This window comes from Python bivittatus, unplaced genomic scaffold (assembly GCF_059951505.1).
Source record: "Python bivittatus isolate LINGU-HERP-01145 unplaced genomic scaffold, Pbiv_v1 ctg000330_np1212, whole genome shotgun sequence".
Classification (NCBI taxonomy): Eukaryota; Metazoa; Chordata; class Lepidosauria; order Squamata; family Pythonidae; genus Python; species Python bivittatus.
This window is the reverse complement of record NW_028277058.1, coordinates 41023349-41149958: the sequence shown is the minus strand read 5'-3', so window position 1 is coordinate 41149958 and position 126610 is coordinate 41023349. Positions and strand designations below refer to the sequence as shown.

General features: G+C 38.2%; 2 protein-coding genes across 2 annotated transcripts; one reads left to right on the top strand and one right to left on the bottom strand.

The window, feature by feature from the left end:
- Positions 1 to 14648: 14648 nt before the first annotated feature.
- TIMP3 (TIMP metallopeptidase inhibitor 3) lies at positions 14649 to 54655 on the top strand. The gene is made up of 5 exons (XM_007427865.4): positions 14649 to 15030; positions 45326 to 45408; positions 47404 to 47515; positions 49336 to 49457; positions 50943 to 54655. Exons 1-5 carry the CDS (start codon positions 14907 to 14909, stop codon positions 51138 to 51140), a joined length of 639 nt encoding a protein of 212 aa, XP_007427927.1. The 5' UTR covers positions 14649 to 14906; the 3' UTR covers positions 51141 to 54655.
- An 8096-nt stretch (positions 54656 to 62751) lies between these two features.
- On the bottom strand, positions 62752 to 118299 carry LOC148215960 (synapsin-3-like). Its single transcript, XM_088141512.1, has 6 exons — positions 118227 to 118299; positions 90792 to 91254; positions 74715 to 74772; positions 72889 to 72980; positions 63928 to 64137; positions 62752 to 62824 (listed from the first exon to the last, which is right to left on the bottom strand). The coding sequence occupies exons 2-6, from the start codon at positions 91103 to 91105 to the stop codon at positions 62752 to 62754; spliced, it is 747 nt and encodes a 248-aa protein (XP_087997638.1). The 5' UTR covers positions 91106 to 91254; positions 118227 to 118299.
- Between the last annotated feature and the right edge of the window lie 8311 nt (positions 118300 to 126610).

The window sequence follows — 126610 nt, the reverse complement described above, 5'->3', positions numbered from 1 at the left end:
GATACCTGATCAAGAAATATCACCTAGAAACAAGGAAGATCAAGGAAGTACTAGAAATAATAAAGCAGCAAATAAGAGCTATAGACAAAAAGATCAGCAGATACAAAGCTTGAATTGTACACTACAGGCAGAATCTCCAATTTCAGTCGAATCAGAAACTTTCTACCAACCTATCAGTGGAGAGACTGCAATGAACCAGTTAACACTTGACAAAGAAGAAACAGTGGAGTTCTGGGTGCAGCTGTGGGACAACCCAAAGAAATACAACAAGAATGTAGCCTGGATAAAGGTGGATAAGAATAAAAAAGAAGCTGAAATGAAAGAACTTGTAATAACAGCAGAAATGGTGGAGAAAAGGGCAAGGAAGGTCAAGAATTGGTCAGCACCAGGTGAAGATGAAGTGCATGGTTTTTGGATGAAACATCTGAGTGGTCTGCACCCACTCATTGCCAAGCAGTTTGCATACTGCAAGGAGGTGAAATTGAAAATTGATTAACATCTGGCAAAACCTACCTGATAATGATAATGAAAGATCCAGCAAAAGGAGCAGCACCAGGCAACTACAGCCCAATTACCTGCTTGCCAACAACTTTCAAACTGCTAACGTGTGGTAGCTGATGCAGTCCAACAGCACCTAGCTGAAAACAAGCTCTTTCTATCTGAACAGAAAGGAAACCACCCAAACAGCAGAGGGACAAGATCAGCTCCTAATTGACAAGATGATTTTGGAAAACTGTAAGAGAAGGAAGACCAACTTGAATGTAGCTTGGATTGATTATAAGAAGGCATTCAACTCCCTGCCATGTGATTGAATAATCAAGTGCCTAGAAATAACATAAGTCAGTAGAAACATCAGAAGCTTTGTGCAAAGATCAATGGCACAATGGAAGACACAGTTGCTGGTTAATGGTGATAGACTGGAAGAGGTTAATAACAGAGAGGAATCTTTCAAGGAGACTCACTATCACCACTATTGTTTGTCATTACATTAATTCCTCTGTCAACAATGCTGAACAAGTCAGGTCATGGCTATCAAACATCAGAAACATCTGCCGTTATCCTACCTCCTTTACATGGACGATCTGAAGCTGTATGGAAAAGCACCATCGGAAATATAATCACTGCTCAACACTGTCCAGATATACAGCCAAGATATTGCAATGGAATTTGGACTGGACAAATGTGCTACCCTTACCATTAACAGGGGAAAAATAGTGAAAACTGAAGGAACCAAGAAACTTCAAGAGTCTGGATGAAGGTCATTACAAATACCTGGGCATCCTTCAAGCTGACAACATCAAGCACACTGAAGTCAAAAAGAAGGTTAGTAGTCAATACATCATGAGAATGAAGATCTTAAAGTCTAAACTCAATGGAGGAAATACCATCAAGGCAATTAACATCTGGGCAATTCCAGTCATTAGATACACAGCTGGAATAGTGGACTGAACTCAAGCAGAACTAGAAGCCCTGGATAGGAAGACCAGAAAAATAATGACAATAAAGCATGCCCTGCATCCACGCAGCGATGTTGACAGACTCTACTTACCAAGGAGCATTGGTGGGTGTGGAATGTTGTAAGTACACCAGACAGATGAAAGAAAAAAAGGGCATTGGAATAATAACTGAAGGACAGTGAAGAAGATGCACTGAAGCTAGTATACCATGAAGGCTTACTGAATACCAAAGAGACCAAACTGGCCTATAAGAAAAACCAAATGAAGAACAGAAAAAAGACATGGCAAGGTAATGTATTACATGGCCAGTACACAAAAAAACTAGCAGGCAAAGCAGATAACAACAAGATCTGGCAATGGCTAAGAGCAGGAAAGTTGAAGAAAGAGACAGAGGGGCTAATTCTAGCTGCACAAGACCAAACCTTAAGAAGAAATGCATACAAAGCCAGAATTGAGAAGGCAGCAACAGACAGCAAATGCCGCCTCTGCAAAGAAGCTGAAGAAACAGTGGACCACCTAGTTAGCTGCTGCAAAAAGATCACACAGACTGACTACAAACAATGGCATGACAAAGTAGCCACAATGATGCATTGGAATATCTGCAAGAAATACCATTTGCCTGCAAGCAAGAACTGGTGGGACCACAAAACAGACAAAGTAATAGAAAACGAAGAAGCTAAAGTGCTCTGGGACTTCAGAATTCAAACCGACAAGCACCTGCCACATAACATCCCAATTTAACAATTGTTGATAAGAAAGGCAAAATAGTGGATAGTGGACAGGACAATACCTGGAGACAGCAGAATAGAAGAGAAAGAACTGGAGAAAATGACAAAATACAAAGACCTGCAAATAGAATGACTGTGGCGAAAGAAAGCAAAGATAGTACCAATAGTTATAGATGCCTTAGGTGCAATCCCAAAACATCTGGAGCACCACTTGAATACCATCAGCATTGACAAAATCACCATCAGTGAATCGCAAGAGGCAGCTTTACTTGGAACAGCTTACATCCTGTGACCTTTAACACCATCTAACAAAAACATGTGTCTATCCCAGGTCCTTGGGAAGGACTCAATAGGTGGAATCCAGTCTAAACATCTGGCTGACTGTGCGACCAACAATAATGATTTTGCATGTCATGCTAAATTATGTGTCTGTTATTAGTCCTGATATCTTGGCAAGTATATAGGAGACAATAATTGAAGTTTGCTGTTAGAGAGAATTACGATGTTTGACAACAGAAATGGATAACCTTAAACTTAAACTGTCTGGAGACAATGAGGGTCTGGATGGGGAACAACAGGCTTCAGCTGAACCCTGGCAAGATTGAATGGTTTTGGGTTTTGGGGCCTGCTGGTGCCAGGACTATGCCATCTTTGGTGCTGGATGGGGTTGCACTGCCCCAGACAGACCTGGTGTGGAATCTGGGGGTCCTCCGACTCATGCTCAAAGAGCAGGTGGCAATCGTTCACTAGAAGGGCCTTTGCACAGCTTTGTGTTGTGCTCCAGTTGTGCCTTTCCCTGGATTGGAGGGCTCCGTTCACAGTCACTCATGCCCTAGTCACCTCCTGATTGGATTACTGTAATGCACTCTACATGGAGCTGCCCTTGAAAAGTGCCCAGAAACTTCAGCTGGTACAAAATGCAGTGGAGCGGGCAGTTATGTGTGCGTCTAGAATAGCACATGTTACACCTCTGGTCCATGAGCTGCATTGGTTGCCAGTCTAATTCTGGGTCCAATTCAAGGTGCTGGTTTTGACCTTTAAAGCCCTTCATGGCATGGGTCTGGTATATCTGAGGGACTCCCCAATTACATCTGCCTGTCTCATCAGATCCAGCAGAAGAGGCATGCTGCAGGTCCCAACTGTTAGGGAATTACATTTGGTGGGTCCGAGGAGGCATGCCTTCTCTACCATGGCACCTGCCTTATGAAATGTTCTCCCCCGCCACCCGAAGTGAGGTCAGCTCTATCCCTACTTACTTTCTGGAAGTCCCTCAAGATCTGGCTTTGTCATCAGGCCTGGGGGGCTCAGGGGACTGGTAAGATCTTGAGGTGGCTCCCTTGTGCTATATGCTTCTGTAACTTTTTAATAATGATTGGGGTTTTTTTAAATATGTTTTATTGTTTTATAACAATAGGCCACCCAGAGTCACTTCTTGCGAGATGGGCAGCTATATAAATTTGATAAATAAATAAATAAACAAACTGACTTGGATTCACTTAAGTATCATTAGCAGTATTTGAGTACTGGGAAGAGTATTATTTTCTTTTATATGCTATGTGTCATACTGTAGTTGTTATGGAAATATTAGAAATAAGGGATTATCTGAATATAATTTATCTATAAAACAAAGCATTGCTGTACAATCTCACCTGCTTCTGACATGTAGATTGGAAAGTGACTCACTGCCTCTCTAACAGCACAGAAGTTGAGAAGTTGAAATTTGGTTGATCAAGTGGAAGTTGTTGAAAGTTGATCAAGTGGACAAGTGAGAATTAGCCACAGAAGCAATTTTCTTCCAGAGCATAACTTATGAAGAATGCCAACACAGGGAAGGCATTTACAGAGGCTTTATCCTCAGTCTCTGTAAGTACAAATAAATTGTAGCTCACATGCACAAATGACTTTTTAAAGTCTCAAAAAAACTTTCTTGTAATAATTCAGAGAATTAGATCTTTGTGTAAGAAAAACAGCTAACAATACTGCTTCTTTTTAATGTAGCCTGAAAGTTTTACAGAGGGATTCAGATGCCAAGGCACAGTGTGAGGCCACAGGAGATCCAGTTTTATTGGGGACAAAAGAGCTTAGCTAACAAGAAGGTGTTTCCTCCCTACCACTGGAAAATGGAAGTTACTAAATAGCATGCAGGACAGACAGTCTCAAGGTTTTGTTGCATGTGAATTTGGTAATAAACTGTAAAATATAATACAGTATGCAGCCATTTATTTATTTTGTATATTCCTATCTTACTTTTCCCAATATGGAAAACAAAAACAAAAAAAATAAATGTGTTGAATAATAAAACAAAACTAAATGCAAGATTAAAAACGTACTGTAGTGTTAAACTTAGTATAAAAACATGCTTTTCTTAAATCAGCAGAAATCAATTAGTAAATGCATGCTGGAATCAAAAGATACTGAATACTTAAAAAACTTCTGCAAGAACATTAAAAATAGTTGGATAATCAAAAGTTCAGGCAAATGGTAATGTTATTTATAGTTGATTATGTTAATGTAGGTCCTCACTGTGGATGTACAATGAATTGAGAGAAGTAGATAACATGTAAAACAAAGAGTTGTATAATACGGATATTTCTCTTTTACAGGAGTTAAGGCAAGTCAGTTGTATATTTCTGATTTTAATATTACTCTGCTAATATGAAATAAAGCTTATGGAGTTTATAGGCAGGCAGGCAGGCAGATATTTAAATATGAAAGAATTGTGTTTCTTCCCTTTTCAGGATCCCCCTCCTTGTTTCAGCAGCAACAGCTTCTTATTTCTATCTAATCCTTGCTAAAGGATACAGTACGGACATGTGCACATCCCATAAGCATGTAGATTTCAAATAGGGTTATCTAATGATGTCTGATCCCTCCAGGAAATCCCTGTCATTATGAGCGTTCTGTGCCACACCAGCAACATGATGGAAATAAAATGGTGCAGGTGTGCACAGGTGTAGAAAAATGGAAAGAGCAGCTGTGGTAAGAAAACACACACTCAAAAGTTTAACAGGAAGATTGTCCCCAAAGATACCAAACATGGTAAAACATCTGTACCCTATCAAAGAGGTGGGTTCCCTTATCAAAAAAATAAATAAATCACTAGACTTTTCTTTAGATCCCAGAACTCCTTTGATACTTTTAAAATCCCATTTTACATTTATATAATACTATTCTGTATGTTAGGGACAGTCAGTTCATCTTTTTTAGGGAACTTTTGGGAACTGATTTCAGATCTTCCACACTATGAGCTAGAGTCAGAAAAAAAGAATCCAAATAGAGCTGACTGAGGTTATGACAGGTGGCTCAGGGACAATCTGAGCTGGAATTTAGCAAAAGCAGACATCATGAATAACTCAGAACCCCACCCATACAAACTGAATCTTTAATTGTTCCACGTGGTAAGTATTTCTTCTCTTCATAAAAACCCCCAAGCCCTGTCTCTTGCAACACAGTGCCCTCTAGCACTGGCTTAGGAAGTGAAATCTTTTCAACAGGAAACTTTGACTCCAGGTGCTGATTATGGTATGTCCTCCCAAAATAGTATAGAGACAAGAATAAGTAGGTTTTTATGATTTGCTAAAACAGTGCAAAACCAAAGCAGAGAGAGGAATCACACAGCTGTGGTATAGATTTTTCACTGAACTCTCCCATATTATGACATCAATGTTTCAGAATGGATGCAGGTATAGTGCTGTCTTTTTTGTGACCACAGTTAACATTATTTTTTTATTTCTAGGGAAATATCCAGGATAGATAATGAAACAGACTACTAACCATAAAATATTAATTGCAGCTTCAATAAAAATATAAGTGAACATAAATCAACAGCAGAGAAATAAATAATGAGAATGGACTGCTTTGCATTCTCACTACAGATCTTCTCATCTCTGAAGCAATTTTTCCTCTATCTTAGCCTCAGTTCAGTGTTTTGCCACTACCACTATTTAATTGTGGTTACAACTAACCATGGCATTTCAATTTAGCTAGGATCTGAAACCAATATTAAACTAGACAAATATATGCGAATCTAGACAAAGTTTAACAATAATACTTGCGGAAAAGAGGCATTTACTACAGGGATAGAGAGATAGGAGTGAAAGAACCATATGATTCCATGGCAGTGCCAATCAGTGTACATAATTAAAATAAAGTCAGTTTTATGTGTGTTTCAGCTGACACACTTGATAGCTGCAAGTCAAAGCACATCAATATTGAGATGTAGGATGTCTGAAATTAACACGAGAACATCAATGCCAGCCATTGAACACAGCATACATGAATGTTTTGGCAAATTATCATAAAGTAGTTTTTTAAAAGAACAAAACAAATTTACTTATGGTATTGTACAAAAATGGATCCTTGTTGAGTTCAGCATATGGTTTAAGGTAGCATGAACAGAGTGAAAATCACTGCTTACTACTGCCACTTACATATATATATATATATATATATATTTATCCACACTCCATCATTACCGATTCTGTGGCGACTGCCTGGACGAGTCCCTGCAGTTTTCAAGGCAAGGTGTTTCAGAAGTGGTTTGCCAGTGCCTCCTTCCTAGAGCAGAGCCCAGCTGGTGAGTGCAGGAGGCAGGGTTTCCATTGCTTTGCGCCTTTTTCGGGCGTGCGCAGCTTCTGCGTTACCGGCAACTGGTCCCCGTCTCCTGTGCAAGCGCCAGCATTTTTCCTCCCACCGGGGTGAGAGTACCCATTTATCTACTCACGTAAGTTTTCGAGCTGCTGGGTTGGCAGGAGCTGGGGAGGAAACAGGAGCTCGCTCTGCTGCGCGGAGCTGGGCTCGAACCGCTGAAGTGTCAACCATTTCTGGCCAGCAACTTTCAGCATCATTAAGCCGCTGCGCCACCGCATCTCCCCACTTAGATATACAGTCATGTGAAAAAGAAAGTACACCCTCTCTGAGTTCTATGAGGCCATGTGTGAAAAACTAAGTATACCTTAAGATCCAATAGCTTGTAGAACCACCTTTAGCAGCAATAACTTGAAGTAATCGTTTTCTGTATGACTTTTTCAGTCTGTCGCATTGTTGTGGAGGAATTTTGGCCCACTCTTCTTTACAACATTGCTTCAGTTCATTGAGGTTTGCGGGCATTTGTTTATGCACAGCTCTTGAGGTCCTGCCACAGCATTTCAATTGGGTTGAGGTCTGGACTTTGACTGGGCCATTGCAACACCTTGATTCTTTTCTTTTTCAGACATTCTGTTGTGGATGTGGTGGTGTGCTTGGGATTATTGTCTTGTTGCATGACCCAACGTCGGCCAAGCTGTAGCTGTCGGACAAATGGCCTCACATTTGACTCTAGAATACTTTGGTACACAGAGGAGTTCATGGTTGACTCAATGACTGCAAGGTGTCCAGGTCCTGTGGCTGCAAAACAAGCCCAAATCATCACCCCTCTACCACCGTGCTTGATGGTTGGTATGAGATGTTTGTGCTGATATGCTATGTTTGGTTTTTGCCAAGCGTGGCGCTGTGCATTATGGCCAAACATCTCCACTTTGGTCTCATTTCTCCAAAGGACAGTGTTCCAGAAGTCTTGTGATTTGTTCAGATGCAACTTTGCAAATCTAAGCTGTGCTGCCATGTTCTTTCAGAGAGAAGAGGCTTTCTCCTGGTAACCCTTCCAAATAAACCATACTTGTTCAGTCTTTTTCTAATTGTACTGTCATGAACTTTAACATTTAACATGCTGAGGCCTGTAGAGTCTGAGATGTAACTCTTGGATTTTTTGCAATTTCTCTGAGCATTGCATGGTCTGACCTTGGGGTGAATTTGCTGGGACGTCCGCTCCTGGGAAGATTGGCAACTGTCTTGAATGTTTTCCACTTGTGAATAATCTTCCTCACTATAGAATGATGGACTTTAAATTGTTTGGAAATGGCCTTATAACCTTTCCCAGATTGATGGGCAGCAACAATTGCTTCTCTAAGATCATTGCTGATGTCTTTACTCTTTGGCATTGTGTTAACACACAACTCAATGCTCAAAACTAGCAAACTCCTAAAACTTCGGCTTTTATAGAGGTAGTCACACTTGCTGATGATCAACTGATCAAGGGCATTTGATTAGCAGCACCTGGCTGCTACTTAGCCTCTTCATACCTATGGAAGCAGTAAGGGTGTACTTAGTTTTTCACACATGGCTTCTCCATTTTGGCTTTCTTTTTGTAAAATAAATGATGACATGGTGTAATATGTCATGTGTCATTGTTCATCTGAGGTTGTATTTACCTACTTTTGAGAACTGCTAAGGACCAGATGATTTTTATTATGTCCTGATACGTAAAACCATAGAACTCAAAGAGGGTGTACTTTCTTTTTTACGTGACTGTAACTAAGTGCTGAAGTGAAGAAGTTTAAAAATTCCCTAGGTGCACCTTGGTGCTGGCAATTGTGTAAATTTTAGGCATATACTTGATATTACTGGTATTTTTAAAGAAATTATCTCATATGTTTGAGGGTTTGGTCATCATTGCACAAGATTTCAGCTGTTGCATGTGAAACCACCCTGGACAAACTAAGATATGGTTAAGAAATGCCATTGGACACTCTATACCATTGATGTTTCCACTTTCCAATCATGTTTTTCAATGCTTTTTTGTTTTGTGGAAGAGGGGTATTGCACATTTATTTGGTGGTTTGCAAAAAAACTCTGAGAAGTTGCTATGAGAGGAGCTATGTGAGGGAAGGACAATTGTAAAAAATGTAAACAAATGCATTGAAATCCCCCAAAGCTTCCCATTCACCCTACCATCTGCTGCAATAAAAAGCCCCTGTGACTTGTGAAGGTGGAATGATAGCCTGTTGGCAATTTTACAGCTGGGAGTTTTTCTCAATAGCTGTAATCATGATCATATGATTATATGTTGTTAACAGCAGCAGGATTGGGGGAAAGTGTGTGAAGGATGATAAGCTATAAACAATGCATACACAAAGAGACTTTGAACATTTGGGAAGAGGATACTGAATCTCTGTGGTGGTTGGGAAAATAATTGTTGGCTTAAGCTCAATAGCTGGGAGATGAAAAAATACAAAAATTCCATCAATGGGAAAATTTACTATTCCATAGCAGACATTTCCTTACAAAACCTGGGAATTTAAAGTGGGTTCAGTCCTACGCTTGATGGGGTTTCTAATAACCCAGAAGACAGTTAAAAAAAAAAAAAAGTGATTCAGCTCTCCAAAACATCTTGAGAAAAAATGAGTCTGGAACCAATCTCAGACTGGAAGAAAACAATGTTCCGGAAGTATCTTAGTCTTTTAAAACTCTATGGTGAAGCTTTGAAATCACAGGTAATGATCTAATGAGATTAATAGTCCCCGTTGTTTTTCCAGGGCAATAGATCTTGCATTTCCATTTGCTGTGATTCTATCCCTACTTTATGGCTCCAGAGAGAAATAAAGCAAAAGAACACAAAGAAAACCTCTGTATAAATTGCACTGAGCGTTGCAATTGGTAGAACCAAGTATACAGGTTGGAAGTGCCTGCAAAGATATGATAGGACTTTTCCAAGCTCAGTTTTAAACCGTTTATTTAATACACTCAGAGTGACCAAGAAACTCGAGACAGGATATTTGATGTATGAATGATTACCTAACTCAAAATCATATAAATCATATAAAGATTTTTTTTCAATGCCAGGGAAACATGCCACCCAATTTTCTACTAGCAGATTGCTTATTGATGAAATAAATATAACATTAATATTTTCTATTTTTTTCTTAAAAATAAACACTTGAAATGGAAATTCCTTTTCACTAACTCAGACTAAGAACTTGTTTATAACTATTACAAGTGAATATATGAGCACAAATGTATATTGATTCTATTGTTGAACTTTATTCTCAAGGAACTCTTTGAGTTGCAGTATTACAATGGGATTGTAGAAATAATATCAAATAAAGTTCTCTCCATCTCCACTATATTACAAATATTACATTTCTTTAGGAAAACTTATAATTAAATGGCTATAACACCATCAAAATATGTATATCAAGTCTTCATGACATTTTCTTCTAAAAACAGAGCATAACAACAGCTGCATTATTATGTCCAGGATCGGTTCAACTGACTTTCAATTATTCAGATAAACACTTTATTCAAAACCCATCTTTCAAAACACAAGATACAATATAGTATGAGGGCTGGAGAAAGGATGTAGATGGACAATTAAATCCCCAAATCTTCACCAGCCCATCAGCTCTTACAGATCTGAAATAAATATTCGGTGGCTGCTATTCTGGTTTTGTCTAGATGCATGGGCATCCATAGGCTTCTGCCTCTTTCAACAAAATTACTGTGCAGTTGAGCCACAAGCTCTATCCCTTTTGGATGTGTGTGCAAAGACATGATACGTGTACAAAAGAGGTGAGGCTTGTGTTTTTACAGTGGGATGCTGCTTTCATCAGACTCAGTCAATAAATATAACTTCCCCACCCCAGACATTGCTGTGTGAATATATGCCTATTTGCACACAGAAAGCAACAAAAGAAACTTTGGGAAGTAGAGAGGAACTTGGGGAACTAGATGGAGAGGTGGGAAGCAACTTCATCAATTTGCCCACCAATAAATGGATGTTTTGAGTCTATGGCAGTTACTGTATCAATAATCGAGTCTCCCCAGGCAGCTGTTTTGTAATGGGATAATGAATACAGTAAATAGAAAATCTCCTGGTTATTATCACACCATGTCATTGGGCTGAAATAGCTACTAAGTTTGACCACCTTTAAGCAATCATACCTCTCAGACTTGCATTACTATCTTAGCTGTTGGGTGTATAGTAAAAAAATACCGATGAATATGGCTATATCTACTGTCCAGAAGTTATGTAGTATAATGAGGTGACTACACAATAAACAAAATTAGCTTCTACTCAGATCTGTTAAATTCAGGTTTGATGTTATTCACATAATAATGCCAGATGGTGTTTGTTTTTATTATGTGAAAGCCGTGTGGTCTGAAGCACCAATATTGCATGAAGACTTTCTTTTTGAAAATTTTAAACAGGACACCTCAGAATTAATAAAATAGTTTTACATCAAGGCAAGAACAAAAGAGATGTATTAAAATAAATGGCAAGAATGTCCACTATCTGAAGAGCTTTAAGAAACAATAGGAATTATAAATATGTAGATTCTGAAAGGAAATGGATCTCAGTTAGGAAGGAAATGAGTTGGTTTATATTGGTTTTCCTGCTTTATTATTATTATTTTTTAAAATACATTTATTATTTCAAAAGACACCTCACCTTTTCATCCTCAGGGTACTCAAGGCAGCTGACATGAACAACACACACACAGAGTCACACATGTAAATCTATAAAAGTTAAATATCCAATTAAAATACATAGCCAATAGTTACACTTTTCATCAAATGTCCTGGTAATAGAGAATAATATCATTATACCCTATTCTTTATGCTACCTTGGTAAAGCAGCATATTTTATATTTTAAAAAGTAATTTATTTCTCTCTTAAGTAATTAAACCATGTTAGGCATAGTATTAGGGATAAATGGTGGAAATGATAATGGCAGACCTTGGGAAACTGGAATGATGGTCCTTGAGTCTAGAATAACAGTCCTTGAGACTGCAGTGATGGTCTCAGGATTGGGAATAATAGTACCCGGGATTGGATCAGTAGCCTCAGGAACTGGAATGTTATCCCTTGAGACTGGAATAACATTTGCTGGGGGCCTCAGTATTGAAATCATGAATACTGGGACTGGAATGAAAGCTTTGTGAACGACAGCTCTTGTTGGAGTGAAATGAAAGCTCCGGGACTAAAACGATAGATCAAAAGTGATTCCTCCTGCCCCTACACAAAACTGGAATGTCATTCTGTGGGAGAAAGTAAAATAGTCAGGAATTGGAGTGGAATGATGGCTCTTAGGACTGAAATGATAGATTAGGATTTGAAATAAGTGGTCTGAGACTGGAATGAGGACTCTTCAAGCTTTCTGGATTGGACTGGCAGCTCCTCCTACTGAATGTGGGGGAAAAGAACCCAAGCCTATGATAAAAGCCTGATACTGAAATATGGCTCTTGAAATACAATGGCCCCTGGGAGTAAAATTATGGGCTTGAATCTGTAATGACTGCAATTTTATTCCTAATAATTCCAGTTACAGGAGCTTCTCTCTATTTTCACTGATTTGTTTTTTTGGTTCCTGAAATTGTCATTCCAGTCTTACATTTATTGTTTCAATCCTTGGGGAGATCATTCTGCTTTCAAAAAACACCTTTGCACTCCCAGGCCACTCATTTCAATGGTAAGAACAGAAGAACCGCTATCAGTCAGACAGATTGGATCACATGAGGGCAATAGCAAATGGTACCAGAGCCAAATTGTTTCCAATAGTGGAAATAACAGAGAATTCAGTCTTCCTATATAGTACACATTACATAAGAATTCTATAACTATATATGTGTGTGTGTATACACACACATGCATAGATACACACAAGAGTTGAATGAAAAGTAATGCTTCCAATTTTATAAGTCACCAACTCATGGCAGTACTTAGAAGCTAGAAATGTCAATGAGTTCTATCGTATCTGTGCGGTCACTTCAATTAGCAGGAAATTGCTGTGAGAAAAGTTTGTGTTGCTGTTGTTTGTGAAATGGAAGACTGCAGTGAGTACTCATCAGTGAGCTTTAAGCAATATATCAAGATTGATTTTTGATTGCTAAAAGAGTCTCTCCAATTGAAACTGACCACTGATTGCAGGTTGTTTATGACTGTTGACGTGAGTACTGTGTGTTGCTGGGCCAAAAAGTGTAAAAATGGTGAACTGGGAAGGGCTGATTTGTGTGATCAACCTGTGACAATCTGACTGCATCCAATGAGTTTCACATGAGAAAAATTGATAAACAGATTAGTCAAAGGTAAATTGCTGTCAAGCTTGGCATGTCAGAGGAACACGTGGGTCATATTACTGATATTTTTCAATGTCAGAAGTGTTGTGCAATTGGTTCCTTGCATGCTGATGGCAGAGATGAAAGCTTCAAGAATTGAAATTTACTGAACAATTGTGTCATGCCATAAGAATGAAGGTGAGGAATTTTTTCGCAGCAAGGTGACAGACAATGAAACATAGGCTCATCATTATGACCCAGAAATGAAGTGTCAGTCCGTGAAAGCTTTACCAACTGGAAAAAAAAAAAATCAAAACCTAGGCTTCGACAAGACAACTTATGGTTACTTTTTTTTGTGGGGATGCAGGTAGTTTTATTGGCATGGATTTCCCGGAACATGACACCACTATCAACTCAGAGTGCTACACTGCAACTCTCAAAACTTTGAAACAGTGCTTAAAAGGGGTTCAGGAGCACAAAAACAATTTTTTTCTTCAACATGACAATGTTAGGCTTCACACCCTATGGACCAGCCGAAAAGAAATTACGAAGTTGAATCTCACCATCTTACCCCCCTCTGCCATACAGATTTGGCGTTATGTGACTTCCAGCTTTTCCCAAAATTGAAGGAATACCTTTGTGGGCATCTGTCTGACTGAAATTGTCAGAACCTGGTTGAAGAGACAAAATATGGAGTTCTTTCATGATGTCTTTAAGAAGCTTGTCCATCATTGGCAGAAGTATGTAATGAATGGTGGTGATTATGCGAAGAAGGAAATACAGCTAACAAAAGAGCTTATTTCAAGGATTATTTTCCTGTTTCATTTATTAAAATACCCTTATTTAAACTAAAGAGATGGAGGGGCAGGCATTAATTCTCATTCAACCCTCATAATAAAGAGCCATCCATTAGCTCAGCTGAGAAACCAACTATTTTCCAATCTAATTCTCTTTGAGCTGTTTCCATTCAGGATAGACAATAAAACACTATCAACAACTTCTAAGATGCCTTTCAGCCATTTCAGCTCTGCAGCTGAATGGCACTTGACTGTTCTAAGATCTCTGTTGTGAGTATTCTTGTTTTTCCTTTTCCCACCCCCTTCTTTTTTTCACTTGGTGTTGCAGCTTTCAAGAGCAAATATCCGCATGGCAGTATTTTAAACTGTAAACTGCTGTGAAGTTGAGAAATATTAATGTTTGAATAGATAAAATATAGCCATTAGGACCAGCAGTTACTGGTTTCCTTCTCCTGCGTGTATTTATCAAAGCTCCCTCTAACATTCCTCATCATCCCTGCTACATCCGTGCCTCTAGTCTCTACTTGTCCTTCCTGTTCCTCTTTTGTAACTGTCAACAGAAATCCTGCTTGTAGCCCCAACTGCCACATACAGAGAATACAGAGAATACAGATTATTCCCTATATGGAACTGAATCCCTTGGTAGGACCCCGCCTCCAACCAGGAATTTTTTTTTTTGGGTAGCCTCTCCCCTTTTCGTGAAAAATGAGGTAGTGCGGGGCTCCGATTGGTCCGGGAGGCGGCACCCCAAAAGCCATGTGGGCGCGCTCAGGGCTATAACTCCCTGCGACCGCCGAGAGCGCAGAGGCGCGCACGAGAGTTGCTGGGGGCATCAAACTCGCAGAGGGGAGACTCGAGCCTGCACTTTAATAGCAACGAACTGCGCAAAAAGTCCTGCCACGTTCAGCTCGCCTCGCCGAAAAGTGGAAGGAGAACCGAAACTACAACTTTTCTTTCTTTCAAAAAGCATCCTTCTCTACTTCTTAAAAATTCTCCACGTGGGTGGAGACCAACGAGTAGGGGAGTAGTACTATCAGCATTCGCGAGACGGCATGTCAGGGTGGGTGCTGAGCGTTTTCTTGCTGCTCTGCAGCTGGAGCCTGACTGAGTTGCTGGTCGAAGCTTGTACCTGCGTCCCAGTTCATCCCCAGGATGCGTTCTGTAACTCTGACATTGGTGAGTGTGGCGTTCCCCTCCGTCCTCGGCAGCGTGTCGGTGCCAGAGTGTCCCTGATTGTCAGACTTTCGAGAGCCGTGTGTTCTCGTTGGAAGCACAGGCATGAGTTTGTCGGCGGGTTACACTTACACTCCGAAGGGCTAATTTTAAGTATTGAGTGGAAACGACTGGCAAAATAAGCCGTGCTCTGGGGTTGCTTTGCAAAATAGTTAGCAACCAGCCTTACAAGTTCGAGTTACTCGAACTCATTTCTGTTCTCCTGCACGTATATGAATGGCACTCCTACTTTGTCCCAGTGGCATTATGGTTAAAGATAGCTGGAAAGTTCTGTAACACAGCATGCTAACTGTCAGGTTAGGGGAGATTTTCTGGAAAAAAAACTAGAAAATGTGAGTTTTAACACAGCTACAGCCCTATAATGTCTGTACTTGGAAGCTTGTCTGTTTTCAGCAGATATGACTTCTAAATAGTGTTGCATAGGTTTGCAGGCTTTAAAGATGTAATTTACAAGATAAAGTTATATGCTAATATTACTGCTCCACCCAGTGTATTTACCTGCAGGTTACAGATTAAATATGGGAAAGAATCTGAAATTTAGTCAAGTATGATTCCTCTATATACTGTATATGTCTAGCGGGTTTGTATGTGTAAATACATCTAATGATGATTTTTTTTCCTGCATGGTTACTACATACACAGCTAGCATGGTGTAGTGGTTAAGTGTTAGACTAAGACTGGGGAGATCCAGCTTCAGGTAGAAGCTCACCAGGTGACTGGTTCAGTTGCTCTTTTTCAGCCCAAGCTACTTCACAGGATTTTTCTGTGGAAAAACATGAGAGAATGCTATACTACCTTGAAGCTCTTCTACAAAAGGCAGGATATAAATCTAACAGATACATAATTTTTTAAGTCTGTTATGGTCACTTTCAAGATCATTCTGAGCACCTGACTCATCTGTTGATCTCCCTTCTCACCTGAAAAGGATTTCATATTATTAACTTGCATTATGTTATTGTTACTCAGGGGTCTCAGTTGAAAGTTTTTGTCAACCCATTAGTTTAACCTTTAGTTTGATGGTTGCCTGTGAGGTATATAATACTGCAAATAATTTGTTAGTCATTACCTTCTAGGAGCATTTGCAAACTACAAAGTTTCCATTCCCTAGTTTCTCACAAAGCACTTTGAAGCTAACCTGATGACTTCTGTGGCCCTAAAAATGTTGAGACTGTAGAGAACACAATGAGTCAGTGTTTTCTCCAGCTGACCAATAGAACAATACACAGATGTCAGTCATTTTCCTGAGTAATTGGCAGACCTGGAAGAATCCCCTGACTCCGCCCTACAGGAAGTAAAAGACATTGCCAACAGGTTTCTTCCATTCATGTTTTCAGTACATGTTGTATACATTTGCCTTATTGTTTTCCAAAAATTAAAATCTAAGCAGTTGCTACCAAGATTCCTGACTGCAATGTTGCCATTCCTCCTGTGATGTGATGGGGAGATAACATATCAGAATGTTTGCAACTAGGACTTTCCCAGTAGTTGGGGAATCATAGTTGTCTGTTGCCATGGTAGCTAGCACGGGGGAGAGAGGAAGATGCATTCTAAACAATGCCAGTGGAGAGACACGAGAAACATGAAACATGGCGATGCTTGGGTCCCAGGAATAACGGTAAGGCCAGTAGGACTGTCCACAAGCTCTACAGAGTCATGGTATTGCAAAGAGCATAGCAGCTTTGCTTCAGTTTCTAATCAACAGCAGCATTGGTAGGAAAAAAAATCCAATGTTTTGCTTTCAAAACTGTTAATTGTAAAATAGTTCTGCAGCTGGTTCCAAACTAGAACAAAATCCTTGTGTAAAGGTTCATCAAATGACAGTCTTTATAAAGAGGTTGAAAGAACACCGTTTCCTAATCTCAAAGTTGTGTTAGTTTCATACTGATGTATAAAATACTCCCAGAATATTCTGGGATCCAGCCATCTCTGTTTGTTCCCATGCTAGTGAAATCTTTGTAAGCTTAAACCATAAACCACATGGGACGTAAATTGCATGCATGGCATGGTGAACGCGCTACAGGAGAAAGCATAGGGGTAGAATCATTTAAATGGACTTAGACTATGAATAAAGCAAGCATGATGGTAGGAGTTTTCAGGTAAACAAAGTTTTTACCCCAAAATAAAATATAAAATCAAAACTATGCTATAGACTAGAAGTCTCTGACACACCCATAGATTAGAGGTAGCCCTTCTTTTCAATATGCTGCCTGTGTGGATGTATTTTATGGATATTTGCATTACTAACCTGAGTACTTTGTATGTGTGGCATTTGTTAACTTTGGTTTCCAAAATAGTCACTCAATAACTCCCATGGAAAGGTTTGTTTGTTTCTAAATTGAGACTTAGACTCTAGACAAGGACCCTGTTCAAGTCTAGTTTAGGTACTCTGTCACCTGCGGAAAACCAATAAAATCTTATATATTGAATTAGTTCTGAGAGTTGCAGTTTTACTTGAGTTAATATTAGACTAGAACATTCTGTCAACGGTGTTATATCAGAGAATGCACAAAGGTAACTGGGGCAGTTCAAAGTCCTCTAAAAGACTTATTACTGATGCTTTATTTGTTCTGTAGGAGTAGGCATGTCAATTCTGAGTCCACTGCCAAAAGGCATCTGGCCTTTTCTTGAAAACATGAATCCCAATTTGTCTGTGTCTGTACCAGAAAATTTCCCACGTGCCCCTAATTTGCTGTGATATGTGACAGTGTATGATCTTTTTAGCTCTAAGTGCTATGGCTATGAATCCCCCACAAGGAACAAGATAGAGCTATATGGAAGAGAAAAATAAAAATATAAGAAAGGAAATAATGTAAGTGGAAGTGTCCATGGGGGAATCAAATGATAAAAGCAAAATCGCACCTGTGTGATGCAAGCTCTGCCCCTTTTGCATGTGCATTGTGACATTGCACATATATATGAAAGGGGCAGAGCTAGTGTCATGTTGGCATGACACTGCTTTCATTATTTTGATAACAGTGCTGAATCCTGTGGATTTCTCTGAATATAAGGGGAAATGGCTTGAAAGTAACTGATGGCATAACTCTGCTTCTGGACTTGCACTGTTTGTCTTAGTCTTGAAGATACAACAATTTCCATCTAGATTGATATGGAATCCCTAAGGCAGTGTTGTCCAAACTTGGCCATTTTAAGATGAGTGGACTTCAACTCCCAGAATTCCCCAGCCAGCATGGCTGGCTGGGTAATTCTGGGAGTTGAAGTCCACTCATCTTAAAGTGGCCAAGTTTGGACAACACTGCCCTAAGGGAATCGCAACCCTTGATTGTTTGTGGCAAAGCATGTACCTTCTTTGAATAAACTCTTTGCAAGTGCTCCAACTATCTCTTTGAAGTATGGAGAGTCTCCTAATTTATGGTTGCCTGCCCCTGAAAAACTAGTATTCCCATCCTGTTCCCCCCCCCCCCATACTGTACTAAAATGTTAATCTGATTTTTCTGTGGTCAATGTTTGCTACACATACAGAGGTAAATTTAACTTGTTGAATAAGCCACCATACCCTTACTCATGCATTTGTATTAATACAAAACCGAACAAATCACATTATGATATATATGTGAATCCAGTTTCTAAACTGAAATTGAAACACCTTGTATCTAGCATGAATGCACAGGAATACTAAGGCATGTAGCTATCTCTTTCACATACTAAATTGGTGTAATATAGTTCAATTCTATCTAGGATTATTTTATAGAACTTTAACTGAAAGAATAACCTTACGGCTTTTTCAACTGACAAAAGGGAGATGATTGCATATAGCACGCATATATTCGTAGTGACCTCTACATGATTTTAAATTTACTGCATTAAGCAAAGCAAGAAAAGAATTGTATCCAGAGACAGTAACAAATCATCTTAATCACCTGATGTTATCATCACTTCTGTGCTGTTAATAATGTAAGCCAGGGCTACGCAATCTTTTTTTACATGGGTGCAGAGCCTTTGCGACCTTGAGATATCCCTGGTTTTGAGGGACAGTTTGAAGCATAGTGCTGTGTGTGACCCAGGCCATTTGTTTTAGCCAAAAACAAAACAAAAAGGCTAAAAATTGCACTGCTGAAAATTGACTATTTTGCTGCCAAATTTTGGTGTTGTGAACTGGAGGCACTGGGAAGACTGCAGAATGTGTCTAGAGTTGTATTCAGCCTGTGGATTACCACTTTAGTGTCAGTAAATCAACAGGTGGATTTCTGTTAACTTGGTGCCACGCTTTTCACTATTCTTCATTTTATTTTGAAATACCAGTTTCAGAATCATATTTACCAATGGAATTAGGGGTAAAATTGGAGCTTAATGTAGCCTTCGGGGAACAGTGTATGAAGCAACATCAGAATCTCTAATAAGTGTTTATTTTTGATCCTTCGTTTTGTGGAACACAAAGTTGTGAAAGCAAGGTCTTCCGTAAGCCACCAGCCCTGCCAGCACCTCTTTAGTAAACACTGCCATTCTTTCCTAGAATCAAAAGGGGAAGAAGCTGATCCAAATTTCTAGCTGATGAAGAGTTAAATGTTTCCATGGAGACTTGTTGCAGTTTGGTACTTTATTTAAAGTAGACTAAACTGCATGCTGGTTTATAAAACAAGTAACTTTTTATAGCTCTTCAACTCTGACAAAATACAAGTCTTAAAGGGAGGAGTCTGTGCCCCAAGGGGTTGATGCTTGAGACAAGGTTGCCAGGACAGATCTATTCATAGTTCTCTTTGCAAGGAAATACAATGGCAAAATAGAAGCCTTGAAAAGGATTTGCTGCATTTTATTTTAAAGGAAATGCCGATATGGTTTCAGAAGGAATGGAAAGAAATGCCTGAACTTGAAAGAAAATGTTTGCTCCTGTTCGGCTACTAGCGTGCAGTCATTCATTTCTTTTTTTATTGTGTAGTCCTATCCTTGAATTAACAATGTCTAGGTAAAGATAGGATTCCTGCCAAATCTTTTATACTCAAGATAAGAGCTCGAAGATGAAAGTATGTTGTGCAAATGCATGACAGTCCAATCCTGTTTACACAGCCTCAGGTGGAGACATGGATGTCTATACCAATTGTTCCAAATCTGGCACTAACCTGGAGGACACTAGGTTAGTTACTGACAAGAAGGACCCTTAGAATAAGAAGATGAAGGCTTATTCTGCTAGCCCTCGTAATCACAGCTGTGATAGCAACAGTATTATCGTAAGGAGATAACACGCCATTTTCTCAACTGAGAACCAATGACAGCTGATGCCCAATCAAGTCCTGTTTCTCCCATGCCATGACACAGAGTGATTTTAAACTGCCATCTAAAATTGCTCTGTTCACACATTCTGCTAAACCATAGTATGGTTTGTTTAGTTTTGGCTTAGAAGGTTATATGAATCCAGCCATGTTTTCTGGCAGAGCAAACTCAACAAATGGTGATTTATTCAGTCAGATAAGGTTTAGTAAACCATAGCTTAGCTTGAAGTGTGACTCCTATTCAATATATTGGTCAAATTGCTGTAAAGAAAGTTGTCCCTAGCTCCTTCCAGTTTATACCTTCATTGGGCTACATGGATTGCAAAGGGTTTTATTGTCTAGTTGCAAACTGCTAAGCTGAAGTCCCAAATTCTACTTCCTCCTCTCTGGTGGACTTTTTAATTTGGCACATGTAGTTTATTTTAGGGTGCATATTGGTTAATTCTGCTTCCCTGTGGAACTATAAACTCCCTAAACTATAAAATCCGTCATTAGGAGTAAGGAGATTTTGCTGAGGGCTAATTCTTCTGTGCTTATATTGTATTCATTTACTCTGCAGTCACCTGAGTGAGCAGCTGCATCATATGAATTGGCTGAACGCAAACCCCTTGAGGTCTTAGTAACAATGCAGCTCCACTGACCCAAGAAGTGGGGTTCCCACTAGGCTAGCCAAGTTTTAGAGACTCTAGGAAGGGAAAGTTGAAGCTTGAAGGATAACTGCAGTTTTATAAGGTATTTATTCAGAAGTTCCACTGGGTACAGGAGGGATTGTTCCCAAGTAAGTATGTTTAGAATTGTTACCTTATATATCCCTCAAGAAGGTAGGAACTGCCTACTTTCAAGGGGAGAGTGATCCAAAACACCAGCATCACAACAAAGAAACAATGCCTGTTGGCCTCCATCTACCTTACATCAGAAAGGTAGAGAATTACTAACAATTTCTTTGGGAACTTTGCAGTTGGTGGGGCAAAATTGGGTGGAAGAGAAGACTTGGAGATACCTTGGTGCCTCTAAAGGTAAAAAACAGCATTTTAGTAGGCAGCCAGGATAGAACCCAGGGCACTGATGTCACATGCTCATGTTGGCATATAACTTGCCAACAACTGGGCTGCTGTGTTCTGCACTAACTGAAGTTACTGGATGGTCTTCAGAGGCATAGTGCATTGTAGTTGTAACTGGTAGCTCAGCTGAAACTGGAAAATGGCTCCTCTGGCTCCTTCTTATGGGCTTAGGACACTCAAGTCATAAACTTGCTCCTTCAGAGGCAGTGCCAGCCATAAAAGAAGCAACTGGAAATGTCAGGAACTCACAAAAGACACTCATTAACTCAGTTTTGTTAGAATTCAGTTTAAACCTTTTTCATTTCATCTAGACCCTCAAGCCATCAGATAATGGGTTAAAAGGTTGGCAGCATCTCTGGTGTTCACAGTAGCAATGTACATTTAGGTATTATCAACATACTGTATTACTGATACTTAAGTGCAATCTGTTGGATAACTTCTCCCAGCAGTTTCATGTAGATATTACAAAGCAGAGGGGAGAGGACCAAGGTCTATTGTACCCCACAAAGGAAGAACTGCCTAGCTTACCTCCCTCCCCCACTGTCACCAACTGGAATCAATCACTGAGGAAAAAGAAGAACAGTTACAAATCAGTGCCTCCAATCTCCAACCCCTGCAGAAAGATATCATGATCAGTGATACGGAAAGGCACTGAGGGGACCAGGAAGGGCTCTTCTCCCCCATTCAGATCACAACAAAGGCCATGAATCAAAGTTCTGGCTTGGTCCCATGCCCATGCCTGAACCTGATGGAAAAGGCTCCAGATAATCCAATTCAGCTCTGTTGCTGAACACCAATCATAATCTAAATAGCCTTCCCCCAAAAGAAGTTAGAGACAAGAGGATAGTTATCAAAGAGAGACAGGTCTATGGAGAAACTCTTGAGGAGGAGGTGCACTCCTCCTTCAAGGCTCCTGGCAGTACCCCCTCCCATAATGTGTCATTGACCACCTTCCAGATCCAATCTATCACTCTTCCTAACCCCCTCAGGAGTCAGGAGGAGCAGGGATCAAGCCTGTAGGTGAGCAGGGACAGGCAGCGATTCCCAACTTTTTTGGACCAACTTGTCATGAATGCTCATAAAATAACTGCCATGAGACAACTTGTGCACTTATCAAATGACTGCCATGGATGGGCATGGCCAGTCAAAATATTCTTTCATCAAAATGCTATCCTTCTGAATCCCAGTGACACCTACTGCCAACTCCCAGGTTAACTCTCTCTATTTTCTGGGTAGGTGGATTTATTTTAAAAACAAAACACTGAGTTATAACTATACCCCATTTTTATTTACTAAGTATGCTCAAGTGGGAATCCTTTGAATCCGAGAATCCTTTGAAAGAAAGATGATGCTAAAATCTAGTGCTATGCCTTGAAGTATGCCAACTTACCATTTAATTTTGTTAAAATAAGAATAATCTTTTTAAATAATGAAAAAAAATCAGGTGAGTCAGGGTGGCTCATCAGTGGAGGTGAATTGTGTCACATTTGTGATTATACTGACAAGTATTATGGAAGAAGGGCTATAAAACTGCATCTTTCTTTACTGCATTACTGCATCTTACACTTTCTTTACTGCATTACACTTTCTTTTACACTTTTACTGCATTATACTTTCTTTACTGCATTACTGCATCTTTCTGAAAAAGCCCAACTTTTTTTCAGTGCAAGGCTGATAAGAAAAGGTGCTACTGCTTTAAGAATTGCACTAACTTTAAAGAGCGGATCCCTTAAAGCAGTAGCTTCAAGCCTGAAGAAACTCAGGCTACCTTAATGTATAGCGAGACAAGGTCTGAAGCACCTTTGAATGATTGTTGAAATGTGTGTAACACTACAAGTTAACCTGGTTGGAATCCTAATATATAGATTTACTAAATGTACAGCTTAGGACAGGGTTCCTCAACCTCAGCAACTTTAAGATGGGTGGACTTCAACTCCCAGAATTCCCCAGTCAGCCATGCTGGCTAGGGAATTCTGGGAGTTGAAGTCCACCCATCTTAAAGTTGCTAAGTGAGGGACCCTGGCTTAGGACACTGATATGTCTTTATTTAGTAGTGCTGTGCTATAATACTATGTATGCTTACATGGAAATAAGTCTCAATGAGACTGACTTCTGGTTAAGCATGAGTAGGAACAGACTGCAGGTTGCAAGTTGGAAGAATGGGACAAGATCTCTGAACAAAAAAGGAGGACACAGCCAAGGAAACTTCTTTGAAGGTAACTGATTCCCTCTTACAAACAAAATATATTTTCTTCCCTTTTGTTTTCCTGCATAGAATTATACTGACAAATGCAATGTCTTTCTTTTACAAAACTTCGATCTTCATTGTGTTTATGATATTTTTATAACGGGAAGCTAGGATTCTTCAGAAAGCAAAATATACATCTGGAAAGTCCCTTCCTTGTTCTCTTTCTGGTAAATTATAATAAATACTAACCATTTTGCCTGTGACTAAAAACTCAATTATGTATAGGGGGAAAAAGTCCTGGAGTGATGCCTTTCTCTGTTTAGTGACAATCCTTTCCCAAGTCTTTTTTGACTAAAATGTTTTAATAGATTCATGAGCATATGTCTCATGTTATGCAAGGAATTTGCTGATGTAATGGGTGGATGCTATTGTCCTTTGATAAAGTGTTTGTGTCAAAGAAATAAAATTTTTATGGACAAATCTCAACACATCTGCATGAAACTGTTGCATAAAGCAGATGCTTCCTCCTCCATATTACTTGCTAACATTGAATTCCATCCATCCTCTGTGCTTGCTATGAAAGAGTTAATGATAATAATAGTATATCAAGACTGTTTCCAATCATAGGTGCACATCTTGAGACAATTTGAAGTTCTTTGCCTCCAGAATGGATTTTTTTTATTACAGATGAAATATTATTGAAATCTTCATTAGCTTAATTAATGAACCAATCTCTTAGGCTCCATTTCAGATCACATCAATAAGTAATATCTTCAGACATGTTATGAGAGATACCTTGGCCAGGCTTTATTTTAAAGCAGAATATGCTGGGAAAAAGCAGGGAATAGTGTAGCAGCTATGAAAAATAACTGAGTGACAGAGGCAAAGGCTAGCTTAAGGATTTTGGTGGCTTATGAAATTTGGCCATTTCTCACAAGTTTTTTCTGACAGATCTCTTATCATTGATATCTTTGTCAGTGTTTTTCCTAAAATGTGATGCCTAGAGCAGGATGCAACATTCTAGGTGCAATACAATTAATGCAGGATAATGAGGAACTATGATTCTTCCAATCTGATACTGTACTTCTGTGGATGGAACCTAATACTACATTTTTTTCAGTTGCGTCACACTATTGGCATGTACATGTTTGTTATCCATCAAGACCCTTTTCTCATGTACTGCTGCCCAATATGGTGCTCCCCATCATATACCCATGGGTTTAATTTTTCATGCTCAAATGTAGAGCTTTGCTTCATTTTTATCTTGCTAATTTACAGCTCCTCAATATTCTCCTGAATCTTGATATGGGCCTCTAATGTGTTTGTAACCTCTCCCATCTTTGTGTTATCTGCAGATTTGATACAGGTAGTTGTCATTTAGCAACCACAGTTGGGACCCGTAACTGGGTCGTTAAGCAAAGTGGTCACTAGTGAAACTGCCACTGTGCTTATGATCTTACTTCAGCTTTCCTTTGCTTTATAGACCTGCGAAGATCATAAATGTGAGGATTGGTTTTAAAGTTATTTTTTTCATCACCGGTGTAACTGCAAATGGTTGCTAAATGAGGCAATTGCTAAACAAGGACTGCCTGTAATCATATTTTCTAAGCCCACAGCCAAGTCATTTATAAATATGTTGAACAGCAGAGGGCCTAGAATGGAGCTCTGCACTCTTTCCAGCTCAACACTTCTTTATAACTTCAATGCAGAGCCATTGGCACACACATATTGGGTACATGTGTTCAACTAGCTGGGTATCCTTCCAGTGGTAGCAGTCCAGTTTGCTTTTTGTCATCTTCTCTATTTGGATCTCATAGAAGGTCTTGTTGAATGCATTGCTAAAGTCAGGGTATATTATGTCATGTTTCTGTGGTTGCTCTATCAAAAAGAAATCAGGTTGGTTTGGCATGATATTTTCTTGATAACCCCATCCTGGCTCATGACAAGCTCTGGGTTCTTTTCTAAATGCTTACAAACAAGGTGTTTAATAATCTGTTCCAGAGATTTGCCCAGTAACTATACTAAGTTGAGTAATCTGTAGTTACCTGCTTCTCTCCCCCCACCTTGAAGGTAGAAACAACATTTGACATTCTCCAATCCTTTTACACTACTCCCATCTTTCATGATTTTTCAAAGATCACAGAAAGGAATGCTCAGATTACATCTGCAAGCTCCTTTAAGACTCCCATATGCAATTGGTTTGGTTCATGGTAGCTAAGTGCTCCCTAATATTCATTTTATTTACCTTGAGTTGTCTCTTTGTGTCACTTTACTACTTATGTCCATTTGAACCCAGTTCCCCTTTGAGGAGAAGATAGAAGCAAGTGGCCTCATGCCTTCCTTTTTCTTTCTTGTACTGCAACCATAGTGCACCTCCTCCTTTTCCTTGCTTTTGGTTTCCTTTACGAGGCTAAGTTCTTTTTTGTGTTTTAGCCTTTCTGACTTTTTCCTACAGGTATTAGCTACATGCCTCTTTGAACTGTTAGCTCAGTTGAACAAGTGTAAGCTCCTCTGCCCCTTATTTTTTTCATGTAGTTTCTGTGACTAAGAGTAGGCTTGAACCTGGATGTTCCCAGCATAGTCTGACACCTTAACCACTATACCACGTTCATTCAATAGTGTCATGGAAGAGTATGTATATTATAATATTACATAATACAGTTCTATCAGATTGTTAGTACTGTATCTAATTAAAACTGCACCTGCATACTTCAGACCTGCTGAAGAAAGCAATAAGATTTCAGTATGAGCAGAGAAACAGATGTTTCAGTCTCGACTCTCAGAATTCTTGGCCCTGAACTGAGAAGAAATTGTCTTTCATTGTCAGCCCTATAAGGTAGACCAGGCTAGGAAACCAATGCCATATAGATCAGGACTACTTTTATTGTAAGAGCTATAGTAACAGAACCTTGCAAGTCTGAATGTGCTTCCCCCTTCCTTCACTTTATCTTTATGTGAACTAAGGAGGGGCTTGTCTGAAATATTTTCTCTAGTTATTTTCTTGTCCTAGGCTCAAGCCCTGCTTATCTGACTTGGTAGCAGCCCTTTGACAATGTATGTGTATGGTGTTACCAGAAAAACAGTCATCTTTTTTCTCTGCATCTTTCCCAACCAAATGCTAGAATCTGAATATACTTCAGCAGAATAGTATCACTTAAATGAACAAATATAAGGAATTTATAAATAAAATGGGAATAATATTTTGGATACCTATGTTCCAACATCAAATTTTCATTGGTACTTCCAGACAGAAGTGACTGATTTTATGAAGTGGTTCTATCCAGTGTTTATCTGACTTCTATCTGACATTCTCATTTGTTAGTGGCAACCTTATTCAGCCATAAAATTGGACTATATGCTTTTATATAATGTTCATGAAGAGTTTCCTACCTTACTGTAATAAAGTAGGTCAGTATTACTTTGTGTTGAGACATAATTCTTTATAAAGGCTACCCAGTGAGCTAACAGTGAACATAAGGTTTGTACCCAAGATTTCCTGGTCGCGGCTCAACTTCCCTCCTTGCAGCACATAGACATTATCCAGGCTGACTGGAGATTAGAAAAGAGTTAGCAAAAGAACAGCTGCATGACTGACTCTAGGCCAATATGGGAAAGCCAAAGCCTGTATGCAAAGGCCACACTCATACGGAGTCCCCAACATACTTTCCTACCAAGTCTCCCCCTCCCGCTTCTGCAAATGTTGCTGTATTTTGATTCTGGGAACAAGAGAGGTGTCCTTCTGAGCCAATGTGGAAAATAAGGGGAAAGGAACTGTGTATATCAAGGAAACAGTAATTGTGAAGAGGTGGTGTAAGAAGACTGGGGGAAGAGAAATAGGTAGCTGAGGCTGCACAAAATCCCTGATGTGAGCAAGAAATTCTGAAGGAAGGTAAGGACTGTTTAACCTGTAAGAACTTAAAGACATAGAAAAGGCCAAGGCCTTTTATTGGGGAAGTTTGAAACATCATACACTGTTTTATAAAGCTTTTATCCAACCTGTTGTTCATCCAGTAATAGCCAAAAGAACCCCCAGTGTGAAAGATTTGGGGGGGATACCTAGAGATCCCCTTTCTAGAGTAATGAAAGAATAGGATACTTGTACATTAGTGCATGGGAAACAACACTTGGATGATGCACAAAGAATGGGGATGAATGGTGTCCTTGCCACTTTAGACTCTGATCACATTCACTTGATTTGGTCCTAACTAACATTGATATTAAATTCTTAGCTCCTTTTCTTCAAAGAAATGCGGCCCTTGGCTTCTTAGGCCTAGACAGTCATTTTGGAGAGCTGTGAAAAACTGGCAGAACAAGTGAAATTAAATTAATGCAGAACAAGGAAACAACAGAAACTCCCCAGAAAAAGTTTGGGAGTAGGAACATAGATACTGCTTCATACTAAGACTCTTGGCCTATCTAGAACTATACTACATATTCTGTCTGGCCATTTGAGGAGATGTGAGAGCTTGGACATGAGATCATCTGCAAATACAGCAGATATCCTTTTCTCATGAAATTCAATTTTTTCTTAAAGCAAAATTTAGAAAAACAAAATGCTTGCTACAGCAATTTCTGATCATTTGCCTCATTAAGGCCTCCATTATTAAAAACTTACATTGTATTTTTAATGAGTTCATTATTGTTTTAATTGAAAAAGAACAATTTGAAAAAAGACAGCATGCAGAGTTTTACCCAGTTGTCTTACCTAAAGCTAAGTATGTGAAATTTTCTTGTCTACTTTCCTTTAAGACTTCAAAAGATTTGAGGAGAATGTTGAAACCAGAAACTTGATTTTTGTATCTTGATTCCACAGAGCAATTAATCAAGTATGTGGGACATCTGTCCCTTCCAGATGATATTGAACTACAGTTTCTAGTAGCCTAAGCCAGTATGGTCAACTTCTGGAAAGCACAGCTTCTCCAACCTTGATATGAATTTCTAATGGAGTAATTCACTTGTGTAAATAATAATAATAATAATAATAATAATAATAATAATATAAAAAATTTAAAGTCCAAACTCAGTGGCAGAAATACCATCAAGATGATTAACATATGGGCAGTTCCAATCATTAGATATACAGCTGGAATAGTGGACTCGGACTTAAGCTGAACTAAAAGCCCTGAATAGAAAGACCAGAAAAATAATGACAGTGAATCATCCCCATCATCTATGCAGCAGTGTTCAGACTCCGCTTACCAAGGAGCATAGGTGGGCATGGAATGTTACAAGTACACCCGACAGTTAAAGAAGAAAAAAGGGCATTGGAATAATATCTGAAGGACAGTGAAGAAGATGCACTGAAGCCAGTACACCATGAAGGCTTACTGTATACCAAAGAAGCCAAAATAGCTTATAAGAAGGAACAAATGAAGAACAGAAAAAAGACATGGCAAAGCAAAGACATGGCCAGTACACAAAAAAACTAGCAGGCAAAGCAGATAACAACAAGACGTGGCAATGGCTAAGAGCAGGAAAGTTGAAGAAAGAGACAGAGGGGCTAATTCTGGCTGCACAAGACCAAACCTTAAGAAATGCATACAAAGCCAGAATTGAGAAGACAGAAATAGACAGCAAATGCCGCCTCTGCAAAGAAGCTGAAGAAACAGTGGACCACCTAGTTAGCTGCTGCAAAAAGATCACACAGACTGACTACAAACAACAGCATGACAAAATAGCCACAACGGTGCATTGGAATATCTGCAAGAAACACCATTTGCCTGCAAGCAAGAACTGGTGGGACCACAAAACAGACAAAGTAATAGAAAACGAAGAAGCTAAAGTGCTCTGGGACTTCAGAATTCAAACAGAGCAGCACCTGCCACACAACACCCCAGACTTAACAATTGTTGATAAGAAAGACAAAAAAGTCTGGATAGTGCACACTGCAATACCTGGAGACAGCAGAATAGAAAAGAAAGAACTGGAGGAGATCACAAAATATAAAGACCTGCAAATAGAAGTAGAACGACTCTGACAAAAGAAAGCAAAGATAGTACCAATAGTTATAGGTGCCTTAGGTGCAATCCCAAAACATCTGGAGCGCCATCAGCACTGACAAACTCACCATCAGTAATTGTAAAAAGCAGCTTTACTTGGAACAGCTTACATCCTGCAACGATACCTTTAACACCATCAAACAACATCTGCCTATTCCAGGTCCTAGAGAAGGACTCGATAGGTAGATAGAAGTGCCAAGTCCAGTCTGAGCGTCTAGCTGACTGTGAAACCAACAAGAATAAGATATTAAATTTATATGTGTAGCTTCTAGTATTCCAATAGAGGAATGATTCTAGGTTTTCCAGTATTGATCAGTGTCTGGAGGTCACAAGCCTCGATAAATAAGTGGGTATGTGGAAGTGATGGATCTATTGGGATTGCTGGCAATTTACTATGGAAAAACTTTGGCCTATCCCCCTCTATTTGTGATGAACTACTTACTTGCTAACAACTTATTTCTATTAGAGACTTTTGGCTTAAAAAACTTTCTGATGATGTGTACATAGCATCCCACATTATTCTACTAGGTCTTGGGTCCCACCATCTCCTTAGGATTGCCAGGCTATAATGTTGGGATGGTTACTAAATCCACAGATATGTTTCTTTTATGCAATTCGTACAGACAGAAGAGTTTTCACATAATTTAGACTTGGCAGCCTTATCCTTAGTTCTCCACCCCCTATATCCCAAGCTTTTTATTCAAGCCATTATCTCATTCTCCTGCCTTCTCTCAGATTGCTGTATCACCCTAAATTAAATATCTGGTCATTTTTTTTTCTTACCATAATAAAGGGCCATGGGCTTTCTGGAGAGAGCATTACACAACATTAATGGCACAACAAAAATGCGGTGCCATGTTCCTTATATTTACCTCCCAAATCACTGTGAACTGCCCCTAGCAAATCTCAGATAACTGAATGAAGCTGATATGGAATGAAACATGGGCTTAACTACATGGAATATCATTATAACACTGAGGTTTCTGAGAACTAGAAGTATTTGTTTTCTGTCTGGGTATAGGACAAATGGAATCAATAAGCTGTAAAATCTCGGATAAGATTTGTGAATGTAACCAGTATGGCTGGTATCCTACTAATGTCATGTCTACTAGTGATTATATTATAAGAAAAGTTCTGGAAATAACATTTAAAAGCAATTAAATTAAGCTAAAAGCCTATTTTATACTGTGTTATTTCTCCTTGGAGATTCCAGGGTTCACATTACATGACACTAACTCTCAAAACAACACAATATTTTTCTCAGCCTGACTATTTTCTGCACTTGACATTTCTGCTGCTGACTGAACGAAGTCCTGCGGCATGTTCAGAAATAAGACAGAGCTCATGTCTTTTGAATTCTGTTGAAGCAAAATGAATGTTGAATGTGAATTGTCTAAATTCCTGATTTTATTTATACAAATCCTTTCTAGAGGGAAATAGGACCGGATGAATAAAACGAATTGAACAACACAGAGACAATTATATTATTATTTTTATTTGTATTACTAATTTGTACTACAAATGTGCAGCCCTACAGATGTATTGGATTACAGTTCCCATAATCCAGACCAAACAGATTTGGAACACTGGATTCAGAAAGGTGGTTGCAGCAATATATGAAACTGGAAATACTGATGCTGATCAAATGTCCCTGTGGTGTTCAGTGGAAGCAACATAGCTACACGTATCCCTCCTTAAATACAGTGTAGTCATTATATTCAGATAGATGCTATCCTATAGATGAACATGATGTTAACACTTCATCAGTTTTGTAGCCCTTGGCAGAACATGCTTTAAATTAAGCAAATAGAATTCAGCCTCACTGATTAAAAATATATATATATTTCCACTACTTTATTTGCTGTATATGTGGTTGGCTTCAATTCTGCTGACCTGTTTCATTGGGTGGTAAGTCTTCCAGCAGCTTATTTGCTTCAAAATTTTTTAATATGCTTATGTTCCAAAGGATATACAGTAAATCTAAATCTGGAACATGGATTATCACTTGGGTCTTATGGCTGGTAGTATTGTCTTTGCTTTTGTAACACTGGACCTGAGCTCTAGTTATGACTTTCTTTCATTTTTACAAACACTAATCTTACTCAAATAATTCTTTTAAGAAATTAAGTAGAAAGGAGAATTCCTTATTGCCTCTTCCCCAGGAAAATGCAACAGAAAAAAACACATTTTGGCTGAAAGTGGTGCAAACTTAATTGTGGGAAAACTAGGCTGAAAAGAATTAGCATGCTGTATTCATGACAGGAAAGTGGCCGAGATGTATTGGGTTGACTGCAAAAGGCAAAAACAACACCCACAACAATTCTCTAGATATTGGTGCAAATTAAAAATACAGCTCCAGATCTTTCTTAACTAAGTTATAAGGAATGCTCTGGAAATAAGTTAGGGATTTAGATCTTTTGTTGAGGCTTGAATTTTGATGATTTAGAGCATAATCTAGGGTATGTCTATTCGAAATTGGGTCTTACTGAGACTTACTTTGCACCAGATTGCCACTTCAGAATACACAGTAAAAAAAAGTCTATTGGCTACCATTTCTAATTCACCAACGTTTTGTTTGTTACTCCTATGAATAGTTGGAGTATGGCAGTGTTGTCCAAACTTGGCCACTTTAAGATGAGTGAACTTCAACTCCCAGAATTCCCCATGGCTGGCTGGGGAATTCTGGGAGTTGAAGTCCACTCATCTTAAAGTGGCCAAATTTGGACAACACTGGAGTATGGTGTAATCCCTAAAAGTTAACAACAAGGCACTGGCCCAGTTGTAACTATATGAGTTGTGTTTGTGGCCCCTAGCTTAGTATGTTTTATTATATTATCATTTTGTTTTGTATTTGATGTTTTTAACCCCTTGTTAGCCACCCATAGTTGTCTGACAAGTAGGTGGCTATCAAGATTAAACAAATGGATAGATATATCAATCTTAAGTGCCAATTCTACTCATATCTGATATTTGTGAGATGGAAGATAAGTATTTCTAAGGGTACGTTACCCCTTGTTCCATGGTCACCACCAGTATAATTGTGGGATGGTTAAGTAAACGAGCAGTTCTTCTCCCATTAAATATGTCCAAGTGGTACAGATATATGTGTGGGAATTCTCTTTAAAAATGGATCACACTCATCTAGTTTTAAATGGGAAAGTTGGGGGAGAGAAACTTTACTTATTCCTCACTGTTAATCAAATCCTTAGGAGAACAATAATTTCTCCCATGCTCGAAGAAGCTTGAGTAGACAAGTCTTCGGTCAAGGTTCAGTATACAGTGCACAAAACAAAATCTTGTGCATTCAAACATGGGCACAAACTTTTGAACAAAGAAGAACTTCATTTATACTTATATCAATCGCTTGTGGTTTCTCCACAGGAGAAGTAGTAGAATTAGCAGTATTTTAGAACTTTAATTCTGGATGTGAATAGATAGAAAGCTAGTCATATTGTTCCAACATAACCCATAATTATGTAAGTCATGACATTTCTTATAATTTTTAGTAAAATATTTGAGCTTAATATCTGCTACTTGTATTTATAATAGCATTATTTGCAAGAATAATTTGTCATTCTTTTATCCCAACTTCTTGATTTGCTCATAGGTTTATAATCTTGCAGTATCCAATCTGTTTCCTCCCTTTCCCTATCTTATACTGTTAGAATCAGGAAATAGGAAATTTAGAGCAGGACCTGAGAAGTAGGACAAGACCTGACACTTGTTGTTTGACAAGTATTTAGAATCTAAATGAAATGCCTTGAAGAACAGTCAGCAAAAGCCAGATGTGAACCTATCGTATATTACACAATGTGCCAAAGCTTGTATGAAGTGAATTTTCTTATAATGAGAAGGTTGGTGGTAATATTATAAATAGCAACAAAACAGTGGATTTGCTCATAGCTGGACATAGGAAAGCCGTAACATGTAGGAAAGTACTTCTACCTGTCTCTGCAAAAAGGAAGAACATGAGTGTAAAATGCTAGCAGATATTTTAGATGGAGACCCAAACTGATACCTGGGCTAAACCAAACATTCTCTGACGTTGCTACTTTCCATCTCAGAGGAAAAAATAAATATTCAGACCTGGCTTTGTGGTTTTGCCCCTTATAAAATTTCCAGTCCTTTCTCCCACTTCCTTCCTGCCTTCAAACAGTGCCATAAATACATCTTTTACTTTCCTTACAATTTGAAATACATACTTTATAGTTTAACAATACAGTGCCCTACATGCTGTCAGAAGAAAGCTTCCCTGAACGTGGTATAATTTATACCATATATGTAAAAAGTTGGTGTTTTTTATAAGTTTTATTTTGGAGTCCCATTAAATACAATGAAACATCCTCCAAAACTGCATAACACTGAACTAGTGTCAAATTAGATATGGTGGTATTTGATCATTATTCTTTTAAAAATGTTATATCTCTCTTCAGCCAACCTTGCCAGATCACCTACATAACAAAACAAGCAACGCAAAAGAACATAGAAAAGGATCAGGAACAGGTGTTAAAAGATATAACAATCTATTACACTTGGATAATGAAAAAAGTTTTTCTAATATCCAAAAGAGTATGACGTCAAAAGCTGGATAGACTATTTGTGGAAGCAATTCCATGAATGTATACTACTAAAAAGATTCTGTGCTCCAGTGCTCATCTGTATGGTAAGACACCTGGAGGACAGCCACACTTGAAGATCTCAAACCTAGGGTGATGTGAAATTATGCAACTCCTCATATACTGTATTCTGATTGTACTGTATAGGATTTGAAATCTTGAATTGGAATTGAGTTTAAAAAGTATAATAGGATCTTATTTTAACAATAGTCAAAGGATTATCTGGAGAAAAATTCTGTATCTTCTTTAGAGCTACCAAATCTGGATAGCAAAACTCAGTGACTGCTATAAGGAAGCTAAGAGATACACAACACCTAAACTCTTTGCTGCCATCTAGTAGTGATCTGGATTTTGGGAATCAGGATCTCATAGCCCTAAACTTATATAAATATATTAAACAGGAAAATACAAATAGTCCAGTGATCAAAATGTTTCTATTTAATATATAATGGTAGATATAACTGGGAAGAGAAGCTGTTTTTGCTATTCTACATAATGAATAAATATATGCAAAGTAAAATAGAGCTTCCTGGGAGCCACATTTTTTGTTGTTGTTGATTAGATCTTTGTTTACTGTCAAAAGAATGTTCTGAAATTTAGCAGAATGAGCAGCGAGGAAAGCATTTCCATGTGTTTGGGATCCTGGCATGCCATGCAGAACAGACCACCTATATCTATAAACACGTTTTAACTGCATAACTGTTCTTTAAATCATGATGAACACTTTTAGTCTCCAAATAATATTCTGTTCTATCATTAAAATATTTGTGACTATTCAGGTGTAACATAAAGATCTTTTTATAGACTATTTAAGCACAATATTTATAGTGGTAGCAGGTTGTATTTGTGAATATGTCCGGATTTGAATGATATACTAGTTGGAAGCACAATCACATGGATAGTTTCCTTCTCCTGTCTCTAAATGAGAAATGAATCATATCCATTATTCTTAAGGTGCACTGATTTCTTGTTTATTCTCCATAATTACCTTCAATTGTATTTTTCCCTCTTTCTCCTAGGATAAAAATACTAGCTGACCAGAACTCCTAATCCCCAAATGGCATTCTTACCAATTTTATTTTCAAAAGCAAATCTCTCAAACTTCCATGGCAATGCAAAACATGATCAATAGATGCATATCATCTGCCAGTGTTGCAGGTCAAGCTGTCCTGAAGGAACTTTTTTTAAAAGCTCTTTGAAGATTTTATGTATGGTTTCCAAGTCATTATGTACCTCAAGAATATCTGTTCTTCCTGAATGCAGATATTAATTGAGGCACTTTGATTCAGTATGCCTTTTTCCTTTCCTTTCCCTTTTCTTCTGTGCATCTGCTTACTCAGATAGTAAAACTGGAGAATGGAAGGCTTGTCCTAGGTTAAATCATCCCTTTACTGTTATTTTTTTATGCTATCTCATCCAGGTAGGTTTCAGTGCCAGTTCTGTTGTGCTTTAGGAATAAAACCGGCTGCAAGGACTATTTCCAATTCTAGATCTCTGCACACTCTGTCATAATAAAGTAGCGTGTGATTCTAAGATGTAGAAAAATCTTTTCCTCTTCATTGAATTACTTCCAGCTCACATCTATTCAAAGTAAGTGGGAAAAGCTTTCAGATCATGTTAAAAATGCCCAAACAGATTTAAGTCCTGTACCTCTTGTTTGAGAATTAAGTGCTGGCAGTGATCCAGCACATTGTTTTGTATGGTTGTCTTTGGTGAGGAATGTTGGATTATGAAATGAAGGATTTATAACATTCTTTATATCAGCTGGGTTCTGTCAGAAAATTAGCACTGTGCATTTGATGTAGTTAATAGCAAAGAATGATAGCTTTGGAAGGTACCTTAGAAATCATCTAGTCTATCCCCCACTGCAGGAACTATTAGACATTCTGCCTTTTTTGAAGACGTCCATTGAAGGAGAACTAACCAGTTCGTGTGGCATCTTTTCCACTGACTGACAGTTTGCCTGAATATACAACATTATAACTTTAATGTACTGGTTCTGGTCTTGCCCTCTAGGATGGTAGAGAATACATCCAATCCCTTTCTATGTGACGACCCTTAGGTGTCTCTTCAGTAAGCGAAATGCGCCCATTTAACCATTCCATCCTTTAACAATTCCTCATGGTTTCAAGACTCTTTGCCCTCCTGAGAGTTCCCCTCTGAACTTGTTCCAATTTGTCACTATCTTTTTTTCAATTGTGATGCCAAGAACTGGGCACAGTATTCCAAGTGAGATCTGATAAGGGCAAAGTAGAATGGAACAATTACTTCTCATAATCTGGACTACTGCAATTTGTGCTATATGGGACTGCTCCTGCAGTTGGGACAGAATGCAGTCCCCTGGGTACTGAACTGATGAAACGCACATAAGATGGAGAAGGCCCTGTTTTGTCTTTGGTGTGTGTGTATGTGTGTGTACACACACACACACACAGAATTGGTGCAGGCTTTGCATTTGTTGGCTGAAGGAGACTTTCTGAAATGCATGTGAAGAGCCTTACGCTTGTAGTTTAGTAAGAATGCTGGATGGTATAGTCAGAAAAATTCCTGCAGGTATAGAAATAAGCAAAATTTGCTGCTGCTTCACAGTTATCCAAATTGTTCTGCATACATTTGAACTGGGTTTTTTAACAGGTGTTACTCACTGTTGCAGAGGTTAAAATGACTTATTCTCTTCCTTCCAATGAATCCTAAACTACTGAGGTATCTCTGCATCCTGACCATCTCCTGAGCGATCCAAATTGAGCAGCCCCTTCCTCTTTTTATTAAATAAAAATGTAGTCCCTCAGTAATTTCCCCTCATTTTATGATCTTTAATTTAAAAAATTGCAATATTTGGATTGCTTTGTTTGATTTTTTAAGAGTTTAGATAGGCTGAATATCTCATTGTTGAACTACAGATGTTCTCCTTTACACCTCTGATAAGATGAGAAACACAATAAAAGTCTCTTCCAAACTTTTCTAACTATTTTTGTGAAAAGTTACACATTCTGTTTCTACAGGATTGAAGTTCACATCTCCATGGTGTTCTGAAATTTACTTTTAAGAGAAAAGTCTGGAGAGATGGGCAAGATAATCTCAATCTATAATAAGCATGTTTAAATACTGGCTTAATCTATGTAAAGTTGCTATGAAAAGAGTGGCATCAGTAATAATATATATTCTCTGTGTGTTTATGCACACACTTTCTTTTTGGCTTGGACAGCTGCTTAATCAATCAGCTTGGTCAGGTTTTCTAATATGCAGGAAAGAATTTGTGAGGCCCACCCAGTTCCCACGAAGTCAACATAAGTTTCCAAACACCTCTAGAGCTCCTACGTGCAAAAATGTGTGCAAACCATGTGATCAGTAAAGTCTTAGTCTCTTTGCAAAAATGCTGGCACCCATCCCAGTGGGATGAGGTTTTTGAGAAAGGAGAGATGGATCTCTGACATGCCAATGAAGAACTGCCCTTAGCCAAAGCATGGGCTGTGACTCTGTCTTGTGAAAGGTCATACTCAAAAGTTTAAGATGATGGTCTAGTTTCTTAAAGTTTTACTAGAAGTTCATGGATGTTATTTAGCTAAATTTCTGCAACATGATTACATGACAGTTGATTTCTGCAACTGTCCCCTCTTTACCTGGCTTGCCAGTTGCTTGAAGTTTACCATATATGATATTTAATTAATGGACATGGACAATTTTGTCTTTTTTGCCAAAGGATGAAACACTGGAAAACCGCCCCTACTCTTACTTATTAGCTCTGATTTATGGCAAACAATCGATGCAAGTTACATTCTTCAGCAAGGGAATAAAAGATTCTCAACAGCACATTGATAGTGCACCAGCTCCTATTTTCATGAAAATGACATATAGGTTCCATTGGCACTCTTGTCTCTCTCATGTTGTGCCACTGAATTTGCAAGGAAGTGGACTGTAGGCTACTTGCTCTGATTGTTGGCAGTGCCTTTTATGTTGTTTACATTAGCAGCATCAGAGTAAACTGGAACTGAGAGAACAGCAACTTTAAGTCGTGGTTTAGGAGGATTGCAGTTAATGTTATTTTTGGGTTGCAGATGATTGAGTTGGGGAAGGTCTGTTTTTAGGGGTGGTGTGTGTGTGTGATGGTATGAATGGGATGATGTGTGTATGTTATGTGTATGGGCAGCTGGCTTGATTGGACACTGAGTGGATGAGCAGAAGTGGACCAAAGTCCTGATGAGGTAGCTGGTTCGATAGTGATTTGGATGGCCTGTCATAAGTGTTCCTCATGCAGGATCTTACTATGGATGAGAGGGCCAACCTGTTGTGTATCACTTGAGACTTAGATAGGCATAAGGGAGCAAGGGGGGCTCCAGTCTTGGAAATATGCCCACCTATGTTTTTGTATGACACCAGCAAGGCAGGGAGAGTGGCTATTATTATCCAGGAGATTCTTGTGGCTTTCAGAGATGCTGCTCCAGAGATAACTGGATGTGGAACCCTATTTGTGAAGTTTGGCTCTAGGGAACAGATGGAATTGCTGCTATTGTACTGGCCTCCCAGTTCCACAGCTGCTTCCCTGCTTGAGCTTCTTCATACTATGGCCAGATTGGTGGTGGAGTTTCCCAGACTTATGATATAGCTTTGGAGTTCATGGCTACCATTGCAACCATAGACTTGATTGAAATCATTGAGAGTCTGACCCACACAGTGGGAGTCACATGTTAGATCTGGTTTTGTCTCGTGGCAGTGGCAATGTGATCTGGAGGTGGGGGAATTTTACCATTTGCCCCTCCTCATGGAAAGATTGCTGATTGCTTTGGAGCTCTGTATACCTGCTCCCTTCTGTATGGAGGTAGGACCCATTCGATCGGCCTGCCTCAGACATCTGATGAATCCTATTTGATTTCAGAGAACACTTGGGGAAGATCCTGAGGATCTAGTACACAGTTCAACTGAAGCCTTAGTCACTTCTTGGAATGAAAAAGTGGTAGTGGCCTTGGATCAGATTGTGCCTATGCTATCTTTCTCTGCATGCAGATTCTTGGGGGTCCTTTGATTTTCAGAGAAACTCAGGAAAATGAAGTAGCAGAAGAGATATCTAGAGCACCACTGGAGGAACAAAAATAGTAGATCTGACCAAACATGGGTAAAAGTCTTTATTAAGTATTGCATTGTGGTGTTAAGAGCAACAAAACGTAGCTATTCTCCACTCCCATTGCATCTGTGGATGCCATCTGGCTGCTCTGTTTAAGCTGCCCTGATCCCTCTTAGGAGGGATAGTTCAGAAGATTATTTGAAGGGTTGCTGTGAGGATTATTTGAAGCATCTGTTGGATAAAACTGCTTGGATTTCTTCTGAGCTGGACCCCAGCTGTACTGGTTGGTTTAGACATGGTCTGGTGGGGTTATATGGTAGGAGTTTGAGTTCGTTGATCTTGCAGATGTGGAAGGGCATCTGAGTTGTGAGCACAGCCACCTATTCATTAGGTCCATGTCCCTTCTGGCTGGTCAGTTTTTCAGGAAATTATGCATGATTGTGTCCAAATGGTGGTGAATTCAGTCTTGAATGGGGGGGAGGGGTTTCCATCTGCGATAAAGGTGTTAGCTATCTGCCTCCTTCTCAAGAATCTATTGCTGAATCCAGTGATGTTAGTTAATTTCCAGCATGTCTCCAACCTTCCCATATTGGAGGTTTTTGAGAAGATGGTCAAGTGCAGCTTCAGAGGGCTCTGGAAGAGATTGATTATGTGGATCTCTTCATGTCCTCCTGTTCTCTCTTGAAAATGGAATTTCCATTTGCAGTTTCTACATAATACCAGCTATGGCTAATTTGTATCTTAAAAACTTGAAAAGTAATATTAAAAATCAGAAGATGTGGGAAGATTATGATACAGAAATAATAATAATGGTAACTGTATGCTGTTCATCAAACAACTGTGCCTTAATTTTTCCCTCTGTCCTTCCTTCAAAGCTTATCTCAAATCAGGTTTTGGTATTTATCTGGGATTAAGTTTGGGTAGCTGCCTTGAGAATCCCCAGGGCAAAAGAGCAGGATATAACTTGAATAATCTATGATGGTGAATCATTTTAAGATTTATCTCTTCAAAGCACCACACAGCTGTATTTTTTCCTATTCTACAGTCTTTGCCATAGCTTCAGGGGATTACTAAACTAATCAGAGAATTTATCTTTTCCAATTAGCTTTAATAGTAATCTACATCCAGCACAGATCTCCTATGAAATTCAGTAGGTATTGTTCTGGGATACCCAGGAAGAATTGTGAAAGAGGAACAAGAAAATATAGAATATTACAGGCAGTTAACTGAGCAGGTAGAGCTTTTCTTATGCGTGCAGCTTTTTGAAGACAGATTGTTGAATTTATGCTTATACAAAGTTAAAAACCTATCCCTTCTGGCTTCTGTTATGGTGGCTTCTTCTGTGGTTGCACTTGGGACCGATTCCTCCTGCATTCTTGTCCTTAAGTAGTAGCATGCAAGTAGCTCCCAAGATGGCAGCAATGGATGACATCTACACACAGAAACTGGAGATTTTTCTTTATTTTTTTCTTGGACCAAAAGTTCTTGATGCTTATTCAAAACTGAATTTTAAAATTCCAGGCAGGCAGAGAGTCTTTTATAAAGGAGAACTGGTGGCATGTTGGTTGCTCATGCAAAAGCATGGTCAAAATCTCAGATGCAAGGTCTAAACTATCATTTAAATTTTTTTGGATGCCTGTGTTCACTAAAATTGCAAGCTGGGTTACAAAGATATACTGAGTTTAATCTTTTTACTATCCATGTTTTATAGCTTTCCAAACAGCTGGTTCAAACAGTACACCAAGGTTTTCAAATAATTCCCAACAAAAAGGCTTTTTTTATATAGCATATGCACAAGCATATGGAAAATGTTATTTTTTAAAGGAAAATAGCTGCATCTATATACTTTGCACGACAATTCAATTGGTCTGTTGGGTTGGTTTAGTACAATAAGTTAGCCGGCTTGCTTACATTACTAGAGATTTATATGCTTATCTAAATTAATATTACATAAACAATTACAAATCATCTGTGAGACCTTACCAGCTGCTCTCATCCCACAAAATAATTTGACCCTAAACCCCAAAGTATTCAGAAACATTCTTCACAGTCTGTTTTGATGGGCACCACTTCAAAGTGACTGTGGTTTAAAAATATGCTGCTATTTTGGTGTCCACTTGTGTGGGATAAAATTTCCCATCAGTAATAGTAAGACTGTAATAGGACACCAGAAAAAAAAAGAAAAGAAAAATAGGAGAGATAAAGAGAATGTTCAAGGAACATTTTTGCTGGTTTGCATATTTTGTGATGATGAAATAACTTTTAGAAGTCTTTTTTATTTAAAATAATTCTGGCTAATCAAATACAGAAACCAGAGCAGTGAATAGAACAAGTCCGAAGCAGTAGATTCTATAGAGCAGATTAGATATAATTTTAAAATGAATATTGAGCCTCTTATGGGCCATCATACACAGCTGGTTAGCTATGTTGGTCTGGTGGGTCACATTATGCACATTAAGTATATATATCAACGGATTAATTTTTTGTAGTTTTTACGTCTTCAGCTATTCCATCACCCATTTCAGAATCTTGCCTTGTACCTGCTGAACATGCATCACAATCACCAATAACTTGCTTGGTATTTACATATAATAGACATAGACTATCATTAAGGGAGAAATCTGGACAATCAGGGTTCCTGCTCATATATGTATGTCTCTATGTCCATATATATGTTTGTAGGTCCTCTTCAAGTTATCACTAAATGCATGGCTACTTCTTGGTTGTATTTAATAATTGTGATCCTATTACTTGCATAATATGTTGATGATAGGAATATAGAGTTACATACGCCTAATTAAACCAGATTCTGGTTAATATAGAACATTGATTCCAAGTAGCAGATTATAGTTTAACAAAGCAGATTGTGCGAATGTATCCACTGTTTAAAAACAAATGAAAAATTTCAAATTATTTTAGAAAATGTCTAAATACCGTATAAATACAAGGTAATCATTTCCTAATACCATATACATGAGTTTAGTCCTAGTATCAACAGAATTGTTTTAGATTAAGTAGTTTGTACTGTAGATTTTATTACCATGTAGTTAGCATATGCCAGTAGATAATATGTAGTGTTATTATATGAATTTGTGTGAAGTTATTAATGGACATGTGCAAGAGATGGAATACATGAGGCCCATTCAAAGAGGGCCATAAAGGTAGAAGGATTTATTCTGGTAAATGTAAGCTTATGCACTATGTGGAATAATACCAGAATGAAAACTTTTAAGACCATGCAACAAAAGATGGTTCTCAAAATAAGAGATGGTTCTCATGTGAACTGGAGGGGTGAAACTGGATGGGAACTGCAGTACTTCAGAGCAATCACAGACAATGAGGTACTGTACACAATGACTTCCCACTTTGGTTGTTTTAGAACTTCTGGCCGGCTAGATTTTCATTTTCATTTGGATATGTATATGTTTGTAAATGAGTGACTGAGTGAAGATTTTAGATAAAAAAAAGTGAACAGTAAATTAGAAACATCAGTATGTTTCTTCATGGCTGGAGACTCTTATTATATAAGAAATGGAGGGTTATAAAAACCCTCTTTATAACCTTCTGTGTGACATGATAGGCTTTCAATTAAGATCTCTCTGCCCTCCTGTGCCTCTGAGATAGAAATTGGTATGCAAAACATTTCACATCAAACTGCTTCAAATTAAAATAGGTATGAAATGCCTCAAATATGATGCATCCCTCTCAAGTATGAATTACTGTTCCATATGATTTGAGCTCAAAATAGCTCTGCTCATGAAACACATTATTTCAAGCCCTAAACGCTTCCAAAGTGCTTGAAACAACATATTTTGCCCTAGAAACAACTGTTTTGTATTTAAAAAAAGGACAAGATAGTTTGATTTGTAATTTTTGCACAACCTTAGAAAATTAGGTAGGCACAACTTGTTCTCCTGCATTTGCAAATCAACGTGGGTGGGCAGATGGTTTGGGGGGGAAGGAGGGAGATACAGAGAAAGATAGGCAACTTCTAGTAACACCAGAGTTCTACTCCATATTGTATTTGGCATTAGAAACTGAATAAAAACTATAAATACTCTTGTTCATCGAGAAGAAAACTGATCTCTGTCTTTGTATCATGTTTGCCATGGAAATTCTTAAACCACAAAATCCAGTATGTGTGTAAATACTAGGACATGCCTCTGAAAATCACACTTTTTTTCCCAAGCACAGATCTTTATCTCAAAGATAAAGTCCTGCAAAGGCTAAGTTGCATTCTGAACTGAGATCCATTTTCAAATTTCATTAAAATTAATGGCATCTCTTATCTGTCAATGTGGAGGTTTCATTGTATGGAACTGTTTAAAAAGGAGAATTATTCAACTCCAGCAATAATTCTAGTACACTAGAATTGTACTAGATGGTACACTATAAGGGTACTTGTAATAGCCTGTATTGGATTCATTTGGTACAGTTGCAAACAAATACTTAGGTTAGAAACAATAAGCTTAGAAGTGAGACAATTTTTTAAAATATTCTAAAAGCCGAAAGCAGAAAGGATTTCAAAGTTAAGAGCTATCACTGCATTAACTTTGGATGTATCCCTGTTCTTTCAGGCTGTATGTTTCTTTCAGCCATTTCAACAGTGAAAAATGTGTTGACAGTTATTTGAGCTAGATGTCTCCTTTAGTAAATGAGTTTCACCATTATTCTTGTTGTTGTTAAAGGAAAATGTCACAAACCTATTTTTTGAGTCAAAGCAAAATTTAACAAGATAATCTGTTTTACTTGGTTGAATATTTTTGTACAATTAAAATCTAAATCATTACTGTTTACTCAGTGTTTGATGAAATCATAAGACAATCTTGGCAGGAAAAGAGAAGTGATGAAAACATTTCGTTTAGCCTTTCTAAAAGTTACAGCAATGCCCTCTAAGTTCCCCAGGTTCTATTTGTTTTATCTGTTATTTGTTGAAAGAATATAAGGATATACGGGCCTGTCTGAGAGACTCCACCATTCTTACAGAAATTAATTACAACTTCTCAATTGTTCTGACTCCATATGTACCAATTTCACTTTAAATGAAATTAAGTAGCCACACTCCAGAATAACTTGTTCAATGTCCTGTAGTCCATAGACTATTTCTTGTTTATTATTATTTATTAGACTTATATCCTGCATTTATTTTGTACTACTTCAAGTGGTACATAATGCTACTGCCTCCTATTTTCCTCACAACAGCTGTGTCAATCCTGTGAGCTGGGTTGGGCTGAGAGAGAGTGACTAACTCAAAGGCACTCAGCTGGCTTTCATGCCTGTAATTCAGTTCTCCTGGTTTCTAGTTCAGAACCTTACATCAAATTGCTCTCTGCTTTTTAGGGACTGTTAGCCTTTAGGCTTTGTATAAAGATTATCTCCTGTCTCCAGCAATATATAGTTTTCTATTCCATTAGCAAAGTCTGCCACCCACTGCACTAGCTGGGCTGAGAATGGAATGCAAAACCTGCTTGGCAGATATGACCTGCTGAAGGAAAGGATCAAGGAGACATGTTGATACAATACATGTATGGCATTTGGATGACCCCATCTTGGTTTATTGATTTACTGCAAGAGCAATCCGCTAGCTCTTCCAAGGCTATAGCCACAACATGAAGTAGACAATTTCATGGACTTATTATTGTTGTATACAAAACAACATGAAATCACAGCTGCCAGGCCTTTAGCTGGTGTTGACCTTCATTCACATTGAGTTCTTCCCAAGAACCTAGGATGTTGTAATGTATCAGTGTAGTATATGTGTGGATCTAGGCAGTATGGCCTTTTGTAATTGATGGAAATTTTGTCAATGTGCAGATTTTCAAAGTGCCATCCAAGTTTTTTTGATATGGCACCTAGTGTGCTGATAATTAGGACCACAACTGCCAGTTTATGCCATTATTATTATTATTATTTAAGTGGTCTTTGCATACATAGGTATGTGTGTTTCACAACTCTGAAAACTGAAACTTGGAAAGTCTAACCAATTATCCTCCAACTTCTGTCATTTATGCTGTTCTAAAATGACTTATTTGTAAGGATAAATTATAGAATGAAGATGCTATTCACTTGACCTATCTTCTTTTACTGCAGTTATCCGGGCCAAGGTAGTGGGCAAGAAGCTTATGAAAGATGGACCGTTTGGGACAATGCGATACACTGTCAAACAAATGAAGGTGTGTGAACAGATGCCAGTCATATTGTGTTGAGACAACAAAACATTTTCAGAGTTCATCAGATATGTCATTTAATCCCCTGAGCTCATTCTTATCCCAAATAATTAATGGCTTGTATAATTTTGTGAATAAGCAAAGGTAATTTCACACATGTAAGCTATTTTACTTTCTCCATGCAATGTTGTGCTATTTTCTGCATGCATGGAAATACCTAGATGTTCATTTGTGTTAAGTTTTCAACTTGACACACATTTAACTTTTCAGGTATATAGAAACAGTTGTTTATAATTTGTACTCATTAACAGTTTAGTGTAATAAGTCATTGCTACTGTGGCCTTAGAAGTAGGAGGAATCTGCCTCTCTCTAAAAGTAAAAATCAGATAGTAATTTTGTGATTAAAAGTCACTGATTTCAGCACAGAATCTTAAGACTGATCACCTAATTTCATCTGACTGATAGAAACTAGATGAAAATAGCAAGCAGATATCTTTAAAAAGTTGAGTATAGAAAGGAGTATTAGAAGAATATGGGAGTTTTATCTTTTGCCCCTGCTTTCTATGTGCATTATATTCCAGTGGAAAAAAAAGATGGCTTAGGAGAGAAGTACAGGGAGTCTTTGCTTAACAACCACAATAGGGACTGGAAAATTGATTGTTAAGCAGGGTGGTTGTTAAGTAAGTCGTCATGTGACTGGACTCGATTTTACCATTTTTACAAAGGCTGTTAAGTGAATCACATGGCTGTTAAGTGAATTCAGCTTCCCCAATGGACGTTTTTGTGGATTGTTGTGAGAATAAATTTTGAGGAGATAATACTATCTATTCTACTTTAGGTTTTTGTGGTATAAGTGGGTCAAACAAACAAACAAACAAACAAATGAATCTAAAATTATTTGGAAAATGAGCTCTGAATCTCTTAATTTTGGGGCAGAAAGAGTTAAGAAGTGCCCCAGTTGTTGTTTTTTTCAACAAATTTGACAGTGACAAACCTACATGAAGCTCATTATGTGGAATTTAGAAATAACTGGACACTTGGAGTTTGACTTGTTCACTTTGAAGAAAAAAATGTTCCCTCCTCTCTTCCTATGGGTCTTCTCTGTACTTCCAATGTAATAAGCAGACTTTGCTTGAACCTGTTGCTCTGGACATTCTTCTGTTAACTGACCTCTTATTATGTAATGTTAAAAATCTGCTCTGGTTTATTTTTCTTGGCTGTTACATCTCAGTCATAAGACTAGTTTAATGTCTTTAGAAGAATGAGGATTAAAAAAACAACAACAAGAGACTTTGGCAGTGACTGTAGAAATCTGAAACATATTACACAAAGTAATTTAGTCATTTAGCAAAATAGCCACTTGCCTGCCTCCTAATAACAGTAATTCTCTTTATATGGCATCATCTATCCAACTTAGTATGAAAGCTGTGAGCAAGCAAAGGTGGTTTTGTAAGCCATTACAAACCAGTGTTGACACCAAAACCAATGTTGACATGCCCGCTTAGTCCTGAGTAGAATTTTAGCTTGTAATGACAGATCAGCTCCATGAGTAGCAATCTACCTTGTTGGACGCTCTAACAGAAACACAAACGTGGGGAACCCCGGTTTCAATAGATCTGAGAATGGAACAGGTTCCACTGGATTCTGCTCAAGGCTAATAAAAGTTGTCTGCTATTCTATGTCTTTTGAAGCATCAAGGGATATTGGTTTCTTTTTTGAAGCCTTTGCAAGGGAAAACTAGATGTGACTGTCTGTTTTTGAATGGAGTCAAGGTATGTGTGCTCTACAAACCTAAACCAATACTAATATTTATCTTAGCTGCTCTCCTTGGATGTTGGGAACTGTAGGCCAGGACTCTGGAATCATGAGGGATGCACATTCTGCTTAATATGAAGGGGGATGAGGAAGTTGCTGGATAATGGGAGAAGTGATGGGTTTGGGGTTTTTTGGTTGCACTGCATTTCATTAAAAATCTTCTGTGTGTGCTCTCTCTTTCTCTAGATGTATAGGGGTTTTGACAAGATGCCACATGTTCAGTATATCTACACGGAGGCCTCTGAAGGTCTTTGTGGGGTCAAACTGGAGGTCAACAAGTACCAGTATATGATTACAGGTAAAACATAACACATTTTCTGTCACAGCTTGCTTACAAGACACTATTAGCTATATTTTTAGAGGCTGAAGTTCAGTGCTAGTGGGTGTGCTTTATTAAGTGTTTATTTCATTAATTATATCGAGGTCTGTTATCATGGATGGATATGTTTGTTTTGCACTAAGATGTCAGGTTTTAAATTAGAAATACTAAAAATAATTAACATACATAATTAAGGACCTGTTTTAAAGGGTTTGTGTTTAAGGCTTTTTTAAAAAACCCAGTAAAATATTAGTCATCTCAACTCAGCTGGGAGTGCATTCCAAATGAATGAGGCAGCAGCAGAATACTCCTCATCACATGATTACAGTGAGTTGGGGGAGGAATTTTAAAGAAAGAGTTGTTCTCTCAAGTAGTTGGAACCCAAGCCTTGTAGGGTTTAAAAAACAAACAACCAGAACATTGTATTTCACAAAGAAATATTTTTCTGTCTTTACATCCCAAACTACTAGAGACTGGAAAGATCTGTGCTCAAGAAATGCCTCTTGCCATATCCTCCAACTCTACCCTAAATTCACCAGCAGAGACTGTTCTTATAGTGCTGCTTGGGGCTGACCTCTATGACCAGTATCAGCCACTGACCCTTTCTTGAGGGCAGGAATACACATCACTCTTTATCTGCCCCAGCTCCCTGAGAAGGCAGCCTCTGCTTGTGTTTTTCTATTATGCATCAAAAGTAGTGTTTTCTACTATTTCTGTTGGCTCAAGCTGCACTGTTCAGTTTGCCTGCTGTACCTCCATTCCAATTGGTTACTGTGAACTGTGACAGGAACGTCCTCCAATTACTGGTTGCTACCCTTTGGAGTTATTTTTTTACAGGTCTACTGATGGAGCAATAAAGCAATGGATTTTTTTTTCTTCACAAGCTCACTGCTGAAACAATGAATTGGTGCTCTTTTCTTATGTTCACTGATGAACCAATGAAAAGGTGGACCTCTCTTTTTTTTTTTAATGAAAAAATGAATTTAATGAATTCATTGATGAAATAATGGAACAATGAGACCATGGACCTTCTTTGTTTTTTTTAACCAGATGAAATTGACTAAGGTCTTCCACTTTCTCCTACTAGTCCAAGTGACAGGAAAAATTATACTATTGTGGTAATTTAAAACAAACAAACAAAAAAAACCCTAGTCCATTAGAGGTAAAGAAGAAGGGGAATCCACCAATCAGGAGCCATGGTAAATGCAGTTTGGGTAGAACAGCAAGTTGTCACTCTGTCCAAAGAGAAAAAAGGTTGAAATTTGGAAAGGGATTTCTTAAGCAGCTTCATTTCAAATTGGTTTACATAAAGGAGTCCAACAGCTTAAGGCTGCAGTGAGGAAGAGCCTTCAGTCTAAAGTCCAGAGGTTGGCCATTAGGGAAAAAGCTCTCTTGACGGCAACCCTTGTTTGTGGAAGGCTTTCTAAAGAAAGAGTAATAAATACTTGTTTTAACATCCTCTTAGTTCCAGGTTAAGGTATCTTCTTTTCCTGGGCCTTTTTAAACAACATAATAGAGATTTATTATTTCTGTCTGATGCTGATGATTATTGGGTATTTGTTTTTAACTAATTTATCTGCTTAATTGGCTTTTATTAGAATTGTATCAGTAAAATACCCCACTATGACAAATTAAGTCAATTGCTCTTTCCAAACTTACTGTAATTGCAAATGTTAAAAAAAAAATTGCATTAGAAAAGGATAATTTTTGAGTTGTTTTTCTCCTAATAAATTAGAAAATTACCTTGAGCTATCAAATGAATGATACTGCAATGGATAATTTGTGCTTATGTTTTCTAGGTCGAGTTTATGATGGAAAGGTTTATACTGGACTGTGTAATCTGAATGAACAGTGGGATCAATTGACCCTGTCTCAGCGCAAAGGGCTAAACCATCGTTACCACCTAGGTTGTGGCTGCAAGGTATGGGATGCTTCTGCCAACCCTGTGCATTTGAGATGTTCATTTATTATTTGTTCAATCAATTTGTACAGTTGCCTATTTGACACGTGGTTCAGAGTAGCATTCATCGTTAATAAACAACATGAACTCAATAAAAACAACACAGTAAAATAAATAGTAAAATGCATAATCCTAAACAGAAACACATAAAGTGGTGTTAAAAATGCATCCGATGGGTCATACCACTCCCAAACACAATACCTGGGAGAAAAAAGCAGCTGTTGAATGCCTTCCAAAAGGAAGACAGCCTCAGGGCCAACCGAATCTCAGGTGGAGGGATACTCTTCCTAGGAGCAAGGGAAGCAACAGAAAAGGCCTGTCTCTTGGGTCCCGCCAGATGACGTTGCTTTATGATGAGACCTAGAGAATGTCTTCCCTGTCGAATCTTACTAGAGGTGCAGAAATGGTCAGGGATAGACAAATATGTGTCATAAAGGGCTTTATAAGTAAGAACCAACACCTTGAATTCCATCTAGAAGCACACTGGTAAACGGTGCAGTTTGTGAAATAGAAATGTGACATGGGCATCCTGAGGTATACCAGTAACTACCATGCTGCTGCATTCTGAACTAGCTGAAGCTTTTGAGTGGTCATCCAAGGGTGGCCTCACGTAGAGCACATTGAAGTAATCTAATTGTGAAATGACTAATACATGAGTGAGGATAAACAGGTTTTCCTGATCTAGAACTGATGCACAAGATGGAGCTGCGCAATGTCCCTTTGAACCACAGAGGCCGTCTGCTCTTCAAGCAGGAGTTTAGGAGGACCTCCAAATTACTCAGTCTATTTAGGGTAGTGCAACCCCATCCAGAACCAAAGATGGAAAAGTGTCATCAGCATGCTGATGATATCTAGCCCTGTGTCAACAGATGACTTCACCCAGTGATCTCATGTAGATGTTAAGCAGGAATGGGGAACTGAACTGAAGTCTGAGACACCCCACAAAGTAACAGCCTTGGGCTAGAACTCTGCCCCCTATCAATATTGAATGGAACTGACCCTCGAAGGAAGGAGGAGGAGACTGCAACACCTTGCTTTCCACCCCCAACCCTCTGAACCAGTCCAGAAGGATACCATGATTAATGTTCTGGGATGGATGGTTCAAAAAGGCAACAAAAGGAAATTATACTCCTTGTGAAAATCTGGAGAAGAAAATGAGCCCTGCAAGGTCCAGGAACTTTATTCTTGTTGCTCCCCCACTAGGATTAGGATTTCCAGACTCAACAAATCACCAGATAGTTTAAAATACTGGAAATGTGTTTTCAAGATTAAAAATAGGTTGAAATAATTCTTTACCCCTTGACTAGTCTACTGATAACTGTCTAAATCTGCTACTTTTTGTAACTAAGAGAAGGTAGATATTAGCCCAAAGTTTCAGGATTATAAAGTGTCTGATTCTTTTTAGATCATTCAACACCTTTCATTTGTTTTATCTTGTAATTATAGATTAAGCCCTGCTACTACCTTCCTTGCTTTGTGACCTCCAAGAATGAGTGCCTCTGGACAGACATGCTTTCCAGCTTCGGCCAACCAGGGTACCAGTCAAAACATTATGCTTGCATCAAACACAAAGATGGCTACTGCAGCTGGTATAGAGGATGGGCACCTCCTGATAAAACCATCATCAATGCAACTGACCCCTGAAAATCCAATTCTCTTTCTTTCCTGTTCTTTCCCTCCCATGTGGCTGAGCATTCTTTGGACACTAACGCATATTTGATCATGATCACAACCATGATATTAGTGCCTGTTTCTTGCAATTTTTAGCACTTCGAACTTTTGTGATTTTTAAATCTATGCTGTCTTAACTCTTTTTTAAAATCATCTTTTAAAAAAATTACTCTCATCCCTTGTTGATCAAATATTCATCTGGTATGTGAACAGAAGTTCCCAGATAATCAAGGGAGCTTTTGCTCAAAATTCTATAGCACTATACATATAGCAATATATATTTTTGTAGGAAAACACAAATCTCAAAAATTTCCTGATTAAAATTCTATTCCCTCTTCTTTTTTTCCTGTGCTGCTGCTTTTTTTCTCAGTTTTCAGAGCAGGTAGCTATAATTGCAGCCAGTTGGGATTAATCACCATTGTGAGCCACATAATGAAAGGATGCAAAGAAAGTCACCATGCTTATACAAGGTGGAATGTGAAATATTTGGGAAATTCAGATGCATGAATTTAAAAGGTTGCATACTTCAAAATGCCTGTCCATTCCAATATGAATGTAGAAATTTCATGGCAGTTCTAGGTTTGCACAGGAAATGAATGAGCTTCTTTTTTTAAAAAAAATCAAAACTAACTAAAATGAAGCGAATATGTCTTTTAAATACAAATGCAGAACTAACCTGTTGAGAACCAAATCAAGACCAGATACTTTTGTGTCTTTGATCTGGATATAAAACTGCCTTTTCAACATTTATTTTACACACAAATTTCCCAGAGTTATTTGGAGAGGGGACAAAGTGGGAGCACAGGAGGAAAGAGACCCCCACTCCCCAGGACATATTAATGTAAGAAACCAGCTGCCCAAACACTGTTTTTGCCGAACAAAAAATGTATATAGATATAATGACATAAGCTATTTTTTGACAGAACATGATTCTGTTTCATGCTATAAGTAATAAAAAGTTTGATGCTTTTGTTTCAAAGGAGCAACCATTCACATTCCAAGTCATTAGTTACTGTTTTATTTTTTAATTCTAAAGCTACTGGAGCTCTGGTGATTTCTAAAGTAGTAATAGTCAATTTTTATTCCCTCCCCTGTATGCTTGTTTTCCTTCTTGCCATCAAAATAAGGGCCAATTCAAACAACTGTTCTAAGACTGAAAGTTTTCCATGGTCCCCCGTCCCATTCCCTTAAAAATATACAATAGGATGGTGTTGTGAAAGTGCCTTACTATTGTATGGTTACTGGTTCCTCCTATATTCTGAAAAACATTTTAACTTTTTTAAATAGTTTTTCATGATGTGGTATTTTGTAAATTTTATTATATAGGAATCTTTTCACAATATTTTATTCTCCTGTGAATACTGGGATGGGATTGAAGAGGTGGAAGTGAAGGATTATTTCTTCATAATATTTTCCATCTCATTAAGAGTCTGTTTATCAGTATGCACAGTGAAAATAAATACACAGAGAAGATGGGCAGGGAATATTAAAACCCACTTTTCCTGCTATTGATGTAATTCCTAAAGATCTAGATCTATTAACTAAAATAACATTTTAGGGGAGGCTATTATGTGTTCTACTGCTGGCTACAGTTAAACAGCCCCTGTGGTTGTGGGCTCACTCTGCTTTCTAGCAGTAAGGAACTGGCTGTTCCACTTTCACTACAGTCTTTGTTTCTATTATGAAAAAGTATAATATAAAAATCTTGTAAAAGTAATTTAAGAGCAGGGTTGCTAATGGGTTTGGCAACTACATAATTTACTGAGGCTTTAGAATGGAGTGAAGATTAATACTTAACACAAGCACACATTCTGTCTTATTGTGCTGTTATCATTTGTCTTACATTATTTTCTATCTTCAATTCATTCCTCATAAGAAACAGAGCTGCCGTAAGTTCAAAATTGTTCTATAATAAACTGAAAAATGTACGTAGTTGTCTCCTCCATTGAACAGAATAAGTCTTTATAGCAGAGAGAGCTTAATATTATCAGTAGAGCTTCCACGGCCCCAAAGAGATGGCTGAGCAGGAGTGAGGACACTCATACACAGAAATCTCCCATAACCTCACTGCAGATATATATACCACATGGTTTCAGGAAAGTATCTAATTGCTACATTTTCCACAACTATTTATATGTTTATAAACCACAATGTAAAAGTTGCTAACACTAAGTAGATTCAGAGTTGTTTCTGTAAAAAGACTAGTTTATACTGCAACCGGCCAAAATCATAAAAGCCAGTAATATGGATTGTCCCATTTCTAGAGATAAACTTGATTTAAGCTCAGATCTGAAAGGCAAGAACAAAGCAGCTGTCTCAGATTTTGGTCTCTCCTTTCACTGAATGGCAGCTCTAGATTTTTATTATTTTCACTTATTAAGATCTTAAGATCATACCTGAGACGCCATAAAACTGCAATCAAGAAAATTGTGAAAATCTCTTTTATTGCTAAGAAAATACATGTTCTTATACAGGTTGTAATGTAGCTCTGTGTTTGTAAGAAATAAAATAGCCTACCCATCCAATAAAATGTATTTCTCTCTATGGGTGTCTGTTATGCCCCACAGAAAATGGAGTTATTTGAGGGGGAGTCATAGTTCGATCAGCAATCCTCTCCTACAGGGTGGTTTGGTTCTTGCTTTTGTTTTAATGAGGCAAAAAGAGAGGGGGAAAAACCCAGCAAAAAATACATTTCTTTTGGGATGCCTTCAATGTTTTCAGTGCTAATTCTTTTACAGTATTTTCTTTTTAAAGAAAAGTAAGCTGCCCGGAGTTTGGTACAAGATGGGTGACTATATAAATGTTTTAAGTAAGTATAGGGCTTTTCATGATTCCCCTTGTACAGACTGTAATGTGGGATTTGAAATGGTAGTCTGACTCAAGTGTGATCCTCCATCCAGCATACTGGCTGTCAACAAGATAGCCATAGTGCTTAGTTTTGTATTTGATGTATGGGCCTGAGGCATTCCTGTTAAAGTCAGCTGGTATCTTTCCATTGATTCCAGAAGTTACAAGACCTGGTATGCCCAGTTATGAACTCATCTGCAGGGGATTCAATTTAGCCTGTCTTTTTTTTCAGAAGGAAGTTGCATTAAATTCAATGGAGGCTATTCTCAGGAAAGTGTGCATATGACCGCAGAATTAGAATTTAATTCTATTTACACCTTAGTAATAAGACCCACTGAACTCTATTCAACTCTCTTTTGTAGAAACAGGCCTAGGACTGGGATGTAAAGAATTGTTTTCTCTTTTGCATTACCATTGCTAGCAATTATGAACATTAGAGTGGAAATAAATGCAATCTAGGAGAAAGCTCCTCCCCAAAAGGAATGTACTTTTTGCTTAGTTTAGTAGCACTGTTTACAGTTTTCCACCTTGTTTTGTTATTTATAAATTTTATATTCATTGAATGTATATTGTCTTTTATGTTCACTTTTTATAGTGTACTTTTATTCTAAACAATAAAGTGTTTTATTTCTTACCACAGATACTCTATCATCATCGCTATTGTAACTCATTTTGCTCTATAAAAAGGTATCCGTCAGAATATTGTTGGTGTGACAAGCAAAATGCTGATGCACATCTGATCTTTCTTATGGGCAAATTCTATTATGTTTGTCATATGTAGGTTGTATGCATATACACAAACACCAAATCTCAATAAATCAACCAACCTAAATTGTTCCTAGCTTTCACATTTACACATCATTAGCAACACGTGTGAAACAGTATATGTATAGTCCTTCACATTACCTGCCTACAAAATAAAATACTGTAGTACAACTTTATGCCTACCAGATATTACTGTTTTTTTATAGTTGCAAGCAGTCTTCTATCTGGCAATGTGAATAAATATAGCTATCCTCTCAACACTCACTTCCATATCAACCCAACCATTAATAGCAAGGATGTGATTTGTCCCTGTTGCTCTGTAGGCTAACAGCCCAGTCATTGTGTTCAGAACATTTGAACTGATGTCACTCAAAAGCAGGTATTTTGTTCCAATCTCAGAAAACCTAGTAAATGCATGCATTCAGCTCAGATCATTTCAAAATAATGTTTCAAGGATGGAACATTTGAGGCTGAAATATTTTGCATATCCCTGGCCAAAACAATATATGATAGATCATTCATGAAATTCTATTTCATCACTCTTGTAGATGCTAGCAAAAAAGACTTTGTAGAGGAAAAAAAATTAACTTAGGGTAATATATGGCCACTCAGTTCCCAAAATCACTATTAGCCATGATGTGAGTTCACCTACATTTGGAATGCTAAAGATTTCCTATCCCCTAATTAAATGATAGAATTCTTTTACCATTAAATCACTAGTCTGTCTATGCTATATTATGCCAACAGAGTGATGAGTGTTTTCTAGCCTAAAAACACTAGGAATCAAACCTGGGAGATTTTTTATGAAAAGCACACTACTATGCTATTTACCTTACTCAAAGTTCCTGAAAAAACTATAGATATTTAGAACAAGCAAAGTTCTTCAAAGTTATTTTAGTGCAGTATATCACAGGGTGAAATTCCACTCTGACAACAATAATATGCACAGATTTATGGATCCTAAATTAAACAAACCATTTCCCTAAAGTAGCACTGACGGAATCAGAGTGTGTAATTCTTCTGGATTTGCATTCCTGGAATTTACAAAAGCAAATTATGAATGGACTCAAGCAAGAAAGGAAGGAAATCCTGGAACAACATAGCATAAATAATTGAAAGGAAGGAACAACATCTTCATACGTAAATATTTTTTTTAATGCATTTTTGTTTTATTACATGCTGTCTTCCTTACGGAGATATAAATTTAAAGAAAAACATGTTTTGCTTCTTGAATAAGGGCATATATTTCATTGCCTAGAGATGCCCCACTCCAGGCTACTCATACTTTAGTAAATATACGTAGGTGGACATTGAAAATGCTTTGGTGTCTTGCAAAGTTTGAATTTATTTTTTTTTTCTTTTTAAAGTATAGCAATAGAGTTTTGTTGAAGCTTTAAATTAAAACTTTGTTTAATATTTTGATATGTTTTAATCTTAAATACATTGATGTGGGAACATACTCTTCCATATCTATCATATCTAGGGAACTTAACATAATTTCAGAGGAGACAGCAGGAAATAATAGGGGAGGGCCAAGGTGTCCACAGGAAGGATGAATTCCAAAACCCTGCAAGTTCCACATGTATGTGCATCATGACATCTCATGCATGTACAAAAGGGGTAGAGCCTGCACTGTTGTGTTACAATCCTTCTTTTATAATTGATGAAATTGGATTCTGTACACGCCTCTGGGGAGAACAAGAAAACTTACATAAAGTCTGAGAATTTCCAACGCTCACTTCCATTCCTGCACTACGTAGCACTACTAATATTACCTACCCATGCCTATTGCTTATATCCAACAACACAGTGATACAAACTGGTGATAATAGCTATGAGAATCAACACACAAGAGTAGATGAGGTGAAATACTGCTTCTCATAATGTTACTGATTATTATGTCTACATCTGTATAGAATGAGGCAAAAAAATCTTGCCTACAAAGATTTTATGATATATTCTCAATCTCTTTTAATGACATATAGAAAGAAAGTACAGATAGTCCTCGGGTAATGACAGCAATCCTGGCAGTCCCAGTTGCTGTCGTAACCGCAGGACCAGGCAGGTCGTTAAGCGGGAAGACACGGGAGTCCCAGGCAAGGAGTATGGGGGTGCATGAGTGCTGCGATGGGGGTGGGGGGATGCTGTGGGGATGTGCTAGGGAGTGGGTGGGTTGGCAAGGGCTGTGGGTGGGGGCTAGGGAGTGTAGGGCTGGTGAGGGCTATGGGCAGGTGGGGGTTTTTACACACAGGCACATTCTACAGAGTATGGGCAGGCAGGGGCTACTAGGGTATGAGATCTCTGAGATCTCGTACTCTGTAGTGGGGCTTCTCGGGAGAAAAAGCGGAAGGAGTGAGTTATGGGAGTGACTTGCAACCTTCCCTGCTGGCTTCACATTGATTTTGCTTGCAGGAAGCTGGAAGGGAAGGCTGCAAATGGTGATCATGTGACCACGGCTCACTGCAATGTCATTACCATGAGCTGGGCACCCGAGCACCTGGATAGCAATCTCGTAACTGGGGCCCTGGGACGGCTGCAACTTCACTCCCTTGTTCAGCGCTGTTGTAATTTTGAACGGTCACTGAACAAATGGTCATAAGTCAAGGATTACCTGTAACTTTCTTTGTGTTATGAGAAAAGAAATCTGGACTTTGCAGATAATTCTATAAAGGGAGGGACTGAGTGACAGTTTTCAAATTTGCTTCAATGAGTAGTATAGATATTGCAGTAGTGTCACAACCTTAAATATATTATAAAGTTATTCTAAACCTTTATTCCTTACTTCCTTGCTTCCTATATATACAACATATTTCTCAGACTGAATGCTGAATTTGTTCAGATAAGAAGTACATATTGCTACATACCAAGCAACATTTATATTTAATATGTTCCACACAGCACGCTGATATCATTCAGGAGATATGGCTATGCATAAGTTCAGCCCCTCTAGTCAAACTTCTGAGAAACCCAACAATCCTCTCTCCTTGCATTAACCATGCATTTTCTCTGTGGCCAGCAAGGACTGTGAGACCCCTAGTTCTCAATGTAGTATTTCCTTATAATACTGACAAATGTGTTGTATTATAATGAGGTTGTTGATCAGGAGTGTGCACTGGCAACCATAATGTAACTAAATATTGGGGAAGATTATGGCTTTCATAGATCAGGGTTGAAAGTATAAAACATACTGATGAGAAGGAACTGGAATGAACATGCCTGTGAAGGGGCATGACTGTATTTAATACAGTCCCAAGGAACTAGGCAAACAATGAGTATCACTGCCTCTGTAAGACACTGATTTCTGCAATTTCAGTTCCTTCCTTAAAACATTGTACCACCAAAACAAACAAACCAAGATACTTACCATCTGTTTATGGCTTGGGAAGAATGTTTGTTCTACAAGAGGGAACTTCTCAGGGCCCAATGAGCTGACAATCTTGATTAGCTGAGAGAACTAGGAAGGAAGGAAGGAAGGAAGGAAGGAAGGAAGGAAGGAAGGAAGGAAGGAAGGAAGGAAGGAAGGAAGGAAGGAAGGAAGGAAGGAAGGAAGGAAGGAAGGAAGGAAGGAAGGAAGGAAGGAAGGAAGGAGAAAAGGATTCACTTGGGAACAATATTGCGAAGTGGACAAATATCAAATACAGATAGACAGGAAGGGCTATTTCTCTACTGCCTCATGTTTCATCTTACACTGATCATCAGGAACACTTGTTAATACTTGTTAATGTATGATTGTTGTCAATCATACCTTCTGTAACTACATATAAATAATCATACATACACCAAAGGCTGCCAGTGAGACTAATGAGAAACCAATGGATGCCTATGAGACACAGACCAGAAGTGGCTCCAAAGTGATTTAGTATTACCAGTCACTTTGGCTCCACTTCCCATTGACTTGTATTGTAAGTGCTGCCCCCTACTATGTGTCCACTGTAATTGCAGATCCAACACAATTCAAGTCAAGACATACCTGGCAGCAAATTGAGTATGAGTGAGGGGAGGCAATAAGAGGGACAAAAGATACCGAGAATGGTCAATGTCATTACCAGCAGCAATCTGAACCCCAATGGAACACCCTTGTGGTGTGAATACCCCCAAAGATAAAGATCTGAGTCCCCCCCTCATTACATCCAATGGCTGCCAATGAGACTAATGAGAGACCAATGGATGCCTATGAGAGACAGACTGGAAGTGGCTCCAAAGTGACTTAGTATTACCAGTCACTTTGGCTCCACTTCCCATTGACTTGCACTGTAAGTGCTGCCCCCTTTTGATTACATGCATACACATACATAACACAATCTTAAAATTATGGCAGTTTTTGAGTTTAAACAAATGAACTTCCGAAAGCTTCTGATTACACCTTGCAAATGATATGATTGCTCTCTCCCCAGTCCTCAGTATGAAATCTCTAGTGACCCCTTGCCACTATAGCTGCCTTTGAATTGTCTACCTTCTGTATCAGAAACTCTGAGCGTGCTGGGATACCTACAATGCATAGGCCCTTACTTCAAATCAACCTCTGGCTCCAAGTACCTAATGAGAAGAGGATGATTCTGGATTGTATTTTGCATGGAGCTTTATCCTTGCTGGAACACTAAAGTGCTCATCTTCTATGTACCTAAAGAGATGCAGAAATGATACAGCAAGATTGTCCCTTAAGAAAATCCAGTGATTTTTGTTTTTTTTGTTTTGCTTTTATTTAATAATCTTTAATTGAAGATTATATTATATAGATAAAACTTAATACAATCTACTTAATATAAAAATAAAAAGTGCAGAAAAAGAAGAAAAAAGAAAGAAAGAAAGAAAGAAAGAAAGAAAGAAAGAAAGAAAGAAAGAAAGAAAGCTCCCCCTTCATCCCCAGCAAGTATAATCAATTAACAACTTATCACTATCTCTTAAAGTTAAACCAACCATCTCTTCATCCCATATTCTCACCCCATTCTCTATAAACCAATTTTTAAAATTTCATCTCTCTGTCTTAATCAGCAAAAATCCATTAAGGGTTATTACTGGTTAAGGGAAATAACATAACTATTGCAAACTGTATCTATTAAACCCAGTTTGAATCCTTCCTTTTACATTTATACCTCCCTTTCTGTTTAAACATATCCCCCCTATTTCCTCTCTTCAGATAAACAAATTCTTTAAAACATTGTCATACAGTCCTGATCAGCAAAAATCCATTGAACATTACCAAAAATAACAACCCCTTTATTTTAAACTTGATCAAGTAAACTGATTTTATATTCTTTCTTCTTTCTCCCAGAGATCTTTAGCTCCCTCAAATGAAGTCCTAACATCCGCTTTCTCATACTCTCTTTGTATCTTCTCTCAGGATCATTGGCATCTTTATCAAGCCCCTTTTGTAATACCAATAAAAAAAAGTTATGGGATATGTTTAAATAGAAAGGGAGATATAAATATAAAAGGAAGGATTCAAACTGAGTTTAGTAGATACAGTTTGCAATAGTTACGTATGTTGTTATTCCTGATAACCCTTAATGGACTTTTGGGAGTGATGAAATTTTAAAAATTGGTTTATAGAGAATGGAGTGATATATGGGACGAAGAGATGGTTGGTTTTATTTTAAGAGATACTGTAAATCTCTCTTGTTAATGTTGATTATACTTGCTGGAGATGAAGAGGAAGGCTTCTTTTTTTTTTTCTTTTTTCCTCTTTTTCTGCATTTTTTTATTTTTTATTTTCTTCTTTTTTATATATTTTTATATTGTGTAGATTGTATTAGTTTTATCTGTATAATATAATCTTCAATGAAATTATTGTAAATAAGAAAATCTGGTGATCTTTTATGAACAGCATGTGGCACTGTAGAAAGGTGTTTGTTTGTTTGTTTGTTTTTATGCCTTCAAGTCAGTGTTGACTCCTGGCAACTGCTTGAACAAGTCCCTGCAGTTTTCTTGGCAAGAATTCAGAAGTGGTTTGCCATTGCCTCCTTTGCAGGGCTAAGAAAGAGTGACTGGCCCAAGGTCACCTTACCCACAACTAACTTCAAATATCTGAAGAAAAAAAAAAAGTCCACATTCACATAGATTAGGAAGTACACAGTTATGCAACTCATTCCTGCTTAATAAAAGGGAGCGAATAAATCATTCAAATGGAGTTTCTGCATGACTGATCATCCATAGCAAGGCATCACTATAAATGATGCTCTCTTCAATATGTTCTGTCCATGTCAATCCTAATTACATTAACAATGTGTCACAATATGACAACTTGATATGAACTATATTTCATTGTGATGATCTATATTAGCTTTCATGTTTATTGTTTTATTGGAGGTGCAATAAAGAATTCAATGTTTAATAGACAATAATTTTACTCTTTCATCTAGAGGACTAGTTTGCCACCTATCCTGACTGCTAATCCTTGACATCTCACATGATAGACCTTTTCATTTACTTCTGGTGAGCATGTTTAGAATTTACTTGTGCTAATTAGAACAAGACAAAGGCAAATAAATAGGACTAATTGCATACAGTGGGAACTGCAACCTAATATACAAGGTTTATTAAGGGCTTTTGTTTTGCTTTTTTGCATGTCTGCATCAAGACTGTGAGATTATGAGAAATGTTATAATATCTGGAAGTTTGGGGATTAATGTATAGATACAGGCCTTGAATAAAACATTCAATTACAATTGCCTCTTCAGTTTTCAAGGACACTGAAATGGTTCTTAAAATCCATGTAAATTAAAAATTAACATAGGAAAATTTTAGTGATCATAGAAATACTGGCACTAGTTTGTACAAACTGTGTTCTAACACAGATTTTTAACAGACTTTCACCATATCTGGCCCAGCATAACATTGTGAATCATGAAAATACAGGTAATCCTTGATTTATGACCACAATAGGGACTGGAAAATTTGTCGTTAAGCAGTGCAGTCATTAAGTAAGGCATCACGTGACTGCACTTGATTTTATGGCCTTTTTCGCCATGGTCATTAAGCAAATCATGGTGGTCATTAAGTGAGTCATCACATGACTGTGACTTGCAACCTTCCCTGCCGGCTTCCCCATTGACTTTGCTTGTCGGAAGCTGGCTGGGAAGGTCACAAATGGCGATCACATGACAGCAGGATGCTGCAACAATTGTAAAGGCGTGATGGTTGCCAAGTGCTCAAATCACAATCACATGACCGCAGGGATGCTGTGATGGTCGTAAGTGCAAGGACTGGTTGTAAGTCACTTTTTTCAGTGTCATGGTAACTGCCAATGGTCGCTAAATGAATGGTTGTAAGTCAAGGACTACCTGTAAAAATGATGAGACCTTGAACCCAAGGAACTAAAAGACTGTTAGGTGTCAGAGCCTCTGATTGTCCACACAGAAACACTCATTCCTGCTTCCTCCTATTGTCTGGGCAGTGTATTTGCTCCTCCTTCTCCTCACTGGTTGCACTGGATCTCACTGGGTCAGCCTGACTGAGAGGCACATACAGGTTAGGTCCTCACTTACCAACTACCTCATTTAGCGACTGTTCAAAGTTAAGATAGCTTTGCGACCAATCCTCGCATTTATGTCTGTTGCAGGGTCCTGCAGTTGTGTAATCGCCATTTAGGTGCTTCACAATGGCATGTATTTATGACCATCGCAGTGTCCCTCAGTCACATGATTGCCATTTGTGTGCTTTGCAATTGACTTGCGATAATAGAGACGGCAGAAGTAAAATCGTAAGTCATGGTCATGTGATGTTTTGCTTAATGACCACGTTGATTCGCTTAACAACTGAAGGGGAAGTGAGGTCATAAGTTCATCTTGGTCATGTGATTTTCTGCTTAGTGACGGCAGTGCTTAGCAACAGAGTTGCCAGTTACAATTGTGGTCGCTAAATGAGGACCACTTGTATAGGATCCTTGTGGCAAATGCCTTCTTTGGAATGAATTGCTTGGCTGGTGACAGTTGCCTTACTTGTGCACCTGGCTTCTCTATTCTGTGTGCCTCTTTTACAATTTTGGCGGAGGGGCCTCAGCTGTGCCAGTGTCCAGCAGCATGATCAAAAGGACCCATCCACCAAGACTGTGAAAGAATTGCACAATGAGAAGTCAGCATGAGCCAGGTGATGCAAGTAGAGTGAGTCCCTCTATAACAGCGATCAAGTGAAGAGGAAGTCCAGCTGCCATAAAACATAGAGCCTCTCTGGGATGACTTAGCTCTCTAAGTCATAACTGAGTGAGGAACAGGAGGAGTCCTGTCATAACTGAGTGAGGAGCAGGAGAAATAAATACAGATATATTGCACAGATGTCCTAACCCTACCTCTTAAAAAATGTACTCTTTGCACATGCAAAAGCCTGTCTGCCATTTTGTGCACGCAGAGACTACTTTTATTGAGGGTGGCTATAATAGCACAATCTTGCAAGTCTGATTGTATTGTATTTCTTCCCCCTTCTTATACACCTGTGAATTAGGGAAACGTCTGTCTGGGCCTCTTCCACATATTATCTGTCTGTTGTGGACTCAAGATATGTTTTGCCCTTCGTTGCTTTGGTTACGGAGCCTGTATATCTCCATCAAGATCATCTTCCTTACTCTCTACAAGTTTTATGCAGTGCCGCTCTGCAAATCTATATTTTTACTTTAGCTACTGCCCTTTCTTTGACAAGTTATTTAACTGCTTGTTTAAAATAAAATGAATTGGTGCTGAAATAATTTTACTATTGTGTAAAAGTGTGATTTTTTACAGTTGTTAAACTATTATGATGACAATTCCTCAGTGAGTGGTTAAAAAACGCAATCTGAGGGAGGGGTGGTGGTGGTAGCAGTTTTGAATTTCCCAGAATTAAAAAAGCACTTCAAAATAGAGCTTTCCAAGGAAACAAAACAAAACATGTACCCTAAAAATATTTTGGTCTTATTTCTCAGCTATACCTTATTCCCTTTCAGGGCAAGCAAGGTTATGCAAGGTGTAGAAAAAGATTTTCCAGAACAGCTATTGCTGAAACAAGACATTTAATGCTGAGATGGATTAAACAGCTGAGGAATGGTTCTGTTTGGGGAAGTGGAACACAGTTCTATTATTTACTGAAATCTATTCCATAGTGGTAAAGAATTAGATTTAAGGGGTTTTTTTTAGTTTTGCACCAAAAGTTGACTTTCGAATTCCTTCATATATGTGTATACCTAAAGAACTCATTTTTTATTTCATGTGAGGAAGCTTTGAAAATATCACCTACCACCCAGGGTTTGCTGCAGAAATTGTAGATAGAGAAAAGTGAATTGATACTGTGGACTCCACCATATTGGAGGCCAATGATAAGGCTGCGAAAATCTTCTCCTAGGGCCATGCTGTAAGCGTGCTGCCGGATGAGAACAAAATCAGGCTTGAAGGATCTAGGAGAAATAATCAAATAATATGTTTAAGAGTCAATTAAATCCTCCAATTCCAATCTGTTTTTCTTTTCTGGAACTTCCTCTTCTGCTTTCCTAAACTTATGACAATTTCTCAAATTTCAAGCTAAATACCACTTATGGCTTTATATTAAAGACATCATCTAAAATCTTGCATTGCCTACAGCAATAGAGTTTTAAAACTTCCAATACATTTCTTATATATTCCACTAGCACTCAGCCCACACTAGAGTGATTGTGATAAGATCTAAATATATTATTTTAGTATAGAAAAGTCAACTAGAAGTTCTTCTCTAAGACTTTTGGATAGATCCAGTGATACTTTTTGCAGTGTTCTGTATAAATGACAAAACAAAAATAGTTTCTGAATCCTTGGAAGTAGAAACTATCAACATATATAAAATTATAATAACATTTCTGAATGCAATGCACATGTCTATTTTAGAAGACTTTTTTTTCCTGCAGAATACAGCATTAAATAATGAAGCAAATAATGTTTGTTATACTCTCAGGAGCTGAAAAGAGAACTCCCTTTTGAGTCTGCTACCTTTGCATCCAAGTAGGTGAGACATCTATAGAAGGGTCTTCAGTTCATTCTTCTCATTTTCTGAATTTCCTTTCCTTGCAAATTTGTACATTTTGAATCTATTTTTCTGAACACTTCTACAATTTCAGCTGCTCCTTATTCAGAAATTACTTTTGGCAAGACAGGGATAGCATTTTAATATTTAGTAGGTTGGCTTTATATCAACAGGCTTTTAATTTAAGTTTTAGGCACATTTTTTTCATTGCAAGAAACCTATGGAATCATAGTGCTGCTTGTCTCCTTATTTGTCAACTCAATGTAATGGAAAAATGTCACTGTACACAGTCTATTTTCACATTATCTTCTGTGCAAGTATCTAAAATTAGGGCCACCTTGTGTGCCATCTTGATATCCTAGAGGAAAGTAAGCAGTTAGTACTTACTTACTTAGTAACTAAGTAACTAACAAGCAACTATAACCTTGGTAATTTCATAAAAGCAAGACTTGCCACATATCCTCATCTGGCCCATGTGCTGTTTTTACAAGTCTGGTTCATCTCCCCTGTCTAGACAGAGCACAGAAATAACATACAGGAATTTCATTTGGCTTATTGTTTTTTGAGAATTGGCCCAAATTTTCCAATTTCTTCATAATAAGAGAAAGAAAATGAGATAAAATAAATAAAGGGGGAAGACCATTTTACACATACAAAACAGGAACCTGCTCTCAAGGAATCCTCATTTGCCTATTATAGTTATAGACTAGTTTGTAAATTTTAAATTTACAAATTCAGCTGAGATATTTGAGTGACAAGAAGTACTGTATTGGAATTAGATTATTTTCTTAAATAGGGATTACTGGATTATTTTTCCAAGAAGAATAAACAATTAGGCACAAAACTGAGGCAAAGTACAAATTCTTGTGGCATTCTTGGCCTTCTCAAACAAGCTTCTGAGGGGAAAAAAACCTGGTGACCTCAGCTCCTCAGAGGAGATCATGCAGCTTCCCTGTTATTCTTCATAACATGAATTTTATAATATAATACTATCTGAGAAAAGACTTAAGGATTTAAGGGAAGAAGTGAAAACACAGTACAAACTTTCTAAGCAAAATATTTCTTAATATTTTTTAATTTTAATATTTAAAATGAAAGACGGGGTTTATTAAAAATTAAGAATCCTCGCCTCAAACTGGACTCCCTAAATGTGTGAAGTATAGCTCCCAAACACCAGAAAGTTTTCCACCCTTGTCTTAGCCAATGCACTGTTTTAATTTACTTCCAGGGTCAATTCGAGAGTTTGTTCGTTGTTTTTAAATTTATAAACAGATTGGGAAAGGAAAAAATGAAACAATAATTATCTCTGCTTTATGTCCCTATTATATATTCAGCCACCCTACGAAGTGGACCAGAAAGGACTCAGAGTCAAGTATTTTAAGTAGCAATGCCCAGATTACAGACTTCTATCCAGCAGTTTAGCTCATTCTGCATCTTAAGGGTATAAATGAATATTTTGCTGCTACTGCTGTATTTTCTCTACTGAATTGTTTCATTGCTTTCTCTTTTATCACCCCCCCCCCCAAGATTAACTGAACATAACAGTGCCAAACTTGAATGATAAAGAAAATCAAGCATAAAATATTTCTATAATTAATAAATTAGAATTAAAATAGTATGGTGGTAAGAAAAGAATGTACAAGTCACAGACATTTGGGTGTGAGGGGTATGGATAAATGACAAAACATGCATTGTAATGCAAACTCTCCCCTTTGTGTACTTTTGGGAGATATTGTGATGCAAATAAGTTGGAGATTGCCCTGGTATGTCATTTTAGTCATTTTGGTGTCACTGTAATTAGGAATGGACAACTATAGTACAAATCCTGTATGAAAAAAGTATTAGAAGATAGATTAATTTCCCAAAAGAATAAATAGCAAGTGAATGTAAGGAGAGAAGATGTAGAAACTACTTGGAAGAGTGAGAAAAAGACTGTGTGAAGTTAAGACTGCTTGATAGAATGACTAAGTAAAAATGGTGGTGGAAAACAAAAAATACGAAGAGAGAAGGATGTTGTATAATGTGTATAGAGAGAAAAACATAGTTGCAAAGAATGTAATCAAAAAGAGCAGTGTATTCCTGAATGATTAAAAATGATTATAAGAGGCAGAAAAATGCAGAGTGATTTTGATGATGGAAATTAAAAAAAATTGGAAGTGGGTGAAAAGAGCTAAATGGAGAACTTCCACTGAATGAACAGAACTAAAAATAAAAAGTGATAACATGATTCTGAAGGAGACTAAAGTGAGGGAATACTAGAATGAGAATTTCAGAGATTTATATTTAAATAATAATGAAATGTTGAAAAGTAGAATTGAAATAAATGGTACAATTGTTAGCATCCAAGAAAAATGGATGAAAGACAGTCATAAATGTGAGAATTTTGAAAAATGGTAGGGTTGTGCATGTGGCTGGAAAAATATAGAGTGACTGCAATACTTTTTTGACAAGACTGGGAAGTCTGCCTGACAACTGGAAGAATGCTGCTATTTTTTTCTTATACAAAAGAAAAGGTTGCAACAGGAAATACAAAAACTACAGTGGGATTAGTTTGTTAAGCATGCCTTGGGTGTTTGGCAGAGTTCTGATTGAAAGGGTATATGAACAAGAAGGAACTACTAAATTTTGTGAAGTCCAGGTAGAGAATGTGTAAATCAGATTTTTGTTCATTAACAGGACATTCAGTAATATATGAACAGGAAAAATAAAATTTAATGTATTTTTTTTTGGTTGATTTACATGAAGAATACAATAGTGAATAGGCTTGAATTAGGGAATGTTTTACATAAATATGGAATTAAAGTTTGGTTCCAGCTACTTTACTGCAAGTTTTGAACTGAGAACCTTGCACACTGTCATTTGTGAATTAAACTTTATTATATTAATTTGATTCTTATGAGCAGCTAACAAAATAATAGAACAATAATAAAATAATATAAAACATAAGTTAAAAATATGCCAATCCACATCTTATGGAAACTATTAATAATCTGTAATGTTTGTATGTACATGTTCCCATGATGTAGTGTCTGTCCAGCAGATACTCAGAAAACATATGTAAAATTTGTTGAGCCACAAAGCTTTAGTCTTTGAAGTAATAATTCATCAGTGTTATTTTTGTTTATTTAATTTTTGTTTACCACTTTTCCTAAAAAAAGAACAGAGTTACCCAGATTAAAGGAAAGGGAAGGAAAGTAGTACCTGGTATAATTCCTCTAGGTTCTCATAAAGAAGCAATGTGGAACAGAACTACTTCGGGTTGGCTCATGGTGTGATTATGTAGAACTATTTTGCAGGTATAAAGTTGCTTCTTCATCCAACCTATTTCCAACTTTATCTAATATGGGTTCTGGATTATATGATGTAACTCCAAGGTAGGTCTTTATTCCTTAGTGACCCCAGCTAGAAATAAATAATTGCAAATTGCAAACAATTGCAATTCCTGAATTATTCTTCAGCTGCTGGAGGATCTCTGTTTGAATTATGTATCTGTCCCTTGCACATCCTTTCTGCTTGCTTGCCTCTAGATCTTATGCCTGTATTATACTCTTCCATGTTCTTCTTTTAGGTTCTTCTCCTGATATTAGTTTATCTTTAAAGAAATGAATAAAATTTGGGCCAAGCCTGGTCATGTGAACTGAACTGAATTTCAATCTTCCTTACCATTTCAGCTTCTAGTCATTCCTCTCTGCAATTCGTTTTCTTTCCCTTTGTGGGCTTCCTGGCAGATTTTTGCTTCACACTCCTCTGTATTCATTCCTCTTTCAACACTTTCTGAAGTTACCTTTGCCCATTGCCTTTTCCTAGTCTTGTAACATATTTTTCTTTATGACTTCTGCTCACTCCTTTTCTCAGTCTAGGATAAATGACAGGCAAAGACTCTTCTGATCAGTCCATCTCTTTATAACTCAGTGCCAGGGGTTAATTACTGTCATCAAAAATATCTTTTGATGAATTTCAGTATAGAATAACATAATCTGTGTCACCCCATTCTATCATCCTTTAAAAACATAAAATATACACCCTCCAGGTTTTCTCATATCACATATGAAACTATCTTTTGCAGACAATGGAAATGTTATTATTCCAGAATACCTTTTATGGATTGGAGTTATTTTATATATACTTAAGTGTTTCTACTTATATTGATTCCATTATTATTTTAACATTCCTACAATTCCTCCTGATGCAGAGATCTTTGTAATAAATGCACAAAAATGTAGAACTTAAATTGTTACAGATAATCTGGAATTCTAGTGCAGCAGGTCACAACCCTGCCAAGATTACAATTAGGACTGACATCCAGAATCAATGGGAGAGTCAGTTTTAATTAAAGAATGAATAGGATTATATCAAGGAAACAGAACAACCTCTGACCTTTCTATTGTATTGACAGACAAGTGATTGTTCCTCAATCATCAGGATAAAGAATAAATGCTGTTAGGCAAAAGGGTTGAAATTCAGACAAAGACCACAGCTTTGAATCACTCTGTCCTGGTACTAGCACTCTTATAACTGCAATTTGCTCCTTATAGGTGGTGTTGCTTTATTAGGCTGACTCACTGCTCTTTCATTTTCTGTTCTGCTCTATTTAAGCAGCCATGCCTCCAGAAGAATGATTACTCTTATATCTAATCTATTTTCTCTTGATAAAGATCCACAGAATCCCATAAACTTTTCTCGAGTTTCATTATCATGCTAAATACATGATTCTGTTGAGTACATTATAATAAATGGTTCCAGTTTATCACAATTTAGCTAAAATGACCTAGAAACCTTTCAAACTAACATATAAAGAAAGTCAGCCTGTGACTAAGTAAGAATTATTTGATCAAAATATCACCTTCAAAACCCCTTTACTCATCTGAATTTTACTTCTGGCCTGATTTTAAAATACTAATGACATTTCAGTTTACACAGCTGAGTTATGTTTAGTCCAGTCTTTCAAATATTTGGTAAAATATATTTTATGGGAAGACTTGAAAAAGACAGTACAAAGGTTTCTGATATACATACAGGCCACCTCTGGACCAGGAGTAAGCTTTTTTTAGCTTACTCCCCTGGAAAGTGGCCTTTGGGTTCTATCTTTGTCTTCTGAAATGACAAGTGTCAACTGGAGAAATGTCTTTTAAATTGTGACATTCTGCTAATAAAATGCCCTCACCAGGGAGATTCACCCGAAAGCAATATGAATGTCTTTCCAGTGATAGTTAAAGACTCCTGACCTTTTACCAGTGTATTCACTAGTTTTCTTAAATCTTGTGTTTTATTGCTCTTTGTTGGATATATTTTATTGCTCTTTTGTGCTGTATGGCTGCTATTGTTTATGGATAGGGGTGTGTGTGAGTGCGTGCATGGTGTTTGAATAAATGCTGTTCTCACAGCTCACCAGCTGAAGGATACCATAGGAATACGTTAATAATTAAAAATAAATGTTTAAATTATTACAGCATTTTTTGCCAATAATTGCAAAGACAGTGCACAAAAAATCTAAAATACAATAAAACATTAAATTATCAAATATTTAAACGAAACTCAAAGTAATTCAGTAATTGTCAAATGGACAGATCATCCAAGAAGCATAATCAAAGAACAATTTATTAATATAGTATTACATTGTAGAGGTCTCTAAAAAATTAAGAGACTCTTGACATCTATTATAGCTGAGTATTCACATAATTGGGCATTAAGTTTCAATACCTGGGAATTCTGTTTACAACTTTAGACTGGTCAGCTTGATTTTATTTATAGCTTTTATTGTATTATCACAATCTCTTCAGATTTAGAAACCACCTCTATATGCATGGTACTGTACTTTCTACTGATTTGGGCAAGTCTTCATTTGGTTGGGATTATGGACCAGAGAATATATATATGAACAGCAAGAGGTCAGGGATTAAAGCACCGGACAGATATCTTTGCTATACCCATGGAGATTAATTTGAATGCTATGAAAAAGGCATGGGAAATTAGAGAAGAGAGGATGAGAAATAGGGAATCTTTCCAAAAGATTTGTTAGAAGTATGTTTTCATCCTGACACTGCCAAGCACATCTATCTCCCCTATCTACCTTCACCCATGTTTAGTATCTACCACATTATTTCAAGGCTAGGAATACAAGACAGCTGTGCTGAGTTTCCCAAGGGCCAAATCATCACCTATTTTGAGCAAATGCTGAGGGTTTGCAGTAATCTGCCAGAGCAGATTTCTTTCACAGAGACAAGGGAAAGGAGGGAGCTGATTCCAGAGTTGCTGGGCCAGGTCCCTGAACCTGGAGACTGTATCCCTGAAGTCAGAACAGAAGGAAGGACTTTCTCAAAGGAACATACGTTTGTGAACAGAATTTTAGGGAGAAATATAGACAGGTACTTTGGGTTATGTCTGGAGGACTATGAATGAAAGTGCCAGTAGTTCAAACTGGTCTCTGGCTTGAATAGGGAGTCTGTGAAGAACCCTGGAGCGTAATGAGACATGAGAAAAGTGTGGAAGGTCCAGAACAATCTGTAAGACTCTCTTTTGGACTAACATCAGGGGATGGAGAAAGAAATTGGGAACACCTCCCAGGAGCTATTGTAGTAACCTAAGCATGAAACAACCAAAGCATGCATTGGTAAAGCCATGGTCTTCTCCATCAGAAAATTCTGGATACGTTCTGCTACCCTTGACCATGTACCATCATTAATGGCCATAAAAGACCAACAAACCTTAGTATCGTTAGCTGATCGGCATGACACTGACACTGAAAATCTGAGGTCAGGATTTCTTCTCAATTCTGGACTGGGAAGAAAGTATGGCAAACTGGTTACATGGATGAGCTTTTTGTCTGCCAGCATTGTTGCTTTACCTACACTGTTTCTTTAATCTGCTTATATTTCTCTCATTGCGGTTTCTTAGTACCATTATCTAACTGGCTGTGATGACCAATGTGATTTTCTTAATACCCATTTGTGAGATCTTGAAGTCAGCATCAGAGGATTAATGGGCACATGGGCACGCAAAGCTAGAGACTATGAGACGCGAAAAGAAAGAAAACAGGACTAAGAAGTACAGTGTACAAATGTGCCACAACTGTTGGAAATCAGAGGTGGTAGGTGCTTTTTAGCAAACATGAAAATCAACATAGAACAGAAATAGTGCTTTCAGCTCAGTTGTAATGTTTACAGACATAAATATAAAAAATAACTGTTTCATACTCAGTCTAAGGAAAAGGTGAAAATGTCCATAAATTTAGCTTGACTGCTGATGACTACATGGATACAACCATGCTGTTTTCTTGGCAACAGTAGTGGTTTGCTATTCCAGGATGTTTTTTAATTTTCCAGTGTGTCTACATCTCCTGTGTTTCCTAGTCATTTTCTATCTAAGTGTTAACCAGATCTAACCCTGCTTAGCTTTCAAACCAGGTAATGTAAGCATAGTAGCACTTAGCCTGCAAAGAAAACTACTTTGCTACTGCCAGAGGATTAGACTTGAGCAGATCAACTAAGAAGGCAAAATTAACATCAACAACCAAGGCTTGTACACTGGTCAGTGTGGGGAAAAAAAGACTTGCCTTAGCTCTCCCAATCTCCTTTTGATTGATTAAATGCCATCAGGTCAGGTTTAACTCTTAGCTACCATAGAGAGAGATTTTCTCCAAGATGGTATGTCCTGACATTTTAGTTATATTAGTTACCCACAAATGAAATAAATATGTGACCTAATTATATTCCAACAATTTTCTGGTATGGAAGAGATATAACCTTACACTTCTTTTAATGGCTTGTGAATGTAAGCCACCAGCCTACTTTCCTAATAACAAAATACATTTACTTATATATTTTTAATCCAAGGACATGCAGAAGTCCTAATCAGCATTTGGGATATTTGTGAATATAGGATTTCCTACCAGCATAGTTGCAACTCTTCTTCCACAACAATTTTATTAATTTCCAAGAGCTCAAGAGATAAAACTGTTTCTAAAAGATTCCTTTTCAACAATCAACACATCTGCAACCCAGACTGATCTTTCTTCTACGGCTTGGGGCCATAACAAGTTGTTTGCAACTATCTATTCTTTATTGACAGACCTTGAGAAACACAGATTTTTTTTTTTTAAAAAAAGCAAGAACAAAGAGGTTAATTGGAAGGGGAAAAAAACTTATATTGTCACCTGACTACTTTTGTGCCATTCCTTATGACCTGCATGTCTATCATACAGCCAGCAGTTGAATAAGCAGCCAAGTTGAGTTCTGAAAACTCTGCCTGAAGTGGAACAATAAAAGAACACAGGGTTACTTGATAACAAAACACCCAGAGTAGAGTGACCTATTTGCAAATTTCTCTTTCAAATGGAATGTTTGTCTCAAGATTTCCACACAGCAGCAGCATGTCTAATTAGTGCTGTTTTGCACAGGAAACGCTCAAGAAGAGTTTATGGTCTAATAATAATACAACGTGGACTCTGAATTAGGTTTATTATCATCATCATCATCATCATCATCATCATCATCATCATCCCAGACCAAATCGCAAAGGAACATTCTTTAAAGAGGACTTAAATGCCTATTTCAAACACCACATCTGGGACTATTTTTGAAACCTGGCATCACTGGCCAGTTATAAACTTAACGGAGTTTAGTGCTTGTGCTATTAGCCAAAAGGTTCATTGTATTTTGAGAGAATTCCATCTGAAAACACTGAACAATTTTAGAGTGTAGTCAATCTGGGCAGTACATTATATTATGTAATTATTTAAAAATAATCTTTTTTTCATGCCTGACCACCAGAAGCAACATTGCAAAATGACTACAGGTTAGGCCAATTTCAAATAGGCTTCTCTAATTCTGTTGTACTTCAAGGACCTTAATCCTCAGTCAACATGGCCACCAGGTTAGGAAAGGCCCTTTTAGAACAACCTGTGAGCTAGCTTACCATACTAATAGTTCAACATATTCATGTGAACCTGGAACTGTGAAATACACAGGGCAAAAGGCAGGTTCTTTTCTCCTCAGGCTTGCAGAATACACAACTATTATGCATTATTTAATGCATTTATATAGCCTGAAGTATCTTGCAAAATGGTCAGGAATAGTCACCCAATCTGAGTTTAAAAAAAGCAGATTACTCCTATGTCAGTCTTTCTTAACCTTGTCAACTTTAAGAGGTGTGGACTTCAACTCCCAGAATCCCCCAGCCAGATGCGGCTCAGTTGATTAACTTCATTAGGGTGGGAAAAGTTAGTAGTTTTTAAAAATAGGGCCATGAGGAAAAATATATGTATAGCAAAAAATCAGAAATAAAGCCTGACCTAATTTATGTCAAAAGTGTGAAGTTTGGCACATCGGAGATGAAGCCAAAACAACAAATCAAAAGGTTTGATATGGGGAGGATAGTAGCTGATAGTGTTGCAGAGAACCTTACAAATTTCTCTAAGTCAATAATTTATTGTGGGGGCGGGGGACTATTCTTCTTTGAATTGCTCCAAAAGCAGGCTATAAGTTATACACAGAAAATTAAAATGCAGGGGAGGTGAGACGCTACAAAAATGCACAAAACAAATTCATTTTGATGTTTAAAAATTATTTTTGGGTTTTCTCCATAGGTAGATCCTCACTCATAACTGCATTTTTGTTAGAAAAACAATGTGAAGCAATATTGATCAAATTATTTTCCACAAGGTTTAATTGTTTGGACATTTCACTTATAAAACTATTTTTTTTCTTCCGAACAGAGTTGTTCTTCTGTTAGGAACAGCAACTTGTTTTTCTCAGAAAGATAGCACTTTCACTCGGCAGCAAACAAGGTCTAACATTCTCCAGCATAGTTAAGTAAGCGCATGGCGGTACACTCTGTACTCTACCATAACAGAAAATTCAATTAAGTCTGAGGTAAGCCTCAAAATGCTCTTAGATAAAAATCTCTTCCTAGCTGACACCTGCAAAGTCAGGAGTGAACTACATGCCTGAACTGCTTTTTGACAATCATTTTCTCACTGACCTGTTCCACTCGGATCTCAAATTCCCCATTCACCTTCTTTCCTTGAAAATATTTAGCCCTATAGAGAGAGAGAAAAAGGGGGGGGGGGGGTAAGAGGGAGAACATGTGTTAAATATATGTTTATTTTGTCCCTGTTCATCTGATTTTTTTTCTTGAAGAAATATGTGGTTCATAAGAATCATCTTGCTCATTATTGTCCTCTCTGCTTTCAGGCAAGACACATTTTAAAAAACAGATTCTCTGAAATGCGGATTTAACCCGTATAAACTGCCTTGTTTAGCTTTGTAAAGTGCAGGGGAAAATTGTTATGTTACTGTTGTGAGACTGATTGTTATAGAACTGTATAGTAACTATGGGCTCTCTTAGCACCTCAAATAAGGTAATTTGATTTGATAGTTGACCATGGCTAAAGTGTACGGAGATGGGAATCAATGGACTCATCCATGATTATGACTCCTTAACCATAGTACAAATATGCTGCGGTCAATGTTTTATGCTATGTCCTCATAATGTTGTCTTTGTCTTAACTTTAACTGTTGCTTTCCAAGGGCTCTATTAGCAAAGGTATATCTAGCTGAACTCAGAGACATTTCAAAGTTTAAAAGTAAATATTTTTCTCTGGTTCATAGATTACATAGAAAGAGATTGTCTCCAGTTTCATTGTGATGAAGCAGAATAGCAGAAAGCAACTTGGGAGAATAGGGAGAATAAGAAGAATCTGTTACGTTGCTTTATACATGCCTGAGAACAGTAACAGACTGGCCCTCACTTTTCTTCCCCCGTCATGAGTACACAAGAATTAAGAGTTAACTCTTAGTCCTGGTTCACTATTGATCTGACTGCTGTTGCCACTCCAACATCCTTTCTCAATGGTTCGTGGCTCAGTGTCCAAGGTTCATTCTTCTCATAAGGCTGTCCTGCCGATCTGTGGCCAAGGCTTTATCAGGATGCCTGCATTCCTGTTTTCTGTTGGGCAGTTGGGAGCTCATTTGGAAAGCAGCTTTCTTAGTAGGGGGTGCTTCACATCAATATTTTGGTGCTGGAGTGCCAAAGACTTCCTATTCAGTTCCTTTCACAGTTAGGTTCTTCTCATCTGCTAGGTAAACTTTATTTTTTTTCATATTCATAATTTTGTGCTTTTTTTTTTTTTTTTGCCACTGGCCCTAGAATCTGTGCACCCTTCAGATCCACTGCCTACCTGAAGCATTCATTCTGTGATTTGTAGATATCCATTCTCTTCATGTTACTAGTTGTGGTTTTGACTGCCTCTTTCCTTTCAGCAGTTGCCCTCTTGTGATCCTCAATCTTCCAGAGTGAGCCGCCTTTCTCTGGGTGCCCTGCTTTGTTGCAGTGAAAACAGGGCAGGGCCTCTCAATTTGTTTCCCCCTTGGGCTTAGGAGCTATCTCATTTTGCCTACTTGCCCGCATTCTCCCTCCTGTGGTGATGATATTCATCAGTCAACTTGACTCTTACATACTCTAGCATGAACTTGCACTCTAGCACCTACATGGTTTCTCTACTGTGATTTCCTCTTCCATGTTTCTGAGTTGCTATATAGTTTTTAGCATTCAGTAGACATATTCCTGCATTTCTTTGGATTTTTGCAATTTTGTTCCACGCAAACTCCTTAGCTCATACAGTTAACTATTTAAATTAGCCCTCTCAAGCACTTTCTATAGGCAAATCTACATTTCCTTTAGCAGTATTTTCTCTTCTTATATTAATTGGCTGCACATCTTCCATAGATAAATTGATTATAGCTCTTGGATTGCTATCTCCTCTATCTCAAGCTCTTTCTGTGGTAATAATTCCCATAAATCATCCTCAGAGAGAGGCATTTCCATTTTATAATTCCATAGCTGGCAACTTTTACTGGTTAGCTTTATTATATTTGGATTGTAGCTTTTGCCAGCCACTCTGTCTCTGAATCAGTTTCTAACGTCCCAGCCTCTGTAGAGTAGCTTCCATTGGGTAAATTTACAGCAGCTTAATCTGCAGCCTGAGCAACAAAAACTTCTTTTTTCCAGATAACTTGTTATTTGGACCCCATTACCTGTTGGCAGAGGTATTGTCAAATGCAGGATGCTTATTGGTAAGAGTTAGTTGCATAAAATCTAATTCAGCATCATTTCATAGGTTACATAGTAACAGATAGATAATTTACATTCTTGATGGAACAGAATAGCAGAGAACTCTTTGTGAGAGCTGAGAGGGAGGAGGTTACATAACGCTGCTGACTTCTTTTTCTGCTGCTTCACGAGTGTACGTGGTGTAGGAATTAACTCCTTTTAGTCCCAGTGCAGTCATCATCTGACTGCAGTCATTCTAACAATCTCTTTATAAGCACAGATTTAGGGTTCTCTTGAAGGAGTGCTAGACCTGCATTTAAGAAACTCTTTCTGTCACCACGGGGTATATTACAGGTTTTCTGCTGCTTCAACTAATAAGGGATTTTGCACAGCCATACCATTTACTTTTACCAGCTCCATGGCCGTCCCCAGTTTCTTCTAAGTGCTGTCAGCCCTAAGGATAGTTTTGGACTTACTGTAAGCATTGCTATTTCCTTGTAGCACAAGTTAAGAACGGAGCTTGCTCAAAACAAACAATCATTTGCTCCCTCTGCTTCATCCCATGCCACTCCTCTGGGTCTGCAACATGCATTTTGAGACATGAATTTAGCCCTCTTTCAACACAGCACTGGACTTGTGTTTAGAAATAGCCTGACTGATAGGTCATAGGTACTGAGCATCTCTGACTTGCGGCTTGTTAGTTGAGTGACCTGATAAATAGCTAAACACATTACTCCATACATTTGCCTACATTCACTCAACTCACTTCATCCCACATTAAGGTAAGGGATTTCCCATTCACCAGCCTCCTTACTGAGGCAGATCAGGACACAAATTTTATGCTGGCTTATTTTTCTGTAGGTTCAGGGACTGGTGTACAGCACTTCAGCATAACCATCTGGTTTCATTTATTGTCTTATTGCTTGGAACTGAATTGCCTGCAGGAAATGCTTCGCATCTTAAGGAACCAAAGAACAGTGGTCTGGCTGATTATAAACTTGAAGGCAAATCTACATATCCCTCCTTGGACAAAGAAGGACAATTGGATTGTTCTACTTCTTTGTTTAATCTTCCTGAATTGAATTGAATTTAAATTAATTTAATTTAATTTCCTGAGTTGTTTACATATTAAAGAACATTTTGCAATTTAAATCTTTGTTAGTTGCATTCTGAACTAGCCTCACAGGAGCCATCTAGGCAGTAGTTATGAAGCTGACCTGAACAGATTTTTCCCTCTTCCTTTCAGCATTATTTTTATGTCAAAAGAAAAGGCAGAGAGCTCATTCGCACAAATCAGCACCTTGTATTAACTTTTGCCATTTCTGTAAGTCATTTACTCTCATTAAGTTTTATTAAAATGTTAGCTTTCCAGTTATTTGATAGTTCTTACTCACTCACCTTAATAACTGCCCTCTGTCATTTGTAATCTAACCCATCATTTTATTTCGGTATATTTCTCAGGCTGTAAGTAAATTTCTTCTGTAGGAAATAGTTCTCTTTATTCTTGCCCATAAGCCACCAATTAAGAGTTAAACAAGGATGAGGGATGATAATTTGAATCTTCACGTAAGGATGAGAATAAGATGGCACAGTAGCAAGAGAGATACAAATTATAAAATATTTCCTGTGGCGAATGGAAATTCTTGTTCCTTGCTTAACAGCAGACGGTTATAGCCTTCTGCCCTATAGGGTAATCCTGCTTTTTAAATTTAAAAATCAATATGCACAATATTTTCCCCCTTTCAAACTTTAAATATAATGTCTGAGAGGACTATTTATATGCTACAAAATGTACTCTTGTTTGGTGCTCATATTTTATTAGTAATCATCTTACTGTTTGTGTCAGACAGCCCATCCTACTCGTCTTTGGTGTCCTGCTTGGTTTATCCTCTGCTTTGTTTATTTTTTCCCTTTCTGTCTGTACTTTCATTTGTAATGAATAAAAAAAACTACACAAATGAGGAAACCACTGAAAAAGAATGCATGGATGCATTGCTATACTCAGTGAAGCTTCCCTGGACAGTGTTCCATTTGGCTCTAGCAAGCAGAAGCTGATGACGTCAGGAATTCAACCATTCCCCTATGTTTGGTGGAAGCTAGCTGCTCCAAGATACAGATAACATTGTTATCAAGCAATTATGTATTTGCCTGTCAATATTTATCTACTATTATAGATTCTTTTGGAATGATACTTTTTTTTTAATGACAAAAATCTAAATATTGAGTTTACACACATAGCCATTTTTGCCAGGCTTTCCTCCCTGCCAAGTTTTCGTGTTGTTCTAAATCAGTGTTTCTCAACCTTGGCAATTTTAAGATGCATGGACTTCAACTCCCAGAATTCCCCAACCAGCCATGCTGGCTAGGGAATTCTGGGAGTTGAAGTCCATACATCTTAAAATTGCCAAGGTTGAGAAACAATGCTGTAAATCTTGAGGGTCCCACAACACACTGTTACTGTGCATCCAGAATAGGGCCATGCTGTAGTGCTGTATGTACATCTGTACTGTGTGATGCTGTAAGGACAATGGTTGGTGGCCCCTTGTTGAAATTCAGACATCACCAACTGTAAGAAAAGTTGATGATGTTTGACAGTAAGATAGCAATGAGACAGTGAGGGTATGTTTTTGGCAAACAGTGAGTGGAGCACGGAGGCTGTGTTGATGACGTCTAATAAACAAGCATCAATATAAAAAATAGCAGAAAAAGGATGCAAGGTTTGCACAATAAAAACCAGTACGAAGTCAATACAAAATAGAATCCAAATGACAAGCTAAAACTGCCCAATAAATGTAGAAATTCTAAGTCATAACCAATCTTAGCTATTCTGCCTACTCATTTTGGGGATCTAACTCAATTTGTTAGAACTTAAGACACGTCAAGCAGCTGATAGAAACTGGGGGACAACAAAACACGAAGAGAGACTCAAGACACTGGTTGATTGGCAGGAAAACCAACAGCATTTATGAGTTGGATTAGACAGCTTATTGGTTGGCAATGCACTGTATGTGGGGACGGACCACTAGTTCCTTTGACACTGATGTCACCCATATCTTTCTGAATCTATATCGAGATTAAGTGGAAATGAAGCTATAGCACAGCAGTAGGACCAGTTTCCATCTTATTCAATGTTCATATGTTGTAGTGGTTGGGAAAGACCTCTATTTTAGAAAGTACTATACAAAATGGATAAATGTTAAGATAGCTCCTTTGTCTAAAGGAATAAAATGCTATCATCCTCTCTTGGCTGAGTGACTTCTTCGCATGAACAGGAAACCAAGCTGCAATAACTTTATTTTATCTAATATTCAGAGTACTGTAGTATGTAATTTGCTCATTCCCTGTTAATAAAGTCTAACAGTACATCAGAAATAGTTATAAAGCTATGCAGCATGGAAATGTTTGTTATGGGTTTGTTTTCAATGGAAACAATCCAGCTGAAATGTGGAAACAGGTTAACTTGAAAACCCCGTGAGGACAATAAATTCGGACAGCTTAGGTTCACTCCTGTGGCTCACGCCACGTATCTTCTACAAATTATACCTGTTTTATGATCATGGGTGACATGCCTGAACTGCTTTAGCAGGTGGTTCAACTTATAAATCCACTTCAGCATGCATAAAATGATGTGTACTCTAACAGCCAAAGCAACTCATTTCCTGAGGCTATGCCATCTGCAACTGCGTGCACTTCATTTAAGGAGCTCATTAAGCAGATATGAACAGGCTAAGGAAACTACAGCCGAACAGCCTCAGAGTGGGCTTAGCATTATCTACCTTTCCTAATGCCAGAGTCTACTCTGGCCTTCCTAACCACCTCTCTTTTAACCATTTCCCTTATTGCTGAGAAGGAACAGAGCGGCACACAGAGAGAAAGCTCTACAGCCATCCAACCTCAGTCACACCGAACTCTGGCTCAACTCACTTCAAACTCCAGTTCCAGAAGCCAGTACAGTGGTACCTCGGGTCATGAATGCTTCTGTTCACGAACAATTTGGGTCACGAACAGCAGCGTTTGCAAAATTTTGCTTCCGTTCGTGAACTCCGCATCAGGTGACGAACAGGATCCGTGGCCATTTTCCCTGCTGTGATCTGCGGCCATTTTCCCTGCTGTGACATGTGGTCGTGGCTTCCTGTAGGGAGGGGGACTCTCCCTCCAAGCAATAACCGCCTCCCCACCCACCTTCCCGTCCTCCATGCCAGAAGTCGCCTCAAGCAAGGTTAGTTTTCTCTCTTCATACTGTAGCGTACTGTACTTTGTTTCATATTTTTGTGGTTAAAAAAAATATATACATATGGTTCAGAATGGATTAACCTTATTTACATTGAACCTTATGGGAAAATTTGATTCGGTTGGCGACCAAAATTGGTTGGCGACCAAATTCGGAGGGGTCAGAATGGATTAACCGTATTTACATTGAACCTTATGGGAAAATTTGATTCGGTTGGCGACCAAAATCGGTTGGTGACCAAATTCGGAGGGGTCAGAACGGATTAACCATATTTACATTGAACCTTATGGGAAAATTTGATTCGGGTCACGACCAGAGTCGCGGAACGGATTAAGTTCGTGATCCGAGGTACCACTGTAGCTCTGACTTTACACACCACTGTGCCCTCTGACTTCTCCCACAGCTTTCATAAGAAGCCAATTTTCAAGTTGTAACTGTCTTTTCTATAGCTTCTTTATATCACTGCCAGTCCTCTAAACCATTATAGTTTATTCTTCGATAATTTGGCTGCACTTTTGGCTTGCATGACCATAATATTACTTTGGATGGTCATTTATGTGAATGCACTAATCCACAGTCTTGGGAGGGGGAGTAGGGAGGATAGGAGGGGGCAAATGATGACATGTGCATCATGATGTCTTGATGCAAAAGATGCCCCTTTTCTACTTGCACCAGATGTTATTTGTGCCTTACTTTGTCATTATTTTGCATGTACTTGCCATCATTTTGAGATCTTTACAACTTGTTATGGATGCAGCTATACTACTCATGCCACTACTACAGGCCACAACTATTCCTATTATAATTTTATGTTAAGTGTTTGTTCCTATATCGTATTATATCACTAGTCTCTCAGAAATATTTCATATATTTGGTATGCTATTTAGGATTTTTCAGCAATAAATTGTACACTATTCAACAAAGAGGCTAGAATGAATGCCTTTGACAACTATAAATTACATTCGTCCACTTTTATGCTTAGTGCTACTGCATAGAACTGCCAAGTTATTGAAAAATAAAATAAAATGGTGTAAGTTATTGCATATAGTAGCTCATATCTTGTGCTAAGGCTTGGCACAGTCAGGCGGCTGCCTGGAACTTCTGAATGAATTGCTATGAGTGCCTCGTTGGTCTGGCTCTTAGTGTACTATCCATGTAGGATAGCCATTGTTCAGAGAACCAGTAGAAAAAGTGGGTAACAGATCAAGAAAGTCAGGCGGTCTACATTTTGATGCAAACCATCTTGTTTCATGGCTCCTGAACTAATGTGAGGACTGGAATACAGTGTCTCCCCCTCCAACCTTTCTCCTTTTTTTGGCTTTACTTTTTTAAAGGGTTGATTTTAACTGCTGGATTTTATTTTCAAGAAATGGAAGATCTAAAATGATTTCATTTGTTCTTCTCCCTAACAAGCTTTGGGAACTTCTTTACCTCTGTGCCTAGAAAAACAACCCTAAGAATCTATCCACAGGCACTTCAACATAAGTTGGGACAAAACTTCTGCGGCAGCCCTGCATAACTTCATTCCCATGCTATTGTTGTTCTTGCCCAAATGAAGCAATTTTGGAGTTCCCAAAAATCTGAAATCACAAAGAAGAAATACTGCAGTTTGAAACATTTGAATCCCTGCATGCTTGGGAGTAGACTGCTTTTCAGTTGGCAGGAACTTCTACCAAAGCCTGCTTCTTGACTTCATTGCTCTTCCCATTCTCAACTGTCATGTCTCCTGAGTGCCATGGTTTCTTGCACTGGGATCCAGAGCTTTTGCAGCCAGATCAGCACTCTTTTCTTTCCTTGTCATAAACAACATAGCAAGGCAAGATTCGGGAAGGGGATGTCTGGCCAGAGGACATTTTCTGTGTTCCCTAATTAGCGTACATCAGTTTGACTGTTCTCATAATGGCTGTGGTGAGTATAATCATAGATCATTATAGGACCTTCAACTATACGGTTTTGAGGCATGTCTGGGGGGTGGTAACAGTGACCATGTGGAAGTTCTCTATATCCATATCTTGCAGACACTCTACCATCACCCTTTTTAACCATCTTGTTTTATCTTATTTTATTTTAGTTAGTTAGTTAGTAGATTTATATAGCTGCCTATCTCACAAACACGTGACTCTGGGTGGCGTACCACACAACAACAGTTAAAAACTCCATAGCAATCTAATAACAACCAAAAAGAGACAAAATAAACAAATAAAACCCAAGAAAGAGGGAGAACAAACATCGTTTTATCCCATACAGCCACTTTATGAAGGGTTTTTGAAAGTTAGAAAACTTCTACATCATTTTGTAAACCTAAAATTGGCCTAATAGGATTGCTGCCTCAAAACAGCTTCTAGGGTTGTTTTTCCCCTATGGCCAAAATGGGTTATTAACTTTACTACTGTGCAGTATTTTAAAAAAAATATTTGGAAGATTCTGGCATGACAGAAAAACATATGAGCGGATTTGTAATGTCAACATAAAATAGATTGTTTAAGATCTAAGAAATGTTCAGACAAACATTAAGCAAAATTTCTCTTAAGTTTGCTTTTTTGTTTAATAATATATAATGAGCCACTTTCTTAATGCTTCCTACAAAACAAATGAACTTCTTTTAATCAAACATTGGAAGGTATGTTACTTTCCAGTAGCATACTCCAAGCAAGGCCCTAGAGGGTTAAAAGTAGTACATTTAAGGAAACTCTGCTAAAGTAATTAGGCTACCATATTTGACTGGCATGACTTTATTTATAACCGAGGAGGAAATATTTTCCAGACCCTTTATGCCTATTTTTGTATCCATGTTAATCCTTATAGTTCTTGGCTACTTTTCTTCCAGGAAAACTGGATCCTAAGTTGTTTTAAATATATACTATATGAAGTATAAATACAAGAGGCAGCACAGACTTATGAAACTCTACACAGTTATGTGAGAAGAGCTATTTGTCTTGTCACTTTGACAAAATTACCTGGAGTCAAAGGCATTAATTGATTATAGTCTGAATTTTATATCATGCTCAGAACCTCGATGCAGCTGTCATGTGCTGTAATTCTGCACACGATTTGCTTTGTACAGGATTGCAGTTGGTTTGTTTTTAATATTGCAAAGGGTGGAAACACCCTACTGAAAGCATTTTACAAATGATGGTTCAGCTGGTTTTAGTTTAAATCTGTTCTCACTTCAAAACTACATTGGTCAGCATATATTTAAGCACTTCCACATATTTCCACACTAATAATATTTATAAGGGAGAAAATGCAAACGACCAAGAAGTCCATGACTTTGGATGTACACCCAGAGAGAGCTGCTGTCGGATATGTTTGTGGAGGGTGTACGAGGACCATTTGCAACAATTCCAAGTCATCTTTTCTTTTATACAGAAAACGCTCAAGGACTCTAAGTCAGGATTTCTTTTCTTTCAACATGCTTGTTGAAAGTGTATGTTTAGTGAATATCATCTGCCTTAGCATTCTTCTTCCATGTCCTAGAGTAACATAGTCTTTCTCTGTACTCTGTTTTTGTTGTTATTGTGGAGATAAAATGTGCAGTTTTCTTTCCCTATTCAGAATAATACAAATGTAGACATGTGAGATGAGCAGCTATTAAACTTTACACTTTACTTATGAGTGAAGCAATTCAAATCAGAACTCCTTCACTCATTGCAGTGAGGTTAAGAATTCAGACTTAGCTGAGTCCAAATAATAGCACTTGCTAATACAAACAACCAGAATTATAGAATCATGTGGTTGAAAGGAAGACTTGGAAGACTTCTGGTTGTAGAGCAGGTATCCACAAATCATCCCAGACAAATGGCTGTTCAACCTTTGAAGCCCTCCAGTGATGAGCACCCATGAGTCCAGGAGGTAAACTGTTCCACTGTTAATATCCTGACATTCTCAAAGTCCTGACATACCTCCTAATTTGAGTTTGGATCTCTCTCTGTAAAGCTTCTACCCATTAATTTTTGTCCCACCCTCAGACATTATGGGGAATGACTTCACATCCTTTTCTCTATGACAACCCTACAAGTATTGTATCTCTACAACTATCTCCATGTTTACGGACAAGCTGAAGGAGATGAAGAGGGTGAAGAGATGCCTAGAGCGCTGCTGGCAAATGACAAACAGCAAAGATAATTGAACATGAGCTAGAACTGTGATTACAGCCTACCACATGATAATAAAGGCAGTGAAGCACAATTATTTCTCCATCCTTATCATGTGTGCAGATAGCTGCCCAGTGGCCCTGTTTTGGGTAACCCGAACCCTCCTTGAGGGGAGTAATTCTGGGGTCAGTCTTCAGGGTCACTGTGAGCAATATGCTGAGCATCTGGCGGATAAAGTTGCTTGGATTCATTCTGCGTTGAACTCCAGCCTTGATGCAGGGCCAGGGGAGGTTACAGGGTCTGAGTCATGCATGGTTATCTGGGAGGAGTTCGAGCCCGTTGAACCTGAGGAAGCAGACAGGGTTCTTGTAGCTGTTGGTTTGGCCACTTCTGTGTTAGATCCGTGCCCCTCCTAGCTGGTCAAGGTTGCCTGGGAGAGGATGTATGATTGGGTTTGGGCAGTGGTTAATTCCTTTTTGAGGGAGGCGGTGGTTCCACTGGCTGTTAAGGAGGCAGTGGTGCACCCCTTCCTCAAGGGACCATCGCTTAACCCAATTAATCTGGACAGCTTTAGTCAAGTCTCCAACCTTCCCTTTTTAGAGAATGTTGTAGAGAAAGTGGATGCACAGCAGCTTCAAAGGGTTCTGGATGAGGCAGCTTATCTGGGCCCCTTTCAATCAAGTCTTGGGTCAGGATATGGGACTGAGATGGCATTGATCGCGCTCTTGGATGATCTCTGACGGGAGCGGGATGTGGGTAGTGCATCCATTCTTGCTCTTCTTGACTCTCAGCAGCCTTTGATACCATTGATCATGGTATTCTTCTGGACTGGGTTTGGGAGTTGGAGTGGGCAGCATGGTGTTGTGCTGGTTTTCCTTCTTCCTCCAGGCTTGGTTCCAGTTGGTGTTGATAGGAGGGAAAGGTCCAGCCCACGGCCCCTACTTTGTGGTTCTCTCTCCCCTCTTATTTAATGTCTACATGAGGCCACTGGGTGAGGTGATCTGATGGTTTGGGGTGAGGTACCATCAGTATGCTGATGATACCCAGCTTTATATCTCCCCCCTGGACTGCCTGAGTGATGCCATGGATGTCTTGTATCAGTGCCTAGAGGCTGTAGGGGCCCGGATACAGTGCAATGGGCTTCGGCTCAACCCAAGCAAGATTGAGTGGCTTTGGGTGCTTCTGGAGGGTATGGCACTGTTTCAGATGGACCCAGTGTGCAATCTGGGGGTCCTTTTGGACTCATGACTCCTGCTGGAAGAGCAGGTGGTAGTCGTGGCTAAGAGGGCCTTTGCACACCTTCAGGTTGTGTGCCAGTTGTTCCCTTTCCTGGACTGGGAGGCTCTGCTCACTGTACTCATGCCCTTGTGTCCTCCTGTTTGGACTACTGCAACACATTCTACATGGCCTGCCCTTGAAGACCATTTGGAAGCTTCAGCTGGTACAAAATTTAGCTGCATGGGTTGTAAACAGTGTCAGCTATTTGGCACACATAACACCACTTCTTCGGGGGCTGCATTGGTTGCCAGTGTGTTTCCGGGTACAATTCAAGGTGCTGGTTGTCACCTTTAAAGACCTTCATGGCATTGGGGCTGGGTTACCTGAGGGACCATCTTCTCCCAGTTGTTTCTACCCATCCAATCCACTCTGGCAGGATGGCATGCTCCAGGTCCCGTCAGCCAAGGAATGTTGGCTGGTGGGGACTAGGATGTAAGGTTTGCCCCGTTCGACAGAGAAACTCCCATGACACGTGTGGTTCACAAAAGAGGTTTACTCATGCGTAACGTAGCAGTCACAAGCAAAGCCAGGACTGGTTTGGTACAATTGCATCACTTGTTATATTCCCCCCTTCCCGCGCTTTTTCTGCCCCGCGATCGCGTTACCGCTGCGGATTATCGGCCCCCCAATAATCCCTCTTAATTGTCCATGATGGCAGGTTCGGTCAGGGTCCATTGTCCTTGATTGACAGTCCCCCCCCCCGGCTTGGGTTGGTTCCCCCCCGTTACGTGCAAGCCCAAGGCTTCTGCGTTGCGCGGCACTCTTGTTTCACTGCCTGCGGCCCCGTTCATTGTTGGCTCGCGCCGTTATCAGTGCAGAGTTAAAACTTCCGCTGCGGTTTTCCTGTTTGGCTGGGCGCAGGTGGCCCATTAATTAGCGGCGCTTTCAGTTCCTCTTTCCCTCACTAGCTGCCGCCGGTGGAGTTCGCGTGGTGTGGCTGAGAGCTTCCCCGAAGCCCCGTGCTGACCGAACCTGACATAGGAGACGTGCCTTTTCTGCCATAGCACCTGCTCTTTGGAACATCCTCCCTCCTGAGATTAGGACGGCCCCAGACCTGCTGACCTTTTGGGAGGCCTTGAAGACCTGGCTATGTGCCTGGGCCTGGGGTCCTGTGTGTGTTAAGGGCCCCATTTCCTGGTTATATTGACACTGATGGATTATAATATCTCTTGGCTGCTATTTGTATTTAATTAATTTTTTTATTGTGTTTTAACTGTTTGTTTTTATGATTGTTCACTGCTCAGAGTTACTGGTTTGAGATCAGTGGCTATACAAATTGAATAAATGAATGAATGAATGAATGAATGAATAAATAAATAAATAAATAAATGAGTGGTATCATATTTCACCTTAGCCTTCTCTTCTTTAAGCTAAACATACCCAGTTCCTTTACTGTTCTTCATTGGATTTAGCCTCTAAGCCCATCATCATCTTTGTTGCTGTCTTTTCCCAAAATACTCTTGCCTTGAATTTTCCAAACATTGGTTGAATAAAACTGAAAATAACTTAACTGTGTAAGGATATTCTATATAGGAAATTCTGTTATTTTGACCTCTTCTGACCTTTTTTAAAAAAATTAGATTCTACAGGCTTTACACACCATGTTAAACTATTGCTGATGTTCAAAATCTCTTCATAATATATCTCTTGTGGTATCTATGCCACAAATTGGCCATCCATCTATTAATAAACTCTTTGATTTAATTACAGTAATGCCTCTTCTTGCATGGTTAAAAGTTCAACTTTACTTATCATTAATGCAATTCAAACTCTTTGGACTGTACATGCTGAAGTTAATTTAAAAAGCTGAAAAATCTAGATTTCTAATTAAGGAATAAGACCCACTGTACTGAGTGCAACCTACTTTTGCGCTGCACATCTGTTAAGCTGATTGTGCTCGGTTAAACAGACTGTCTATAGAAGGCCACTGTGGATGGACCATCAGAATTAGAAATGCAACTACTTTAGAAGGAATAGAATTATTTTTTTTTCTATGTATGTACCTGTGGTTAACTTGTATACTTTTTCTTTGAGAAATTTGTTTAGATTTGTATACTAGAGAACACAGTGTGTACAGAAAAGGCACATTTGAAAATGTGTTACTATTTCTGCTGTATCAGTATTACCAAATTTATTTTGTTGTATTTCACACATTTGCAATGTGCTCACGTTTTAGTGATTTAGCTTCCATAGGTAGGACTACTGATACATTATAGCAGTTATAGGTTTGGGGCTCAATATTATCAACCCTTCTGAGATGATGGTATTCCTTATTATATTACACATGGAAACATAACATGTAGTTCCCTACACAAACTTGTTTAGGGAAGATCATTTCCAATTCACAAATAAATACCCTCTACATGTTGGTAGGATCACTGAATAAAATGAATGAAAAGTATTACTGGTACCTCACACACTCATAAATCCAAAATAAAAGTATGATCTGCCATATTTAAGCATGCTGATTCCATTCAATTCACCTGCCAAAGATATGTGAAACTCATGAGGCTACATGAACACGGAGAAGGAGAAGTAAATTAGCAGCAGTTTGAAATTTTAGATAAAGCAAGCTTTTATTTTGAACAAGTGTTAATTGATCAATGAATAGATAATGAATTTTTAATGACTTTTTAATTCATCAGGTCTTATGTTCCAAAACGTGATGCAACCACTTCCAAAACTGAATTTAAAAAATTATAGAATCAGAACCTGTTTCTGCTGGAACAGGTTAAACATGTGGTCAAAATTCAGTCTAGCAAGAACATAATTTAATTTAGAACTGGCAAGAAAATTGCCAGAGGTGGAACGTTTCCTCTTGGGTGAGGTCATGTGCCTAGATTTGGCTAGTGTACAGTAACATGGAGTTCTGCCATTCCGTTTCCTGATCCTTTGAATATACATCTACAGTCCTTTCCCTGTGCTTTTGGAGTCCTATTCGGACAGGTGCCCTTAGGAAGTTAAAGAGTCTCCAAAATAAATCCTTCAGACAGAGAAAAGTATGGAATTTTCTGCAGCAGCAGTTACATGGATGTATTACATACGATTAGCTAGTTTATTAAAAGATATAGGAAAAAAAGCAAAAAAAGGAACCAGCTGGGCAGTCTGCCCCACCCAAAAGTAAACTACTACAGCTAGGAAAAGGAACTTGTGGTCTTTCAGATGTTTCTGAACTACAACATTCACTACCTCGCCATTGGCCAAGTGGCGTGGGGATGTGGAATTTTTAATTCAGCAACATCTTGGGGACCACTGATTTCTCACTTGTGCAACAAGCAGAAAGGCTTTTTTAAATGTTTGCATTTTAATCTACGTATATATATGTTCCTATACCTAAGAATATTAAGAATAATTGATATTATGATCCAACCAAAGCTTGGCCATATGATTTGGATGAGCAGTAAAGTATGTTTGGTCATCTTTCTTATTGGACCCAGACAGTAGATGGGGTACCAGATTGCAGCCCTGAATATGCAGGTATTAGACAAATGCCTGTATAAGGTGGCACTTGAGGAAGTACCGCCACCTGGTGGCCTTCTGATGCAATTGCACGGGGCATAAAAATCATAAACAGATTATGGAGAAAAGCATAAACTCCCCCCCCCCCTTTACAAAAACAGCAGTGGAATCTATCCTAAGAAACCTCCAGCATTAGCATAATTTTTACTAAAAATATTTGGTAAGCTACTGGTGGCTACTTCTCCCTAAAACAGAAGGATAAACATTCTGGTTGCTGATAGTTTTCAGAGATTCAGTCAAATTAAAGTTGGAAAGCATTTGGAAGATGGCCAGCAGGAAAGAATAAAAGAAAAAGCAGTTGGGTTCAGGTTTAAATATCTACAAAGTAGACTCGCTGAATAAAAAGGATTTAAATTAACAATGACTAACATATTTTCACAGATGTCATGGGGCTACTTTAAATATGACTGGATCAAACTCATTCAGATTTTTAAAGTGGCCAGTTTTCAAATGAAAAATATCAAGAGACAAATTCTTCTAGTATTTATAAAATAAGGGGCGGGATTATTTTCATTTCACGTAGTACAAACACTTATAGCTATAACCTTGCAATCTGTCATGCATCTTCAGATCCCAGCAGCAACCCTTCCAATGTAGTCATTGCTTTGGTCTCATGATAATATCGTATTTCATTTAAAATCAACGACATTGTATATTTTCTTAATCTGCTGATGTTACTTTTATGCTTACATGTTTATTCTGGTTTACATTATATATTTTACACATTGCTTTACATTTTCTAAGTTATTGTGATCCACAGTCAATGTGGTGGGTAAAAGAAATAGATTTATCTGAGCTATGTATTCCAGAGGCATTCATAAATCTGGTTTCAGAGCTATCATGGTTACTGGAGCTGAAACAAGCAAACAAAATGTGGTTACTTACCAATCTGTGTGTGGGTCATCAATTATCAAGAGAATTTGGGGTTTCTTCTGAGCTACAGGGATAGGACTTGCTGACTGCTCTATGAGTCCTGCAGCTGCTTGCGTGGTGTGCTTCATGGCACTGGAGATGGAGTTGAAGATGCTGGCACCAGGAGAAAGAGCAGCAGGTTGGTGTACTGGCTGCTGCCTCCTCTCTGTTGCTGGGGAAACCGGGTTGCTGGTGGAATTATCTGGACGCTGAAGGTCCATCATGTAACCATTTGGCAAGTTAGCCACAAAACTACTGTCCGAGAGACGCCTTCGCAGGAAATTCATTCTGAAAACTCTCCCAAAGTCAGACAAAAGAGCACAGAAGCAGGGTCTAAAGAGTTTATCCAAGTTTTTACTGGTTGGTTAATATTCTTTCACCTTCGGTGCTGAAGAGAGATTCTATCACCTTCAATGCTGCTTTCTTTAGTTCTCACCTGTGAAATGTAAGAGAAAACACACTTGAATCAAGCACTAGCAGAGTAGCCCTGCCAGAAGGCAGAGCAAGACAACTGCCTCAGGAGTCAGAGGATGGGTGATTTAAAGAGACAGCAGTGGGAGCTCTTATCCTATCTTCCAAAGGAAGATACAGCAGTGTGTGCCATGTGCTCTAGTCTGCACTCTCTTAGCTTACCTGTTACCCTTGGATATTGTGGAGAATGCTTTCCATCAAGTTATGCTACACGAGTAATTGACCAGACCACCATATACGGGCAATCCAAAGAAAAATGAATTTAACCGTACTACAGAAACAATAAAAACACTCAGAATCTACGACTCAACAGGCTAAAAAAGCAAAGAAATACATTATATACTGGCAAATTGATAAAATGTATAGTAGTTTATGTTACAGAGGAGGTACTTCACAAGATATTACAGGTAAAATAAACTGTATGAGTAATTGATTATAGCTGAGTAATTTGATTAATTAAATGCAAAATGTATTTAACAACTGGTTTGACCCATAGTCATATACTGGGCATAAGAAGTCTATTCTTAGACTCAATGTATAGGCTAGTATAAAAGCAAGACACTGAGGTTCCTGTGGACCGTCATACTGTACATTTTGCAAGAACAATTATACGCAGGCCTGCTCCCAACCTATACCTTTTTGCCAAGTACATTTCTATAACATCTTGATAGTTCACTGTTCAGTACAAGAACTCATCTCACAGGGTGGTTGTTGTGGGGAAAATAGGATGTTTGCCACCTTGAGGTATTTATAAAAATAATAAAGGTGGGATAAAAAAATCTGAAAATAAATAAAAATAAAAAATAAAGATCAAGTTGACTTATGAACATGCTGGTGTCCCTTAAATTGAAAGGAATAGTTAGTAATGAAATTGAACATGTTCACCCTGTGTTTGAAAGAAAACCCCCTTTTGGCTGTTATATTTTGATATATAATTTTGAATCTGACAATACTTTCTAACAATAGGAACAACCACTGTCCTGATAATAAAAGAATCCCATCTTGGTAACTTAGTGAGTTGCAAAGGCCTTTTGTAATGTCCACTTATCAGGGAAGCCAGAGGCAGTTCAATAAAAGCCAGCAATGCCAGAGAAATAAATCCAGCCCTAATTCTTCAAAATTAGAGAAGCCATCTACATTTTTCAAAGTCTGCCTAAAATTGCACATTGTTTGTCACTCCCCTACAATAAAGGCCCTTTAAATGAAGATTTGCCTTTGCACTTTTTAACCACAAATTGCTATCTTTAAGATTAAATTCCTATGACTATACTGAAGGTATTCTTCTTATACCAAAGATACAAATGAAAATAGAAGATATGAATGCAAACTTGAAAAAGGGTAGAAAAATAAAAAACCTGTATTTTTTAAAATAATGCCTTGGAAAGGCATTCTGAAAACAAACGTAGTATTTTTATTTCTCATTTCTAACCCATTCCTTAGGTTTGATGGTACACAGTGTAATCAGTATTTGCAAAGGTCTAGTATTAAAGCAAGTTTACATGGAATCTTGATTGGCATGAGCAAAGCAAGGCCTACCTTTACTGGGAGAGATTATCCTTTGAAGGACACTGTTCTGAAGAAGAAAAAGACAGAGGCCAAGATGCCACAATCCAGAACACTTGGCAAGGAACTTTTAGTCCTGTCACAGGAAACAGCAGAGACTTCCCAGTCTTCCTTGAGATTTAGGGATATGAAACACGTCTCTGCATCATCTCAAGGCTCTCTGCAATAAGCTCTCATACCTATCACAGCAATTTCATGGTGTTAAATATGGGCTTAAACAGAGTTGTGTTCTTACCATTGTGCTAAAGATGCCTTCACAAGAAGTGATCCAAATATCCATTCCACCAATGAGATGTGATTTTTACTTAATCACAAGAATGTTTACAGTAGTTGTGACATACTTAATGGAAGTAAGCTTTTCCCCCTTTGAGTGGCAGATGGCAGATCCCCAAGCCATTTCAGAAACTGCTTACAAAATCTCCATTTCAGTCCCACGTGGCATGTTCACCTGCCATTTAAATCACTCAGGTTCCAACCACTTCTTCTCTAGGGCTCACAGACATAGTGGCATGGTTCAGAGTGATCATGCTACTCCTGCTAGCCCAAGCAATATAGAAAGAACATGAACAAGAAGCAAAAATTGTCATCAAGAACACACACTTATGTCCCCGTGATAAATGAGGATACATGACAAATTGAATAAATCATGGGGATGTCAGCTGAAGGTTGATTGAAGTGGCTGTAGCTGCTGAGTAAAAATGGCACTCTGCAGCTTAGGATGAAAGGAAGGTAACCAAATCCAAGTCAGGACTCGTCATTCTTTCATCTGCGCAAATATAGACATGTAAAAAGAGAATGTCACCCATATAGCACATAGTCCCGCAAGGTTTTGATTCATTTTCAGAATTTCACATGGTGGAGCTTTTTCTCTTGTCATTGGCCAAAAGCCATGCACACAAATAGTTTTATACTTAAAAGGTGAAACAGTATACATCTTTGCCTTAGAGAATTTACAATTTAATTTGAAAAAAAGTTTTCACATCATACTAACACACAAGAGGATTTGTTTAGTTTTGGTTTTAGAACCTGTGTCAACCCAACCAATACAGCCTAGTATAACCAGACTACTATGGCATGTAGCACAAACCAGGGTTAAAATAATCTTGGTTTAATGTGAACCCATCCTATTAGGCAGTGAGAAAGGATACCAGAATGAGAGAGAGAGAGAGAGAGAGAAAGGCAGAGAGAGAGAGATGGAAAGAGATGGAGAGAAAAAGAGAGCGAGAGAGAAGCTAAGAGCCACCACCAAGAGTATGGGAAAACTAGGGAAAGAATGAGAAATTCAATTATATATATATATTGTTTTAAGATAGAATCTTGATGCTGTATTGTATGAAATGTAAGGAGGAAAGGGCCATTATGAGTCAGGGCAGGAGATCACTGAGGGAAATTGGTTTAATAAACAGTAGCTTTATTACATTTTTCTTAGTATTACCACAAATGCACTCAGGCATCTTACATAACATTATTAATTCTATCTCTACATGGCCCAGCAATTATAGTTTTCTGAGTGATTCCAAATACAGTTTTCTGAGTGATTCCCAATCAAAAACATCCAAGTAAAAATTCTGAAAAGTACAAACACCAGCTAGGAAAGAGAGCAAAGTGTTTACAGTCAGTACCCACAGTTGCAAAAACAGCAATAATGGCAATAATACACTGTTGAAAAACACAAAAACACAAAGCCACTGGCAGCAAAACAAACTCAACACTCAAGGATTTTATAAATATCTGGCATAACAAACTGGCCCTCACCTGGTGCTGAAACTTGTTTAATGCAGATTTTTTCACTGGGAAACTTTTTTTCACTGGGAAAAAATGTCTCTGCCTTAAATCATTGGAAGGGGGGAGAGTTTACCTACAGAAGCCATTTCACCTTCCCTGTATTTCAGCAAGAGAAAGCCTAAGTATTTAAAATCTGTTGGTAGAGCCATCTACTACTTGAAAATAACGTTTGCATCTGAGATATAAGGACTATGCAGATTTGCACGCATTTCCAAAAAATGAGAAGGCTGTTTATTATTTTCCAAACTGTTATTCCAAATATGGTAGAAGACTGACGGACAGAGTATTAGTGGGGCTGAGGAGAAATGCCCAAATGTAATTTCTTTAGGCCTAGTATGAACTTGTAACACATGGAACGCCTTCTCCTCCCAATCCTGGCTAGTTTGGAAATTAAAATGACTAATTGAGGGGAATGCTTCAGCTTCTTTTCCTTCCCTTTTCAAAACTTGTTGTGTTTTGACCCCTATTTGTATTTATAGCACAAAAAGATCTACAGCATAAGTATATATTAAGCGGAAGATGTGACATCCTTCTTTCACCATGGGGTCTAATGAAGGCTTGAGGCCTCATGCATACTCTGAGATTCATAGTGCATTAATTTTCGCTGGGAGACAACAGTGTCTCTGATTATTCCACTTATTCCACTTCCCCATTAACAAAATCTTGCCACAGTTTAGTGATTGCTTCTGCCGATGCAGAGGACATGTCAACAGAAATTAAAGATTTCTATTTCTGGGACTTGTGGTTCTAGGTGGAACATGTTACTCTAGGGGTCATGCTTCTTTCTGCTTCTCAGATTCCTTGTCCTACAGCAAGTCCATGCAAGAGCATTCATTCTTGTTCTTCTGTTCTTTTCCTGCTTCTGACTGAATCCAGGAATTTCCTCCAACTCTGAACATCCAGTACATAGCTACTCTGTATAAATATACCCCACATGCAGATCCAGAAAAAATAAGATTGCATAAATCTCCAGACTCAATAAACAGTGTGATGTCAGTTTTTCTCTCTTGGTAATCGTCTTCCCAGACTTACCTTATTACAGCATTGGCCTTGTTACCCAACACATGTCCTGCTTGGAGGCTTTTTTGTTGTTGTTGAACTAAGGTTGTTTTATTATCTATCCATCTATTTATCTATCATTAGTCTAGAGGCATGTTTAAAGTTTGTAGCTGTACATGCACTGTTAAATTAGGGTTGACCTAATTTAAGCTTTTGAAAAAGAGGATGCTTTTATATGAAGCATGGTGTGCAATTTATTTATTTAATTGTTGTTGTTTTTCTCTCTCTCTCTTTCTCTTTCGCTCTCTCCCATCCCAAGGGTGCATTTTGTAAACCACCAGAGTACAACATCATTAACTGGGGTTAAAGCAGCGTTTGCCACCTTCACAAGGATCTTCCCCTAAAGCCAGTCCAGAACTATATTCAATAATGCAGCTTTTAATGTTATAGTAACAAGCATAAATAACAATCAACAACGGATAGAACCCTCCATGGATCTGGTTCCACTGCAAGACCATCACTGCTGCCATCATATTTCTAGCTTTTCCATCAGTCTTCCCTGCCAAAGCATTATACACAATCTGAGAGTATGGCAAGCAATTAACATGGCTGCCCCCTCTCTGAAAATCAGTCTGTTAGTGATTATGTACATGAAAAAGGCAAAGATATAATTGGTTACATTATCAGGAAAACAAATATTTAATGGGTGGAATAGAACTGTAATTAACATTTTAAATTCATAAGCAGAGGCCAGGTGTGGCTTCAAATTAAGGCAGTCGGTTATGGATATGGGTATGGATATGGATATATATATTCTCTGTTTATCTACCTTACCCTCCATCCAGGTGGCCCTACTATAGGACCATCACAACTGCCATCATATTCTCCATTCACCAGGACTCTTTCCTGCCAGTACTTCACACATGAAAAAAGACTCTTCCTTCCTTCTCGAGGTCTTCATGTATCATATACACCAAAAGCTCTCATTCTCCAATCAGAGGAAACAACATTCCTTGATGTACACTGATGTATTTTCCCTGGTGTACACTGGTTTCTGAAACAGTGGGAGACCTGGTTCACCTATTGTATTAAGCAATGGCTTATTTAATAAGTCACAATTGGCTGAGTCTATATTCTATTTATTTATTTTTGTTAAATGTACAGACCACCCACTACCAGCAACTCTATTCCTTATTCACACTTCCCTGCCTACTTCCTTCCAGATGTTCTGAATCTCAGTTTCTATAAACAATTGCTAATCCAACCTATCTGGAGGGTGCAATGATGGGAAAGGGCCTTGCCTCACTGTCACTCTCTCAGTTCCACCCACTGCCTAAACACCTACTGTACTGCTTTCCCATGAGCGAACTGTCCATGTGTTACATTACAAATCCATTTTTCACAACCAGCCATTCCCCAGCACACAAGCAATTAATATGTTGCTGCCTTCATGGCAGTGGACAGGTAAGCGAGAGCAGTATTTTCTCCCTTGGAGCTATCCGACATGTCTCAGGTATACAAGAGGTGATGAAAGTGGTTTCTTAATGAAAACTAAATTGGAAATGGTGCCAACTCTTCCATAATGATCTTATTCATAAAGATGGATCTGAAGTCCGTTTCAGTTCCTAATAGGGGGATTTCTCCTGTAGCTTTTATAAAGTGTTGTCTACTGCAAGACAGCCAGAATTCAGGCAGAGATGTGACAGACATTTTGAGGTAATTAAAAATCTTGGCCAAACCAAGTTTTAAGGACATAAGACTAGAATGTGTTTGGGAAAACTCTGATGCAGAGTAATTGCAATTGCTTTCCTTTATACAGCAATTTTTATTATAAATGGCTGGAGTCTGCTCACATACAGCCTGCATTCCAGCACCAGCAGGACAGATTTCTGGCCTCAGTTGTCTTATGGACTGAAGAGCTCACTTTCTTTTTCCTAGCTGAACATACAGCCTATCATCAACAGCAGTGGACAGATACATATTTGGAATTTGGATTATTTAAATAGATATGGATACCTGTCCTGTTACCTTTCTATCAGTATGTGTTTTCCAAATAGACGTCCCAAAATAGCTGGTGTTTATATTCTCCTCAATTATAGTCAATGCTCACTTAGCTTTTTTAACTACCGTCCCCTCTTCTTCTTCCCCGTTCTTAGATTGCTTGATCATAAATGGAAAATTACTATTGTTACTGCTCCTGCTACTGATAATTTAAAAAGCCAAAGTATCTGTTCCTCCCTTACTGCCCTCCATTAGACTAAACTCCTCTGTGAACCAATTTTTTAAAATGAAATTCTCAGAAGAAAGGCAAAATGAAAAACAAAAAAATGGCCAGATAGATATTTGGCAGATTCCACAATTTCTAATCTCCAAGGAACTCTTATTCTGAAACAATAAAGAAATTATAATGCATAACATAAAAAGGAGCCTGTGGGGAATACAAATACAGCTTCATTATTGAAAGCTTTGGCTGAATTATTAACATTGCTGAGGTTAAGGCAGGCAATTTTTCATAGCAAATCCTTGGGGAATTTCTTTAATGTTTTAAATGTTATACAGAAGCTAACCTGGTTCTTTTGATGCCACACTGAAATCTCAACCCTTGTCCTCCAATATATCCCTCCTTAAGTGCATCAAGTCTCCCAGACATGTCTGAATTACTAAATTAAAATGGATGTGCAAGTTAACATTATCCTTTCCTCCCCAATAATGCAAATGGTAGATGAGAGTGTTGAAAATGAGAATGCTTAGACACCCCCTCACCCCCTTACTAACTTCAGTGACAAAGGTTGTCTGTAATGAACTATGTTTTCATCTTGTGTTGTATGGCCTAGTCTACTTATGCAGCAGAATGGTATGGTAGAATCCAGAGGAGGAGAGTAGACTTTACTATTTTACTTAGCAAGTGATGGTTTTCCCAAGGGATGGGAAGGCAACCTAGTGCATATGGGAAGGAGGACCTTCTCCAGCTTCTTCTATGCTATACTAGTTTTCTATTTTCAGGGAGAATTTAGAAAACCAAACATAATAGAACTCCAACAAATTATGTTATAGTATATTACAGAAGTGCATACTCCTATTTATGAGCACTTGGGTAAAACTTTCAATGTACAATACTTACATTTCTTTTTTGACAAAATTCCTGAATGAGGCTGTTAGTAAACCTTGACTTGTATAAAAGAGTTCCAAAACATTTCTCTTCTTATTCATTATCTAACCTCTAGTTGTTTTCTTCCTATGACATCTTAATGTGAGAGCTGGATAAAGAGTCATTATTATATATTATGTAAAAGAATTTACCCCTTCATGGATCACTGCCTTGTCGTGGCGAAGGGGCTTGCGTAACTCAGTGAAGCCATGAGCTATACCGTGCAGGGCCACCCAAGACGGACAGGTCATGACAGAGAGTTCTGACAAAATGTGGTCCACTGGAGAAGGAAATGGCAACCCACTCCAGTATCCTTGCCAAGAAAACCCCATGGACAATGTTAAATGGCTAAAAGATATGACACCGGAAGATGAGCCCCTCAGGTCGGAAGGTGTCCAATATGCTACTGGGGAAGAGCGGAGGGCATTTCCAAGTAGCTCCAGAAAGAGTGAAGTGGCTGGGTCAAAGCCGAAAGGACGTTCAGCTGTGGATGTATCTGGAAGCAAAAAGAAGGTCCGATGCTGTAAAGAACAATATTGTATAGGTACCTGGAATGTAAGATCTATGAACCAAGGCAAGCTGGATGTGGTCAAACATGAGATGACAAGATTGAACGTCGACATCTTGGGAATCAGCGAATTGAAATGGACGGGAATGGGTGAATTTAATTCAGGTGACCATTATATCTACTACTGTGGCCAAGAAACCCTTAGAAGAAATGGAGTTGTACTCATAGTGAATAAGAGAGTGGGAAAGGCAGTAATGGGGTACAACCTCAAAAACGACAGAATGATCTCAGTGCGTATCCAAGGCAAACCATTCAACATCACAGTAATCCAAGTCTATGCCCCAACCACTGATGCCGAAGAAGCTGAAGTTGACCGGTTCTATGAAGACCTACAACACCTTCTAGAACTAGCACCAAAAAAAGATGTCCTTTTCATCATAGGGGATTGGAATGCTAAAGTAGGAAGTCAAGGAGTAATCGGAATAACAGGCAAGTTTGGCCTTGGAGCACAAAATGAAGCAGGGCAAAGGCTAATAGAATTCTGTCAAGAGAACAAGCTAGTCATAGCAAACACTCTTTTCCAACAACACAAGAGACGACTCTACACATGGACATCACCAGGTGGTCAATTCCGAAACCAGATTGATTACATACTTTGCAGCCAAAGATGGAGAAGCTCTATACAGACAGCAAAAACAAGACCAGGAGCTGACTGTGGCTCAGATCATGAGCTTCTTACTGCAAAATTTAGGCTTAAATTGAAGAATGTAGGGAAAACCACTAGGCCACTCAGGTATGACTTAGATCATATTCCTTGTGAGTACACAGTGAAGGTGGTGAATAGATTTAGAGGATTAGATTTGGTAGACAGAGTGCCTGAAGAACTATGGACGGAGGTCTGTAACATTGTACAGGAGGCAGCAATTAAAACCATCCCAAGGAAAAAGAAATGCAAGAAAGCAAAATGGCTGTCTGATGAGGCATTACAAATAGCTGTGGAAAGAAGGAATGTGAAAAGCAAGGGTGAAAGGGAAAGATATAAGCAACTGAATGCAGATTTCCAGAGAATAGCAAGGAGAGATAAGAAGGCCTTCTTAAATGAACAATGCAAAGAAATTGAGGAAAACAATAGAATGGGGAAGACTAGAGATCTCTTCAAGAAAATTGGAGATATCAAAGGAACATTTAGTGCAAAGATGGGCATGATAAAGGACAAAAAAGGCAGGGACCTAACAGAAGCAGAAGAGATTAAGAAGAGGTGGCAAGAATACACAGAAGAACTATACAAGAAAGATCTTAATGTCCCTGATGTCCATGCTGGTGTGGTCACTGACCTTGAGCCAGACATCCTAGAGAGTGAAGTCAAGTGGGCCTTAGGAAGCATTGCTAACAACAAAGCTAGTGGAGATGACAGTATTCCAGCTGAGTTATTTAAAATACTAAAAGATGATGCTGTTAAAGTGCTGCACTCAATATGCCAGCAAGTCTGGAAAACACAACAATGGCCACGGGATTGGAAAAGGTCAGTTTATGTTCCAATTCCAAAGAAGGGCAATGCCAAAGAATGCTCAAACTATCGCACAATTGCACTCATTTCACATGCTAGCAAGGTTATGCTCAAAATCCTACAAGCTAGGCTTCAGCAGTACATGAACCGAGAACTACCGGATGTACAAGCTGGGTTTTGAAGAGGCAGAGGAACTAGAGATCAAATTGCCAACATTTGCTGGATCATGGAGAAAGCACAAGAGTTCCAGAAAAACATCTACTTCTGCTTCATTGACTATGCAAAAGCCTTTGATTGTGTGGATCACAACAAACTGTGGCAAATTCTTAAAGAGATGGGGGTACCAGACCATCTTACCTGTCTCCTGAGAAATCTGTATGCGGGCCAAGAAGCAACAGTTAGAACCAGTCACGGAACAACCAATTGGTTCAAAATAGGGAAAGGAGTACGACAAGGCTGTATACTGTCACCCTGCTTATTTAACCTATATGCAGAGTACATCATGAGAAATGCCAGGCTGGAAGAATCACAAGCCGGAATTAAGATTGCAGGGAGAATCATCAATAACCTAAGATATGCAGACAATACCACCCTAATGGCAGAAAGTGAAGAAGAACTAAAGAGCCTCTTGATGAGGGTGAAAGAGGAGAGTGCAAAAGCTGGCTTGAAACTCAACATTAAAAAAACTAAGATCATGGCATCTGGACCCATCAATTCCTGGCAAATAGAAGGGGTAGAAATGGAAGCAGTAACAGACTTCATTTATTTGGGCTCCAAGATCACCGCAGACGGAGATTGCAGCCATGAAATGAAAAGAAGCTTGCTCCTTGGGAGGAAAGCTATGGCAAACCTAGATAGCATATTAAAAAGCAGAGATGTCACCTTGCCAACAAAGATCCGCATAGTCAAAGCTATGGTTTTTCCAGTAGTAATGTATGGCTGTGAGAGCTGGCCCATAAAGAAGGCTGAGCGCCGAAGAATTGATGCCTTTGAACTGTGGTGCTGGAGAAGACTCTTAAGAGTCCCCTGGACTGCTAGGAGGTCAAACCAGTCAATCTTAAAGGAAATCAACCCTGATTGTTCATTGGAAGGACTGATAATGAAGCTCAAGCTCAGATACTTTGGTCACCTAATGCGAAGAGAGGAGTCTTTGGAAAAGACCCTGATGCTGGGAAAGATTGAAGGCAAAAGGAGAAGAGGACGGCAGAGGATGAGATGGTTAGATAGCATCACTGAAGCAATGAGCATGAAACTGAGCAAACTCAGGGAGGCAGTGAAGGACAGGAAGGCCTGGCGCAATATGGTTCATGGGGTCACAAAGAGTTGGACACGACTTAACGACTGAACAACAACAACAACAAAAGAATTTAATGAAATCTATTGCAAATTCTCCATGTTCCTTTCTGAGTGCTGCATGGCTAATACACATATGCTAAAACTAGAAAGACCACTAAGATTTTCATCCCCGCTCCTCCATCCTAAAGATTCCTGGCAAGTGGATCTGTCTTTCACATTTGTTATCTTCTCCCTGGAAAATCTGTAGGTATAAAGAATTCTTTGTGTAAGAAAATCCACAATCATGGGCTGAAGCTGAGTGACAGATCAGCCAACAATTGTTTTTCTTCCTCCTACCCCCTCATGTTCCATTTATGCTCATACTACTATCAAAGTGCACGCTTCCAACCAAAGAGAACATGACGTGCCTCGCCTTCCTTTGTTTCCTTTTCTACATCTGAGCTCTCCTATTCTCAGAGATATCTTCTTGTTTACAAGATTCTTTTTCTTTCAAAACAGTGTTTTTCTTCTTTCTTCTTGCCAGAGCCACCACCATATTCCCAACCTTCTAATGCAAATACTAGGTACAGAATGAACCACAGTATCTCAGCTGTCAGTACTTCCTACTGGCATAATTGGCCCTGAAATGACGTGGTTCACCTTGCTGTGTTTATACTGCTGCAAGTAATCTCTTGGAAGCTGGGTCCAGAGACTGTCTTCTTGGGGCCCAACCCCACCAACTTCAGCTAAAGCTGAACTTCAGGGCTGAAATCCAGGATTCTGCAACCTCCAAAATGTACTGACAGATGGGGCAACTTTTCTAGGGGCTGACGAGGGCACTACAGGAGTAATGCTGCTCATCAAGGCTTCTTCTTTCTTCTTGTTTTTATAAACATTTTATACTTGGAAGATAGCTGTCTAGGCATTTACAGAATAATTGATGCCCAGTTTCAAAACAAATAATTTCTTTCTGCAACAAAGTGGTGCTTGATCTGTGATTGTTCAAAGAAAGGCTGCAGAAGATTGTTATGTCCATGACCACTGGACCTGGATAGACCTCTGACTATTCCTGAGACAATAGTAATGCAAAATGCTACTGGGCAATTCAGCTAACCTACAGATGAAAAACAGAGAAGTGGCAGGCAGGAACTATATTTTCTAGCCTTTTTTGATTATGGTGTTTTCTTCCTTTTTATCTTCCTAAGTGCTTTGCAAGTGACATCACTGTGCTCCTGGACCCTATCCATGTTTTTGCTTTATGTTTGGATTTACAATCTCATTTTGCAGAGGAAAGCAAAAGCTGGGCTGTACAATGGACAATATTTTTCAGGTTGCTACTGTCTATGATTTACTACTGGATGATTAATTATTCTCTTCTATATAATGAAGGAGAGTAATTAAACAGTATGACAAGGAAGAAGAGTTTATTGTGTATTATGATCAATAGATTAGACGCATACTGAGCCATGTACATACAAAAACAAATTATATAACTACACAGTATGAAATTATATTTGTAGAAAAGTTGAGCTGGCCAAAACATTGCATGCTTCGTTGTTGGTAAGGACCTTGGTTCTACCAGTATGATAAATACAAAAACTGACTACCTTAGAGCAGCTACTAAATCTGAAATTTACTGATATTTTGCCAAGTTCACTAGTTGAGTCTGACAAAAAGGGAGGGAGGGAGTGCATACTCATACAGTTTGGGCTTTACTTTTTTACTTTTGTTGAGAAAAATCTTTCAACATCCCTTTCACATGTTTTTTTTTCTTTTTGCCCATTATTTTTCACACATGATACCACTCTGCATGCCATCACTGAATCATCTCTAAAAGAAAAAGCCCAATGAGCTTTCCCAGACTTGGAATAAAGGAGTTGTGCAGCCTGAACTCACACCAAATCAATAAATACTTTTAACTGGTTCATGAGTTGCTATCATCTGATAGTGGACAGTACAGCTATGTCGCCTGGGAAAAGTCAAATAGAGGCTAGAGAACATTTTTGCGTGTACTGAAATGCATATTACAGCTGTGCAGCCCAGGTTACAAGCATCATCCCTATTGCATTTGTGGAGTGAAGATGGAGGGACCTCATTAGTGGGTTCCTTGTAAATGGATGGCTGCAATAAATACAGTCAAGGTAAGGGGTATAAGAGAGCCAGTTTGGTGTAGTGGTTAAGGCACTGGGCTAGAAAGCGGAAGACCATGAGTTCTAGTCCTGCCTTAGGTTCAAAGTCAGCTGGGTGACCTTGGGCCAGTCATTCTCTTTCAGCCCTAGAAAGCAGGCAATGGCAAGCCACTTCTGAAATCTTGCCAAGAAAAGTGCATGGACTTGTCCAGGCAGTCACCAGGAGTCAATACTGACTTGAAGGCAATAAATGCATCAATAAATCAATGGTATATTCCCAAATACTCACTAACATCTTAACTTTGACTAGAAATATGCAAATCTCTTTTCAGTAATCAATTACTGTAAGCTGTTTTTGGTTTGTTTCTTACATATATTTATTACATGACTAATCTGACATGATTTACAGGGAAAACTGGGGTGGGATTTAAACCATACAGCAAGAGAAACTGGGCTACTAAAGAGTAAACCATCGTTATTTACAAATGTATTTTGAATCTCATTAATAATTTACCATATACATTTCTTTAAATTTTCTTCCCATTCTTTCTAGTAAAACCATTTGGCAGGAATGCAACTAGGATGGTCGTGATCAGAGTCATCTTCAGTCATCTTTCATCAACAATATCAAGAGGGCGGCTGTAACCTCTTTTATGGGTGTAGTGCATTTAAAAAAAAGCAGGGGGGAGCTCTGATCGCATAGTCCCAGGTGCCATTTGGACTTGACACTGTTTGGCCAACACTTAGCCAATAGAGGGGAAAGGGCCTGGAAGCATCTCCAGCCCAGTGAATCAGCTGGGGGAGGTGTGACATTTGAAGAGCCAAAAGAAGAAGTTGAGTGGGACAGAAGAGTCAATTGGAGGCAATCCAACCCAAGAGGATGGATCAAATGAACAGACAGAAACAAAGAGTGCAAAAAAAAAAAAAAGATTTTTGCAGGCCCACCTTCAGCATTGGAGATTTTGCAAGAAGCAGGGAGAGTTGGTTGTTGAAATATGTGGTATGGCTTTGAAATGTATCACACTTTTTGGAAGTCTGCCTGGTCTTATGAGTGTGTAGTGAAAGAGAGAGGATAGATTGCTAGTTTCTTGGCAAGACCTCTCTGCAGGATGCCCATTGGGTTCAGTAACTTGGTGTTATTCAAAGTTATTCTTGTCCCCATCAGTGTAGAGATGTGTCCTGTTTCAGGTGTCAAAGTCACACACAGTCAGTTGCTATATGTGGCAGACAAGGAAGGGAATGTAAATCAAAACAGGGTCTCTGGGGAAGAAAGCTTGCCTGGGTAGTTTCACTTTCAACAATAGGAACAGGCAGAAGAGAAGTCAAATCCAGTCTGAAGTTCAGAGAGCCAAGTGAGGTTTGTCAGCTAGGGTTACAGGAATCATGAGCAGAATCACAGGAATGGCACACCAAAGCAGGAGATCAGACAGTTGTTTCCAATGGGGAAACATGCATCAGGGCTGCCTCTTAAATCAGGCTACAGCCAGCTGTCTTTAATTAAGAGAGTTACTCCCTTGCTTGGCAAGGAACCTCATTGAGCCACTTTGCCCTGCTCTCCACTCTACTCACCGAGGCTGCACGCCATCATCTGACTGCCCCATCTGTTCTGATGGTGCCTGTATTTGATCAGCCTCAGGTGATTCCTGGTTGGTGTCTCCTTTTTTTTTTTTTTTTTAAAGATAGCTTTATTAAGATTTTAAACAAGAAAGATAAAAACTAACAAACTAATATTTCAAATAAAGGAAAGAAAGAAGTAAAGAAAGGAAGGAAGCCAAAAGTGTGGGAAAAAAAAGAAAGAAAATATAAAGAAATCCCTATCAGACTTCTACATAAGAGAAAAGAATATTTCTTTCTGACTGAAAGACTAAAGCAGAAAAAGAAATCATTTTTCTAGGATAAATTAGAAGGTGTGATTTTTACTTTTAAACAGCAGAGATTTCAACTGAATTCTGTTCAAAAGGCAAGAGAATTATTGGAAAAATTTAAAGGAGAGATGGAAGAGATCTAAATGGTGGTTGCAGAGGGGACTATACAAAAATCACAACAGATGCAAAAGGACTCTGAAAGAGATGATACTGAATTAGGCGCTACAGATATTGATTTTTTTTTTTAAAAAATGGCTTGATTATGGATTACAAATGTTTAATGTGGGATATAAATGAAGCAATTACTCCCCAAAAGATAATTTTTTTCATTATTTTAAAAAAAAGTAAAACAAGACATAATTTACCTACAAGAGACTCATGTTAGGTAAAAGGATATAAAATATTTGATTTATAAAAATTTGGGTGAAGAATTCATCTCATCAGGACTTAAACAAAGAAATGGAATTGTTTTGTATATTAACCCCCAACTAAAACCAAAACGTCTTTGACTGATGAACATGGTAGATTTACTGGGGTGGAAGTTGAACTACACAGGGCTAAGACTATGGTATTGGGAATCTATGCCCCAGATGAAGACTAAGTGACTTTTTAGAAGTGATTTATGGATGGATTAATAAGTTTATCCTATGAAAATTGGTGTTTGATGGGGGATGCCCACAACTAGATAGAACATCAGAGAAAAATATTAAAATCATTCAAGGTAAATTACCATTTTTTAAAATTTGATGGACAATTTAGGGTTAGTGGATGCATGGAGACAGAAAAATGGCAATTCTAGAAACTACACCTACTTCTCAGAAAAACATAGATCTCTTTCAAGAATAGACATGATTTGGATTTCAAAGAATCTGGCTACTAAGATCTCTAAAGTAGAGATTTCACCAAAGACTTTTTCTGATCATAACCCCATGAGTTTGGTTTATAAAAAGAAATCTACTTTTAGATGGAGATTAAATTAATCATTGTTACAGAAAGAAGCAATAGTGGAGGATTGTAACAAGAAATTAACAGAATTTTTCAAAAAATAATCTAAGTAAAAGCACTGATTTAAGAACGGTTTGGGATACAAGTAAAGCTTTTCTTAGAGGTTACTTCATGCAATATAATACTGAACTTAAAAAGAAGAGCCAAGAGAAAACACAGGCTATTTTGGATGAGATAAAAAAGGAAAGAAGAAGAAATAAAGAAATCACCAGAGAACATAAATATTTCTCATCAAATTAAATTTTTAGAGCAACAGCTATCAATGCTAACAGTAAGAGAAACTGAAATAAAAGTGAACTATGCAGAGCCAAAAAAAATAAATAAATTTGAATTTGCAAGCAAACCAGGGAAATGGCTAGCTTATAAATTAAGAAAAGAAAATTATATTGAAACTACAAGAGGGAGACACTATTAATCGGATAATGTGGCTATACAAAAAAAAATTCATCAATATTATTCTAATTTGTATAAAGGACATGATATTTCTTTGGAGAAAATAGATGACTATTTAAAAGAAAAATTAAAAATTAAAAAAAAAATACCAAGAGAAACAAAGATAGATTATGAATGGACCATAACAATAAGGGAAGTTTCTGAAGCTAGTAAAAAAATTAAACCAGGAAAAGCGCCTGAACCAGATGAATTATTGGGTTCTTATTATAAATGTTTTGAGGATTACAACTTCTGCAAAATACGATGAATTCTATCTTACAGAGAGGAATGATGCCAAAGACTTGGAAAGAGGTGAATATAGCACTAACACCTAAAGAGGGAGAAGATTTGACTTTAACAAGAAATTATAGACCAATATTGTTACAGTACTGAATAATGATTATAAGTTGTTCACAATGATTCTAGCTGATTGATTGGAAATAATCTTGCAAGAATTTATTTATGAAGATCAATATGGGTTTTTACCTAAAAGATAGTTAAAAGACAATGTCAGAACTGTGTTGGACATTCTAAAATATTTGGAACAGCACAGTGAAAAACAAGCTGCATTAATCTTTTTAGATGCAGAGAAAGCTTTTGACAATTTGAATTGGACCTTTCTATTTAAAATTTTGGAAGATATGAATTTTGGAGAGAACTTTATAAAGTGGGTAAAGTCAATTTATACTTCACAGAAAGCACAAGTTATTGTTAATGGAGATCTAACAAAAGTATGTGTGATAAAAAGGAACAAGACAGGGTTGCCCACTGTCTCTCTCTTGTTTATTCTGATTCTTGAAATTTTGAATAGAAACATAAGACAGGATGAGAGGATTATGGGAGTAAAAATTTAAAAAGAGACTTTTGCAGATGATTTGATGCTGGTTCTGGAAGATCCTTTAAAGGGAATTGAAATATTAATGGGAAAACTAAAAGAATTTGGTGTACTAGCAGGTTTTAAAATTAACAAACAGAAGTCAAAGATGTTAATAAAAATGTGAAGGTACAAGATCAAACAGAACTGATGAATAAAATGGTTTTTAAAATTGAGAAGAAGGTAAAATATTTGGGTATTAAAGTGATAAATATGAATTGTATGTTATTTCAAAATAATTATGTTAAGACTTGGAATGAAGTTAAAAAAGATATGTTAAGATGGGAGAAAACACAATTGTCATTGTTGGGAGAATTTCTGTGATCAAGATTAATGTTTTGCCTAGAAAGTTATTCTTATTTCAGACAATCCCTGTTTTGACAACTGATGTACCAATTAAACAATGGCAGAAAGATATATCTAAATTTATGTGGCAGGGGAAAAAATCCATGACACTACACTACAAGGTGTTATAAGATGCAAAAGAAAAAGGAGGATTGGGTTTACCAGATTTGAAATTATACTTTGCAGCTTGTTGTTTAGTCTGGATGAAAGAGTGGATGAGGTTGAGAAATAGAAGGCTGTTGGAGCTAGAAGGATCTGATTTGAAATTTGGGTGGCATGGATACTTATGGTACGATAAAGCTAAGGTTATGTAGATTTAAAAAATCATTTCATTAAATGTACCGTATTGAGAATATGGAATAAATATAAACCCAGGTTGTGCCCGAAAACACCTTTGTGGCTCTCAGCACAAGAAGCTTGTTATAGACAAGAAATGATAAGTAAACATAAGTGGTTAAGTTATTGTGATATATTAGAATTTTCTCAGGGGAAATGTAAAATAAAGTAAAATAAAATAAAAATCAAGAGAAGATCTGGAGGCCCAAGGATGCACTATTATAAGTAGTAAAGCTGTTCATGTTTGCTCATAGAGGTTTTTTCCCCCTTAGATTGACAAAAGAGGGGAAGAGGGAAATTGTCCTTTAGAGCCCCGCCCCTGATGGTTGGAGACTTCATGTCAGGAGAGAAAGCAGCTGGAGAGAATATATGTGGGAAATTGAGGAGGGTCAGTTTCTAGAACCCGGAGCAGTTTATATTTTAAAACAATGACTACAGTCTCATTGCTTTTTCTTCAGATAGATGGAAAATGGCAAAATAGGTCAGAGCGGAGCTGGATTTGCATGTAGATTTGTATTCTTTGCTACAAGATTAATATTAAAACTACATCACTAGAAAATGTACTGGTTTGGTGACAGAGGAGTTAAAAGAGGCAGGAGCTTCAGCAATAAACAGGGTGAATAAATGTATCCTGCTGATTTTCCATCCCTCTAATTCAGTGTTTCTCAACTTTGACAACTTTAAGATGTGTGGACTTCAACTCCCAGAATTCCCCAGCCAGCATGCTGGCTGCGGGATTCTGGGAGTTGAAGTCCACACATCTTAAAGTTGCCAAAGTTGAGTAACACTGCTCTAATTGATCAGCTGATTGGCTGGGTGGTGGGGATCAGATTGCTGGCTTCCTGCTGCTAATAACTTTGGGAAGCCAGTAATCTTCAGCAGGTAACTAGAAATCTTGAGCAGAAACACTAAGAAGTATATTGGAAAGAAAGCCATTTGAGCATGGGCTCCTGGAAAGAGGGATTCTAACCTGAGTAAGAATTAGTGAAGCAGATTTTGGGATTGTAACCAAAAAGTTTGTTTACATGAAACACATGAAGTAGGCAGAAAAACCTAACAACTGGCCACCTATATCCGAGCAAGAGGAGAGGCAAGAGGCAAGTGCTTGGAGACACTTGCCTAGAGAAAGAAAACAGGAGGAAAGATCCTGAAATTATAAACTCATAAAGAAAAATCAGGCAAAGAAGGAACCCAAAGGAAGTCTCTGACTCTCTGTTTCTATTCTGCTGCCCCTTGTGGTCAGTGGGTTGAGGAAAGCAGGTTTCCATCTGCTCTCCTCCTCCCACTTACATTTAAAATGGTTCATTTCCCACAGTGGGACACCAGGAATTTGCAAACTGATTACTTGAAGATTGAGGGAAAGAGATGTTGATTCTCTGAGTGATCTGTTAAGAATCATTGGGAGGGCAGGAGACAAAATTATGGATGGATATGGATGAATGAATGGTCGTGTGCCCTTGACCTGGCAACTTATTTAGCCCTTAAGGTACAGTAGATAAATAACCACATCTTGTATGAGTAAAGGTTACAGTTACCCTTACTGATGTACTTTCCTACACACTGCACAGTAAGAGACAGTAAAATTCTGAATTTTACTACTGCAGAATGACTATTATAATCATTGATGTTCTTGAATATTAAAAATAAAAACTGAAACAGCTCCCTCCTCTAAATGCAGCAGGTAGCACATCAGAGAGAAAGAGAGAGAGAGAGAGAGAGAGAGAGAATGTTGTTTCCTCATTTACACGTTCAACATTTCTATATTTCAAGGAAGTTAAATACACACATTCATTTAGAGTTGAAGAATATTCAGAATGTTCAAAATTATGACAACCCCCATCTGTAATCTCAAACAGTGCATTCTGGACAGTTGTTCCTCCCTTCTTTTCTCCCCTGTACAAACCTCTTCCTTAACTGGAAGTAGTCTTCCCACCACCTTCCTTGCATTCATTTAGACCCACACGCTTGCCTGATGGCACTGATTTCATCCTTGCTTCGGTAGCAAGCACGTACACTGAGCATCTCCTTAAATCCTCTAATGCAGTGTTGTCCAAACTTGGCCACTTTAAGATGAGTGGACTTCACTCATCTTAAAGTGGCCAAGTTTGGACAACACTGCTCTAATGCAAGCATGGATAGGCACAGATAATTACATCACCCTCTTGGGCTCCAAACATGGCCCCAAATATTTAGATGGCAGACGGAAGCAACGCTGCATGCAGAGACAATCCCTCTGAAGCTTGGAACCATTCACATTCAGTATAGCACTTAGGTTTCTTACAAAATTGATTGAGCTGGCTTGAGATAGCACAGAGGTGCTATACGTTGTAGGAGGAGACCCGTGTTAGTCTATGGTGGCCAAAAAATCCAGTAGCCCCTTTCCCAACTTTTCTTGAACGACATAAGTTTTTGGGAGCTGCAGTTCCCTTCATCAGTTGCGTAGAGTAGCTAGGCTAGGTAGTAAACAAGCAACAGTATAATTCCTAAATGGACACCATAGTTAGTACAACTTTTTATGCTACTTGTAGCTACAGTTTTTGATGTCACTGCAGCCTAGGGAAACAATGTTTAGTTAATTCTTTATTTCAGCAATTAATAAGAATAGTGACCTTGGATTTCACTAAAGCAAGTAGGCTGGTAATGACACTATGTTTCCTGGGGACTGCTGGCAACTTGCCTGTTTTTAATCATAATGCCTGTGCCAAGGAAAAGATAAATAATGGATTCAGCCAGCCAGTAATAAATTTCCTATCCCATGACTAGGCTACAATTGCTGCTGAATTCTTTATCAGTTTATCTTTGATAAATTTTCCAAGAGGAAGCAGTAGTGCAGTTTTAGTGATAATAGAAGAGCCTATTTTCATTTGATTCAACTGATTGTTCGCATTGAAGCTGATCTATAAAAGAGCAGCATGTTTTGACACTCTCACAAGGACAAAAGCCTTATATCAGTTACATAAATAAACTTTATGCACAACACACTGGATGCTATGACAGTGACTTCTACAAAATAGTGTTATGAATATTGGCTTCTGTCAACTGCATCTTGTATTAGAGAAATGATATGTAACGATTTAGTATGATAGGCCTAATTGGTAAAAGTTATTTTTATAGACATTTCTAGTTTGCAAAATCCTTGCCTTCCTAGCACAGCCAATCAAAAAACTTTGTACATTGTTTCAGCTTTATTTTTTTTAATGGATGTTGTATGATACAAAAATAAAAATGATGGAAGAACCATTTTTTTTTGAGGAGAAAAAGTATGTATACCCTGAAATACAAGAGATGAGAGGAGGGTTATCCCTGACGGAATAAAAAGCATTAAGTTGGTAGATGAAACTGTGTGCAATAAAAGCCCCACCCCTTTTATGGGAAGTGGGTGCATATTAAGAAGAGGCAGGACTTCAGTCATGGAGTTGCATCCACCATTTTAACTCTTTTTGTCCTCCTCAGGCACTCCTGAGTGAGGGAAGCAAAGCAGAAATACAAAAATCAGTGGGCTTTCAAATATATAATTTCCTTTCTATAACCACATTTAAAATAATAACATCAGAGAAATCACATTAATTGTTACATTGTAAAAAATGAATTGGTATCTACTCCTTTATGTACCACTATTACTCATATACAGATTTACATAGGAAGATAACAACTCTTTCCAAGAAGCTTTTATTCTAAACTGTAATCCGAGGGAGATAACAAAGGTTGGTGAAAAATGGAAACTGGAGTAAATACTGGAAGAACATGCATCATACTTATTCTTTGAACAAACATAATTTTATTTCATTCCTGAAATAGCATCTCTGCTCTACAGGCAACATCATCGTGGCATTCAAGAGCTAAGAAATTATTTCCCTAACTGCTTCCTTAAAACTATTTGATGTTCCTTTTTAATGCAAATCTCTGCCTAGTTAATGGAACTGATGCAGAAGAAGCATTTCAGCATTATTTGAATATTTTCATAGAGGCACATGAAAAAAAAAAGTCTGTGAAGAGAAAATTAGGCAAGATGTTTAGATTATTTTTTTTTATAAATATGCGCAATCTCTTGTTTCTTGTTTACACAGAAATAACCTCTAGTGTGCTCAACTGGATTTAGTCTCAAGTATGAGAGAATATGGAGGATTGCAGACAGACTTTATTAGTACTCAATCTACTTTAACTCACACATTCTCCAGATTTGAGTCTATGTATGTGTTTGTGTACTTCTTTTGTTTCTTATGAGTTGTTTATTTTTACTTCATTTAACGTATTCCTAAACTATAGTCTTCTGAATGTGATGCACAGTATAAAGCAATGATTCAACCAATTAATATGAAACACGATAGATTTAAAGAATTTTAAAAGAAAACTGTTAATAAAATAACATATAAATCAACTAAGAGAAAACCAGGTACAAGAGGAAATATGGTCGTAAAGTCTCCTTAAAGGCAGTTAGAGATAAAAATGTAACAGCAAAGAAGAATCTTACTGGATAAAGCTAAAGCCCTTCCTACTCCTCCTTTTCCATCATACAGAGGTCAGACAGATGCTTCTTGGAACGTACAAGTAAGATGTAAGATCAATGGTTTTTTCACTGTTGATTCCTAGGAATTTTTATTTAAGGCATGCTGCCTTTGATTCCAGAGGGAGCACATAGCGATCAGAATTAGCAGCTATTGATAGCCCTGATCTACTTGTCTACTGGTCTAATGCCGTTTTAGGCTTCTGATGGCAGTGAAATTCCACAGTATAAATATCAATGGCATGCTAATCATGATTCTCCTGGAACCAGGGTAATTATACATATTTTTTACTTAGAAAGTACTTCCTATATGATCAGTGAAGCAGTATTAAATCTAATAAGATTATCCACCTGACTTTGTAACTACATATTACAATGCCACACTTATGGCATGGGTGGGGGGAACTGATTTCTAGTTTCTGTCACCTGCTTTAACACCCCTTGAACAGCAAGTGCTTCTTTTGCTAGGGTTATATTACCCTATCCTTCAATCCTGTTTGCGTATTTTCCATCAAGAGCAAAACACTTACTCCATTGGTACTCAGGGTATGAGAAGCAATTGAAAGGGGCAGGCAAAGATACATTGCAATACTAGCTCAGTTATATTTCTGCCTAATACCTGCCATGACACCATAGCACTGTTGAGCAGGATTCTGCAATCCTAGATTACCTACAAAATCCAGGAACAATCCATTTACCACAAATCCTACATTGAAAGTTAGTAGAAAGTTTGGATAGTATTTTCCCCATTTTCAATGAAATATATGTCCACTGTGAAATCCCACAAGATCTATATTACTTGAGATGAGGTAAATATTTTGAACAGCTTTTCCCAATCTGCCACTCATAAATCTCCCAGCCAGTTAGGTGGTTGTGGGAATTCTAGAAGTTGCAGTCCCAGTGTATCTGCAGGTTGCCAAGTTGGAGAAAGCTGAATTACCACTTAGAATGATTACATGATACATGATCCAGCTAGGCAGCAGCTACCAGAAATAAACCCCACTGTTAGTCATTCACACTTTCTCCCCCATGTTATAGAATCTGGTTGCACAAAGCACTTAGCATTGATTTCTGCTTGCCAAGACACAATGCCTAGGTTGGCCTGCCCCCTATTCATTACAGAGGAAAGAATGATTCTTGAGCGATATAATACCGAATCAAGATGTTCAGTCCTTCCTTTTGGCTTGATTATTTTTACTTGAGCAGTAAGAAACCTTGCTTATAATAAATACACATTTTGAAGAAGAGTGGAAAACTAAATTCTATGCTGAATACAAAAGGTTTATAGAATGCTATTTTTATAAGATGCTTGGTGGTTTGTAGGTAGTGCTTAATTTCTAAACAGAGATGTTACAGCTATGGCATGCCTTGTACATTTGCATAAATTTGCCACTCAGAAGTATGTGAGGGAAGCATGAAAATTTGTAAATTCCTGGAACATCTTCCACACAATGTGCAAGGAGACATGGGGATGAGTCACCCAATCTTCCACTCTCCACTCCACCATCCAATTTGGACAGCTAAGGATTACATGCATAGTGTTGATATATCTGCTGCTCTTGGATACTATTTTTTCAAGTTTGGGGAGCAAGCTGGCGTTCACCCTTCTACATGGAGGTGAAAGCCAGTTTGTTGTAGTTACTTGATAGTTTGAACTCACTTGAAATAAAGTTGAGTTTTCACTCTGGAAACTGCTACTAATTCTGATAATAAGTGAACCTATCTTCACGTGCTACCTTTTGTACCATCTGACACATATTAGACCCAAATCTTAGCACTGAAAGCAAATACTAGACTGAACCTAAAGATGTTAAGTATTGGGTTGAACTTGGGCTGTATCTGGAAGATTTTGATTAGCCTTAATGTTTTCCTCCTACATAGTTATAAAGATAGAAAATCATTCACTAAAGTACTATGTACCATTACACTGACCAGGCAGATGTCTTTTGAAAATTCAAGTACAGCGGGAAAAAAATGCTGTATTTCAGCGTCCCATCCCATCCCAGCTGACTCCATTTGCAGTATTTGCTTACAGTTTAGTCTGGTGCTACTTATTTAGTCCCAAATGCAAATTTGGGAGGGAGTTTTTTTTTTTTTTTTAATCTATCTCTAGAACAGTGTTTCTCAACCTTGGCAACTTTAAGATATGTAGACTTCACCTCCCAGCTGGCTGGGGAATTCTGGGAGGTGAAGCCCATATATCTTAAAGTTGCCAAGGCTGAGAAACACTGTTTGAGGGGAAAGATATTTGATGATTGCTGGCCACCTGTGTAGTACTAACCAGTAACACAAATACCAGTAATACAATACTACCCAGTAATATAAATACGAATAACTATAGAACAGCGAGCAGTTGTCAAAATGAAGAGCATATAGATTACTGGTGGAATGGAGACAATTTAAGATATACTTCTTTCTGCAAGAACAGGTGAGAAATTACCATACTGGAACACTGTGCTAAATAGCCTTTATATTCTTGATGACATTATACATCCTAGCATAGAAATGATTCCTTATTATGGTCAGCTCCCTGGCTAGGTCTTTCTACCTAAAAAGATCTGCTAGTTTTGGTTTATTCCAGTTCTAATTTTTCCATGTTTAGGTTCAGTTCATCCCATTTCCATGTCTTTTGAGAACTGTTTTTAAAAAAAAGTTTGCACAAACGGAGTAATATTTGTCCCATAATATACACATTTTTCCATGCAGTTTCCCTAATAAACGTATTTTTACAAGTGCTTTTACTGAACAAAATGCATTTTTTTTAACCAGCATACACATTTCTGCACATACTTCTCAACAATACATGCATTTTCCCCTTTTTTTCATGAAGAGCTGCATTATAAAATTTGAAGAATTTCTCTCCAATATTAAGCTCAGTCTTGAACACTGAGAAGATCCTAGCAAAACTGAAAAATGCTGGGACCCTATAAAGTGTTTAAAAAAAAGCCAACTTTTTTTGGCTTGTGTTGTGAATGTGGACCAGAAAGAAAAATTTTGTGTGTATCACATAATATGGTTATTATTAGTAATATTAAGTATTATTAACATTAAGTATTAATAATATTGAGTATTTGTAATATTAAATATTAAGTGACTGTGATTTGACTTCTTGTTAAAGCTATTACACACACTACAGTTGGATCTCATTTGGGCTACTATTACCCACACTCTAATGCAAAAATACGCAGGATCATGGGACATTCCATTTTGGCTATCATGACTAATAGCTAATAGATCCAAAGTTTTTTTTTTTAACAGCCTTCTAAACAAGTGGCTCTCTCCACATCATGCAGCATTCCCCTTTGATTCTTCTCCTCTATTCATGTTCTGATCTATAAACTAGGGCTCTGCAAATCCTTTAAAGTGACCATACCGTTTTCCAAGCTGAGATGCCTACAGAGCACTATGCAAAGGCAAAACTGAGAAACTCAGTTTCTGAAGCAGTAGCATGAGCCTGGAAATAGACTTGGCTTCCTTAAAGATTCAAAAAGAGGCGCTGTACACCCACTTGCTTGTTTTCCATGGATTTTGAAGGACTTGCACAGCCATACAGCTTATGCCCTTATCTTGTCAGAGTACACTGTTCGTCCTAGATATGCTTCCCAGTTCCCACAATGTCAGGCATATATGCCAGGGAATTATCCCTAGAGATATACTGCCTGATACCAAAAAAAAAAAAAGAGGAACATACAACAGTTTTTAATTCACAGTGTTCACTCCGTGCACTTCTGTGTGATATCTGTGGAATTGTCATGTTTGCACAAGTTTAGATTATACTCATATCCAAGTACAATAGGTTCCTGCAATGTCTTAGTTCGTTGTTAAGATGACGTAGAATTCTATGTTATTTTTGTATCAATGGGTTTTGCATATAGCAACTCCCTTCTAGAATTTGTGTAAACCATAGGAAATAATTCCTATAGGAATAAGTATTAGCTTTGTTTTGCCAGGTTAATTTCTATTATAAGGATGCAAAATTAAGCACATGTCACTTGCTAGGAAGAAAGGAAACACACTTCGAGAGTCAACTCTGCTGAATACATTGAAAAGCATAATCCATAGGATTATGCCGCTAACCCCACCGAAGCAATTAATTGGACTGACTTCTGAATGAATGCAGTTGGAATCAGGTTGTAAGACCTGACCTGCAGTTTTCTCTGTCCATCCTGGTCTCCTACCCTCTTCAGTTTCTTCCCTTTCTTAATTTACTCTACAATATCCCTCAGTTTGTATAGTCATACTTCAAAGAAAAGGCCTGTCTCATGCTTTGAGATAGAAGAGGTTACAAATGTCAAAAATGCATAATGGGACTTAAATAATATTAAAAAAAAAAACTAGTTTCTCATTCCATTAGCCTTAGGATTAATTTGAGTGTCCATTGTTCTTATTTAGTTTACAGATAAAATGCAATATATAGCCCAGTGAAAACAGTGGTGGATGTAACACAGCTTCTTTATCTTCTCACAATTTAGAGCAGAGTAAGCAGACAAAGACACAAAGGCAGTATAAATTTACATGTCAGCTGCATGCATGAGACATCCACACATCCACCCCCCCCCACAGCCCCCGAAACAGAAAAACCGTTCTTCGGCTAAAACAATTCTTGTGCGCTTGTCTGCATTGTGTTGTTTAGTCCTTGAGACAACTGCCCTGAGCTCCTACCTTACAGCCAGCCAGTGCACCGCCTCTGGATTTATTTCTTCTTCTCTAATCCGCACGTCTCTGCTTCTCTTTCACATTTGCAGGCTGCACACTAGCCATGTACACTGTCATCCTGCATCCTTACTGCATCTTGACTGCCTGATTGGCTCAAAGCAGGCAGTAAGTTAAATCAGGCCCCTCCTTATATCTCGATGATCATGGGAGTAGGATAAATTATTGAGTAAAACAGTGAGTGGGCAGGCATGGATATCACAGAGTCTGCTGGAAAGGGAAGAAGTCTTTTCCCTAAAGACTTCTGCATCAGAAGGGCTCCCACCTGATAGATCCAGGAAGTCACCCTGTCAGTAGGCTAGACTGGAGCTGTGGGCATTTAGTGATGGCAGCATGCCATAGGGTACTCAGGTTTTGTTTCAGTAGCACTATGAGACTTTTTATTACACAATTAAAAAAAAACAGAAAACCATATATTAACACACAAATGCTTAACAATTGAAGGATGTCAGGAACAATGCAGTCAGTATATCATTTATTTTGTAAGGCTGTATCAAAATTCAATTTGGAGATTAAATCTGAAGGCCATTTGATTGAATTTCTGAACAGAATACTTTCCAAATTTGATTGGAATGTTGAATGAAATTGTTGAATCAAATGGGATGCAGCCAACCGTGGTTTAGGATATGATATTTCCTACTATATTATTATTTATATATTATTATATTGCAAACCATCTTGGCACAGGGCAGTTCATACTGATTCTTATTGGCCCTTTTACCAAAGTTGTACTTGAGTGTTATCAAAAAAAAAAAAAAATTAGAAAGAGTCCCAACTAAATTGGTTTTGGAGAACTTAAAGCATTAAAAAAAAACAAAAACCCAACTCTACATAATGAGGTGCCTTCATTGATCTTGGGAGGGCTACAGATCATTGGTGTAATATGGAAAATGTCATACCCCCCTAATCTAAAATCTGGACAAATGATGTCTGGCATCGTAAACTAGATGCCTTCTTAATAATAGAGGATTATGAAAACTATAGATAAAAACACCTGGACAGCACCAACATTCCTGTTCCTAGTCAGTTGTGAGTTAGATTGGCTAATGGTCTTAACTTGATATAAATGAATGTCCTATTTTTGCAGGATATTGATATTTGAAATAATATCCTATACCTTTCTAGTCAGAAGTCATCAATATTTTTTTTAGTTTATTTATTTAAATGATTTATATGGTCACCCATCTCACAGCAGTAAATCTGGGTGGTATACAATCCAAATCATAAATGTCTGAGGTCACAAACAGCAATTCTAACCTATAATAAATCAACATTAATTGGCAGAGCTTGGTTAAACTCCTGGCCCAAATGCCTAGGGGAGTCACCAGGTCTTCAGTGCCTTGTGAAAAGTTATTAGGGCTGGGACCAGCTAGTTCTCTGTATGTTGTTCCACAGGGCAGGTGCTGCCCCAGAGAAGGCATGATTCTAGGGTCCAACAAGATAACATTGTCTGATGGAAGGGACCCAAAGCTTTGACCCCCTTATATTGTAACTAAGTCCCAAGACACCCAAGTTTTGTGGTGTCACATGTTCACCATATTTAGTTGGCTGTACTCAAGTGCATTTATGGAGTTATGGTGTTCACAGCTCTTCAAGGAGAAGTTCCTGATTGTCTCTTGTCTATGATACTGACATCTCTTGAATTATTTGATTTTAAATTGTTTCATTCCTAGAATTCATATTTAATAACTTCTGATATAGTTATACCTTCTTATATCGTGTAGAGAGTAAAGAAGATGACCTTGACAGAGATATGCAGGAACCATTACCTAGACAAAAGGACATTTTTTACGTCGGGAATTAGATAACATTTGGAAGTGGCTCAGGCAGACACCTCCCTAATTCACTGAACTATAAGGAAGAGGAGAAAGTATAGCACAATCAGACTTGCAAGGTTCTGTTATTATCGCCAATCTCAATAAAAGTACTTTAAGCCTTCCTACGGAGTTGATCTCCTGGTCTGGTCTACCTAGTGGGACTGACCTATAGAGAGTTCTTAAAGCTAATTTCCCTAAATAAATAAATGAAGAGGTTAATGGCACAGCATTGGACTTTTTTAGATAAAACCATTCATTAGTGTTTTGTGTTTGTGTGCACGTGGGTCTCAGATTTATTTAATTGTCCAGAATTGCTGGGAGTTGGGGGCATATAAATTTAATATATCATCATCATCATCATCATCATCATCATCATCATCATCATCATCATATGAAACATATACAGTGGTACCTCGGGTTACGAACGCCTCTGTTAACGAACTTTTCAGGTTACGACCAGCTCCAGCCGCAAAAATTTACCTCGGTTTGCGAACTCCGCCTCAGGGTACGAACAGGATACGCAGCCATTTTCCCTCCCGTGACATGGTCCGCAGCCATTTTTCCACCCCTGACACGTGGTCCGTGGCCATTTTCCGCCCCTGACACGTGGTCTGCGGCCATTTTTCCGCCCCTGACACGTGGTCCGCGGCCATTTTCCGCCCCTGACACGTGGTCCATGGCCATTTTTCCGCCCCTGACACGTGGTCCGCGGCCATTTTTCCACCCCTGACACGTGGTCCATGGCCATTTTTCCGCCCCTGACACGTAGTCCGCGGCCATTTTCTGCCCCTGACATGTGGTTGTAGGGAGGGGGACTCTCCCTCCAAGCAGTAGCCGTCTCCCTGTCCTCCACATCAGAATGGATTAACGGTAATTACATTGAACCTTATGGGGAAATTTCCTTCGGGTTGCGACCAATTTGGGGTGCGACCAGAGTCACAGAACGGATTAAGTTCATAAACCAAGGTTCCACTGTACACCTCCTAAGTGTGGGCAGACTCTAAGTGGCTTTATACTGTATATGATGGCAATGAAAATACAATAATAATATCCTGGAAAATATAAAACAGTTTAACAATACACTCATTGGGATGGTGAAGATTCCTTCCCATTGTGAGATAAAGGGGAAAGCAGGAACACCTTATTGTTTCCCTTGGTACCTATTTATGGAATAGCATTTCACCAAGCTTCATCACTCTTGACCTTTAAAAATTGAATTATTCAGAAAAATATTTAGTCAAGATCTGTCATTGATACACTGATTACTGCTTTCAAATTGTGAAAGAGCTTGATAGTTTCAAGGATTGATATTTCGGCATTACTGTTATAATTATTTTGTTTTCATTCTACACTGCCACAAGTCTATGTGGAGTGTGGTTGTGTATAAATACAGTAAATAAACAATAAATAAATATGTCTGTGTGTATAAAGTGGTTCTTATTCCGAACATTTTTTCAACCAATCTGTGAAGCAACTTTCACATTAGAAAGATTGAGGTGGGTAAATAAGAATATTCAGAAATATACTGTATGTTGTATGGCTTCCTACTGACTGTATTACAGTATTTCACGATACAAATGGGGATCATGTGTTTATTTCCCTACTTTGGGAAAAATCAGTTTTGATGCAGGATAATATATTCAACTTGCTTTTAAGAAGTGAATGAAATCTTCAAAACCAACTGAACCTGTTTTGCAATATAAATAATTCAGATAATAATAATATTTTATAAATAAAATAATGTATTTATAAAATCATTTGATTTGTTTTTATAAATAATTCAGAAAAAAATGAAGCAAACTTTATAGAAGCTATTTTCTACTTAATGGAGACATGAGCCATACTGTTACCAAAAGATGTTTAAACAGTCCCTTGCTGCAGGCTGTTTTCCTTTTCCAATTAAAAGGTCATGGCTACTATGCTTGTTATTATGGTAACTTTATAATTATGCTAATAGGAATCCTAGAGGCTCTAATCAGCATGAAGGCTGTCTTACCCTAAGGGAATGAAAACAGTAACGCACACAACACAGACTCTACTGGAGATTGTGCAACTGGGGTGTCATGAAGCCTTTACAAAGGTGACATGGATGGAAGAAAAATTAAAATTTATTCTGATTAGTTTTGGCCAGGATAGGCTTACCCTTCAGGATGTTTAGATAGAATATGTGTCAATCAACCCTGGGGTTGTTTAGTTGCATAAATGACAGCTCAACCAACAGCGGATAGCTTGCTCCAGAACTTCCATAACTGCTCATTAAAGATGGGGGTGAGCTCGCTGGCTGGGGAATTCTGGGATTCTGGGAAGTTCATACATATTAAAGTTGCTAAGGTTAAGAAACACTGCTGTACATTAAGCAACAGAGGAAAGGTTCTGAATCAAGATTTTTTCCCTTGGTCATATTTAACATGGAATAGTTTCAGCACTACACCAATTTTCAGAGGGAGGAGGAGGAGGAGGAGGAGGAAAGACTGAATTGAAGGGGAAAAAAATCACTTGGGAAACCCCACACATCATAATCTATAGCAGTGTTTCTCAACCTTGGCAACTTGAAGACATGTGGACTTCAACTCCCAGAATTCTCCAGCCAGCATGGCTGGCTAGGGAATTCTGGGAGTTGAAGTCCATATGTCTTCAAGTTGCCAAGGTTGAGAAACACTGATCTGTAGGATTATCTTGTTAGCTCCATTCACAGTCTTTATTCTCCAGCTGTTTTCTATGAGTTTTGTCCAGGCATCTGAGTTGTCTAAGTCAACCTTAATAGTTCTTCCGCTCAGATAATTTAGGAAAACTGGGTTTTGCTGTAGTCAAAAGTTGGGAAAGAAAAGGCTGCTTACCTTTAATAGCAAGAAACTTCTATTTAAAAAAATCAGTATTTATAACAGGCATCATCAGGAGGCAGCATTCAAAAGTCCATCTTTTTCTACCAGTTTTGAAACTAATCAAGGTATGCCATACGATTGTGTTGCAGTCTAATTTTAAATTAGGTCTTCATCACAAATGCTGGTTCATGGTAGTAGTTAATATTATAATCACTGAGTGAATGGATATTTATCCTCCTCGATAACCTCTTGTCTAATAGTCTTACTTATGTAGGTTTTGAAGAAGATGTAAGAGAAATAAATTGGCAAAAGTGGTGAAATTTCTTAAGAGGAACAGGGAGACCCTAGGTTCCTTTTGTATTCATTAAAGTGTGACAGACTTAAGAAAAATAATTTCTTTCAGGCACAGTCTGGATAAATCAAGCATGCTTTTTGGCTCTAAGGCTTTCACAGACGTCTGGTTTAGGAATGAGTCAGATCCAGACAGCCTATTTTAATTAATTATATATATATATATATATATATATATATATATATATATATTCCTTTGGAAGCATTCTGAGAATTCTTTTTTACAGACAGCTTGGAGCATAGATGGGAAGCCTGGTGTTTTTGAATCACAGCACTCTGGGCAATGGTGTGGCATGCTGGGAGTAGTAGTTCAGCAACAGGAGAGGGCCACAACCCCACTCCCCCCTTCATTAAGGCCTTTGTAACATCCCTCAAGAAGGCACTAAGTTTGTATTATGTGTTGAAAAGTTTTATCTAATGATCTATGCTTTTGTACAGTTTAACTCAATAACTTCTTGCCTTTGAATTACCATGACAGAAAAAGGGCCCATTGCTTCTCCATATCACGCATGCAAAAAAGGAATTCCTGTAAATCTTATTTTTGGGGGATTGTTTCAAGCAATAATTGAACATTAGATGAGAGGTGATGTGATATGGGAATTAACATTTCCTTCTAATAACTATTGATAGTATAATACGGTAACAAATGCCATGATGGGAATTGAAATTGCAACCTTGTCACACAGAGTTTTGGCAATCGGCATTCACAGTGAATCATTCTACTAACATTTTATGTTTGGCTAACTGTCTGTACCGCTAATGTGTTGATTTTGATGGGGAGATTCAAATTTCAGTCACTTCAAACACCCTTCAGAAATGAAAGGAATCAACACAGATCACTTATTTTCTTTCATCCTGAAATGTTTGGGGCAGCATAGACTTAGATATCCATAGGCATGTAGAAAGCCTATGTGGTCACCAATATTTCCCATGGTGGTTGGCCTCATTTCTCTTCAGTCCAACTCTACCTGATCTTACTGGATGGGCAGAAACCATGGAAAAAAGGTGGTCCTTCAAATAGCCTGGCCCTGTGCCATGGCATAGGGCTTTCTGCTGAAGGCTGTATTCCATTTCTGGGAAATTAAGCATTGGAAAACTGTCAGAAATGGTTCCCTGGGACATTGCTGTATTAGTCACTGAAGAAATCAGCAATCATTCTGCTCCAGTGATATAAAAAGCCTAGCCCATCTCCCCTTTCCTTGTCACTAAACCCCTGAAATTAGCCAGATTCTGTGTTAAGAACACATGGCAGAGCAGAAGGGGCCAATATTGTGCCATATGCCATTTCTGAATCTTTTATTTAAACATAACATAATGCAGCTGGCACAACACGGGGCAGGGTCTATGCTTCATTTGAGTGTGACTGGCTTCTATTTAGTCATAGCCAGAGAATGCAGTGCTCTGATTACTCAGTGTAGCAGTTAGGAAGCATCAGTGCCCACAAAAAATAAGCAAGATTGAAACTCAGTTTGATGAAAGTCAGGGAAAGCAAAAAAATGGGGAAAAAATCGTAAATATGTTGATACTGAAGCAAATAGGCAATACTTCCTAGTTTTACTAATGATATAACTGAATTCTTGAGGGTCTAGTTTTAATCTTGAGATATGACAGATCTGTATATGCTTTGCTTGTTTATATAAGGAATCTGAATGAACTATGAACCCTATGTGAATTTCTGACTGTGAACTGGGAATTGAATCATTCAATTCATTCATTCATTCATTCATTCATTCATTCATTCATTCATTCATTCATTCATACATTCATTCATTCAGTTTTAGCCTGCTGCTATCCTTTGACTGTCAGCAGGTTACATCCAGTAGTTTCAAATAAAATATCCACAATGCAATCAAAATTAAACAGTAAAAGATTAAAATAGCAAGATAATAGTATAAGTTATAACAAGAACAAAAACACTGATACATGAATAAGTAGATGGTCACATTCAAAAGTCAAAATCCTCTTAACAGTTCTGTTTTAATAATAATAAATGTATTAATAATTAATAATTTAATAATAATGTAGATGGCTATAATTGGGAAATAGTTTGTATGAGATGAATAAGGTGGTATGTTACTGAATGTCTTTCTGTCTCATTAACACATAATGAAATGTTTTTGCCTGAAGGCTCAGTGCCATGATATCTGGTTTGCATCCAAATTCAGGCAACATTAAGATGCAAAACTACAGTGGCTGGAAATTGTATTACAGCATCTGTACTGAGTCTAAAAAGTCACAGCAAGTAATAAGCAACTATCTGTAAGGGAAGTTTGTTATAGAAAAAGTTCTTCAGCTGGTATGATAGGTCAGTAGAGTAGCACCATGATTCCTATTAGTCATATGGCCAGGAAATACTTTCCTTGCAGAACCACAGTATCATCATGTTGGAAGGAACCCGTTATCCCATTGAGCCAACCCTTGCTCCATTCAAAAATACAAATTAAAGTGTCCCAGGCAAATGGGTTTGTAACCTCTGCCTGAACACACCCAGCTCCTTGGGTAATTGGTTTCCATGTTGGACTGCTCTTATCATTAGGAAGTTTTTTCCTAACTTTCTATTGGACTCTTCCTTCCCGTAATTTAAACCCATTATTCCATGGCCTGCACTTTGGAAAGACAGAGAACAGATCTGCATCTTCATTTATGGGATATCTTTTTGATACTTGAAGAGCAAAATTATGTACTTCTCAATAATCTTTTCTCAAAGCTAAACATGCCTTGAGAAAGACTTTCTCCAGTTCTTCTTCATAGGCTGATTTCTAGTCCCTTTTTCATCTTCCTTGCCCTTTACTGAAACTGTTTCAATATCTTCTCCAGGAACCCTTAACTGTGGGTAGGCAACAATTCAGCAGTCCCATTGGGAGGGCTTGAATAGTCAAAGTCAAAGTCACATTCACCTCACCTCACCCCAGATAGTAGGTAGCCTGATACCCAAGAGCTAGGTGTGGAAAAAAGCCAGAGCTCAGAGTACAATAACTTCATGGGCCATCGGTATTTTGTATTTGCTGGAAATTCACAGGGTCTTATCAGTTTCTTTTCTTTGGTCTTTTTTTTATTTTTGGTAATTTAGAAGCAGGTACTTCTAAGCAGGTACTGCTCAGGGAATTCCGCAAGTATTTTAAAAATCTCTCCAAATAATTTAAATAAACATGAACATGGGACTTAATCAAAGCAGATTAAGCAGAGCCTGAAATGTTATGAATTTTCCATTCATTTCTTTTTCCTTAAAGTTCCAGGCATCCTGACGCTAAGAAGCCTAGTTGAGATTGCCATTATCTCCCCTTACAAAGCAAGAATATTTAGGAAATGGGTATGCACTGAAATTGCTTTGATTGCCTTGGGG

Coding starts and splice junctions, on each gene's coding strand:
- LOC148215960 (XM_088141512.1), bottom strand. CDS start 91,105: ATGAATTTCCTGCGAAGGCGTCTCTCGGACAGTAGTTTTGTGGCTAAC. Junction 72,981..74,714: donor TTGAGATCCGAGTGGAACAG/GTCAGTGAGAAA, acceptor GTTCCACTTCAG/GCAGAGTTTTCAGAACTCAA. Junction 62,825..63,927: donor ATAAAAAATGAGTTCTTTAG/GTATACACATAT, acceptor ATTCTTTCACAG/TCTTGGTGGATGGGTCCTTT.
- TIMP3 (XM_007427865.4), top strand. CDS start 14,907: ATGTCAGGGTGGGTGCTGAGCGTTTTCTTGCTGCTCTGCAGCTGGAGC. Junction 15,031..45,325: donor GTTCTGTAACTCTGACATTG/GTGAGTGTGGCG, acceptor CTTTTACTGCAG/TTATCCGGGCCAAGGTAGTG. Junction 47,516..49,335: donor GTACCAGTATATGATTACAG/GTAAAACATAAC, acceptor TATGTTTTCTAG/GTCGAGTTTATGATGGAAAG.